The sequence below is a fragment of the Motacilla alba genome, chromosome 13, assembly GCF_015832195.1.
Source record: "Motacilla alba alba isolate MOTALB_02 chromosome 13, Motacilla_alba_V1.0_pri, whole genome shotgun sequence".
NCBI lineage: Eukaryota > Metazoa > Chordata > Aves > Passeriformes > Motacillidae > Motacilla > Motacilla alba.
The window spans coordinates 16,247,003-16,370,563 of NC_052028.1; the positions used below are offsets into that span (position 1 = coordinate 16,247,003).

The following is a 123,561-nucleotide window of genomic DNA, read 5'->3' on the forward strand; positions in this document are numbered from 1 at the left end:
CAGAATGAGAGCAGCCAGCCTGCTCAGCTTAGGATTGAGCTGGGAGTGGAATAATTACATCTGTTTAGTTCTCAGTGTGATAAAATCAAGTTCTAGCATGGTTGCTGGCCTTGCTTTAACCCTAACATCATGCACAGGCTCCAGTTTAATGCTAAGGGCCGATTCTAAGCTGCATGAGTGTCTCAGGTGAAGAACTGACTGATGATGGGTTGATGGGTTTATGGGTTTTTTATGGGTTATGTCCACATCCTGCCCGCCACAGGATATGTTTAGGGCTCCCTTTTCCAAGTACATCCTTTCTGTCTTTTTGGGTTGAAAAGGTCTCTTTCCTGAGCTGCCCAGGGTCTGCAGGGCAGGCGCTGTGCTCAGGGGGTTTTGTGTCAAGGGCTGATGGGGATTTCTGGGCACAGGGAGCACTGGAGTGAGTCCCCAGTCCAGCCAGCCTCAGCCACCATGAGCTGTCCTGCAGATCGATCTAAAGCATAAGTTGATGTCATGAACTCTTGGCTGGAAGCCCCACACTGTCCCTGTCCTGTGCCAGGGCTGTGAGCTGGAGCAGGGGCTTCTTTCTGCAGCTGCACCACCTTCCTTCCCTGGTTCCCAGGACTCCCAGGGTAATTTCATGGATTCAGGTAAGAAAAGGAGGGGTCCGGGCACATTTTGGCAGGACACAAGGGTGAGAAGGAGCAGAGGGGCACAGGGGTGAGGGCAGGGGTCACATCATGATCCCAAAAGGGACAAACTGGAGCAAAGATAAGCCAGGCCTGGGGTGCAGGGGTGCCCCACGTGCAGACAGCAGAGCACCCCTGGGCTTGGCAGGCACAGAGATGTGGAGATATCCTCGGCACCTGTCCCCTGCAGTGCTCAGTCACGCCAGGAACCCTGTCCCGGGTGAGCTCTTTAAACTCTCTCCAACTTCTGCTGATCCTGGGAGGAGGCAGGAGGAGCTGCGGGCCCCACCTTGTAATTAAAGCATCAGGAGCAGGGCTCCTAATTAGCAGCTGCCTGGGTTGAATGCCAGCTCGCTTTTCCTTCTTGCTGGTGGTGACAAGGTGAGTGAAGGGAGGGACAGCCTGGCCCGCAGCTCTCTGTCCCCACGGGGAGGGACAGCAGCCCCTGTCAGCCATCAATTCCAAGTCCCCAGCCTGAAGGGCACGGCAGGCACAAAGCAGATAAGCAGATGCCACACGCTGTGCCCCGTCCTGGGGCCAGGAGCAGAGCCTCGAGCACATCTTCGAGCTTTTGCTCAGGATATCTCAGGATATCCTGGCTGCTGAGCTGCTTCTCCATTGCCCCTCCCCTGCTGTGCCTTCACTTTAGGACAGCGAGGGGGCTGTTCTTGGGCACCGTCCTCATCCTAGAAATCATAAACCTGGCAGCTGCCCTGGCCCCTCTGCTGGGGCTCGGTGCTATCTGCAGTGCTCGGGGCACATCAGAGGAGCCAACACTTGCTCCCAAGGCGTCTGCTCTCCCCTGGGGACACCAGTGGCCTGTCCTCACTTTGCAGGCTGCTCACAGGGTCTGTTTTGCTGCAGCCCCATGGCCAAAAGTGTCTTCAAAGGGAAATATTTGAAATATATTTTATATCTTTATTTATAGAAATACATTCCATATATTAATTTATATGAATTATAGAAATTATATTATATAAATTATATGAAATACATGTAATATTTTAGAGGTTTATGTATATATTTTAATATTTACTTTATATTTATATGAAATACCTTTTACATATTTTATATATATGTATGAAATCTATATTTTATATATGAAATATGTATATGTGAAAAATAGATTAAATATTTTAAAAATATTTGGGAAAAAGGGAAATATTTGAAAAATAGATGAAATATATTTTTATATAATATAAATAAATAAATAAATATATATATATATATATATGAAAAAATAGATGAAAAATATTTGAAAAAAAAGGAAATATTTGAGAAATAACATCAGGTCAGGATAAATCACATCAGCACGTGAATACTATTGGTAGGAGGACCAGGAAATTCTAAGGGTGGGATTGGAAAGGCTCTCACAACCCAGAGTTCTGTCTGTACCAAATGACAGCTGTGTGTGGTATTTTTTCTTGGTTTTGTTTATAATTTTAAGAGTCTTTTTGGTTCTCCCCCCCATTAGCATTTCCTTAATAGGGATTCTTTCTCCCTTTTAAAGATGAAGAATGAGACAGCTCCAATGTGGGCTGGGGGAGCTGCAGGCTGTGTCCTGCTCCAGTTTGTCACTGGCCACCTGGGGACAGGGTTAGGGTTATTATTTGTTTGTTTTTTTTTATTTTAAATTTATTTCTATTTTATATTTTTGGTGTTTTTTATTTATTGACTACTGTAAAAGCTAAGAAAACCAACACTGAGCCATTCCTGCAAGGACACGGGGTAGATTCAAGCTGTCCCTGAGTCCTTCTGGAGATGTGGGGGAAGGAGATGCTCCCAAAACCCATGGAACACATCCCTGAGCGGGGCCTTGTCCTCAGCGTCCCACCCCAGCACAGCACAGGTGTAAAACCAGAACGTTTCCCTCTGCAAAGCAAAACAGAAGTGCTGCGAACGTCTGCAGGCGTGGTGGAAGGGCCGGTGCAGAGCAGAGGGGAGGATTTCTCCTGGGGGTGTTGGGATGCTCAGAGCTCTGAGTCACTCCTCAAACACAGGGCTGGGCAAACCCTGCTCGGGGATCTCTGGTACCACGGGCTGGCTCCCTGCAGGAGGGAAAAAGTGATTTTCTAGGGGATCTCAGTTACTACAAGCTGGCTCCCTGCAGGAGGGAAAAAGTGATTTTTTAGGGGATCTCAGTTACTACAAGCTGGCTCCCTGCAGGACAGAAAAAGTGGTTTTTTAGGGGATCTCAGTTACTACAAGCTGGCTCACTGCAGGACAGAAAAAGTGATTTTCTAGGGGATCTCAGTTACCATGGCCTGGCTCACTGCAGGAGGGAAAAAGTGATTTTTTTAGGGGATCTTAGTTACTTCAAGCTGGTTCACTGCAGGGGGGAAAATTAGTGATTATCTAGGGGATCTCAGTTACCATAATCTGCCTCACTGCAGGACAGAAAAGGGATGATTTTTTATGGGATCTCAGTTACCACAGCATGGCTCACTGCAGGACAGAAAAGTGATGATTTTCTAGGGGATCTCAGTTACCATGGCCTGGCTCACTGCAGGAGGGAAAAGGGATGATTTTTTAGGGGATCTCAGTTACCATAAGCTGGCTGACTGCAGGAGGGAAAAAATGATTTTTTAGGGGATCTCAGTTACCACAGCCTGCCTCACTGCAGGATGGAAAGGGAATGGTTTTTTAGGGTTGACTGCAGGGCAGAAAAGTGATGATTTTTTACCAGGAAACATCAGGGCAGTCCTGTTCTCCCCGGGACACTCCTGGCTGCTGTTGGGACCCCTCTGGGAGCAGATTTGGATCTCCTGGCACCAGTTCAGTTCAGCAGCAGCATTTGTGGCTGAGCTGCTCTGCTGATGACTTTCCTGAAGCTTTTATCACCCGTTTCCTCCTCAGCAGACCAGTTCTGGCTCTGCTGAAGGAAGGTTTGAGTGGGGATTTGTGGGATGGGGAAATGCAGGAGTTCCGCTTTGCTGTAACCCCAGCATGGGGCTGGGGAGGACATCCAGTCCAACCCTCCTGCTCAGGCAGGTTCCCCCAGGGCAGCTGTGCCCTGTGAGAGCTCAGGGAGTTCTGCACTGACCAGAACAGCCCAAAGAGCTGCCACCAGTCCCTGTGCTGTCCCTGCTGCTCAAATTCTGGCTGCAGCGCAGCTCTGAGGAGAGTCCTCTGCACGCCCCGTGGTTGTTCAGGTCGGGGCACATTCCTGGGAGCAGCTCTGGCCCTTTCACAGCTCCTGCCTTGTTCTTTGGTCTGCTGCTTTCCCCAGAGCAAACCTTCCCTGAGATTGACCGCCCAGTTGGGTTTAAAAGTGATAAACCAACGGGGTCTGGCTTGGGACAAGAGGAGAGCAGAGACACAGCCACGGGTGGCACTCAGTGCCCTGGGCTGGGGACAAGGTGGGGGTCAGGCTCAGCTAGGTCTTGGAGGGCTTTTCCAAATGATTCCGTGGCTCTCTGCTGGTGCCTCACTCCCCACCAAGCAGGTTTGAGACACCTCTGTTCTTCCCAGGTGAGGGAAAAAATGTGTGGGTAAAAGCCAGGAAGGATTTCACTGGTCCTTGTGGGGGTTTGAAAAGCTTCCTCCATGAAAAAGGAGACTCTTGAGATTAGATTTGCAGCAAGCTGAGCAGCTACCCAGCTGTGTTTAACATCTGCAGCTCCCAAGGAGCCTCTGGGTTCCTTACCTGTTGTCTTTTCTGACAGCCCCAGGTGTGTTTGGGTGCTTTTTGTCCTCCTTTTGATTTAGGGGACTCTGCTTTTTACACCAGCACATCCCAGCTTGGACAGAATTCCCACAGATTTCTGGGTGAGCAGCACGTGCTGCTCTCTGCTCTGAAAGGAGAGCAGGGTCAGTGGTGCCTGGGCCAGTCCCTCATTCCCAGAATATCCACATTTGTGCCTCTGGAGACCTGTCAAACTCTGTGTCACACCTGAGCATGCAGCTGGGCAAAGCTGCGGAGGGATCTGGTGCTGCAGAGGAGCAGGGTGAGGCTGTGTCCAGCTCCCCGAGCCGGAGCAATCCCATCCTGAGGGAGGCTGTGCTCTGCCCTGAGCCCCTGGAAGGTGCTGCCTGAGCTGCCTTTACCCTCCCAGACCCTCCTGGTGGCTTTTGTGCTGCGCTGTCGTTCTCTGCAGCAGCTCTGTGAGGTCTGAGCACCTCATTCTCCTGCTCATACAAAGGGAGGGAGCTGAAGCCAAGAGCATCTTTCTGCCCCGTGACACCACAGCAGGGCTGCAGTGCTTGACCTGAGTCCCCTGCAGCACCAGGAGGGACCAATCCCCCCAAGGGCCAGGTCCTGTCCTTCCATTTTAAGCCCATTTGTAAAAGGAGGGCTCTTTTCCATTTTTCTCCCCTTTCTTCTTTTGATGCCAGGCTCCATTGTTTGAGGAATCTCGTGCTAGGAAACTGGGGCTGGGGAAAAGGAAGCTCAAAGACAGAGCAGCCAAACCCTTTGCAGGAATCTGCTCTCCTCTGAAGGTTACAGCTTGTCATTTTTCTGATTTACTGGAAGTGATTGCCGTTTCCTTTGTTCTCCTTTGTGGTGGCTGCTCTGATAAGCCCTGAGGGATACTTTCCTTGGACAGATCTGGAACCTTTACAGCAAGAAAAAAATAAAAATAAGGAAAGTAAACCCATGTACTGTTTTCCCCTGTTCCATTTCTTGTAAATCAGGGATTTTACTTGTTTCAGTGAAGGACTCAGGACTCTGTATCTGTAATTTCTGGGGACTTTAAAAGGCTGCAGACCCTGAAGCACCATTGCCCCAGGCTGCTGTGGGGGGAGAGTTCTGAATGCACTGTGTGGTCTGACCTTTGGTGTTTGGAGAGAGGCCTCTGGGACTGACACAGCTCGGACATGGAGAGGGTTTGGAGCCTGATGTGAAGTTTGCTGGGAGCCCAGAGCCCTTTCCAGGCAGAGTTCAACCCTGAGACCTTTCCAGGAGCAGGGCAGGAGAGAGCTGCAGCTCCAGGCTGAGCAGGACTGTGTGTGGCCCAGAAACACAGAGATGCTGCAGGTCAAACCCTGCTGATAAAGGAATAAATCTGATTTTAGGAATAAACACCCTCTCCCAGGCTGGGTGAGGATGGCGAATGGAGAGGGGACTTGGCCAAGCACGATGCAGAACCTGTGCCATGTGAAGAGGAGCTGCTGTCACTCAGTCCTGTCCTAAGGTGGGCTCCTCTCCCACCCTGGGAGCTGCTCAAGGGATGCCATTCCCTGGCTGTGCAACAGCAGACCCTGATTGTCTGTGCCAGGGTCTGACCTGTGCCATGATCTGACCTGTGCCAGGGGCTCACCTGTGCCAGGGTCTGACCTGTGCCAGGATCTCCCCTGTGCCATGATTTGATCTGTGCCAGGGTCTCACCTGTGCCAGGGTCTCACCTGTGCCAGGGGCTCCCCTGTGCCAGTATCTCCTGTGTGCCAGGTTCTCCCCTGTGCCTGGGGCTCCCCTGCCAGGGGTAGGCTGAAGGCCCTGACCCACATTCCTTCTGAAGCAGCAGGAGATTTTCCCAGTGCCTTCAGTGGGCTGCAGCCACCTCTGTGCCACCTCTGTGCCACCTCTGTGCCATCCTGTGCCACGCTGTGCCACTCTGTGCCATCCTGTGCCATCCTGTGCCCCGCTGTGCCTTGGTTTCCCCGTGCAGCCAGCACCCATCTCCTCCCCGGGCTGCTCTGGGGCTGTTGGGATTCCCTGGAGCCCTGAGATGTGTGACAACGGGGTGTCAGGAGTGTCCCTCTGGGAAGGCAGAGCTGGGCCCTGGTGGCCGTGCCTGGAGGGTGGTGGCACCTGCTGTGGGCAGCTCTGCTGGGAGAGAGGAAGGGAAGGACCCTCTCTCGCTGTTTGGGGACAGCTTAGACCAAAACGTGGAGTGTGCAGTCCTCCTCCACCCTCCCCACAACTTAGAGGCCTCTTCCTGGCCATGGTGAGGTTTTTGTGCTGTGCTGTGAGGGTTTTCTGGCTGTGAGGCAGCAGCTGGGCTTGGTACCCCCCTCGTGCCTTGTCCCTCCGCCAGCTGAGCTGCAGGACGATGGCAGTGCCACCAAACCCCTCCAGGTGACCCAGAAAGCTGCCCTAGTTGGGTTAGTTTGGTTTTTTTCCGGCTGCCAGCGCCGTGTTGGGAGCAGCTGGGAGGAGACGCAGCAGCACTGCTCATAAAAGTCCAGATGAAGGATGGAAACACCTGCTGGCACCTGGAAACATGTTTGCTGTGGGATGTTGGAAATGCCAGCCTGTGGTGCCGGGGCTGCTCCCAGGCATCATTTCCTCGTCAGTGCCAGCTGAAGGGCAGGTGATGGATGGGCTGGTGTCAGCCAGGAGCAGGGCAGTGCAGCCTCAGCCCTTGCCAGGCAGGGGAGAGGATGCCTTACCAAGTGTCTGCCTCTGTTAGGTTGGACGTGGCACACGCACGTGATGAGGATCTAAGAGGAAAACGTTGTTATTCTGTGTGTTCTCTAGTTTGTATACTCGATCTTCAGTCATTAACTGCATCACAATAACTTGTTATATTCATTGGTGCAAAGCAATTAACATTAATATAATTAGCAAAAGTTTTACAGAAATTTAATAAGGCACATATACACATTTACTTGTGCACATAATCTAACTTAGAACAATTTTCATGTGTCTTTTCTAATCTGTTCCCATGCTGACAGCCTTATCTTCTTCCTTGTTATAAATACACTCAAAAATCAATTGTTATTTCTTCCACTAACTCAACTTTACTCACAAACTTTACTTATCAAGCCCCTCCGTGGTGTCCTTAATACCAAGAGGTATCACAAGTGTTGTGAGATGTCTCCTCTTTTTTATTGCACACAGACCTCCAAAAGATGCTGCTTCCTCTTTCCTTTAAATGAAACCCTCCAGTGACAGCCTGCCCTGCAAGGATGGGGCCTTTCCTTCAGGACAGAAGGGGCTGGGATGGGGCTTTTCAAAGGCAAAGGTTGAATGCCATCCCACAATTTCAGTTCCCTGGCAGCACAGAAGAAAGGCTTTAAAGTCCTCCTGAGTTTTGGAGCATCCTCATCATCTGAGAGGTCTTGGAGCCCGGAGCAGCCTGGGGGTGTAATGAATTCAGTGTTCTCCCTCTGTTAGGCAGCTCTGATTTCTGAGGCTCTGTAAACATCCCCAAATCCTCGTGCTGCTGGAGTAGCTGTCCTTCAGCTGCCTCTCTCCAAGTGCCTCTCAAAGGAGGAGACAAATCCTCTCTCCCTCTCCAAGTCACAGAGGAAAAACATTGAGATTCAGACCTCAACCTTGTATTTGGAAAAAATAAAAGGCCAATGCAGGTAGAGAAAGATTTTGTAGCTGCAGAGATTTCCCTGTCCGTGACAGTGGGGTTGGAACAAAATGATCTTTAAGGTTCCTTCCAACCCAAGCCATCCCATGATTTATGGGAGTCTCTTTCAAACCACGTTGCATGACTCAGGGGTTGTTATCTCCAGTCTGAACTGTTGAGTCTCAAGGGTGTGCTTTGGTTTTTTTTTTTAAATAAAAATATCCTGTCTTTATTTAATAGCTGAGATAGAAGGTTCAAGCCAGTATCTCTTGGGAAGACTCTAAAATTGGCAGCTGAAAAAGAAATCCCAGTAGAATTGAAGAATTACTGATGCTTTATAGGAGAATTACTGATATTTATAGAACGTGGATGTACATTTAATGTGGAGACAATTGTGCAGATGTAGCACACCTTGGCAGCTGTTTTATTTGGCTGATAAGGGGCACAGGGACGGGAGTGTCATTGATTTGGACTTTCTGCTTTGCTCCTTCTGCCTCTTCCCTGTGTGGTGTCCTTGCTCAGATCTGCACCTGCCTGTTCCTGCAGTGCCCCTGTGGTCACTCAGGGCGCCACACCAGTCCTCCTGCAGTGGTTTGGGATCCCTGGTTCCAGTGGTTTAAGGTCACTGGTTACAGTGGTTTAGGATCCCTGGTTACAGTGGTTTAGGATCCCTGGTTACAGTGGTTTAGGATCCCTGCTTACACTGGTTTAAGGCCCCTGCTTAGACTGATTTAAAGTCCCTGCTTACACTGGTTTAGGATCCCTGGTACACTGGTTTAAGACCACTGGTTACAGTGGTTTAGGATCATTGGTTACACTGGTTTAGGATCCCTGCTTACAGTGGTTTAGGATCCCTGGTTGCAGTGGTTTAGGATCCCTGGTGACACTGGTTTAGGATCCCTGGTTGCAGTGGTTTAGGATCCCTGGTTACACTGGTTTAGGATCCCTGGTGACACTGGTTTAGGATCCCTGGTTGCAGTGGTTTAGGATCCCTGGTTACACTGGTTTAGGATCCCTGGTTACAGTGGTTTAGGATCCCTGGTTGCAGTGGTTTAGGATCCCTGGTGACACTGGTTTAGGATCCCTGGTTGCAGTGGTTTAGGATCCCTGGTTACACTGGTTTAGGATCCCTGGTTACACTGGTTTAGGATCCCTGGTTGCAGTGGTTTAGGATCCCTGGTTGCAGTGGAACCACCCTTGTTCTTCCTGGCGTCCCCCCGCCAGCCCCAGCCCCTTTCCCCGCAGTGGGGACACCGAGGGCAGGCCTGGCTGCGCTCCTGGGTGGCATCAGAGGGCAGGGACAGCCAGGAACTGCCCCGTTTGTGCCCTTCTGCCAGCCTTGCAGGGCAACAGCACCCACAGATCCCTCTGGACTCAGCTGTGCGTGGCAGCTTTGTCCTGCTGCCGTCCCAGGGAGCTCCATCTGCTGTTACAGACAGCGAACCCGTGGTTCCTCCAAAGGGTTTTTATTTTTTCCGTGGTTCTTGGTGAGCACAGAGCCCTGGAGTGGGAAAATCCCTGCAGAGTTTGGTGCTGGGCTGCAGAGAGCCTGACAGGCCCTGCCCCAGGGAGCTCCCTGCCCCTTAGGTGGCTGGCCAGGGATAATTTGCTTTTTATTACACAAAAACACTTCTACAAATTCCTGAACCCAGCTTTGGTCAAAAAGTCTAACCTGAAACGTCTTGCAGGATTTTTTTTTTTTGAATCAAAGCAGCTACTCTGATTTTTTTCTCATGGCAGAAAAGCCAGCAAATCTCTAGGTTACCTGCTGGAGAAGAAAAACCAGGCACCATATGCAATGTAGCTCTTGCTCTAGCTCAAAAATGCCGAACTCTGGGAGAGAATTCGTCCCACCAAACGCCCACTAAGCACATTTTTTAAATCTGGTTTCTCAGCCTTTCGGGAAAGGAGAAGCAAAATCTTCTTGCCTGCTGGAACTCGGCCCTGTTTCATGAAATTAAATGGCTAAGGAGGAAAAAAAAATATATCCAAGGCAAAGATGCTATTCTCAACAAAGGAAACAGTATATGCAACAGCTTCTGCAGCATTCCTGCAACATGATGTCTTTCCCTGCAGAGTCCCAGTCAGGAATTGATTGTCTCAGCAGAGAATTGCTCGATTCAGAAAGGCTGAGGGCACACTTCATGAACTGTTTGCTGAGAGCATGAATAGCTGGGCATGTGTGTATATAATGTGTAAATCATGGCTTGTTCTGCCCCGAGGAGCACAGCTGAGGTTGGGATCTTTGTCTCTCGCTTTGGAGCTCTCAGGGCTGGGGATGAAGGCAGCAGTGCCCAACACGGGGTCAGGACTCGATGCCACAGCTCCGGAAGGACAATCCGTGGCAAAGAGGAGGTGGCATTGATGGGGTGAAGGGGTAACAGCACTCCTGCTGCTCTGCTGGGCTCTCACCTAAGGGGAAGTCTGGTGAGTGCCTCTCTTTTGGGTTCTCTTTTATCCCAGATTTTTTCCAAGCGATGTGTGGACCGTGGTTTGCCCTCCGGGGGTGTTTGGTGGCACTGCTGCTGTGAGCTGTCACTGCCACGCCAGCCCTTGCTGCCCTCCTGCTCAGGGCTGCTCTGCTGCTCGGGCTGGTTTGGCTGGAATTTGGGTGAACTTGGCCCCACTCCGGGGGGCTCTGCAGGAAGGGTGGGAGCTGGCACCAACCTCCGAGCTGAGAGGTGCTGCAGAAGGGCCCTGCAAGGAGCTGTGCTGGGACCAGGGGTCCTGTGGGAGATGCTGAGCAGGGAGGGGAGGGTCCAGGAGCCAGGTGAGCTGGGGACCTGCCACATGTGTCCCTCCTGCTCCCCAGGCAGTGGCCTTTGGGCAGAAGTGGGGTGCCAGCTGAAAGGATGCTCTGTGTGTCCCCCTCCTTGGGGCAGGCCACAGGAGCCCACAGCAGGGCCCCCCCCAGCCCAAACCTGTTTTCTGCCAGCTGAGGCTGTGCCAGGAGGGAATCTCTTCTAGGAAACCCCCAGAGAAAAGCTGTGAGACCACCCAGGAATCCCTGCAGTGCCCAAATGTGAACCCGCAGCCAAGGCTGAGGGACATCCTGAGCATCTCGTGCTGGTTTGGGATCTCTCCATAAATCCTCTGGGTGTCCCAGGCAAATATCACAGTGGCTCTGTGTCCCTGGCTCACCCCATGGGCATTTTTCCTCGGAGATGATACGCTGGGCACAGTCCCTGTGACACGCTGGGGACAGTCCCTGTGTGGCCCTGGCATGGCAGGTCCAGCTGAGCAGAGCTGCAGGGTTTTGGTGGGCTCTGCTGTGCCCCTGGCCCACGAGGAGCTGTCCCACAGCCCAGCAGGCAGGGGCTTTGTGCCTGGTAGCTGGCACAGGAGCACGGGCATCGCCTGGGCACAGAGCTTCTTGCTTATAAATTAACTACAAGTCAGCAAGGGTCAGCTCCTTTTTGCTCTATTGTGCATGAAAAGTTCAGGAAGGTCGAGCAAGGAGGGAAAGATGGTTTTTTCCTGGATAGTTTTCTGCCTATCCAGTAGCCCTGTGCCCTCTCTTAGTGCTTCATTTCAAGGGAATAACTCCAAAGTAGAGACTTTAGAAGTTGGTCCCATTTTTAGAAGGTGACAGGCAGTAAATGCAGGATTTGTCTTGGTTTGTTTTGGTTTGGTTTTCCCACGAGCACCTAAAATGTAAAATATTATCAAGTGCTGCATTTCAAAGTGGCCTTTCAGTCATTGCCCTGCCTGGGGAAATCAGTAACAGGTGAAAGAGCTCGGAGCAGGGGCAGATGAGCTCCTCTGTTTGTGTTTCTCACTTGTCATCTGCTCCCCAAAGAGCTCCCAGAGGTCAAACGATTCTGTCTGCCTGCTTTGTCTGCCTCTGAGAGCTTTCCTGGGAAAAGCTGGGCTTAGGCAGCCCCAGCCCTGGTTTTCTCCCCCAGATGCCTCCCAATTCTGACAGATTTGCCTTGGCTGCTTTTCACAGGGCTCAGGAGAAACCCTCCTGCCAGCAAATGTAGGGGGGTTGGTTTTTTATTTCCTTTTCATTTCTTCCTCAGAATTTTCTTCTTCCTTCTGGGGAGGATTTCTCAGTCTCCCAAAATTCGTCGTGTGGTATTTGTGTCTCGTGAAATGCGTCCTCCTGCCTTGTGGGAATGCTGCTCCCTCTAATCCCAGAGCAGGGGCTGTGGGAATGGTGCAAGGCAGATGTCAGGGATTTGGGGATTCAGGGATGGGTTTGGGAATGGTGCCAGGCAGATGTCAGAGATTCAGGGAGAGGATGGATTTGGGAATGGTACAAGGCAGATCAGGGATTCAGGGATGGATTTGGGAATGGTGCAGAAGCAGATGTCAGGGATTCAGGGATGGGTTTGGGAATGGTGCCAGGCAGATGTCAGAGATTCAGGGAGAGGATGGATTTGGGAATGGTACAAGGCAGATCAGGGATTCAGGGATGGATTTGGGAATGGTGCAGAAGCAGATGTCAGGGATTCAGGGATGGGTTTGGGAATGGTGCAAGGCAGATGTCAGGGATTCAGGGATTCAGGGATGGGTTTGGGAATGGTGTGAAGGCAGACGTCAGGGATTCAGGGATGGGTTTGGGAGTGGTGCAGATGCAGATCAGGGATTCAGGGATGGGTTTGGGAATGGTGCAAGGCAGATGTCAGGGATTCAGGGATGGGTTTGGGAATGGGCACCAGCTCTCCTGCCTGCCCAGTGGCCCTTGGCTAAATCTGGGTCAGTTTTTCCCAGAAGCACAGGGAATGGAAGGCCTGGGGGGGTCAGGGGTAACCCAGGCAGATGTTGCACTCTGGCTTTGTTTGTTTGGATCTCCAGAGCACGCTCTGATCCCAAACTTTTCCGCTCTGGATAAGCTGATTCCGGAATTTTAGGCCAGCCTGAAGTGGACAAGTGTCCTCAGCTCCTGGTTCACATGCACTTCCACTCCCCCTGTGGTGGCTGCTCAGCACCATGGGGACACCGGGAGCCTGCCCAGGGAGAAGGGGAAGGGGAGAGGAGTTTCCCCAAGCATTTAATTTATTTATTTAATCAATATGTGTCAGAAAAATGCTTGTTTTCCAGAGAGTCCCAGTCTGCAAATCTCCAGGTTTCCTGCTAGGAATTCCTATTAATCTGAAAATCCTTGTCCCCAGTTAGCTTGGGACTGGTATCCAGCCCCCAGAGGCTGGATCCAGCCCTTCCCAGGATCAGCCTGTTGCTCTGCAAAGTCCTTCTGCTTTCCTTGCCTTACTGAAATAGCAATTTTGCTTTTACATAATGTTCTGAAAACCTCCTGGGTGAGCATTAGCTGACCCTGCTGAAGACTCAGGCTGTTCCTGCTCTGCAGATGAAGGAAGGAGGGCAGGAGGAGGGTACCAAATTTCTGAAGGTCACACAGCAAAGCAGGAGCAGAGCTCGGACTGCAATTCCCTCCTGCTCCTTCCCTCCCGCTCCAGGCACTGGCACACAGCACTGAGAGTCCAAATTAAGAGATTATAATGCATAATCCACACGGGTGTGCCAAGAATTCTCTAAATCATATTACACTGTCACATAAAACGATGACTCATTTGGTAACACAGCCCACAACCAGTTCCTTTATGTTAAAATTACGTGGACAAGACTGGATTTAAAAAGAAGAAGGAGAGCTTGTTGTGTGTGTAGTGAATGCTGAGTTATAGATGCTTTCATGGATGTTATTTTGGCTGATGCTGAAGGAGCATTTGTGAGCCTGTTTGTTGACAGTGGTGCTGGGACCAGAGATGCTGACATCCCACTAACAATAATAGGAACTGCCTCTGTTTGTTTCTAAATTGGAATTTCTTCCTTCCATGGGCCCAGCCCACCCTCCGCCCCCACAGGAGGAAAGGGCACAGCTCTGGGGCTGGCAAGGGAGCATCTCCCAGCAGGGCTGGAGCTTCTGGGCTGCAGGGCTGGCCCTTGGTCCATCGTGGCCAGGAGCCCCTGTCCTCCCCACACCCATGGGAAGGTGGAGAGAAAGCACCTTTGTTTATCTAAAGCATGAAGAGTGTGACATTAGCCCGGTTACACTTTTCCCAGGAAAAGATGCCGTCACCAAGTCTCCCCCTTGCTGCCTCTGCTCTCCTCATTCCTCCCTGCATCATCATCCTCGCTGCCACCCCAGCTCCTGCCCTTGCTGGCAGCCTCTGCTGCTGCTGTTTGGGGACTGTCATTATCCTTCCCAGAGCCACTGGGACGTGGCTGCTGCGAGTGACACTGAGCTGTGTTTTGCTGCGCTGTGGTTTCACCATTTCCTTTTCCTCTTTCTGCCTGGGCTTTAATTCCTGCAGCCGAGGAATCCGTGGCAAAATCCCTTTCTGCCAAGAATGCCCACATGCTCCTCAGCTCAGAGCTGCTCTGGCATCTTGTCAGAGGTGGTTTCTCCATCCCCTGTGTGGCTGGCACGCGTCACAGCCTGCACCCTGAACAGAGAACCCTGTCAGGGCAGGTGCTCGCTGCTCCTTTGGACGTTTGACCGGAAAATCCATCCATCCCTGCAGGCTTCCCTTCCCTGGCTGCAGCGCATCCTGTGGGTCAGCTCTGGCCCAGCAGCACTCTGCCCCATATTCCACAGAGTGTGCTTTAATGGCCCAGTGTTGGGTAAATAAGCCAAGTCTCCAGCAGGCTCTGAGGGCAAGGATCAGGAAACAGCTCCGGCCGCTGTGTGGTCAAGGCCAGTTCAAGAAGCTCTTTGCAAGATTTTCCTACTGTTGTGCTGGGAGCTCCTGCTTCCCTTCATTTCTTAGAGGGGGAAAAAAAAAGTCAGGACCAGTTTGTGAGTGTGACCTGTGGAGACCCCGAGCATCCTGTGCTGGTGCTGGGAGCAGGGCAGGGAAGGAATTGCTGTCAGCAGTGGGGAGGCGTGGGTGGCAGGAGGGCTTTGTGTGCTGCTGGAGGATGCTCTGTACATGCATCCCTCCTAAACAAATACCTCTTTAAGTGTGTGTGATGGGAATTCAGCTTTTTTTTCTTTTTTCTTTTTTTTTTCCACTCGTCTCCAAGTAGGAGAGAGGCTTATTAGTACTCTCCTTCCATAGGCGAGATGCGGAGGCTGGAAGTTGTGAGACGAGTTACATTTGCTTTGATCAGGCAAATCTGCTCTCTCCTGGACAGTCCCTTCAGCCAGAAGGAGGAGGAAGAAAGAAAGCACAGGGTCCTGGCAGGAGCTCCAGGGGGAAGCTCATGAAACCACCCAGCACAGCCAGGGAAATGAACTCGTGTCAGGAGGAAGGAATTGTTTCCATGCTGGATAAGCACCTGTTGAAGAAAATGTGTTGAATGTCACTGGTGTGCTTTCAGGGGAACTGCACTCTGTTGGACGTGGTGGTGTTTGCGAGCTGGAAGGGCATTTTAGGCTGGGACAGTCCCCTCGTGTCTTTTTTAGGGCATTTTCCATCTGCAGCCTCTGAGAATTCCCAGGGAGCTCCTGCTAAGCAGGGGAGGGAAGGGAGGTTTCGGGGTGAGGTGTGATGGAAGGGAAGGCAGTTGGGCAGCCTCAGAGCTCCAGGCAGATGGAGCTGGAAGAGAAATGGATGCTCTGAGCATCTCCTCAGATTTAGTCACAGAGAAGGGAAAGAATCCAGAGCTGAGGGTGCAGGGTGTGAAGCGGGAGCGGGAGCTGGCAGTGCCCGGGCTGGGGAGCAGGGCTGGGCACAGCTCCGCTGGCAGGAATCAGATCTTTGGGAACGACAGATAACTCTGGGAGCTCCCCAGGATTTCTCTGAGAACAGGACCCAGCTGGCCAGCCTGAGGCTGGAGGAGCAGAGCTGGTGTTTGTGGAGGCAGCCGGAGCAGGGGCTCTGCCAGCCAGGGAAGGTGATCCCCCTGAACTGGGGTCTGGGATGGGAGGAGACTCCCCTGGAGGGCAGGAGGGCTCCCTGCTCCTCAGACAGACGGGTTTCTCAGGGTTTTATCTCGCTGTTGCTGGAAGAGCCGAGCCTGTCATCGTTTGCTGCCATCTGTTAGAGACACGAATGGCAGCTGCTCCCAGTGATACCTTACAGCTCACAGCGGCTTTCAGCCCCCAAAACTCGAGCCCCCGGGGGATTTACAAAGACAATGCAACCCATCTGATGCCGTAAGAAGAGTTACTGGTCGGGCTGGTAACAATCAGTGGAAATTTAGCTGTTCCTTGTAAACTATTTGCATCTCTGGGAGCATTACATTTATACAAAAAAGTGTTTATATGACTGCTAATATTTCCCTCTCTGAGAGGCCTGGCCTGTGTGGGTGCTTAGAGGAGGGTTTGTGTCAGATCCCCGTCTGCGACAAACCTCAAGTGGAATTCATTACATTTTTGATTCAGGAAGAAATTTGTCTCTCTTTTCCTTTCTTTTTTTTTTTTTTTTTTTGGTCCGTTTTGAAAGGCCTGGGTACACACCCCTGCGCAGTGAGATTTAGAAGTGATTACAGTGAGCTGGGAAGCAGCTGTCTGACATCAGTGGGATACAGAAAGCCTCCCAAAGACTTTTTCCTTTGCATAACATTATCCTGATCATACTCCACTGATCCCACTAAGATGAATGTGTTATGGAGAGCAATAGAAAATGCAGAGGGGGAAGCAGCTAAAATGTGAGCAGCTAAAAGTGTCCAGTCCTGCAAGCTGGATCCAGCTCGGTTTTGTGGCTGCTCCAGAGCTCTGCTCCCCAGTTTGCCCACGGCCAAGCTGTGACCTTGTGCAAATCTCCCGGGTTCTTCGTGGCTTGGTTTCATCCCTCATGAAATAAGGATGTTGTCACTCACCTTGTCTGCAGAACGGTTTGAGGTCTAGTGGTAAAAATGGCAGGGAAGGAGCTTAGGTGGGATCACAGTTTTGTATTTATGGGAGTGCAGATAGAAAGCAGCGTGTGCAGGTCAGGCTGTGCCTGGCCAGCGGGGGCACACAGGGAAGGGGATTTCTTCAGAGGCACACAGAGGAAATTGCTGAAGTGTGTTTTGATCAAGAGTTATCAAAACTTGCTGGAGCGGAAAGAATCTTAAAATGCTAATGAGCTTTTTGTCCATGGAGCCTTGCTTGGGGCAGTTTCTGCTTTTCTCCAGGCTGACTTTGCAGTGCTGCTCGGGCCCTGCTCGGTGTCCAGTCCTGCCTCTCTGTTCCTCTCTCTTTCTGGGGAGGGTAACAATCCTGAACCATTTCCCGGGAGCGTTGTTTTGCATTGTGAGAAGAAGGTTATTTTAACAAACTCTCAGTTTTCACAATGCCAAGACCGGGAGCGCTGGTTGCATTCCATGTCCCAAGGATGTGCATTTCCATTTTATTGTCCTCTATTTTTACCTCGTTTTGGGGAGGAGGAAGGGCTGGGACACCCTTGGGACGCGTGGGCTGGTGTGGCCGGGGTGTGGCAGGAGGGACAGGGACAGGCCGGGAGGTGGCACATGGCACACTCACGAGCAGCCCCCGGCTGTGCTGAGCCGGCTGCTGCCGCCGCTTTTGAAGGCGAATTTAAGCCCTAAAATAACAACTGCCACTCCCTGCTGAGGGAAAGCAGCCGCGGCTAGCGAAGCCTCCCATTCCCCGCTGTCTGGTGACACAAGGACTTTCCTCCCTGTGTCAAGACGGTGACATTGCCACCCTCCCCTCGTCCCCCAGGAGGAGCACCGGGCTCCTGCTGCCCTCTGACAGCTCCTGCGGCAAAGGGAGTGGGAGACATGTGCTAACCCAAGGAGACAGCAGATGGGTGCAGGCGCTTTTAAGAACAGCTGCTGGTGTCTCACTCAATAATCCCATTTTTAACAAATCCCTATGATAGCGAAAAAATGCTGGAAATTAGGTTTTTCTGTCCTCTCTCATCTCTCGAGCCACACTTGACCTGTTCAACATGATCTAGGGATTAAAGGCTTGTTATTTTAGCTTCTCTATAATAGATCAGAGGCTGATCTCTGTCAGGCTATTCAGCTACTATTCCTTGGCTCCCCCCCTCTTCCCACTTTTCCTTTTGTGTCCCAGGCTCTGTGACACTCCAGAGATGTGACTCCTGCTAGGGGACGCTTTTCCCCAGTGCCGTGCACCGTGTCATCAGCCCAAGGTGCTGGCTGCAGAACATTTTGGAGCTCCGAGGCTCCCGATTCTAAAGTCCTAAAACTCTGGAAGCTGCACAGGGAGGGGAGGCTTGGCACCCTCGCATCGTCACCCCTCGGGCAGCAGAAGTGTGGCCAGGAGGAGGGAGGGGAGGGAGCCTCCAGGGGGGCTCCAAATGTGTTTTTCTGCCGGAGATCCGAAGGAGGGAAGCTGTGGAGCCGGTGTTGTCGGCGCTGAGCTGTCGGCTGTGGGCTGAGGTGTCCTTCGTCACCGCGGTGCCGCCGTGCTTCAAACTAATCACGCCTTTGCCGACACAACACTGCTGCTAATTCCCTCAGCTTCCAGGCGGGGAAGCCGTGCCACCGAGATGCAAAGTGGCTCATCCAAGGTCACCCGCGAGGAACTGGCACGGAGAGGGACAGAGCTCAGGTTTATCGGCCGCCAGTGCTCCCCAGGGCAGCCGGTGCCCTTCGGGAAGGCGTTGCTGATGGTCAGGTGTGCTTGTGCTACGGGACAAAGAGGATTCTTGATTTTTATTTTTTTTCCCCCTAGGAGGGAGAGGCAAATCGTCTGCTGAGGGTCTCTGGGTGCTCCGGGGGAGAGCCGGCCCCGTGTTTGCCCAAATTCCCGGCTGGCAGCTCTTCCGACAGGTGCCAGTGGGTGCTCCCCGGAGAGCGCATCCCTCGGAGAGACACCGGGACAGGGATGGGGGTGAGGAACACATCCCGCAGAGACACCGGGACAGGGATGGGGGTGAGGAACACATCCCGCAGAGACACCGGGACAGGGATGGGGGCAGAGGAACACATCCCGCAGAGACACCGGGACAGGGATGGGGGCAGAGGAACACATCCCGGAGAGACACCGGGGCAGGAGCAGGGATGGGGCAGAGCAGCACATCCCGGAGAGGCAGCGGGACAGGGACAGGGACAGGGATGGGGGCAGAGCAGCACATCCCGGAGAGCAGCGGGGCAGGGATGGGGCAGAGCAGCACATCCCGGAGAGACACCGGGCAGGAGCAGGGACGGGGCAGAGCGGCACATCCCGGAGAGGCACCGGGTCAGGAGCAGGGACGGGGCAGAGCGGCACATCCCGGAGAGCAGCGGGGCAGGGACAGGAGCAGGGACGGGGCAGAGCAGCACATCCCGGAGAGCACCGGGGCAGGAGCAGGGACGGGGCAGAGCAGCACATCCCGGAGAGCACCGGGGCAGAGCGGCGGCCCCGGGCGCGGGCGGGGCGGCTCCGCGGGGCGGGGCGGGGGCGGGCGCGGAGCGGCGGCGGGAGGCGGGCGCTGTCCATGGCCCTGCGGAGCTCCGGGCGGCCCCGGGCTCCGCCGCGCCGCCGAGCGAGCGAGCGATGGGCAACACGGTGCACAAGACGCTGGCAGGTACCGGCGGGGCTGCGGGGCTGCGGGCGGGGGGCGCGTCCTGCCCCGGGGATGCTGCGGGCGAGCGGCGGCGGCCGTGCCGCCCCTCCCCGGTCCGAGGCTCCCCGGGAGAAGCCGAGCGTGTCGGCAGTGCCCGGAGGAGCCGAGCGTGTCGGCAGTGGCCGGAGGAGCCGGGCGTTCCGGGGATTTTCCCGAGGCGCTCGCTGCCGGGGATGCTGAGCGCGGGGTGAAGCGGGGCTGATCCCGCAGCTGGAGCGGCGCTGCCCAGCGCTCCCACCCGGTCCTTGGAGGGGCTTTCTGCTTCATTTCGCCTTCTCGGTGTATTTTTTTGATGCAACTTTTTAATGGGGAGAGGCGTTAATTGTTCGGAGTGGCCGGAAGAGAGCTGCGGCGAGGTCTGAAATGTTCGGTGGGCTGCCCTGGCTTTAAAACTGCCTTTTCAGCCAATTCTGCGCTCAGACAAGAGATGTACAGATTCTTTTCCTTTGCAAGTTCGTAACTGTGGGGCTCTCTCCCCCCTCGGAGAATCTGTGCACAATAAAAGCAGTTGGTCTCTATAGAATCAACAGTGTTGAATTACTGAGCCCTTGCCAGGCTGTGTCTTCAGCTACTTTGCTTTTCTTCTCTTTTCTGCTCTTGCAGAGCTCCTGCATTGCATCCTTTGTACTTCAGGCTCCCATAAATAAAAAGGGTATTATTAAACTTATTTAAAGAAGCAGGAGGACCTATTGAACACATACACGTCTGCCTGTAATCAGCCAGGGAGCTGAATATAGAAATAAAGAGAGGAATAGATTAGCATTTGGATGTGCCATAGATTGTCTTTGCAAAGAGAGGGTGCCTGGGACCTTCAGGGCACAAAGGAAAGCTGCTAAGCTCGTGGTTTAGCTATGAAGCAGTGATTAGATTTCTAGTTGCATCTCCTCTCGTTCTCTAGGACATTTAAATGGGACATTAGCTCCTCTCACCATAAGGAAGTTTTCATTTTTTTTTTCAATACTTCACCAACTGGCAAATAAAGGCATCGTGAGGAGTGCATGACCTTGGAGGAAATGTATTTTGCGGGTTGGCTTTTCAGCTGGGGGCACATGCAAAAAACCTGGGATGAAAAAAAAGCTAGGAGAAAAAAAAAAAAAGCCAGGGAAAAAAAAAAAAGGCAGGGAAACATCTTTGGGTCAGCAGAGGTTACCCTGGTCAGGCTGGAACTTCCTGAAGAAACAATATCTGTACCTGCTGGGCCGTGGGATCTTGCTGAGAGCTGTGTTGCAGAAGGCTGGGAGTTGTACCAGCCCTTCTGCCTGGTGCTAGAACAGTCTCTCCTGAGCAGCCTCCACACGCTCAGCCCTCCACACGTGAATTTAAAAAAAGGGATGACATCAGCTCCGTGATTCAGGACTTCCTCGCGGTGCTTTCAAAAGGAGTTGTTAAAGAGGAAAAGTTTGAAGGGGGGAAAAATGAAGGCTTGATTTATGGAGACCTCCCAGCTCAAACATTTGTTCTGGTGGCCCAGAGAATCTCGGTCGTGTCCCTCCAGGTGGAGGCTGTCTGGGAGGATCTCACCGCTGGGGATGGTCCATTTGCAAACATTTGTCAAGTTGCGCAAGGCAGAGCTATGCAGGACGCTTGAATGCCTTTGCTGAGGGCTGGCTGATGCTGGGAATGAGTCTTTTCCCCAAATTCAGTTCCCTTTTTGCAAGAGTAATGACAGTCCAAAGGAGCTGTTAACCTGTGGCTGCAGAGGAGCTTTGGGATGTTTGCAGTTTGGAAGTTTATAAATGTCTTTTGTCGGGTTGGACCCCACTCAGCAATTTTTCATATGAAATTGAATTTTGGATGGATTGTTTGTCTTTCATTATCCAAATGGCACTGGGGAGAGAAGCAGGTTTAGAACTGTTCTTGGAACAGTCCTTTTGAAAATTAGAACGTTTTTCCGGAAGACTGAATGGTTGGATGAAATCCTATTTATAAATGTGAGGGCTGTTTAGAATTACTCAAAGATAATCAGTCAGAATTAAGTATTTCCTTTTCTTGGTCCAAAATGCACCTCTTTTTTCGCCCTGCAGACTGAGCGAGGCACTTGCGCTCTCATTTTGACAAACAGAGGAATTGTTCTCTGTCCCATGGACTGAAGAAACTTCTTAATAAAACCCAAACAATCCAACAGGACATCTTCAAGCTGAAATTAGCTTACTTGCGTTAAACTGATTCACTGCAGAATCACTTTGGTCGTTTTGTTTGCCATAAATAGCTTAAGGTAGAAAAAGCCTTTTCAATGCAATCAAATGTAGAGGGAATGTGGAGGGACCTGGAAAAGCCCAACAAGCAGCAATTCAGGTTTTGCACAGAAATGCCAATGCTCTTCTCAAACAGCAGAATTCAGTTTGAAATCCTGTTGAGGACAACTCAGTTTTTATACCCGTCTTTGTCCGAATGTGCTTGAACAAACCGTTCTTGTTGCATCTGGAAACCCTGCCCAGCCTCATCCGTTCCTCTGCGCGGTTTCCGATGGCACGCGCCATCGGTGCCGGAGGAATCCGTGCGGGGAGCTTGGGAAACTCGTGTTTGCCAGGTATCCCATGGTGAGCACACAACGGGCCCAGCCTTTGTCAAATGAGCAGCGAGGTTCCGAGGGAGCGGCACCCTAACGAGAAACGAGGCCGCGGCTAATGAGAGGCTGCTCCCGGGGAGGCATTTGGAGGGAAGGGAGCTGGGATGTGTCAGATGTGCTTACAACAGGCCTGAGGTGCTGCTGGAAGTCGCAGTTATCTGGGTGACAGCTAAATGACACGCGACACACGTGGATGCTGCCTCCAGGAGCCCTCGGGATGCTCCGGGAGCGGCTCCCGCATTTCCCGCAGGAGCATCTCCAGCTCAGGCTGCGAATGGATGCCGCTGTTCCCCTGCTCCCCTCGCCTCCCTGCCCACGGCCCGAGGTGATTTGCGGGCAGGTGGGTGAGGCGAGAGTTGGTTTTTGAGGCACGGGGTTCTCCTGGCTGCTGCAGGTGATGGGCAGCACCTGCCCGGCCTGCAGAGCGGGCTGGGAGCTGCCGGTGCCGTGGGATTTGTGGCTCTGTGCCTGGTTTTCTGCAGGGAATCGCTTTGGAGCTGGGGTGACAGAGGCAGGGAGCAGCACAAAGCACCCTGGTGTGGTGGATGGGGCTCCTTTCTCCGTGGGGCTCCTTTCTGCAGGGCTCAGGAAAGGGTTAATAACCAGTGGGAGCAGGAAGGTGCCGGGATCTCAGCAGGGCAGGCTTGGGAAAGGGGAAAATTCCTCTGATCCAGGGAAACCCTTGTGAGGAGCAGTGTCCGGGAGGCTGGGACAGCAGCGTGGTGACAGGGGAAGGTGGACAGCTGCTGGGACAGGAGGCACTCAGCACCCGAGGAACAAGGGAAGGACTTTCCGCTCGGGATCCAGCTGTTGGTCCTGGCCCAAATAGGGGCATTGGTATTTAACAAAGGAGCCAAATTCCCTTTTTAGAATCTGGCTGGGATCTGATTGCTGTGCTTCTCCCACAGCCTTCCTCACAGCTGTGAGGAATACCAAGTATGAGTGGCATTTGTGTCTGGTAAACACGAGGCAGAATGGGGCTTGTTCTGGCACAAGTGACTTCGGTGCAAGAAATTGTTTTGTGTTCTTAAGGAAAAGGGTTCTAATCATTAACCCACCCTCAACAAGGCAGAAATCCCAGGTTTAGGCCTTCACCAGGCTGGTGCTCCCATCTGCCAGGCCAAGCAGGGATGGTTGGAGGGTTCTGGTTAAGGCAGAGCAGCAGGAATTTACAGCTTGTGGGTTAAAAATGACATTTCTGTGTATGCCTTTTCAAAATACTGATTCAGTTCTCCTCTAAGAAATGAGGAGCAAAGTCCATGCAGTGGGAGAAGATCTGTCTGCCTTTTCCAGGGGCTAAAATCTCACTTGAAGGAGCACTTTTGTTCAGATTTGTTTTCTGGTCCCTCCTCCGTCAGCTGCTAGTGATGCACTGTGGGAGGAGTTCTTGTTATTGTCAGGAGTTCAGTAAATTGTTTGATTTGGCTCCAGTCTGACTTCAAGAAAACTACAAAAAACCACTTCAGGTTGTTCTGGTTTGAGTGAAAAAAAAGTACCTGTTCAGACCAGTTTTGGTTTGGGTTTGGTTCAGTGCTGATCAACACTGCAGGTGTTAATCCAGCCCGATTTTGCCTGTTTTTCTGCATCTTTTGGGCTGGGAGTTGAGGTTCTGAGTGTCTGTCACTGATTTTGATGACTCCCTGTGTGACCTTTGAGCAAGTGGCTTTATCACAGGGTTGCTTTGAATGTAAGGAAGGTAGGAAACCCTGCTCACATGGGGGTACAAGAGTTAATTAATTATGAAGCATCTCCTGGAAGAAGGTCACAGAAGTGAAAAAAAAAAAAAGAAGAAAAAAGATTAATTCACTGCTTTCTTAGCAGCCTTCTGCTTTTCCACTCTTCAAAAGGAAACCTGTGAAGCTGCTCAGCCTTCTCTGGGATTTAGAGCTGGAGCAGGTTGATTGGGCTCCGAGGGCTCTCTTGAACATGCCCCAAACTGTGCTGCAGCCAACTGGCACGATTAATTCAGCCTTTGGCACCTCGGCTCTGGAGGCTGGAGGAACAACTGTGCTCCAATCCAGGCAGGCATCACCTCCCAGGTCGGTGTTAAATGGAGCTGTGTCATGCCCCGTGGCCCAGGGGCTGTCACACACGCTCAGCACTGTGCCAAGTGTGTCACTAAAGCCAGAGCTTTCCCTGCTCTCCACTGGGCAGGTGCCCTCTCTCTTTTTTTTTTAAATTTTAATTATTTATGCCCCAGAGGGGAATTGCTTTGCTCGGAATTCTGGCAAGCAGCACTTTCCCCACTTTTATTTCTATTTCTTTGGATAATTGCTGCAGGCCAGGAGGACCTGTGTGTGTCAGCCCCTCACCCTCCTGCAGGCGCTGAAAATCCCACCCCAGGGTCTGTGCAGGCAAAACCCTCCTCCGTAACTCCAAACCCTCCCCGCAGGCAGAGGAAATCGCTGCTCCCCAGCACCTTATCATCTGCCAACCCATGGAAGTGCTTGAGGATGGATGTTTAAGGTGTTTAACTCCCGGCAGGCAGGTTTGGATGTGTGGGCATTCGTGTTTATTTGACAGGAGGAGGATGAGTCTCTGCCAGGCTCATGCTCCCGGTCCTGCTGAGGATCCTCCTCGCATGCCACATTCCCTGGATTTTCAATCAGGAATGCAAATCAGCACCTCTGAGCTCCGGGGGATTTCTCCTCTGCGCTCCTTGGGTTGTGGAGCTGCTCTTGGGGCAGGGTTTGCCTTGAAAGGAAACATTTTCCTTCTCCTCAGCATCCCGCTGCTTCCAGAGCCTATCTGTGCTCCTCGGCAGCTAAATTAGGAGCAGGCTCTCCTGAGGTGGAGCGAGCACGTCACGGTGATGGATGTGGTGGGCTCAGGAGAGGAGCAGGGAGGCACAGGGAGAGCCCAGGAGCCGCTGGCTTCGTGTGCCGCAGGATGGACCGGGCCGGATGAGATTCCCTGGGACACGTGTGAGATCCCGCACCTGGATTTCCCCACGGGGAAGGTGTGTGAGATCCTCCATCTCTTCTCTTTGCATTTCTGTGTGGGGAATGGATTTGTGGCGCGAGTTTCTGTGGGAAATGATAATGGCGTGAGTTACAGCAGCTGTATTGTCTCAGCCTGCTCATGAGGCTGAACATAGAATAAAAGTTTTTAAAATGCCTCTCAGTTACCCCATCTCCGAGTCAGAAAAGGGTATAATCTGACACATTTCCACATTATTATCTCCTGTGCTTGTCTCCCCCTGCCCGGGGCAGTTTTTGGGAGCAGTTTGGAGTCCTGTGCCCTGCACAGCAGCCAGACCACGGGGCTGGCTCACGACTGCACCTTCCCTGCTCCTCAGGAGCTCCTGGGCCACCTCTGGGACTCCCTGGCACCCAAAATCTCCAGACTTATCCAGCGGGCAGAGGTGTCAAGGACTGGGGAAGGGCCTGGCTCTGTGGCCCCTCTCAGGGAGGTTCCTCTGCCTGCAGCAGCTGCAGGAAGTGTTGCTGGAGGAGGATTTCCATACTTTGTTCTGTCCTCTCCTCCAGGCGGCTTCTCCACCCTTGTTTGGTGTCACTGATCTGTGTCCTGGAGGGGACAGAGCCTGGGCCTGTGGTTTTTTGGTGCCCTTAGCGAGGTTCCACCACTCTCCTTCCCGTCCCACCTCTTTCCCCAGAGGCATCAGCAGGGGTGGCACTTCCAGAGCTCCCTTAGATGAGATCTGTGCCCATGGGAGGACCTTTTTGGTGGGAAGGAGATGCTGTTTACTCCGTGTTCTTCCCTATCTTGGTGATGGCTGTGTTTCTTCTCCCTGTGCATGATAAAAAGAATGAATCACGGGCACTGACAGAGCTTTATTTCAGCTTACCTGTGCCAGCTTTTCCCTTCAGACCTGGCTGCCCTGTTGTCTCAATTACTGAGTGCTGGAACATGAATTCCTGGTGTCTGAGCAGTTGGACTGGGGCTTTGGGGAGGAGGGAGGGAGGAGAAAGTGATTTCTTGCTTGTTAATTTGTTTTCCTCTCTGTGTCCAGGGAGATCTCCTCCTCTGCTTTGTGTAAGCAGGGCTCGCTTTCCACCCAGGAGGTTTTTTCTCCCTGGGTTCTTTCAGACCTCTGGCAATGGAGCAGCTCAGGAATCTCCTGCTGAGAGGATCTGACCCCAATCCTTCCCCCTTTCCAGCAAAACCGTGTCTTTTTTTCCTTTCTGCACCCTTCTGCTGTTAGGAAACCAAACCAGAAGATAAAAAATGATTTATGGCTTCAATTGCACAGGAAGATTCCTTAAAGACAAAACCATCCAACTGCACTTCAAAGCCTTCCCAGTGCAGCTGGGAAATCACATTTAGGATTTTTTTAAGAGCTGCTGATGCTTTGAGGGGAGAAGGATGGATGGAGTTGTGTTTGTAGGGTTGTTGGCTGGATAGCTGCATGTAACAGGTTTTGTTTTTTAACTTTGCTGGTTTTACTGTGGATTTTTATTATAATATTTTTATAATAATGATGATTCTGTACTTTAGGAATTCTCCTATTTTAACCATTTTCCTGTGATTGCACTCCTGATAGGAAAATGTCTAATGGTTATGTGGGAGAAATAAATAGACACATAAAAGGGAAGCTCTGGTTTTTGTTGTCTGTGCGGCAATGCAGGGAAGAAAACAATCAGTCAAGAAAGAATTCCCTTGAGCAAAAGTTTTCCATCAGGTTTCCAAATGCCAGGGAATAAAGATTTTTGATTTTTGCCCTCCTCCATAACTCAAACATTGAATCCTCCAGGCCTGGAGAAGCGAAAGATAAAAGATAGAATATCCCATTTGGCAGCACAAATGAAATAATTTCATTCAAGTTTATCTTGTTCTGCTCAGAGATAACTGGCACTGTGGCACAGCTTTCCTGAGCCTGTTATCTCCTCTGGTCTCATGGGGACACCAGCTGCTCAGCTTGATGTCTTCTGGAATTTGTGGAGTGCAGTTCAAAAGTTATCTCCTCAGCTTGAAAGCATAATTCCTAATGAGGGAAAATTGCTGTTTCTTGGGGTCTTAAACTTGACACGGTTGGATGGAGCTTTTTTTTTCCCTGGGAACACGAAACTCTACTCGAGATCTGCCTGGTGGAGTGTCCTGGGGTGGCTGAAATTCTGTTCAGGGGAGCAGCTCAGAGGCTGCAGTGAATTTTGGGGAGAAGACAGGACCAGGAATTTGGAGCATGTACTCTTAGGCAGGTTAGCACCCATGCAAAGCCTTGGTGGAATACAATAAATAAGAATAATTCTATCACTGGAGAACTTAAGGAACATGTTCTTTTTGTTTGTTATTCATCAGCTAGGAATGGAATGAGTGGAACTGGACTACCAGGGCTAAAGGTGGGTTTGATAATCCCTGTAGGCTCCTGGCAAAAAGCTGTGTCCCCTTGTGACCTCTTTAGGGGCTGTTCTGTGGTGGTCCTTTCCTCAGGACACCTGAAAAAACTCTTTATTAATTTGTCCTGTTTCCCAGAATGAAAACAGAAATGATTTTCTGAGTGGCTGTTGCTCGTAGAGATAAAGAGATCGTCTTCCCCTCGCGGGTATTTCAGAATTCTGGGTGTTTTGGTGCTCTCTCCTGGAGTGGAGGTGTCCCCTGCAGGGTGCAAGGCAGACCCCCACCCCTGATCTGTGGGGTTTAAACAGCAATTACCTGATGATCTGGCAGCAGCAGAGCAGCTCTGGCTGCCAATGCCATCAACGGCACAGGGTGAGAAGGACAGGAGCTCCACGAGGCTCAGTTTCACAGAAATCTAAGTTCATACAAAGTGATCTCAGCCCTGTAGCCTGGCTGTAAATTCCCAAGCCTGGAGCAGGGTTTGTGCTTGGGTGTCGGGTCTCGCCCCCGGATTGGGGTGACCCCTAAAGATGGAAAAGTCTCTGCTCCAACCCGTGCCTTCAAAGAAAGACTCAGCAGTCCTCTGTTGTCCGGTTTCAAGGTTGTTCATTGTTGGTTATCTAAAGATTCTTCTCCTGAGCTGCTGTGGCCCGTTCAGCAGGTCAGACAAAGGCACACTGCCCTCCCAGGGGCTGCTGCCATCTTTTATATCACACATTCCGTGTTACAGGTTTATACTTTTTCCCCAATGCCTACTGTCTATATTGAATGGTGACTTTCTACTCTAAACCAATCTGTGAGTGCCAACATCACCAAAGACATGGAGGTGAGGAAGGAGAAAGAAAGAGGACAGGGCACACCCAAATCCCTCCATCTTAGAACTCCTGACCCCCATGGACAAAACTTGGACCCCTGCGTACAAGGCTTAAAACCCCCCTGTACAGCACTCAAAAATCCTTCCTTTCACTTCCTGACTGCTTCTACAACACCTAAACTTGTGTGCCCTCTTGTTCTTCCTGCAAGGTTGGTAAATTGTTCCATGGGTCAGATTCAAAGCCACAGGGGTTTCTGGCTGCATGCCAGGCTCTCAGATGCTTCTGACCTGGGTCTGGAACATCCGAGAATGTCTGAGGGACATTCTGAGTTCCCACACCTGGGGATTGGTTATCCAGGGGTTTTGGAAGGCGTGGGGAGAGACACCACAGCCCCAGACCTACAAACCCAAGCGCTGCTCACCCCCTGACCCAGTGCTGCCTCCAAGGATGCCGGAGTGGCTCGGGGCAGGCTCTGTCTGACTCCAGGATGCTTTTCCCACCCTGTGCTGGGCTGGGGGCCTCGGGTGGATGCAGGGAAACTTCTCCCTGCCTTCCTCAGTGGTTGGGCTCAATAATCTTAGGAGATCTCCTCCAGCCTAAACTCTGCCTCGTGCCTTCAGGCATCTGACAAGTGCTTTATGTAAGACCTCTCAGATCCGTGGAATTGTGCAGGAAGGGGGATTTTTTTTTAATTTTTTTTTTTTTTTTCTGGAATAAGAATTGCCTTCTTCCAAATTAGCTTAGTCTGCTGCTGACGTCACCCGCTGTGCCAGGGCCTGGGAGTGTGCCAAATTCCAGGCTTTGCTCCGAGATGTGGCAACCAGGGATCTGCTGGCCCTGGGCACCCTGCCTGCTGCCAGAACTTCCATGTCTAGACAAAGGATGCAGCTCACCTGCAGGGCTCAGCCATCCCCTCTGTTTGTTTTGCTAGAGCACAGTCATTAAGAGATGAATTTATATTAAAGGCTTCCAAGAAATGCCTCTGCAACCCCAATGTTTATGTAAGAGAGACCGAGAAATTCATAATTTATTGAATTTGTGTGTGTTCTGCTTGGGATTATTCATTGGAGGAACATACTAAGTGATTTTTTTGTATCCTAGTAACCAGCTGCGGTTGCTTTTCCATGAATAATCTTTCTAGTTTAACTTGACCAGTCAAATCTAGAAGGGAAAACTCAAATTAAATTTTCAAGGCTCAGATAGCTTTTGCAGGTGAGAGAGAACACATTTTTTTCTCCCTCATTTAACCACATAATGATCAGATTGACAGATGCTGTCTGGAGAGTTGGATTTTCCTGAGTGGAATCATAGTGGAAGTTTGACTCGTTCTGAGCTGAGCTTCAAAGCTTGATTTCTGTAATATTCATAATTATTGAATTGGTTAAAATAGTCCTTTCCTCCCTCCCTCTGATGGTTTCCAGGGCAGATTTTTAATAGCAATGCAGATTATTTCCCTTTTGTGGGGAGCCCAGCGTGGGGGGTCTCCCATCAGCTCATGAGGACACTCTCATGGTTAATTAATAAAATGATTTGTGCATTATTTCTCTCTGCCTTGCCAGACCTCTGTGGAACAGCTGGAGTTTTTCTCTTAATAAGAGTGTGTTCATATTTTTCTTCTTCAAAATTTATTTTGAATCAAAAGGAGCCCCTTCTCAAAGTTACGTTTCGAGGGGTTGTGCTTCTTCCCAAATGCCTTTTAATATTTCTCACTCTTAGAAATACTAAAAGCTACTTTGAGAAGCAAAACAAAAATAAGAATTTCCTTCCCAGCTGCCTGGGCGAGCTCCTCGTGTCTCCCAGCCTTGTGGAGCACTCATCTCCACAGCAGAGGGACATTCCTCCCCGAGAGGTCAGCGCCACTTCTCATTTTAAACCAAACTCTTTGCAAAGCATCTTTTTGTATGCATTCCTATTTAGTCAATGTTTACAGCCCCGTGCAAATTAACTGCCCTCCTGTAAATACCAGAGTCCATGGGCACGCTGGAGGAATCCTCTCCAGACCACGTCAAGCATCTCTCAACCGCTGCCTCAGATTTTCCTTGGAGATGAGATTGATGGTGTGACCTCGCTGCACAGTGCCAGAAGGAGGGAGAAGCTTTCCCTGTGTGCCTCTGGATTGTGACCGTGTTTTCCCCCTCCCTGAATTGCCCCCTGCCTCCTTATCTTGGACACGTGGAGCAGTCCTGCTTTCCTTGAAATGTTGGGTAGGGCAGTGCTGGGGATGTTTCTGTGCCCATTCCTGCCTTTCCCTTCCTGTGCTCATTTTCCTGCCTTTCCCTTTCTCTGCCCATTCCTGCATTTCCCTTTCTCTGCTCATATTCCTGCATTTCCCTTTCTGTGCCCATTCCTGCATTTCCCTTTCTCTGCCCATTCCTGCATTTCCCTTTCTGTGCCCATATTCCTGCATTTCCCTTTCTGTGCCCATATTCCTGCATTTCCCTTTCTCTGCCCATTCCTGCATTTCCCTTTCTCTGCCCATTTTCCTGCATTTCCCTTTCTCTGCTCATATTCCTGCATTTCCCTTTCTGTGCCCATTTTCCTGCATTTCCCTTTCTCTGCCCATTTTCCTGCATTTCCCTTTCTCTGCTCATATTCCTGCATTTCCCTTTCTGTGCCCATTTTCCTGCATTTCCCTTTCTCTGCCCATTCCTGCATTTCCCTTTCTGTGCCCATTTTCCTGCATTTCCCTTTCTGTGCCCATTCCTGCATTTCCCTTTCTCTGCTCATTTTCCTGCATTTCCCTTTCTCTGCCCATTCCTGCATTTCCCTTTCTCTGCTCATTTTCCTGCATTTCCCTTTCTCTGCCCATTTTCCTGCACTTCCCTTTCTCTGCCCATTCCTGCATTTCCCTTTCTCTGCCCATTCCTGCATCCCTTTGGAGTGGTTGCTGTTGGGTGTCTCCAGCTGTCACCACACACTCAACACCTCAGATCTCTGTCCTACCCAGCCAAGGCTCTTCCCAAGCTGTCCCTGTCTTTTGGATAATCCTGGGGTTTACTGGTACTGGGAGCTCTGTTAAAAATACTCCAATTCTGGAGAGGAAAATGCTGCTTGAACCTGAATTACCAGCAGAAATGTGTCCTTAGACTTGGAACAAATCCTTGCTCCCAGCTCCTCGTAGATCTCATTTTAAGTCCCATGAGGAGCTGCTGAGGGAGCTGGGGAAGGGGCTGGAGCCCCAGGAGAGGCTGAGGGAGCTGGGAAGGGGCTCAGCCTGGAGAAAAGGAGGCTCAGGGGGGACCTTGTGGCTCTGCACAGCTCCTGCCAGGAGGGGACAGCCAGGTGGGCATCCAGGATGAGAGGGAACGGCCTCAGGCTGGGCCAGGGCAGGCTCAGGGTGGGCACAGCAGGAATTTCCCCATGGAAAGGGGGCTCAGGCCCTGGAACTGCCCAGGGAGGTTTGGATCCCCATCCCTGGAGGTGGCACTCGGGGCTCTGGGCTGGGGACAAGGTGGGGATGGGCACAGCTTGGATTTGTTGATCTGGGAGGGCTTTTGCAACCAAAATGATTCTGGGATTCTCTGCTGGCTTTCCTGCAGCTCTGTTCTGATCTGGTATTCCAGAATGCTCCGTGAGCAGTGAAAGCCACGGCATTCAGTGCCTGATGGATTTGGGACCAGGGAAATCCCTGCTGTGGCTCTGTTTCGGTGACTTCAGGCTCCCTGTACATCTGGAATCCCTTTTCCAGCTCAGAATCCCAGGAAGATGCTGCAAACGGGAGCTTCTGGGCATCCTGAGTTTCGAAGAACTGGAGGGACAGTGTGGAGTTTTGTTTTATTGTGGCCAGAACCACAGAGGCTGTGAGCTGTCAGCACATAATTGTGCATTTTGTGTTTGGTAGTAAAAGTTCGTTCTACCAAAAAAAGAACAAAAAGAACTGCCCGAAGAGGAACAAATTCTTTCTCTCTTTGCAGCTTTTCAGATGTGATTTATAGGTGTGTTTTTCCAAGTAAGTCCAAACAAGTGGATGAATCTGAATTAGTTTGATTCCGTTAATTGAAACAAGAGACATCTGGGTGGAAATGGGAGGGTTTAGGCAGCTGCTTTTTTTTGGTTCCATGTGGGATTTCTAATATTCCCAATTCCACAGTTACCAAGGAGTGCTGTTGGACTGTGCACTGGGGTTTAGAGGTGGAAATGATCAATGAAAAATACAAAAAAAACCCCAAAACACAGCTGTAACAATAACAACTGGCAGCTCTGCAGTGAACTGTTTGGAAGGTATTGACCAAAGGAGTTCTGCTGAACAACAGCCCAAGCTCCTCATTAAAAGAGTGAGAAAACAGGGTGCAAATTAGGGCTTGGCACTGCCTGGACCTGGCCATTGCAGTGCTGTTTGCTCTATAATTCACACCTTCACCCCAAGGATTCTTTCCTCTGGGGCAGGGAGCAAAAAAAAAATTTGTTTTCATAATTTTCTGGCTTTCCAGCAACGCAAGGAATTGTGTCTCATCTCCAGATTGTTTTTGGTTCACCTGCCTCTATCATATTTTGGCTGTGATACCACAAAGACAGAAAGAATAAAGGCAGAAAAATGCTGATGTTGATTTAGGTGTGCTGGGTTCAAACCCCACAGGAATTAAGGTTGACACAGAGGCTTAAAAATAAACCTCTCTTGCTCAAATCCTTCTTGTGTTGAAATAATTGAAGACTTTTGAGATGAAGGAAGGGGGCTGAGGTCATGGTGTGTCCAGTAATGGTATGACTGTATTTGTTTTATTTTTTTTGTTTGGACAGTTTAATGTCTTGAAGTGGGTCTTGTTTCCTCTTATTAATTCCTGCAAATATCATGGAGAAGGATCTCAGAGCTGATCCATGCAGCAGCCAAGTGTTGCACAACCACCTGCCTCTGAGATTGCCTTCACAGCTTAGCAGAGAAATCTGCATTTTTAAAAACCTCAGCTAAGGAAAAGAGGGATGCATCTTTTTTTAGTGGGGTGGGATGTTTTCCTGTCTTTCTGGACCAGAATGCTACTCTTTTTTTTTTTTTTTTTTAATTGCTTTTTTCTTTTCCCCTTTAAAAATTCTTTTTGGATTTGTTTCTGAAGTCTTTAGAAAAAAAGCCCAACCTTGTTTGTCTGAATATTTACTAAAGCAGCCAACAAAATATGTGATGTTATTGTACAGGTTGGACTCTCCACGAGTTGAGTGAGGTCATCAGAAAGAGACTTTGGCCAGATTAAATTTCCTTGAAATCTCCCTGCTGGGACATTGCTGGCTTGAGACACCAGCCCACCAGTACAGCCCCAGGAGAGCTCCCAGTGCCACCAGTGCCACCAGTGCCACTGTCCCTTGGCCATTCCTCCAGGGAAACGAGCCTGGCAGAGGAGCAGAGCTGTGCTGTGCCCCTGATTTAATTATAACCAGTTATTACCGTTGTTTTGCCCTGTTTTGGATTCTTTACATATTGTTTTGGAAAAGCTTAGTGGGCTCGCAGCCTTTGTGTATATAAAATATAGGATGATTGAAGAGCTGGCCACTGCTTTATTTAGCTTCCTCAGCCATGCGTTCCTCCCCAGGCATTTTCCCCTCCTGCTGCCAGATCACTGTTTAAATTGTGTGTAAATAGAAAAGGAGCTGTGGACACAGTTAAAAAATGCTGGAAGTGGGGTTTACTGGGAAGAACACCTTCCTAGAGGCCTTTCCCCCTTTTATCCTGGGGTTTTGGGCTCTTAGGGCAGATCTAAAGATCTCTGTGGGTGTTAAATCTGATGGCTCTCTGGTTATCCATCCCTGTTTGGACTGGAATAGCTCCACTGGTTTTTTTTCTTTTCAACTGAATTCTTTGGAGTGTGGAGAAGTTGTAATTAGGAGGAGAAAAAAAAGAAAGGGATTCTTAGAACCACTGTGAAGAGAGATAAAGACGAAAGAAACTTCTGTAAAAGTGAGGAAGCGAAGGAAAAGAGCAGGTTTGTTGCTTTTATCTTGAGGGTTTTTTAGGGAAAAGTTGAAGGTGGAATGAACAGCCAGGCTCTCCTTCCTGCACCTGCAGCATCGCTCCAAGTGCTGATCTCACCCTTCATAGAATCCCAGAATGGTTTCAGTTGGAAGAGACTTAAAGATCACCTCATTCCACCCCTCTGCCAGGAAAGGAATACCTTCACTAGCCCAGGTGCTCATCATCTGCAGCTTTTCTTCCTCCCCAGCCCTGGAGCTGGAGGATTCCTGTGCTCAGGGGAATTTTTCTGGTGTTTTCAGGGAGTGTGGAAATCACGCTCGTGGCTGGAGCCTCACACGCCCCACCTGAGTCATCCACAGAGCCTACCAGCCCAGCTCATGCCCTGGCCTTGCTCCAAACATGCTTTTGGGAGGTGGGGAAGGCGTGTGGATTGTGTACAGCCCAGATCCAGAGGGATGAAGATAAGCTAAACACAGCTTTTTGGAGAACAATGCATGGAAAGTGAAGCTCAATTGCCGCTATCGCTCTTCAAATCTTCTTTTTTTTTAAATTTTCCCTGTGTCACAAGCTGCCCTCGTGGTGCAGTGCCTGTCTGTAGGGGATGGGTGGGTTTCCTGCATCAGGGAGACAACAAAATGATTTCCCTCTTTGTATTCCTGTCCAAAGCAGCACATGGCTGGGCTGTGGGAAGGATGTGCTGAGCCCCAGCGCTCTTTCCATGAGCGTTGCATTGAAACCGTGGCACGGACTGGAACTGAGCTCCGAGGGCATTAAAAGGGAATGCATGCCATCCTTCAATTTCATTAAAAGCCATTAACATTGGGATGACATGGTCACTATTTATAAACCCCCGGTGCAGATGACTTGCTGCAGCTGGCCAGGAGAAAAGGCTCAATGGAAACAGGGAGTTTATTGGCATTAATGGTCCTTACGTGCTGCTCTGGCAGCAGGAGGGGGCTGAGGGCATGGGCCATTTCAATGTCAGTGATTATGGCAGGCACGAGTTCTTGTAACTCTTCAACAAATCCCAGTCCTGACTGGGCAAGGAGAGCGCCAGAATGAAGCTTTGAAGCAATGTGTTGCTCTGGAAACCGGAGCTGGTTATCCCCTCTGTGGGGCAGGAGCTGTCTTGGAAGTGAGAAATGAATGGGGAGAACTGGAGGCAAGGACACTGAGGCAGGTTTTTTAACCTGTGAGGAATATTCTGTGATCTTTGCTGTGCAGAGGGACCAGTCAGGGGCAGGGGATGGGGCTCACACAGAGAGAGCCATGGGGTGGCCTCGAGGGGCCAGCAGCACTCCCTGACACAGGGAGTTTTTGGGGTCTCTTCGGTTGCTCTTAGGCTGGGTCTGTACCCTCACCTTGGACCCTATTTCTGTATGAAATTAGTAAATCTAAGCAGAGCCCAGCCACCCCAGAGAACACGAGGGTTTTGTTCACATCTCTGCTCCTCTCTCCCCATCCTGGGGTCTCCAGCTGTGATCATTCCTCCCAGACCAGTCTTTCCAGCCTCGAGTGTTGCATATTTTACCGCCCTCTCTTTCTGGTGCACATTGCCTATTTCTAGAAAAGGACAACAATAAATCACAGAAATAAATGTTTTAATCCCTGACTGACAATCACCAAGCGTTTAGATTCGGAAAATATTCAGTCTTCCAACCCAGTGATGATCATTTCCAAGCTAGCATTCCTCAGAAACCATTTGTGGAGTTGCTTTAAGAGCCGTCAGCTGCTCACTTCTCGCTGCTTTTGGTCACCTCCCAAAACTCCGTGATGGACTCGGAGAAGATAAAGTGAGCTGAGCAGACCTCTGCTCTCCTTGAGCTAAGCTCCACTTTCTAAAGAAGGTAACAATTTTGCAGACCCATAATACATCAAGTCAGGGGCAGGGGTTTGCTTTGCTGGTGTAGGAACTGGTGTGTGTTTGCTTTGCTGTGTGTAGGAACTGTGCTGGTGTAGGAACTGGTGTAGGAACCGGCAGCTGATTGAGAGCACAGCCCAAAACTCCCCACTCAGGGCTGCAGTGAGAGTGGCTGACTGATCATTTCTGACAAGATGTTTTTATCTTCAGCCAGTAGCCAAAAGGTCCGGCGAGCTTTGCACGATGGCTTTCAGATCCCTGCCATCTCTGGCTCGGGAGCGCGGCTTTGGGGGCCGCACGAGGCAGGACTTGGGTGTGGAGCAGCTCCCAAGGAGCTGTGCCGTTTCCAGGGCTCCTCATCCATCATGCCGCGGCTTTCATCGCTTGCACTGGAGGATTTAAGCAGGATTATGGCATCGACCCTGCCTTTCCTCCATGCCGCTCGCTCTGCCGCTCATTAACCAGCTCCAAGAATTTCTTACTCGAGTTGCAGACTCATTGACCCAGATTCCCTAATAATACAGGGAAGAGGGGATTTTTTTTTCCCCCGTGCTTAATCGCTGGCTTCTGTGTATATTTAGTGCTATTTATATGCAGGAGGACTAAAAGCCTGTAATAAAGATGGGGCCAACTTTGCAGCAAAATTCCTGCGTGCCCAGAGCGGGAGGCACTACAGGAGAGAGGCAGAGGTGAGTGTGGGGGGATGTTCCCATCCTTGCAGACCCAGCAGGAGGGTTTTTTTTTGGGGAGCAGCCCCTGCTTTTACAGCCTGACCCACCAATATTGGTTTAGCTCAGGGCTCCCCACTTTGCTCTGGAAATGCTTCTCCATCGAAGTGATGCGCTGGGTTTCCTTGGGGCACATTTGATTTCTTCTACCACCAAAAGCAAAGCCAAGCAGAAGAATATTATATTATTATTATATTATGATAATATATATTATATAATTATATATTTATAATATATAATATATAATATATATTATATATAATATATATTATATAATAATCTCTATAATTTTTACTTTATTAATTATAATATTATGTTATAATATTAGAATATATTCTATTATTAGAATATATCATATTGTATAATATAATATAATATAATATAATATAATATAATATAATATAATATAATATATCATATTATATTATTATATATAGATGTATAAATATACAAATATATAAACATATAAATATATAAAATAAATAAATATAGAAAAATAAATATAGAAAAATAAATAATATTAAATCAATCAATCAATCAATCAATCAATCTGGGAGAATATTCCTGCCAGGCTCTCCTCAGCCTCTGGGGCTCTTCTAGGTTGTGGAGGATTTGCCATCAGCACTTTCCATCCTCAGAGCAGAGCTTCTGTCACAGTTTATTTTCTGCCCTGAGCCAGCTGGTGGTTTCTGGGAGGGACACGTCAGAGTTTCAGCTGCACTCCCCTGGTTTCAGTGCTGCTGCCATGAGGAGATGTTGGATAACCAGGAGAGTTAAGGCTTGGTCTTGGCTTTCTTTTCAGGCCACCTGTTTTATGGGATGTGGCTGAGCTTTGGTGTGAGCTCCTCACTGCAAGAAAAGGGTTTGAGGTGAAAGGAGCAGCAGTGCAGGAGCTCTTTTCCTGAGGACACACAGGAGGTGGAGCAGCCTGGAAAATACAGCGGGAGGTGGAACAAGCTGGAAATTACTGCAAGGTCCTGCTGGAGTTGCCTTTGCTGGTTTGAGAGAAAGGATCAGAACTAAAGGATTTTGGCTAATGCTGTTGGCAAATACCTCTCTCTTTTCATGGAGGTACACCTAGAAGTCCAGAATAAATGCATCATTAGCCCCTGCCTGTAAAAAAAAAAAAAAAAGGATTTTAGCATTTAAAAAAAATCCCTCATAAAATGTTTGATTTGAAGCATTAGAGGGTTTTCTTGTGAAGACAGGCACAATTTGATTTTGTGAGCTAAGGTCAATCCCCATTCTCTGCCAGGGATTTTTCTGAACTGTTCTACAGTGAGAAATGATGTATGTCCATGAGATATTTGCCTTGAGAGTTACCTCAGTGCCACAACACAGCTTCTTTTAATGAAAAAGTGACTTTTTATGTGTTTTTTTCTCCTCCCCTCCTTCACATGTTTCTTCAAAAATTTCACATTTCCTGTGTTTCATCACAGGCTCTTCAGTGTCCCCTTTTAACACCTCAATTTCTGTGTCACTCTCTTGCAAATGAACCTTTTCTGGATTCCCTGGAAGTTTCTTTCAGGTTAGAAGACATTACATCAGAACAGGCCTTCAGACTGGTCGTGCAAACCATAGGAATTTACACACGGGGGTTTTATTAATTGAATTTTCCAGTGTTTGAGCCAGCAGGACATTCGGAAATGAGGCAGATTTTTTATTTTTGTTGTTGGATTTTGTAGCCCAGCTTTCCAAATCCACGCCGTTGAGTGTGGAATAGGCCACCCCGGTGCTTCCCACAGAGCTCCCTGACACATTTTCTGTATTTAAAAAGAAAAAAAAGAAAGAAATGTCTAGACAGCTCACTAAATTTATATGTGAGCAGATTTGTATCTCTTGTCCTCAGAAGATAAGATCATGTCGGAGCAGAATCCTGTTTCGTGTTGTGGGGATGTTTGGTATCTGCAGTAACAGCCTCCCCTGCCTCTCCCAGCCTCCCAGTGGCTCCAGCAGTGGAGATGCTGTGCTGATGCCTCAGGTTTAGCTCTTCTATTTTCACATTCTGTGCTGCTTTAGTGTGTGGGGCTGGCTTCACATCAGGGGATGCTGAGCTCTCTGCACAGAGCAGGGACACAAAACAATTCCTGCTCCAGCTGGACACCAAGGACAAATGATCCAAAGCTCAGCCCAGGAGCACAAACAGCGTGGGCTGCAGAGAGAAAAACAAGCAGGGTGGGAGTGCCTGGGCTAAAGCTGGAACGGGATGATGAACTGCAAGGTGCAAATGGAGCAGAGCTGAGCCAAGGGGAGACCCTGTGACCAGTTGTGCATTTTGGGACCATTTGGGTTCCTCTTGGGTGCAGCCCTGGCTGGGCTCTTGTGCTGCCCAAGGTGGATCCACTGAGGAGATCCTTTGAATGAATCCCTGCTTTATTCTTTAGCTCTGTCTGGCCTCTGTTCCAGCTCAGCCTTCCCAAGGCATCAGTGGGATGAGGACTTTGAGGATGTGCTTTGACTGGAGCACACTGCCTTGGCTGGGATTGTTTCCGCCAGCTTGCTGTCACGGGTGAACTCGCCCTTCTTGTCCCCAGCTGTTGGGGTTTTCCTGTCACAAAGCAAACTGCCCCTGTCTGCAGACACCTTGTTCAGTGTGCAGCAGCAGCAGCAGCAGCCACCTGAGAGTCTGCTGGGATAGGAGGAGGTTCAGTGCTGCAGATAAAGCAGAGCCCATAAAGATAAGCCGTGGGTGTGTTTGGTGGATTCCCTTTCACCGGGCACGAGGCTCCAGAGATGGATTTCAGGCTGCATGCTGCTGCCTCTCGGGAGGTTTTCAGCCTCTCCTCTGACCCTTTGAGTCTTTCTCTGAACCCTTCAGCCTTTCTCTGAACCTTTCAGCCTTTCTCTGACCAAGGGCAGACCGTGCTCCCGCAGCATGAGCCGTGTCATGCCAGCTGTGGATGGTCCCAGTAATTTTCCCTCTCTGTGTCCACTGCACAGCCCTGTTTGGCACCAAACTGCTCCTCGGGGTCCTGTGGGTCTTTTGTCATGGATTTACTTGGGAAAGGCCCTCAGGAACAGGCTGTGGGAGCCAGGGAATGTCTCTGCTGCAGACCATGGATTTACCGGTGACGCATGAGGACGCAGCGCTCTCCTCCTCCTCCTCCTCCTCCTGTCAGGCTGCTCTCATCGTACCTCTGCTCTCCTTCAACATTATTCCCTTCTGCCCCATTTTAGGGGCATTAATCCTGCCTGGCTTGTCAGGGTAAGTGAAGACAGGATGGATCTGGCTCGAGGTCACTCCCCAGCTGAGCATCCTCCTCCATCCCACGCCCCAGGGAGAGCAGCAGCCTCAGACAGGGCTCTGGAGCTGAATTTCGTCTGCTGCTGTCAGTGGGATTACAGTGCCACTGCAAACAAATGGGTGAAAAGAAATGTTTATTTTTAGAACTGGAACCATGATAAATATGTGGAATTTGTCCAGGGTCTGCCTGCTGTACCTTTTTGAAATGCAAAGTGCATGTCTGTTAAAATACCTCTCCAAAGGTCAGCATAACCTCCGGAATGAGTGTGCTGGCCTTTTGGAAAGCAGGTGAAGCTTCAGATGAGAGCACGGCCCCCAGAACCCAAATCTGCTTCAGTGTCATCTGACACCACAAGGATATGGATGGAAATGCTGCCTTGCCAAAAGGATTTATCCTTCAGGCTTCAGTGAGGAGCCTCAGACCATTCCTCACCCTTCCCTTCAGCTTTTCCTTCCATTTTCCTGCCTTTTATATTTGCTGGTGCATTTGAGGGATGTGCTGTGAGTGTCATGCTTGAAACTGGTGAGAGGGGGGGATGAAGAATGGAAAACTGGAATAAAAAGAGGGATGGAAGCTCAAGGCATCCCTCAGTGGCTTTGTGTCCCCTGTGGTGATGCAGCCGGGCTCGCAGGGCTCAGGGGTTGAAGTGTTTGAAAACCTTACATTTTTCCATCCTTTTAGCTGCCCATGAGGTGGAGGAGTGGTGTTACTCTCTTTTAGATAGGGAAGTGAGGCAGAAAGAGAAGAAATTACTTGCTCCCAAGAGTTGTAGGAATCTCACAGCTGGAAAAAAAAAAATAAAAGGAGTTGGCGTAGCTCTTCACTGCCTGTCAGGCACCCTGGGTAGGGTGGCACTTGTGCCACGAGCTTGGCTGTCGTCATCCCACTTTTGGGTGGGAATGCACAGCCGGGAGAGGAGAGGCTCTGGAGCAATAGCAGAGGGAATAAACACGAGCCAAACTGTGGAAGCCGAGCTGCAAATTAGGGCAATTCAAAGGCACGATTGAAAGGCACAAACATCCTGTTGAGCTCGGAGTCCCCGTCAGCATCTAACGAGTATAGCACATGCCCCAGCTCAGCCCCAGGCGTGTTCCAGTGGGAAAACTCTGCCTCCCTGCCTCGGGTTGTGGCAGGCTTTATTCCCCAGGCAGGTGTCCATGTGAAGGGGGGAGCAGTGTTATAAATAAATTATCCGTTCATTTCCGTCCCAGCGTTTCCTATTGTTCGGCCACAATATGCTTTCCTGTTTTTAAAAAACAAACCAAAACAAAACAAAAAGGGCCAGACCCCGACCCCAAGTGTCCCTCTGGCAGGGTGGACCCAAAGCTGTGTTTGAAGTGGGTGCCATGTCCTCGCTGTCCTGTCACTCGGGCTGGTGGCACTGGCACTGCCACCTTGGTCCTCTGTGCCTTCTGAGAGGGGCAGGAGAACCTGCCTGGGAGCAGCGCCAGGGGCATCACATCCCTGGAGGGTCTTTCCTCCATCAGGGGGCTGTGGAGGAAGGCTGGTGCTGTACTGGGATTGGGAAAGGGCATTTTGGGGATAGCAGAGAGGAGAACAAAATCTGTCTGCCCTCCTTCCTCCTCCTGGCCAATGTGGGGCATCGAGGCCATGGCCCTTGCAACGACAGGGGGGTTGTTTTTAACCATTTTACAAACAAAAGCAGCTCAGTGGGTCATAAAAGGAGGGTTTCTCTGCCTGGGGAGGCTGTTGCCCAGCCAGGCAGGGTGTGAGGTGGCACTGAGTCCCTCAGGAGCCCCTTGGGATCCATCCCAGCTCTGCTGGACCCAGGTCCCACCTGAAGGGCGAACAGGCTGTGTGAATGCACATGGAAAAGGGGTGCTGTGTGGGGAGGCAAGGCCAGGAGAGGCTTCACCTTGCCCTGTGCTGGCTGGGTCCCTGCCTGGAACCCCCAGACCCCGCTCCCTTGGCAGCAGCTCCGTTTGTCAGGAGTGCTGACAGGCACACACGGAGCAGCACCCACATGAGCACGGGTGGGCTGTGCTGGGAGCAGCCATTTCTGCATTCTAGCTCTTCAGCAGGCAAGGATTGAGATTTCTCCTGGAAATACACAAAGAAATGCCCCTTCCTGGGGAACCCTGCTGTGCTGGGGCCTGGCTTGCGGCGCTGCTGGGAGCAGAGGTGCTGTGCTGGGCAGGGGGACTGAGCGCCTGGGGAGGATTTTCCCTTCCCCATCTGCTCCAGGGCTCTTTCCCACAGCCCTAGCATGGAACTGCCACCCTCCCCTCACTGGCTGAGAGCACTGATGTATTAATTTCCACTGGTGTTTGACAGGATTAACCATTGCACAGCGACTGTCATGTGCAGGACAAACCAAGAGACAAAACACCTTTTGATTGTTATTTATATCTTGCTGCAAACAGGAGCTTTTTGCCCTCATAGGCCTTTGACTCCTGTTCCAGATGCCTGATTTGAAGGGCTAATCCTGTGCTCAGATCTTGCTGCAGCCTCTTTTCTCTTTGCTCAGTGCCTTAGTGCAGGTCCCAGCCTCTTGCTGCCCTGTCTGCTCTGGTTTTGCTTCCAAAAAAAAAGCTGCCACCACTGCAGCCCTCCTGCCAGCTCGCCCAGCTGAGCTCCCAGGATCTTCTGGTGGGTTTTTTCCAGCAGAGAGAAATGACAGAAAAATCCTTCCCTTGTCACGAAGCAAAGCCTGGGCTTACACACGGGGAGGAAGCAGCTTGAAGGAAGGGCCTGGCAGGTGGCTGCTAAAGCTTCAAGCATGGCAAAAGTGTTCAGAATAATTGTGAGCATGTGCTGGGGTTTTATATTAAACAGGATGGCTTTGGGCATTCAGGATGTGTTCCATTTTTGCTTTAAACATCTACAAAGCCAGGTGCAGAGACAGGAGGAGAGGTGGAGTGGGTGGGGAATGGGGAGAGTGAATTCCCTGGAACACCGTGGTGGTGGTGGTGGGAGCCCAGGACCTGGAGCAAGTCCCCATGTGCTCAGGGATATGCAAAAGACATCATCTCCACCTCAGGGAGCTTCTAGCTAAGGTTTAAGATTCAAAGTTGAGCTTTTTTTCATTTCTGCTTCATGCCTGCGTGAAGCTCACTTTAGGTCCCTAATCTGCTTTTCTTGAAGTCAGTCTCAGAATTGCTATTGACTTTAAATGCTGCAAGATCTCACCCATCAATTCTCCTTCTCCCATCTGTAAAATGAGGATGGCAGGATTTCTGTGCCATCTGCGGTGCTGTGAAGCTGAAAACAATCATCATTTATAAAGTGCTTCGAGCTCAAATGGGAGGTTCTGGGTAAAGGCAAGGATGAAATGTTCCTGAATGTGCCAGTTGCATCTGATATCCGAGCCAGGGGCTGGGTTGAAGGTTTAGGAGGACCAGTGTGGTGTTGCAGATGTGCTCCAGCTGCTGAATGTCTTGGATTGTTTGTGTTGGTCAAAAGTTCCTGGTCATCATTACAAAATCAGGGCACGGAGGGAGCTGGTGGCTGCATGTCCCACAAAAATCTCCTAAAACCCATGCTCACCTCGAGCATCTGTGATTTTTAACAGCCACAATCCTCAGAGCTCCTGCCTCTGGCCACCGTGTGAGTTAACAGCACGTGCGCTGCAAGGAGGAAACTCGGAGCTGCAGATGTTGAGCTTTTCTGAGGGCAATAGGAAGCATCTGATGGGAACAAAGGACGTTCCTTCCTCTCCAGCTTTGCAGGGAAGCTGCCCAACCTTGCTTGACACGTTTTTGCAGAAAGCTGAGGGCCAAACTGGGACAGCAAAGAGCAGGTTGTGGCTAAGCATGCTGTGTTAAGGTGAAATATTGAGGGGCTTGGAACACAAGCTCTATGAGGAACGACTGAAGGAGCTGGGATTGTTTAGGTTGGAGAAAAGGAGACTCAGAGGTGACCTTATCACTCTGTACAGCTCCTGAAAGGTGCCTGTGCTCAGCTGGGGCTGGGCTCTGTCTCCAGGCAGCACTGACACAACCAGAGCACACAGCCTCGAGCTGCACCAAGGGAAATACAGGCTGGAGAGCAGGAAAAAGTTTTTTACAGAAAGGGAGATAAAGTTCTGGAATGGCTGCCCAGGGAGGTGGTGGAGTCACCATCCCTGGGTGTGTTTAACAAAGCCTGGATGTGGCACTGGGTGCCAGGGTTCAGTTGAGGTGTTGGGGCTGGGTTGGACTGGATGATCTTGAAGGTGTCTTCCAACCCAGTGATTGTGTGATTCTGTGAGATTCTGTGAATTCTCTGATTCTGTGAGATTCTGTGTGATTCTGTGAGATTCTGTGAATTCTGTGATTCTGTGTGATTCTATGAGATTCTGTGAGATTCTGTGAATTCTCTAATTCTGTGCTATTCTCTGTGATTCTGTGAGATTCTGTGAATTCTGTGATTCTGTGAGATTCTGTGTGATTCTGTGATTCTGTGATTCTGTGAGATTCTGTGTGATTCTGTGATTCTGTGATTCTGTGAGATTCTGTGTGATTCTGTGAGATTCTGTGTGATTCTGTGATTCTGTGATTCTGTGAGATTCTGTGTGATTTTGTGAATTCTGTGATTCTGTGAGATTCTGTGCTATTTCAGGTCTTGGCAGAGTGATGCAAATCACACCCAGCTGAGCCAAGCCGCGGTGCCAAGCCCCGCTGACAGATGTGCTTTGTCCTTTTGCAGACACGAGCCACCAGACGCGCTCGGTGTCCAGCCGGCCCTACTACAGCTTGCCCAACAGCAGCCATGAGAGACGCTCGCTGCTGGCCATCACGGAGCCGCCGCGCTTCCACTCGCAGGCCAAGGGCAAGAACGTGCGGCTGGACGCGCACTCGCGCAAGGCCACGCGCAGGAACAGCTTCTGCAACGGCGTCACCTTCACCAACCGGCCCATCCACCTCTACGAGAAGGTGCGCCTCAAGCTGGTGGCCGTGCACCACGGCTGGAGCGGGGCCCTGCGCTTCGGCTTCACCATCCACGACCCGTCGCAGATGAGCTCCGAGGAGATACCAAAGTACGCCTGCCCCGACCTCGTCACCCGCCCCGGCTACTGGGCCAAGGCTCTGCCCGAGAGGTTTGCCGTCAGGGACAATATCTTGGCCTTCTGGGTGGACCGGCACGGCAGAGTCTTCTACAGTATCAACGATGAGGAGCCCATCTTGTTTCACTGTGGTATTAAAGTTTCCGGGCCTCTTTGGGCGCTCATAGACGTCTATGGAATTACCCACGAAGTGCAAATTCTAGGTGAGTGTGTCTTTGTGGCCTGTGGGCTGCTCTTCTGCTTGCCCTTTGTGATGCTGTAGGGAAGGTGCATGGTCTGTGTGAGCATTTCTGTGGGACACTTAAGAAAATTAATTTGCTGTTGGTTTTGTACCGCCAATTAATCATTTTTCCTCTGCCGGCAGTAGGGATGCAGAAAGCAATATATTCCAGAGGTGGCAGTGATGGAAAGTCCTGAGGCTGCACGTTATGGGAAGGGATAAATGGAAATCTTTACCTGTAATTCCACTCAGCTTTCCCTCAGCTGGATATGCTGCTTTGGCATGGAAAAACATGGGAGCAAGGTCCCAGGGACTGCAGAGACAAAAAGGACAAGTTGTGGCTTTGTCTGTTCTTTCCCAGTTAGCAGTTACTGGTTACTTCCCAGTTACTGCCAGTCCATTGGAAAACCACCAGTAATTGCCCAAGAGTTTCCTGGAGCCCTCCCCCAGCCCCTCTCTCTGCTCTTGGCCGTGGTCCCACCCAGGCTGGCAGTTTGAGGGGCTGTGTTGGCATTGTGACCCTTCCCTGGCACAGGGACATCACTCAGACCCCTGGAATCGGGTGGATTCTGGTTTACAGCCTCATCCTTAAGGAAAGGCTGCAAGAGGGAACGAATCTGTTCCCATTAACAAGCTCTGCTGATGGCCATGGAATGATTTTCCTTTCGTGGCTTTTACAGCATTTAAATTTCTAATTAATTCAGCGTTAGATGGAGTGTTTGAACTGGGCTGCACCACAGGGAGCACTTTAAAAATCCAAGAGAGTTGCCCTTTCCCGGAGGCTCCTCGGAGCTGATGGAGTTTTAACAGCCCAAGCCAGCTGCACCTGCCCCAGGGCATGGTGCTGCCAGCCTGGCATGGAGCAGGCACCAGGGATAAGCTGTGGAATGGTGAGTCCAGAGGGCAGGCAGCTCCATCACACATCCTTCTGAACAGTGCCAATTATTTTACAGGCGAGAAGGCCACACATAAACAACGCTTTTCCCTGTCTGCTGTGCCTCAAATGTGTAATTAAACCTCACCAGCAGCTTGTCCTGTAATTGCAGTTGTGACACGCTCCAGCCCCTGGTGCTCGTCACAGAGGAGCGAGAGTGTTTGCTGTATTGGCCAAGGCAGCTGCTTCACCAGAGCTCTCCTTTCTCCTCATTAAATTGGAGTTTGAAAAATAAAATGCAGCTTCTTTCTGCTCCCCACCTCCAGTCCTGCCTGCAGCGTCCAAGAGTTCCCAGTGAAAGACTCAGGCTGAGAGCACCTGTACTCTGCTGGGAGGTTTTTTAATTAAAATACCAAACCCTCCACACTGCCCCAGGAATCAGGGCCATGCTCGGCCTCCTGAGGCACCAGGGGACCCGAATTCCTTGCTCGAGGATCTGCTGTCTCTGCCTCATCCTCCCAAAATGTTGTGAGTTGAGAAAATTGTGAAATACAGTTCTGAGGCATAAAATGTGTCTTTCAGCATCACGAATCACAGAATGGTTTGGGCTGGAAGGGATCTTAGAGATCATCTCATTCCAGCCCCCTACCATGGGCAGGGACACCTTCCACTATCCCAGGCTGTTCCAAGCCCTGTCCAACCTGGCCTTGGACACTTCCAGGGATGGGACATCCATCATGAAGCTTGGATGTGTCTGACTCCCCTGTGGGAGCATTTCTTGCCACACAAGCTGTGCTGGCTGAGAAGGAGCTGCTCCAGCCATCAGCCCACCCCAGTGGCCTCTCCTTCCTGGGTTGCTGAGTGAGGCAGGCTCTGCTTTGCAGCTGCTGGGTGGATTTGGGTTTTTCTCCTCATTTGCCAAAAGCCTGGGGGTTCTCTCCTCCTCCTGCTGGTGCTGGGCTGCTCCTGTTGGTGCTGATGCTGCTTCACCCCTCTCCATCTCTGGGAAGACCAGGAGTCACTCACACAGACCCTTAAATTCCACACGCTCTGACTTTGCTCAGTGTGTTAGACCTTTCAGAGTGAAGTGTCCAGGCTGCCCCAGCAGGGCTGGAGGTAGAAGGGAGAACACTCCCAAACTTTCCCACACCTTTACATCACCCCCAAGCCTGGCATGGCTCAAGTGGAAACCTGGGAAAGTAATTAAGGATCAACATCCTGACTTTCCCTTTGCTGTGAAAAGGGAAAACAACCTTCTGCTGTAAAAGCTTTCTAACACCTGCAGGAAGTAGCTTTTGTGACAAGCTCTCCATTCAAAACCTCTGCAGGGCTGTGAACACCCCTGAGATATGAGGCTTGAAATGACCTCTCTGGGACACACCTGTGCCTGGACACAGGTGCAAGGCAATGACAAGGAGTGTGGAAAGAATATCCATTCATCCTCGAGTTCCTTCACCCTTCACTTGTGGATTTGTCTTGCACAAGACCTTGGGACAACAAAATATTGAGGCTTTGTTTTTTTAAATAGTGTAACCTCAGAGCTATCAGACCCTTCTCCTCAGAAAGCTGTGGGACCACACTGGTTTACCCCATTTCCCAGTGCAGGGAGCTCCCAGATCACACGGGTACTTTGGAACACTTGTTTTTCCTTGGCTGGTGCCAGATGCAGCCTCCCTCTGCCCGCTCTACGCGTGACTCTGCACCAGGAGCTCTTCATTAGTGGTTGACCCGTGGCTGATTTTTCCTTTCGGAGTCTGTAGGTTGCAGTAACAACTGTAAGCTTAAAAGCAGGCAGTTTTCTCTTGACTAAAGCCTCTGTTCCTGGGTTTCTCTCACAGACAGCATGTTTGCAGAGACCATGACCACTGCCCGGCTCAGCACCGCCCGGCTCAGCACCTGCCTTCCCCAGAGCAACCACGACTCGGCCAACTTCAACAACAACGAGCTCGAGAACAACCAAGTGGTGGCCAAAATTGCAAACCTGAACCTAAGCCGGGTACCGGGACTTGGGACCGACAACCACATCATCCCCTGCTGCCCCAGCCGGCGGCAGCACGCCCAGGGAGTCCCGGCGTTCCTGGACACCGACCTGCGCTTCCACCCCACCCGCGGCCCCGACATCACCTTCTCCCAGGACAGGATGGTGGCCTGCACCAACTGGCAGGAGAGCAATAGGACTTTGGTGTTTTCTGACCGGCCTTTGCACATCGGGGAGAGCCTCTTTGTGGAAGTAGGACACCTGGGGCTGCCCTACTACGGGGCCCTCTCGTTCGGCATCACCTCTTGTGATCCGAGCACTTTGCGGACAAACGAGCTCCCGGCGGATCCGGACTTTCTCCTGGACCGTAAGGAGTACTGGGTGGTTTACCGGGCCTTCCCCGTGCTCAACAGCGGCGACATCCTCAGCTTCATGGTCCTGCCCAACGGAGAGGTGCACCACGGGGTCAACGGGGCCAGCCGGGGGATGCTCATGTGCGTGGACACCTCCCAGTCCCTCTGGGTGTTTTTTACCATCCACGGGGTGATCAACCAGCTCAAAATCCTGGGTAAGTGCAGCCAGCAGAGCACCTGGCTGGAGAAGGTTCCTGGGCCAGAAGCAGAGCTCTGGGTTTGCACTCACAGTGGTCACTGATGTGAGGATGCAGCTCCTTGTGTTTGCAAATAAGAGTGACAGAGCATGGTGCCTGTCACAGAGATGTGTGCAGCCTCTGTGATTCCCCCAGGAAAGGATGAGAGAGAAAACAAGCAGCAGGCAGGGAGGCAGGGATGGCTGTGGGGGGCAGCTTCTTTTTCAGTGGGTTTGTTTCTGGAAGGGATTCTTTATAAACAGGGATGGTTGTGGGGGGCAGCCATTTTTCAGTGGGTTTGTTTTTAGAAGGGATTCTTTATAAACAGGGATGGTTGTGGGGGGCAGCATTTTTTTTCAGTGGGTTTGTTTTTAGAAGGGATTCTTTATAAACAGGGATGGTTGTGGGGGGCAGCCGTTTTTCAGTGGGTTTGTTTTTAGAAGGGATTCTTTATAAACTCCCTGTTCCAGCTCACAGGTATTAAACTTCTGCCTTGGTAAGAATGGTGATTTTTATGGGCACAGCTCTGGTTTAAGCATGGGCAGTAATTGCTCCTGAAGCAGTGCCACAGCTCGGGGATCAGCTGGCATTTCTGATCCGTTGCTGGTGACCGGTTCCAGCCATTCTCCTTTCCTCCTGTTAAGGATTCCACCAGAAAAGCAGATGTTAATGACTTTGTAGAGCAGGTTTTCTTCATCCAAAGCAACGGCTTTTCCCAGCTTACAGTGTGATAGCCACAGCTGGAGCCCACTGCTGCTGGGCAGAGTGGGACCGTGGGGAAGTGGAAAGGCAAATATTGCATAACCTGGGGCTTGCTCCACTGAAGCTGAACAGGCATCACACAAAGGCATAACGAGGTCCAGAGCCTGGGCTCACATCCAAAATCTTGCCCTGTTGTCACTATAGGACACGAAATGAACGGCATGCACACTGCTGTTCTCAAGGTGGAGAAAAAAGGGGAATGTTTATTTTCTGACTCCAACATTTATAGTTTTCCAAAAGTGACAGTAGATTGGAGGGTGACAGTGCCACCTCTCCAATGACACTGGACAGACCAAGAGTCCATCAAATTTCTCTTCCTACATAAAAGAATGCAAAACAATGAGTTATTTACAGAAAGCGTGTGAGAAAGTTCGTTACAAGAATGTAAACATCAGAAGGCTTAGAAAATCTTAAAAAATCAGGGCGACACCCTGCGTCGTTACCAAGGGGCAGCATTAACTCAGCAGCTGAAGTTGCTGTGCAGGTGGGGTGGGAGCAGCTCAGCAGGCTGAGGGGGTTTGGCCGGGCTCGGGGTGTCCCTCTGTGGGCTCAGCTCTCTCCTGTGTTCCCAGGCACGGTGCAGTCCAGCCCAGGGACGGTGTCTCCCTCAGGATCCCCCGGTGGCTCGCAGTACGACAGCGACTCGGACATGGCCTTCAGCGTCAACCGGTCCTCATCAGCCTCCGAGTCCTCGCTGGGTAAGGACAGCCAGCCCTCAGCCCCGGGCAGGGGTTACTCCTCCTGCCAGGCCAGCAGAAGGAATGGGAAGAAAACGCCGTGCTGGAAAGGTTTCCGTGGCCTGGAGAAGGGCTGTGCATTGGTTTTATCAGCCCCAGAGTGGCCAGCAGGAGCAGGGCAGGGACTGTCCCCTGTGTTGGACACTGCTGAGGCTGCGCCTCGAATTGTGTCCAGTTCTGGGCCACTCGAGATGAGACATGGGGGGGCTGGAGCATGTCTAGGAAAGGGAATGGAGCTGGGGAAGGGGCTCAGCCTGGAGAAAAGTAGGCTCAGGGGGCCCTTCTGGCTCTGCACAACTCCTGACAGGCGGGGACAGCCGGGAGGTCAGGCTCTGCTCCCAGGGAACAGGGACATGATGGCAGGAAACAGCATCTAGTTGCACCAGGAGTGGTTTAATTTAAATAAAAGGAATAATCTCTTTATGGAAAGGGTGGTCAGGTATGGAACAAGCAGCCCAGGGAAGTGGTGGAATCACCATCCCTACAAGTGCTCAGAAAATGTGTGGATGTGGCACCTGCCCTGTGTGTAGGAAAGGGATAACAGGCTCTGCCCAGAGCTGTGACTGCTGCAGGTGGGAATACCCTGGAATCCATTTGGCTGAAGAACCAGGCAACAACTAAGGACAGCCTAAAAACCTGCCTTAAGTGCGTCACACAGTGCCAGCTTTACCCCATCCCGGCTGACCAGACCCTTCATTCCCCTCTTTTCTTTTGCAGTGACTGCCCCCAGCTCCCCTTTGAGCCCCCCCATCTCTCCTGTCTTCTCCCCTCCGGAGCCATCGGGCAGCAAGAACGGGGAGTGCACCGTGTGCTTTGACAGCGAGGTGGACACGGTGATCTACACCTGCGGACACATGTGCCTCTGCAACACCTGTGGTCTTAAGCTGAAGAAGCAGCTCAACGCCTGCTGCCCCATTTGCCGACGGGTCATCAAAGATGTGATTAAAATCTACCGCCCGTAGCGCCCGCCGGGGGCTGCAGGAAGGGGGAACGCCGCTAGCAACCCACGCCTTTCCGTCCCTGCTTATGGGTTATCGTGCTGGTCAGTCGTTATCCAGTGGCTCGTTATCTGTGTTTCCTTTTTTGACTGCTAGGGCACAATTCAGGGAGCAAAGCTGAGGGTCGTGTGGGGCCCGCAGGCTGGGCTGCGGTGCCAGCCTCACCGGGACCTGAGCCAGCTGCAAATGAGAAATTTCCCCTGCAAAGGCTCTTTTTTTCCCTCCTCCTGCGGCGGGGGAGGCTCGCCGTGCTGCGGGTCAGGATGGGGAGGGTGCCCCTTGGGCAGTGCCACGCTGGGCTTCCCGACCCTAAAACCCGACAGCTCTGCGCTGCTGCCGGGGGCTTGTGCTGTGGTGGAGCAAAAGTGGGACGAGGCCCAGCAGGAGGGTTCAAAGTGGACAGAAGTGATCTGAAAAAGGAGAACCAGCTCAGGCCAAATAGTGGCGCAGCCAGGTTGTCACTTATTGGGGTTCCGTCCTCATGAACAGGCTCACGGGGACATGCTCTGGGCTTAGCTCATGCAGATTTTTCTTTCTGTGGCAGAACAGGGACTTGTGGCCATGGAGGCTGAGAGCCAGGGAGCTGCCCTGGGGTAGCAGTGAGGGGCATGAGCCCACGCAGAGCCCCTGCAGTGATGGAGCTGCAGGGAGCTGTGAGGGGCAGCTCGGGCGCTGCCCCGCTGCCTTCCGAAGCCATAAACTGCAGCCCGTGGGTGCCAGGGGTGTGTGGATGGGCACACTGCAATCCTGCCCTGGGACACTGCAGTGGTGGGCTTTGTCACCTGCAGGCACACACCCCTGCACTTCGCTTTGCCCTCCTGGCAGGTGGCACAGCTGCTGTGTCACCTGTCCCGACTGTCACCTGTGCCAGACCTTCCCCTGCAGCCGGTGCCATGGCAGGGCTCAGCCTTCCTCCCGCCTCACCACGGGGATTTTTTGGAGGCTTTGGTGAGAAATTAATTTCTGACCCAGTCCCATCAGGCTCACCTTTATTTCTGGGGACTGTACGTGCCGATTTTACCTGTTCTTTCTCCAGCCTTTGCAGATTTCCCAGCACGGCTCCCCGCTGCCTGCACGCTGGGTCTCAACTGCACCTGAGACCTTGTTGAGAAAAACAGGGACTCTCTCACTTGGCTTTACTGAGGAGGAAAGAAAAAGGCTCTGAGGCTGAATTAGATGGTGGGAATTAGAAGGTAAATGGGTTTTGGGTGCAATGTCAGCTGCAGGCAGCACCTGATTGTTCAGTACAGGGCTGGTGTGAGGAGCTCAGCATCCTCCTCCCTGCTGCTCCAGTCTCCGTCCTTTGCCCATTGCACAGCCTCTATCCTGTCCTTCAGCCCCAGCCTGGCCAGTTTCCAGCTGCTCCAGGCTCATAAAGGGAAAAAAAAGGGAAATGGGAGGATGAGAGGAGCTGTGTCCCTGCAGCTCAGTGACCGTGTGCTACCAAGTGCATAAGAGCAGCTTTTCAGAAAGGTGCAATTACCCCATTTTAGTCTGGAAAAAGGGAAAAATGGAATCATAGCTCCTGTACATTTTAGAGCTCCTGGGCACAGAGGGAGCCAGAGGGATGTCAGGCTATTCCCTCTCTCCTCCAAGGCTGTGGGTGCGTGGTGCTGCTGCCCAGGTGGGGGCTTGGCTGTGCCAGCAGAGCTGGGTTTGGCTACTGGCCCGTGCCAGCCCTGTGCCAGCCGTGTGCCACGCTGCCATCGGGGAGGGCACACCCAGGGAGCAGCTCATCTTCCTCCTGCTTGCAGGGCACCTTTTGTTTTTAACTTGGAGAGCTGATGAACATTTTTATTGAGTGTCTCAAGGAGAGGCTGCTGTGACCTCTCAGCCATGGCCCTGCACGAGGGCCCAACAGCTTTGCAGAGCCCTTTTTGGAGACCTTTCTGGTGCCACTGGCTGTGCCACCACCCTCAGCAGAGCCACTGCACCTTTCACCCCCACCTTTCCCCGAGGAGGAGCCAGGGCACGTTCCCTGCAGCTGGAGCTTTTCTGGACCCCTCCACCCCAGGGACCACAGGCTTTGCACTGCCAGGCGTGTCCCAGCCCCACGCTGGCAGATCCAGGGCCAGCTGTGGGCAGTGGGCACAGCACCACGGTGTGTCAGCGCCTGCCTGGGCACTGCCAGCCATGAGAAGCCTTTCCCTGGGCAGGAATTCAAGGAAAGCTGTGGGAATGCCCAGCCTGGATCAGGTCTGGGCCGTGCCAGGGGTGCTGTCCCAGCTCCAGGGGTGCCCTTGGGTCACTGCTCACAGCGGGGCAGAGCCCCTGTGCTCGGTGCCACCTCAGGGCCTCCATCAGCAGGGTGGGTGCAGCCTGGGAGGGGTTTTATTTTGGTGTAGCTCTGTTTTGTATTTTTAAGCCAGCAAGGAGAAACACCGAATCCACCCCAGGAGCTGTTCAGGACACTTTGCAGAGGCTGAATTTTTGCTGTAGCAGCCAAAACCAGTTTGCAAGAAGGGGCAGCACCCAGTGAGGCCAGCAAGGAACCAAGTGGGATGGGAGAGCAGGGGACCTGTGGCCCTGCCTATCCAAGAGCAGCAGGAATTTTCCAAAATAGGCCTCAAAAAAAAAAAAAAAAAAAAAAAAGAAAAAAAAAGAAAAAAAAAAGATTTCCAGGAAAAGGTAGCCTCTTACAGATTTCATTGTTAGTATTCGTATTGCTATTTTTTTTAAACAGTCCAATGATATATGATTTGTACAGAAGATCTGTTTGTGCCTTATAAGGGTGTCTGTGCACTTTTTATCCTTTTTAAAGCAACTTTTAAAAAGAAAAAAAAAAAAAAAGATGGGGGGAGAAAACCAACACAGATCAATGGTAGTTTTATAGAATTTTGTGTTCACTGAGAATCCTGATATATATATATATAATCCTGATATATATATATATATATGTAGGAGTGAAAAAGTGTTTATTTCCATGGATTTTCCCCTCCTCTCCTCCTTAGCCTTTGTTTGAAAATTTAAGGAAAAAAGGAAGAAAGGAAAGAGATGGGGGAACTCTTTTACCTCTCCCCCTTTCGGAGGCAGTTCCTCTCTTGTCGTTACCTTTATGATTCAATACTGTGACCTGTATTATCTTGTTGAAGCTGAATCAGATTTTGGACCTCTGTATTAGGCTTTTCAAGCAAAATTTTGGGGGGCCTGGGGAGGGAGGGCATCGCACGAGGGAGGGAGCTGCACCTCTACATGTCAGTGCTCTATAGTGGTCAGTGCTGTGTGTTTTCCTTTTGTCCATTTCCCTGTTTTCCATGAATATAATTTTGACTTGTTTATGAAACAAATAAACCTTTGGCTTGTACAGAGTGCTCTGGAGTGCTTCAAAGAGTCTGAGCTGGGGGGGTGAGAAAGCCTTGATTTGTAAAGTGAGGAAAGACTGATCCAGAGGGGCAGAGGCTTCCAAAATAATAAAAAAAAGACACTTTACAAACCTTTCCTGAGCTTTGCTTTGCTCCTGGGAGTCACTGCTCGCTCCCTCCATGGGCTGGGAGGCTTTGCTGGCTCATTTAACCCTGCAAATCCTCAGAATTTGGGGGACAAAGGTTTCAGGGCTACAGAGGTGCAAGGGTTTGGTGGCCCTCACAAAGAGCCCCAAATTTCTTATCCAGTCTCCAGCCTGGCCCCTTCCTGTGCCCTGCTGGGGCTGTGGCAGCCAGGGGTGATGCAGACACAGCAGGAAGGCTGATTTTAATTTTAATTTTCATTTTTATTTTTTCCTTTTCCTTTTCTCCTTTTTCCTTTTCCATTTCCTGTTTCCTTCCCCTTTTCCTTTTCCTCTTCCCTTTCCATTCCCCCTTCCCTTCTTTCCTTTTCCTGTTTCCTTTTCCTCTTGCCTTTTCCTTTTCCTGTTTCCTTTCCCCTTTTCTCTTTCCCTTTTCCTCTTTCCTTTTCCTGTTTCCTTTCCCCTTTTCTTTTTCTCTTCATGTTGAGTGGAAAAATTAATTCACAACTCTGCCCTGCCAGAACTGAGGGTTCACACAAACCTCTCGCTGACTCTGGGTGCTGAAGGAGCTGACAATTTGTGCCAAAATGCCTTTTTAGACACTCTGCTGCCTCAGTTTACCCCCAGAATTGATCCCTGGCCACCCAGAACCCCCCAAGCCCCCCCAGCACTGGCAATGCCTCCTTCTCTCTCTGCACTTCACTGAACTCTGCTGCTTTGAGCCCACAGTAAAAACTTCCACACTCTGCTGCCCCATTTCGTGGGGTGTAAATGGGATGTGAAGTCTGGGCACCAAGGAGCTGTCAGGGTCCCCATGAGCCTCCCTGCCACAGCTGCCAGGATGGATGGGCAGACAGACCCCAAACCAGCCCTGGACACAAGAGCAGCACCCCAGAATTGCACCAGCCAGACACACAGGTTCACCAGGGTGCTTGAAACCAGTCAAGCAGTTTATTTCTTAAAAAAAAAAAAAAAAAAAAAAAAAAAAAGAAAACAAAAGAAAAAACAAAACAAAACAACCCCAAACCCAGCAAATAAAAAAAAATCCATCCCTTAAAGGTGAAGGTATAGACAGGGCATGGACACAGCTACATCTACCTTCTGCTGCCCCCCACCCACCCACAGTAATGGAGATTTATACACATTACATAATATAGAGACACACGGACACAAACGGGCTTTGGGAGCCTGCCACGAGCTGGGCACTGCGGGGCTGATGCCCACCCAAGATGTGCCCAGCCTGGCCTGTCCCCAAATCCCACTCCTGGGCCAAAAGCCACGGCAGTGCCCCCCTTGGCACAGCCCCTGGTCTCAGGGCTGCCTGGGAGGCTGGGCTGGGCCTGGTGGGGGGCTGCCCCCGAGTTTGGGGTGCTTTTGGCCACCCTCCTCCTCCTCACGAGGTAGGCAGGGAGGTACAGGGAGGAGAGGCAGCCTGGCTTGGGGCACAGGTGGCTGCAGGACCAGGGGCACAAATCAGAGGGGGGACAAAGCCCCGCCAGCCCAGGGGCTCCTGGCATCTTCCCCACAGGAGCTTGGGCAGCCCTCGGCCCCCTGGCAGACAGGAGAGTGGAAAAGGGGTAAGGCTGCAGGTGCGGGCACCTCCTGAGGGGGATCCCAGCAGGGCACTCCCTCTTGGAAGCTCTTTGGGAAGAAGGGAGCGATGCTGCCCCGCGCTCAGCGAGTCAATACAGTACTTGTGTCAGGAAAATGGAGCACGACCGGTTCCGAGGCTCAGGCTGGGAGGGGAGAGGGAACAGCCCTCCTTCAGAGGCGAGACCACACAGATAGCACAGCCCTCTCTGAGGAGAGCCAGGGCACAGAGGTCTCTGAGACAGAGCTGAGATGAAAAGGCCATTCAGCAAAGGCAGAGCAAGGACACGGTGCCTGGGAAAAGGACACACAGCCATTCCACCCTGTGTCAAGAGCAGGGATACAGGTCCAGCCCTTCCCAGGTACTGTGGGAGCTGGATTTGGCTGTGGAGCAGCTCTGCTTTAACTCGTCCTGTCCCCACTCCTTTCCAAAGCAGAAGGCATTGAGTGGAGCCAGGCAGAGCGATGGCAGCGCTGTCCCAGCCCACCCCGCAGCTCTCCCGGGAGCACATCAACACCTCCCGATGTGCCAGCAAGGAGCTCTGTTGTTGCACTGGCTTGCAAATGCGGCGCTTTTTGCCAGCTCAGGTGAGTCAGCCCCATCAGGGGCTGAAGTGCCACCCGAGAAAACCGCGGGTGGGAGGGAGAGGAATCAGCTACACACCAAATTCCCATGGCTAAAAAAGAATTTTGGGGCTTCTGGATATGAGGATGGTTCTCTATCAGATCAAACTGCCCCATTGCCCTCCCAGAATGATCCTGGGACCACTGCTTTCTTCTGTACGCAGACAGAGGGATCTTCACATTCCCAGGGTGGAAAATACGGACAGAGAAGGAAGTGAGCATCTGGGGGAGTGGAGAAAGCTCCTTCAATTCAGCCAGCCTCAAATTAGAGGGAAAACTGTCATTATTGTCAGCAGCAAAACAATGTGGCTGCATTGCTCACACTTGCAATTAGACCAGAGAGGGCAACAGGGCTTGGTCAACACCAAACCTGACCCTGCCTTGGCAGGGATGCTGGACTGGATGATCTCCAGAGGTTCCTTCCAGCCCCAACAATTCTGTGACTCTGTGAAACCCACAGACATCCGGGTGTAAAGCTCTTCTGGAGAGAAATGTGGCCCTGAAGCTGCAAATAGCCAAGGACAGAAAGGAAGAAAGCAGCACTGAGGAACAGCAGCTCATCCTCCTGCTGGGATAAGCAGCACTGAGGGCAAGGCAGGAATGTCAGCATGGAAAAAGCCCAGGCTCTGCTCGCCCAGAAGCCCCTCCAAGCCGACCTGGCCCACAGGGTGAAATGCAAGAACCTGGAGGACAGGCAGGAGGGGTGACAAACGAGGCAGGCAGCCCCTGAGCACCAGACACACCTCAGAACTGGGGGTGATGGGGAGCTGAGCTCCCACATTCTGGATTGCACTTGATAATTAATATCAGCACCGAGGGAAGGACCCAGCTCCGGCTGCTGCCCGCCAGCCTGGGGAGCTCAGTGGGTCCTGGGAAGGGGTGGTCCCCTCCTAGTCCAACAGGTAGGGCAGTCTGTGTGGGGAGGAGAGCAAAGCATCCCTTTTCCAGGGTTTTGGGGGTCGTTCTGGTCCTCTGTGCCTTGCATAGAATTCTTCAGCTCCGGAAGCAAAACCCCTCTGATGTTTGGTTGCAGTACTGCAGGGGAGAAGCCTGAGAGCTGTTCTGGACCAGCACAGCAGGACCTGGTAAATGAGGGTGTATTTTTCCCTATTTTTTTTCCGCCAGGAGGATGTTGAAGTTAACACTTGTCATCGTAGAGCAGGGGAGGACCAAGGGATGATCCCCGTGCAGGGGGAGCATGGCACAGCCCTTAACCAGAGACAGAGCTGCAGGAACCTGTTCACAGCAGTCATTTCCTCCTTTTTGCCACATTCCTCGTGGCTCTGCTACACCCCTGGACTAAGCAATGTGACCTGCAACTCTTGGCCGTGACCCTGAGCTTCAGGGAAAGGCAAATCCTTCTGTGATTTCCTCCATCGGTACCATTCCACCTGGCTGCTGCTGGATTTCTCTCCAGTTCACCACAGAGGTGGCACAATGTCACTCAAAGTCCATCTCCCCAGCACAGAGAACCACGGGAGCCAAGTCCTTTGGGGAATGTGAGGAGGAGGGTGGGTACAGGGGGCACAGGGGTGAGGAGGGGAGGCCGAGCTGCTTCCTCCAGCTGCTGCCAAGGGGCTCCAGCTGGGAGGCATGGGATCTCAAATTATTATCTTTTCTTTTAAAGCCAGCCTTACAGAAAACTATAAATTAATCTGCTCATTAAATATTCAGGTGAGAGACCAGGGAGCCTCCAGCCATGGAGCAGCTACGGCTTCTTCCTCAGGTAATTGGAAGGGATCCAGCCCTCCCAGCACGGCCCCCCAGCCAGGACCCTGCAGAACCACCAGCCACTGCTGTTCTTCTCACGAACTTCAAACAAAGTCCCTTCTCTGAAGCTGTTGGTCTCCTCGTCACCTTCAAAATCCGCCACAGCCACGTAGAGAGCTTCCCTGGAGATGTCCGGCCCGGAGCCGGGGCCTGAGGGCCTCTCCTTGGCCTCCCCTCTCTCCACGGGCTTGGAGATGACCTTTGGGCTTATGCCGCTCCTGGCTTTGGCTTCGTCCTGCATGCAGGCAGAGAGGAAGGGCTTGGCTTTGGGAGGGACCAGCATGGGCCTCCCTGGCACTGCCGAGGGCCTGACCTCGGGAGCTTCCCGTGCCGGGGCCCTGGGCTCGGCGGGGACCGAGGCGGGAGCCCCCATCTTCTTGGGAGGGGGTGGCCTGCGAGGGGGCACCACAGGGCGCTGAGGAGGGGCGTCCCTGGCACAGGGGGGGCTTGCTGGACCCAGGGGAGGTTTGGGCAGTGCCTCTTTGGGGGCAATGTCCAGCTTGGGCAGGGCTTTGCTCTCCGTGCCCGGCCGCTCTGGAAACCTCCCGCAAGGCTCCGAGGAGAGCGGGGCATTGCTGAAGGAGCTTTCCCCAGCAGCGGGGTCCTGCTCCGAGGGCTTCTCGGGGCACTTGGCAGGTCTCAGCTTGCTCCGCAGGCTGCAAATGTCCAGTTTGTCATCGGCGGGGGGTGGCTCAGTCCGGGGGGACGCGGCGGGTTTTGGCCTGATCTGAGGTCTTGACTTCAAGAACAGGTTCTGGGCGATGGGCTCAGGTTTGTCCTCCACAGGCTCAGCTTTTGGCTTGGTTGGCTTGACAATGGGCCGGAGGTTTGGCTTCTTCACCTCCTTGGCCGACACCTTGTGTCCACATTCCAGCCCCATTTCATTTTTCAGCTGGAAGAGTTTGCCCTTCTCCGCTTTGACCTCTGGCTTCCTGCTGTCCTTCGGGGCTGCCGACTGCTTGGGTGGGATCATGGGCAAAATCATGCCTGGGGGCTTGGGTGGAGGCCTTTGCCTCTCCAGTAACTCTCCTTCTGATTTAATGATGGACTCCTTCCTGGGTGGGATGCTGGGCTTCTCCTCCGTGTCACGGTCCGAGATCTCCTCGTAGCCCCCCGCGAAGGACAGGTCCCCGCTGTCAGGAGCCTCCTTCCCCTTCCAGTCCTTGCCCCACCTCCCAGTGCAGTCCATGCCGTTGGGAGGAGCCTCTGGCAGGGGTCGGCAGGGCCCCGTCACCTCCTCGCTGGCACTGCCATCGGCGTCACCGAGCCGCAGCTGCGCCATCTCGTTGGGAAGGGGAGCCAGGAAATTGGGCCTGGAGGCGTTGCTGGTTTTCTTGTACTTATCAATGAAGGTGGCAGGGGCCCAGCCCTCCTTCTCCTCGATCTGGATGTACCACCAGCCGCTCAGGTTCTTCTCAATAACCTGCCAGGGGGAAAGGAGACCTCAGACAGCCGCTCTGCACTCAGGGGGTCTCGGAAATGATGGCAGGGTGACACATGGCCTTGTGCTGCTCCAGCCAAAAGCCATGGAATCCCAGCAGTGGCATCCTAGGGGAGGGACAACTGGTCCTGGCTGCCAGGGAAGGAAGAGGGCTGAGGAAGAGCTGCTGAGCTGTCTGTGTCCCTCCCGGAGCGGGGTGCCGGGAGCTGGCGGTGGCCACAGCGTGGCACTGTTGGAGCAGTGAAGCAGCAGCAGCAGCAGCAGCGATCCCGTGTGGATCCCACACTGCCCAGCCTGCCTGCAGCTCCAGGAGCGGGGCTGGGGCCTGGCAGGGGCTGAGTGGGGCAGCCCTGAAGGAAAAATCCTCTTAGAGAGGCGTAAATCACATCCGCACACGGAGAAAGCAAAATCCCATCTGCAGGAGGGGGTTCTGCCAGCAAACAGGGTGTGCCAGGAATTTGGAAGGGCTTTTAACTTTACACCTGGCCTAACTAAGAGGAAAAACTCCCATCTCCAATGCCATTTGTGGTGTGGGTTTATTTTCCATTTGCTCAAACAGAGCACTCACACCTGGGGGACAGGAGGCCACCAAGAACAGTGTGGGGCAGAGTCTCTTGAGCTCCTACAGCTTTTTATGCCACTCTCAAAGTCTGGAATGCTAAAAGAGACAAAACCACGCCTGGTTTGCACCCAGAGCACCATGGGGAGCAGATCTCCCTGGCCTGGAAGGGAGATCCTGCCTGAAAGGTGCCAGGGCAATGGGAGCCAGGAGCACTGCCCTGAAGTGACAATGTGTGAAGGGAAGGCGACAGTCTCACCTCTACTTTCATTCCTGCCTGGAAGCTGATGCCATCAGGGATGGTGGTCTGGAAGTCAGCAATGGTGTAATATTCCTCTTCCACTTGAGGGGGGACAGGAGGCTTGGGCAGGTTCAGACCACGGGGCTGGGACAGGAGAACAGGAAAGCCATCAGTGTGTTTGTACAGCAGGTGTGACACCACATCCAGGCACGGGGACAAGATCCCAACCAGTGACCAGAGCTCCTTGCAGTGCTCCCCTCCCTCCCCCTGTGCCACTGCTGCCCTCCCACACCAGCTGGCACTTACTATGGTGAGGTCTCGGCGAGGAGGTGGCCTCTGCCTCATCTTTGGTGACTCTGTGGAGGAAGAATTCCAGATGCTGTTGAGTTTCTGGCTTTTGAGCATGTGCTCATGAAAGACAAGTGAGAGACACAAGAGAGAGGCAAGGACTAAACTTGCCCCAGGGAAAGGAACCTCAAGGAGGAACCCATCACCTCAGAACCCACCAGCCCAGAACCCTGAGTGGCACAGGTCTCAAGGATATCCCAGCTTTCAGGTTCTCCTGGGAAATGCAGCTGAGGTGACCATGTGAAAGTACTTTTGCATTTCAAGACTTCCTGGCAGGCTCCCTTTAGGTGCCCCAGCTTCTGAGAGGAGAACATCTCCAGCTAACCCTGCAGCCTGGGAGGGGATCCCCAGCCTGGGAGGGCATCCCCATCCCATCTGCTGACCCTCAGCAGGTCCCTGGGCAGTGCTGTCCCTGTGCCCCACCTCGTGTGCCATGATCCCCCTGACCGTGCTGCAGAACCCACGGGCCCTGCCAGTCTCTGTCAGATCACAGCCTCTTATTTTGCTCAAAATCTGTGGGGAAGGCTCTGTTTGGAGCCCACCCGAGGCTGTGCCTGGAGCCCACTCAAGGCCATGTTTGAGCCCACCTGAGGCTGTGTTTGGAGCCCATCTGAGGCTGTGTTTGGAGCCCACCTGAGGCTCTGTTTGGAGCCCACCTGAAGCTCTGTTTGGAGCCCACCTGAGGCTCTGTTTGGAGCCCACCTGAAGCTCTGTTTGGAGCCTACCTGAGGCCATGTTTGGAGCCCACCTGAGGCTGTGTTTGGAGGACAACTGAGGCTGTGTTTGGAGCCCACTCAAGGCCCTGTTTGAACCCACCTGAGGCTGGGTCTGGAGCCCACCTGAGGCTGGGTCTGGAGCCCACCTGAAGCTGTGTCTGGAGGACACCTGAGGCTGTGTTTGGAGCCCACTCAAGGCCCTGTTTGAAGCCCACCTGAGGCTGGGTCTGGAGCCCACCTGAGGCCGTGTTTGAGCCCGCCTGCCCTGCCCAGCACTCACTGCGGCGGATGTCGGCGCTGGGCAGGGGCCGGCTCTCGAGCCTGCCGTCCCTCTGGCCCCCCAGCCCGTCCTTGTCCCTGCTGGCCAGCAGCTGCTGCCTGGAGATGCCATCCAGATCCAGGGCACTGGAGTGAGCCGAGGAGCCCGAGCCCAGCTTCGGTGGGAACACATCTCCATTCCCCTTCCTGAGGTAGGAGGCAGGGGCCCAGCCCTCCTGGCCCTGGTACCTGTGGGGACAAGGACAGCAGGGTCACTGCACAGGGCTCCCGGGACACACCTGAGCCCAGGGCTCAGCACACACCTTGGCTGAGGGCACTGCCAGCTCTGGGCAACAGGAGCTTGCCAGGTTCTCCATGGCACCAGCAGAGCTCCCTCATGGCTAATGCTCCCACACAAGCTGGCCCAGCCAGGGCCAAGGGCTGGGAATGCTGTGAAGCCCAGTTTTCACCTCAGCAATGGCACCAGTTCAGGAGTGAAGAGCTCTGGCAGGGGAAGCAGAGGGAAAAACAAGAGGGCTGCTGCTGGGATTGATGTACCTGCTCTTTGGAGAGAGCACAAACCCTCACCCTGCTGGCAGCCTGGATCCCTTCCCTGCTCTAAATCTGTTCAGGAGAGAAACCAGCCCTGTGACCTGACTGAAAAACCACATCCACAGTGCCCCTGCCATGCCAGCCCCTCCCTGCTGGCTGGGCTGCAGCCACCTCGTTCAGACGGCAACTGCCGAGCCTGTAATTGCCTTTTGAGCTCCCGTGGCAGCTCTCCTGTGCCTCAAACGTCAGTGGGTGTGTTTCTGGGGCTGTGCTGCTGCCAGGAGCACAGGTTCAGTGTGAGGTTATGAAAATTGCAGCGTGTGCCCCCACCCTGAGCAAGCCCGGCCGTTTGCTCGACCACAGAGAAGAGAAAAATGAGCTTCCAGCAGAAAACAAGCCTGAGCTGGGGATGGGCTGGAGCCTTTGGCTCAGCACGCAGCAGAGCTGGCCCAGACCTGGCCATTCCCTGCAGGAGCCTCCAACAGAGCCAGGGGATGCAGCCTGCCCTGGGACATTCCCGGGTTCTCCCATCAGCAGGATGTGACACCCATAAAGCTCTCCCACCTTGGCACTGCTGGAGGACACAGCCTCCTCCCAGCACAGGAAATCTGGGCAGTTCAATGATTTTCAACCAAAGCTGTGCTTGAACATCAAATCTGTCAGGATGGAGAGCAATGAGTTCTGGAACTGTGCCCAGCTCACAGATTGCCTTGGGACTGGCACCCCACAGCCCCAGCTGCAGTGCCCGGGACAGTACCTGATTTTCCACCAGCCCTCCAGGTTCTTCTGGATCACCACCACCACGGCCCCTTTGTCCAGGTTCATCTCATCCTGGTCTCTTGCAGTGTAGGGGTAAATCACCGTGTACTTCTCCTCTGTTGGAAAGAAAGAGCAGCTTCACTGAGGAGCTGTTTGATGGAAACCTGGCCTCAGCTGAAGCATGGCCACGAAGGGCTTCACACAAGTGATAATTCTTGTAATTTAGGTGCAAACACATGGAGATACACGACCATTCCAAGGGAAATGACAGTGAAATGTATTTGGAAATGTAAACTTTGGTGAGCTGCTCTGGCCCAAGAAGTTCTCTAAAACAGTTTCTCCTCTCCCTTAGGACTCAAGACTTTTCACAACTCGTCACAGAAGCTCTTCCATGCACCCATTTCAGCTCAAACTTCATTCTCAGAGTATTTAAAGAGGAACTGTCCTCTGCAAGGGGACAGAAATCCCACAGGCAGGAGGGGGCAACCCCATGCACACAGATGTGCCCTCAAATTGCTCCAGAGCAGCAGATCTGCAGGAATGTCGCCACTTAACCCCCAGGACATTTGTCAAAGCCATGTAGGGAGCCTGGAGAAGAACCTGATGTCCTGTCCACCAGAACGAGGGATGTTAAGCAGGAATGTGAATGTTCTTCCTTTCAGGAGGAAGGAGAAACATCCTAAAAGCCATGCAGACACGTCAGACAAATGGGTCCATCCATCCTCCCCTCTCCCTCAGCTTCCTCTCTGGAAGAAACACAGGGAAATAACTGCCTGTGCTTATGCAGTGCCTTTACAACAGGGTGAAGGCCATTTGGGGAAAAATCTGCCTCCAAAATCCACCCCTCTGGACATCCCTACATCCCCACCATGCCGGTTTCCTGGATTTATCTTCTGGGAGTGGCACAGCTCTGGAAGGGTCTGATTTCCCACCCCCTTCCTGCAGAGGAGACCAAGCAGAGAATGTCCTGTGACATCCAGCAAGACCTTCTCCTCCTGACCCCACCCTGAGGCACCAGCCCAGGTTACTGCAGGAACTAAGGCAGCAGCTGCAGGAATTCTGCACATGTGTGCTGGGGGAAAGCAGGAACTGCAATTTCTGAGCAAAAAGCACGAGAAGGAAGAGCTGAGAGAGGAGAGGGATGTGCACGGGAGGGAAGGCTGAGGAGCAGGGGTGGCACACTCTGAGGGCTGACACATGCACAGCAAACCGACATGCACACGAGGCTCCAAGCACAACACAGGGGCAGCCAAGAAAGTCTCTGTGTGGTCCACCTTGACCCCATCCAGTGGTGTACAAGTCCCCCAGAGTCCGTCGGCGGCCAAGGTGCCTGGGCAGAGACCAGTATCTCCATGGCACTGGGAGCAGCACGGTGGGGAAGCAGGAGAAGGACAAGAGAGGACGTAAGGAGATGGCCCTTCAGGTCCAGGAGGAGACAGGGCTGACCAGAGAGTGGTACAGAGACTCTGCTCACCTGGAGCCCTCCCCAGGCTGAGCCCCCCTCCATCTCCAGCTGCCCAGGCGAGGGGCTGAGCCAGCTACTGCTCTGCCTTGGGCACACGGAGGCACTGGCATGGATGTGTTATCCAGGGGCACTTGGGATTTCTCCAAGGACAGGCTGGAACCTTGCCTCTCCCACACTGCGTGCTCTTTGTTCTGCACACGCACTGTCCAAGCACCTGGGCTTTGCTCCTCCTCCAGGGCAGGTAAAACAGCTCCCTGGGGTGAGCATTGCTGGGAGGTGGCACCTCTGTGGAGGAGCAGAAAGGCCAGTGGATACACCACCAGTGTCCAGCTGCCCCAGTCCTGCTGCAGCCCCGGGCAGGCAGGACATTCCTGGGGTTTTGTCCCTGTCCCAGGTTTTGTTCCTGGGTTTTGCCTCCCCCAGGCTCGTGCCCTGCCCCACTCAGGGAGGCTGATGCAGTGCTTCCAGCAGAGGAAGCTGGGGCAGATGCCTCCAGCAGCTTCTTACCTTCATCAGGCTGCATGGAGAGCTCATCCTGGACTCCATCCTGCGCCTCCAGGCAGGTGGCTGGCACCCAGCCTTGCTCCTCCAGCGTGCTCACAAACCACCAGCCTGAGGAGAAAACAGCAGGAGGCTCAGCCAAGGGCTCACACTGGCCAAAAACTCCCTCCCTGCCTCCAAACCACGTGCCTGGGGGGCTGTGGCCCCTTTCTTGCATCTCCACGGGAAGCTGGGGTGACCCCAAAACAACAGAGCCAAGCAGAGGAGAACTGCAGCTGAGTGACATCTAAAAGTACAATTCCCTCCCCAGGAAAACCAGGAGAGGCTCTGACAGCTGAATGGCTCCAGCCACTGCATTTGCTTTTGGTTTTTTCTGCCCCTTCATGGTTCATTTTCCCTCAGTGTGGGTCAGCAAGGCTGGGCTAATTAGCAGAGATGAATACCCCGAGTGTGAATCGATAGCCGAGCCCTGCTGCGCTCGCCTTCTCTACATTTGTGGAAACAGCAGAACTGAAAAGCCACGAGCAAACGCAGGATTTAAAACATCAGCTCTCCCAGTGGAAGCCCAGCCAGCTCCAGAGAGGCCACAAGCAATCCTGGGCCCCCCTGAGTGTCCAATCAAAACCAACGCTTGCTGCTCGTTATTAAAAGCACAATTTGTGTCTTTGGGGGGGGAAATAAAGACTGAGCATTACCCTCAGAACCCCCCCAGCGAGTCATTTAGAAAGACAACTAGATTGTCAGGGAGGGAATCAGCTACCTGCATGGGAGGGAAAAGCAGGCTGACCTTTGCTAAAGAAATGATTTTCCACAGCTTTTGAGCTGGCTGTGCTAATCGTTCCATTTGCTTCAGGGCTGCTTTTATTTCTCTCGCTCTCAAACAGAGCTGCTGGTGCAACTGATCCTCTGGCAACCCGCTCTCCAGAGCTGTTAAAATCTATTTTCATTTAACTCCCCCCAACAAGCCACTGCTGTAAGCTGCAGGGAATAAACTCTCCACAGGCTGGCTCCACGACGTGGCTCAGTCCCTTCGCAGAGGTCAAGAGTGAGTTCAAGTTTTGAAGCAAGCGAAGAGCTCGGCTGCTGCCCACAGGGATTGTGAATGCACCAAGGGGGCTTTCATGGCCACCACGAGAGTGTCCCCCTCTGTCACTCGCTAAAACCAAGCCCAGGGATGGCTTGTGTCCTCAGCACACGGCAGCCAAGTTTTCCAGCACCAAGAACACCAAGTAGAGACTGACGAAGGGGGACGGCGCCGGGCGCTCGGCACGGGGGAAATCAGCCCTGAGAGAGCCCTGCAGCCTCGTCCACACTCACAGACCAGAGCTGCTTCCTGCACATCCCACCTCAGCTCTCCATGCCCGTGGCATGCCTGGGGGCCGTTCTGCTTAAGGAAAACACTGGCAGCCCAGGACTGCTCCTGTGCAGCCCCAGAACCTGCGCAGAGCCCAGCTCCCTGTACCTGATTCGTTCTTCTCAATGATCTCCACCACCTGGCCCACGCACAGGCTGATCTCCGAGCTCTCCTGCTTCTGGTAGTCGGCCACCACGACATACTGCTCCAGCACCAGGGGCTCAGCCGAGGCACAGTCAGCTCCTGCACAGGGAGGGGGACAAAACCGACCCGTGTGCCAGGTCAGCACTGTCCCCAGGGCACGGCCACCGCCACCGAGCAGCTCTCGGACACCCCGGGGACCCCGGCGTGAGAGGGGTGAGCTGGGCAGAGTGAGGGGGACAGAGATCAAACCAGCAGCCAGGTGAGGTGGGGACAGCCAGGTGAGACCTGCTGCTGCCCACCAGAGCCATCCGAGCAACCTCCACCAGCCACCAGCAGCACAGGAGCTCACAGCAGCCTGCACCTGCCTGGGGTTTTGGGGACCCTCCCGAGCACACTGGGTGCCCCAAAACACAGAGCCTGCAGCGGGTTCTGCTGGGCTGAGGAGCCCCAGAGCCCCAGAGGGAGGTGTCTGTAGGACAGGGCACATCCCCCGTCCTCCCAGCCCCTCCGTCTGCTCTGCTCCCTGCCCCGCTGCACGTCCCGGACTCCTGGCAAAAAAGGGGGAAAATACCCCGAGGAGGGGAGGAGGGGGCAGAACCAGCGGGAACAAAGCGCTCCTGTGGCAGCAGGAGCAGAGCCGGGAGCTGCCGCGGAACGGAGCTGGACCGGCGGCAGGTGGCACTGCGGGACAAGCCGGGATAACGTGGGATAACCGGGACACCGGGAGAACCGTGGAATAACCGGGATAACCATGGGATAATCGGGACACCGGGAGAACCGTGGAATAACCGGGATAACCATGGGATAACCGGGACACCGGGAGAACCGTGGAATAACCGGGATAACCATGGGATAACCGGGACACCGGGACAACCGGGATAACCATGCGATAACCAAGGGATAACCGGGACATTGGGACAATTGCGGGACAGCCGGGACACCAGGATAACCATGGGATAACTGGGACACCGGGAGAACTGTGGGATCACCGGGACACTGGGATAACCATGGGACAACCGGGACATGGGGAGAACTGCAGGACAACCAGGACACCGCGATAACCAAAGGATCACCGTGACACTGGGAGCACTGTGGGATAACCGGGAGAACTGCGGGACAACTGGACACCGGGAGCACTGTAGGATCACTGGAAGGATGGTGGGATAACTGGGACACCAGGAGCACTGTAGGATCACCAGGAGCACTGTGGGATCACTGGGACACCGGGAGCACTGTGGGATCACTGGGACACTGGGAGCACTGTAGGATCACCAGGAGCACTGTGGGATCACTGGGACACTGGGAGCACTGTAGGATCACCAGGAGCACAGTGGGATCCCCGTGACACCAGGAACACTGCCAGCCCTGCTGTCACCGGAGGGCAGCGAGGCCAGCCTGGCGCCCGGTTTGTGCTTTGCAGCACCTTTTCCTTTAGGGCAGAGCTCTGGATATGGATCCCGCTGCCCTGGCACTGCCCGCTGCAGCAGAACTCCCCACTTACATCTGCCACCACCCCACAAACGTGAGTGTCCCCCCACAGAGCACAGCTCCCCTTTCCCCGCATGCCAGGAGCCCGTGGAGCACCAGGGCTTGGTGGGACACTGCCAGTGCTGGGCATTCCCTCCCTTACATCCCCCATGAACTGGGCACGGGGCACTCAGGCACCCAGAGCACCACAGCACCTCCCTCTGCGCCTCCAAAAACCTCCAAGAAGCACAAAAGTCTCAAAAAAAACCCTCGTCCAGGACTCCCCTGCAGTGGGATAAGGAAAGGTGAAGGTACAGGCAAGGAGCCTGGCACAGCTTTTACAGCCCCTGACGGGATGAAGTGCAGCGAGCCCCAGGAGCAAAGGGAAGGGGAGGCCACCAAGACAGTGACAGGGAAGGAATGAATGTGCCATGTGTGAAAAAGAACTTCAGAAAGGGATTGTTAAAGGTGTCAGGGTCTGCTGTTGTACCTGGAGCCCCTGCTGCACCCAGAATTGTGTTTCCTAGCAGATACGGGAACTTCTCTGTCTGAGTTGAATTTTATGCCAAAGGGGATAAATGATCAAATGTCCTTTTGCTAAGGGGGAGAGATGAGCAGGTGCATTTTATTCAACCACTACTGGTGAATGTGTGTGTGAGGCCATGGGAGGCCCTGCTATGGGTTCCTTGAGGTCATTTCGGGTTCCTTGAGGTCATTTTGGGTTCCTTGAGGTCATTTGGGATTACTAGAGGTCATTGGAGTCCCTGAGAGGAGTTCTTTTAGTTCATTTGGGATTACTAGAGGTCACTGGAGTATTTTTGAATTGATCCAGGGGTTACCTGAGGTCATTTGAGGCCCTGATTTGGGTTACTTGAGGTCACAGGGGTTATTTGAGGTCACTGGAGTATTTTTAAATTAATCTTTTTAATTGATCTCTAATGCCCCAGAGATCTGGACTTCCCAACTGAAAGAAAAGGATGGGAGACCTTGGCTATCAGGAGCCATCTACAGGGATTACTGGGCTAACATGAACTCTCATTGTCTGCTTTATTCTCTGTATTTACTTGCCACACCTGCTGCAGAGACAGGAAAAGTCAGGAGGGGGTGTTTCAAATGCTCCAGGCTGTTAAAAAGTAGAGTTTGTAAGGACAAATTGAGAGATAAGAGGAGGGGTTGAGAGGAAAGATGCGTGCTAAGGTGCCATCCTCATCCTGAAGGACAAGATCTAGCAGGTCCTCAGGACTCCCAGGATGTTCTGCTGCCTCCTGGGGAAGTTCTCCAAGGTCACAACCTCTCCCAGCTGCTTCTGAGAGTGCCAGACCACAACCACGATTTAAACGAGCCACGTGTCTGCAGGGCAGTGTTATTTCAAGGAAAAGGAAGGAAATTGTCTGTCTGCCTGTGTCCATAAGCAGCACTCTGCAGAGCTCCAGGTGAGCTGGCCAAGAGCAGAGGATCTGTTCCTGCTCAGGGAAGCTCCCTCCACACCAAAACCCAAAGGTGGGGCAGCAGACAGAGTTAAAAACAGCCCTCCAAAGTGAATGGGGGATGCTGGGACTATCTTCTAGCAGCTCAATTAAAGGTTTGTGCTTAAAGGGATCTGAGGATCTACCCAGCCCCTGAGAGGAGAATAGCAACTGCAGGGAGAGATAAGTACTCCCCTTTCTGCCTCCCTCCTGTAATTACACCCGTGCCTCTGAGGCTATTTGGAGTTTCAGCAGCCAATTCTGGATCCTCCAATGTGCCCATTAAACCAGCAAGAGAAGTGGTAAACCGAGCTTGGAGGAAGAGGTAGGCGTTAATTTTGGGAGCATTTCACCTGCCCTAATCATCCTCAACCACAAAAACACACCCTGGAGGGAGCAAAGCATCCTGAGCACAGCCAGACCTGGGCTCCTCAAAATAGCACCGCTGTAAAGCTGCCCAGGGAGGGGGGAGACAGCAAAAAGCTCTGAGCTGGGCAGGGCAGGAGGAATTCATCCCCCAGAGAGGGGTTTGCAGGCATCCTCAGCTGGGACAATGACACAAATCGGCTTAGAGAAGGGGAATCCATTGAGTCAAGGGACCGCCGAGGCCTTGGGCTGGGCTTGCAGAAGTGATGCTCACCCTGGATGCAGGAGAGGCACTCAGCACATCCCAGAGCCGACCCAGGGCTGCTCAGAGCAGTGAGCTCACCCTCAGGCAGCCCAAAAATCCTTGCAGGTTTTGTTTGGCCAGAAGCTTGGCCTTTCACCCAAGAGCTGAGATGTACAAACCCAGCAGGAAATCTCACAGATATGGGGCTGCTTGTGATCTTTCCTTTCCTTTCCTTTCCTTTCCTTTCCTTTCCTTTCCTTTCCTTTCCTTTCCTTTCCTTTCCTTTCCTTTCCTTTCCTTTCCTTTCCTTTCCTTTCCTTTCCTTTCCTTTCCTTTCCTTTCCTTTCCTTTCCTTTCCTTTCCTTTCCTTTCCTTTCCTTTCCTTTCCTTTCCTTTCCTTTCCTTTCCTTCTCCTCTGGCTTTGCAAGTGCCAAAAGTGAGGAACTTCTCACAGAGCTGGCCATTGGTGCTCCCAGAGGGAAACAAAGAGCTCAGCACTGAATTTGGGGCACAGGTTTTTGGGTTTGAAGCCTGTTGTACACTCCAGCCGTGGCCTAATGCATCTCCCAAAAATGTCATTGTTTGGATGAAGTCCCTTCCTCCTGTGCCTGTGTGGATCAGATCCAGAGCTCTCAGCCCCTCTTCTCGCAGACCTGAGGGGTTTGGGATGATCAGTACTGGAGGGGAATGGACCTTCCTCCTGCTCTCACTGAAATGGGCACCGAAAGCTCTGCTGAATTCTTTGCAAACCCTCTCATCTCCCCAGGGATTCTTGCAGAATTTGGAAAACAATCACATGGAAATGCCATCCGCCAGAGGGGCTTCAGACAGCTCCCCCATGGCTCCTTCACTGCCTCTCCTCAGACCAAGCACTGCAGTTTGGGGTCTCCCTGCCACTGCAGGGACATTCCTCAGCACAGCAAAACAAGAAAGCAGCTAGAACCAAACTGGTAAAGGGGCATTTGAGGTCTCTGCCAGCCTCCTTGGGCAGCTCCACCCAAATATAAACTCTGGAGGCAGCTCCAGGCTCGCCTGCACCAACCCAGGGCTCTCCATCTGTGCTTTCTGTGCAACTGTGAGAGGCAGGGAGAACAGAAACGCTCCAGCAGCCAGGGGACTGATGGGATGGCTGCTTTTAGCCAAACCTAAATCAGGGGCCAAGGCAGAGCCCCAGAGTCTGGGGATAATCCACCCCCTGCAAGCTGTGCAGAGCCCACGCCTCAGGCTCAGCCAGGTGGGATTACAAATGCTGGGGAAAAAAGCTAACCAGAGAAAGCAGATTTTATTTCCAGTGCTCAGACACACCAGGCCCTCCTCGAAACTCCAAATGTCATCTGAGTCTCGTGGTCACCACAGGAGCAGCGCTTTAACCCCCTCTGCATCCCAGTGTTTGCTCAAATCCCGTTTCCAAACCCGGCTTGCTGCTGCCAGCTCCTCAGAGCTCTTTCCAGCACTACTCAAGAGCAGTTCAGCCCCTCTCTGGCAATTGGGAAATTGCTTTTTGGACAACCCTCGTGATTTTTGTTTGTTAGCAGCTGTTGGATGACCCCTCCTCAGGGACATCCTGGATTGAAGGAGTATTTTTTGTGCCTTGCTGCACGTTTGCTCCCTCAAAGCAGGCCTGGCCTGAGGACCCAATGAGCCACCAGGGATTTCCTCAAGGTATAGAAGGAGCTGGGGTGACAGCAGCTGAACCAAATCCTGTTTGTGCTGCCAGGAAATGCAAGGCAGTGAGATGAGTCTCTGAACATGTCTGGCACGAGGCATCGACCCTGTGCAAGGTTACTGAGAGCAAACACCTTTCCCTGGTGGCTGCTGCCAGGGGCAGAACAGCACAGCCTGCCCTGCCAGAGCAGGCTCTGCCTTGGGCGTTATCCAAACTCTTCCTTCTCAGTGCAGAACTCCTGCTTCTCTAACAGGCAGCAGCCTTAAATTGAATTTTGCCCTCATTGAACCGAGTTATGCAGCAGCAGCAGCAATTTTTTCCCTCTTCTCAACCCTAGAGAGGCCTCCCCTTCTCTTGTCCCCAGCACTTCAGAACAGAGCCAGGCTGTGCTGGCAAATGGCTCATGAGGGTTTAAAATGCCCATCCCAATGTCCTGCTTGGACAGAGAGCAGTCAGAGATTGAGCAGAAAATGCTGCCAAAGGTTTTAACAGGTTAAAACCCTGTGAGCCCCCAGGAGAGCACTCAGCCCAGGAGAACAGATCAAAACCAGAGCTTCCCACCTGCAGCCTACCACCAGCCTCAGTGAAGACACGGGGACACCACCAGCTCCTGAAAGAGGGATGACCTGCAGCTCCACTGGAAAAGGAAGTGGAGTCTTTGAGTCCCTCCTGCAAGAGGAACCCACTCACCCACAAGTGGGTTTGCTCACCCAGGTGCTGGCGTGCCAGCTCTCTGGCCAAAATCCTTTCCACCACTGCTTCCAGCAGGATCTCCAAGCAGCCAAAGCTCAGACCTTCCTTCCCAAAGAATTTCACACCATTGTTATACCTTCTGCAGCTCCAGGAGCTGAAAGATGCCTCCTTAACCCACGGATCAAAGGCTCTTCCACTCCTCTCTCCTGCTCTTTTTGGGAAGCTCAAATAGCCCTAAACCACGCCAACAAGGGGGTCTTTCAGAGATGTCCCCCTCTCTTGAGGAGCAAGGGTAGAGCATCCCAGACCCAACCACCTTCCCAAGGCTCCCAGCTGGTGCCATGGTGAAGGAGAACATCCTGCTGCACCGGGAGGCTTCCAGCCCCCCCCTGCCCCCCAGGCAGCTCAGACATTCCTCTGAACTGAAAGATTTCATCTCCACCCCTGCAGCTCAGACATTCCTCTGAACTCCTGAAATATTCCACCTCCACCCCTGCAGACCTTCAGCAGGACTTGGGGCACGTCCCCTGCCCGTGGAGCTGCACCAAGAGCCAAGCCCCAGCCCCTGTGCCACCACCCCGTGTCCACCAGCCACCACAGAAAGCCACAGGGGACGTGACAGCTTCTGGCAAGGGTGACAAGCTTCTTGCCCCCCCCCAGCTGAGCAGGGGTCCCCCAGAAAGGCAGAGCAGAGCAAGGGCAGGAGCAGCTGTTAGTACCTCTCTGCAGGAAAGAGGCCGTTCTCTGGATAATCCCTGATGAGGAACAAAAGGAGGGGAGACAAGGCATGAGGCAGGGAGGGGATGGATAGGCTGGGGGGTCCAGCAGGGCTTACAGCACCTCCAGGGCAGTGCTGAGAGCTGCGGGCATCTGAGCCACCGTGGGGAGCAGCACAGAGGCTCAGGGGACATGGGATGGGGGCCGTGGGGCTGGGACCTCGCCCCACAGCAGGAGAGCTGGCCTGGGGGTGGGAGGAGGAGTTGGTGTAACCAGCAGAGAGGAAAGGAGTCCTTACCAGACCTCTTCTTTCCAATGGGCTCCCTGAAAAAGAGAAGGAAGAGTGTCAGCGGAGCGAGGGGACAGTTGGGGTGTTGGCCGAGTGACAAAGCCACCCAGGAGGGCACACAGTGCTGGCTCTGGCGGGGCCACTGACCCTCCTCAACCAGCCATTGTCTCCATGGACATCACCCACCTGCAAACAGCCCCTGCCCCCCTCCTTTCACTTCCTAATCTAATGTTTTGTCCTTGCCAGGGTGAGCTTGGCTGCTGGCCTGGCCTTACAGCTTCCACGAGGCTCTTGGTACCACCTCAGGCCCTCATCCATGGAAGCGTCAATAAAATGAAATGAAATGCAGCCAGGATGGAGCAGAGACAAACAGGACATTGTTACAGAAACTGGAGCCTGTTGAGTTCAGAGACCACAGACCGTGCAGACACCTGAACACCACATCCCAGAGAGCAACAGGGGAATCTGGGACAGAGCATCCCAAAGAATTCTCAACAGAGGCGGCGTGGCAGAGCTAAATCACAGTTAATTAATAATCCCCATTAAAACTGCCCCAGTTCAGAGGTACCACAGGGAAGGGAGGCAAAGCAAGGCCAGAGGAGCAGGCTGGAGATCAGCAGGTGGGAATGGCACCCTGGTGCTGCTGGGAATAACTGGAGTTTCTGCCCTGCCTTCTGCTAAACCCATCACTGTAACTCATCCCCTGCTCCCCTTCCCTGGCTGCTCCCTCGGAGCGAGGGGGCAAGGAAGGAGCTGCAATTCCACTTTGCTGCTGCGATGTTCCTGGCAGGGACACAAAGAGCTGCAGGTCTGAAGAGCAGCAGGCCTGGCCCAAGCACCTCAGAGGGGACAGGAGCTCAGACAAGACAGGAAACAGCAATAAACTCCTGGCAGCATCTCCTCCTCCTCCTCAGATCCCCGTGGAGCAGAGAAGGGCAGAGCAGAGCTCACGTGCACAGCTCCCTGGAAACTCATGGCTCCAGCAGGAGGGAAGGAAAAACCACCCTGCCTTCCACTGTAAATCTCATTTAGCTCCAGCCCCACAGCAGCCACGGCACAGTTACCAAGCACCAATGCCCAGCTGGGACAGGGGGACACCAACCAGCCCCACAGAGGTGGAAAACACCAGGAATGCTTCTCCAGCTGCTGCCCAGCACGCTGAAGGCAAGGGTTGCTGTGTGACTGCAGCCTCACTTAAAGCTCTGAGCCAACACCACAGCCTCAGTGGGCTCAGCTCAGTGTCCTTCAAGAACCTCATAATCCCCTGAAAGGAAACTCTGACACATGGAGAACTCTCAGCACATTCAATAATCCACATGCCATGGTTTTTTTTAAGGAAAAGAGTCAGGTTTCTCAAGCATCTCCTCTAGGAGATCCCTGAGGATCCAGGGGTGGGAAGGAGTGAGATGGGGAGCACAGAGGTTGAGCAAAGTGAGCAGACTTTAAAAATAAATTAAAAACAAATACAAATAGGCTGCTTTTCAACAACCTGTAAGGCAACTGTTAAACTACTCACTGCAGGATGCTGGGGACACTGAAATTCTTCATGGACTTACAGGGTCATAATTCAGGCAAGAAATATTAATTAAAAGCCATTAATTGTAAAGCCAGGTCTAAAGAAGAGTTGTTACAAGCTGGTTTGGGTTTATAAACTCTTTCCTAAGGCACATTTGGTGGCTGCTGGGCCAGGCAGGTCCCAGAGCTGCAGGGAGGTGACCCTGAGGTTGTCACACAGAAAAACCCACCTTGCAGCAGGACTCACAGGAGAAAAGTGCCCCCAAATGTGGCTTTGGGGACTCTGGCACTGGCCCTTCTGCCACAGCCAGCTCCTGGAATAGGTGAAGGACTGGAGCACCAGCACAAGGAAAACAACTGCAGCTGCTGCAAGCCCACACAGGAGCCACATCAAACAGGACGGATCTGAGGTCAGCATTCCAAGAAAACATCTCCCTCATATAAAAAAAAAAAACAAACCTCTGTTGTAAAAAAAAAAGTCCTGCTGTAACACAGTAATGCCACCAAAATAGCTGTCAGGAGGAGCTCCATCTCCTAAGCATTCAGCAAGCTCAGAGATGTTTGGAGATTTACGCAGGTGAGGAACGGGATACAAGAGAGCCCTTGTTTGGGAGAAGTGATGTTTAGCAAATGCTCCAGCAGCACTGAAAGGAGCCCCTGTCCCCACACTCCAGGGCCACTGCAGAGCTGGCCAAGCTGAGCCCTCAGGCTCAGAACCTGCCCTGGGGGCTCAGAAAAGCCAGGGCTCTGTCCAGGGAGCTGGCACAAAGCAGGGCTCTGCAGAAACCTGGTTTTTCTGTCTGCTGTCATCCAGGACAGCCAGCTCTCAGCAGAAAGGGAAGGAGGAGGCTGTTTTGGAGCTGGGATCCAGCCTGAGCTCCTGGTGAATGTGCACGTGGGGATCAGCAGAAATGCAAAACAAACAACTTTGTGTACAAGCTGTGATCTGTCTGGAGAGCAGGACACGACCCCAGAGCCACAAGCCAACAAGAATCTCTATCCAAACCAACTCATGGGTCTCTGGTCCAGCAGCAAAAGCTCCTGGAGTGGCTTCCTGCAGCCCCTGCATCCTAGAGCAGGGACAAAGTTCAAAGCAACAACTTTTATAAGTGTTTTATACATGATGGGCTGCTCAGCTCCCCAAAAAACCCAGTGCTTTGAATTGAGTTGAACTGAATTGAACTGAATTGAATTGAATTGAAGGCTTTTCATTGAAAAGTTTTCTCATGGCCAGGGGTGGGAGCAGCACCACGACAGCCCCTTCCCCACCACACCCCACCTGCAACTGTGGGCAGTGAATAAATGACTGCTTGGTAAGATTAATAACTAGTTAATCATTAATATTAATAATTTATTAGTAACTATTAGGGCCTTGCTTCTCTACAGAGTTAACCTGGGCTCCCTCATGCCCCAGAGCTGAAACTGAGCTGGAGGAGAGAGCAGCTGAATGCCCTGACTCAGCAGTGGCTCCGTGCCCAGCCCCTCAGACTCCCCCAGCCTTATTCCAGCACCTCTGCTGTGGTTAAACACAGCTCGGAGCTGCAGAGGGCTGGGTGGGAGCTGAGGGGGGCACACAGCAACCTCCCACCTCAGCATCCTGTGCTGGTCAGACCTGCTGAGAGACGTGGGGAGCAGGAATTTGATGACTTCTGTTCTTTGAAGCTGCAGGGCTTCCATCCAACAGTGAGGAGAAAAATCCCACATCCCCCAGATTGCTAACTTTCCAGAGGTTTCTTTTTTCCATAACCATTTCTCTTCCCCTCCTTCCCTCACTGCTCTTCACAAATTCCTCTGGATTCAGCCTCTTTCTGCCCCACACTGGGCAGCCCTACGAGCTGGAAGCAGTGGGGTAATTCCAGTCCAGAGCTTGCTGGACAGGGATCCACATCACAAAAGCCACCAGTTGTCACAGTGGAAACCCTGCCACCTCCCTCTGCTCTCCTGTTTGATGCGGTCTCTCCAGGATACAGGAAAATTTGGGGGGAAGAGGGGATGGAGGGAGGGCTTCACCTCCCTCCTCCACCCACAAAATGCTGGAGACTCCTGTCTCAACTCCACTCCTGGCTGTGCCACCCTGCCCAGCTGGGAGCAGAGAAATAGAGTCAGAGTTTGACCCTTTTCCTCTCCCTGGGACAGGCTGGGGCTCGCAGAGCAGGGGGAAGGTTGGGAAGGGTTGAGGACTGCTGGTGTTGTGCAGCACAGGGCTGCTGAAGGGAGCAGGAAAAGCAGGAGAGCCCAGGGAGAGCTCCAGCTCTGGGGAAACAACACCACAGGGGCCTGGAGAGAAATGCTTGGGCTGTCCAACCTTCTCTTTCCATTCCCAAACACTGCCAGAACCAAGGACTGAATTCACCCTTTGCAGTTAAACCAGAGCTCCACAAACTGCAGTTAAACCAGAGCTCCAAAAGCTACAGTTAAATCAGAATTCCATTACTTACAGTTAAACCAGAGCTCCACAAACTGCAGTTAAACCAGAGCTTCAAAAACTGCAGTTAAACCAGAATTCCATGACTTACAGTTAAACCAGAGCTCTAAAAACTGCAGTTAAATCAGAATTCCACAGACTGCAGTTAAACCAGAATTCCATGACTTGTAGTTAAATCAGAATTCCATGACTTGCAGTTAAACCAGAGCTCCATGAACTGCAATTAAACCAGAGCTCCAAGAGCTGCAGTTAAACCAGAGCTCCATGAACTGCAGTTAAACCAGAATTCCACAAACTGCAGTTAAACCAGAATTCCATGACTTGTAGTTAAACCAGAATTCCATGACTTGTAGTTAAACCAGAATTCCATGATTGTAGTTAAATCAGAATTCCAAGGGCTGCAGCTAAAGCAGAATTGCATGAGCTGCAGTTAAAGCAGAACCCCATGAGCTGCAGTAAAATCATGATTCCATGAGCTGCAGTTCAATCAGAGCTCCAAGGACTGCAGCCAGCTGTGGCCCCGGGCAGGGTTTGACATCCTGGGGTGCTGTGAGCTGGGTACAGCCTCACCTGCCCCCAGACAGAACAAGCACAGGGTGGATCCAAGAGCACTCACAGTCCCCTTCACTGCCACCAGCTGCCACCTGAGCAGAGGTGTCAGCCAGGGAAGCCAAGGGAAGGGACAGGGAGCAGGAAAGCTCCTCTGAGAGTGGCTGACCAGTCCTTTCCCCTTCCTCATTCCCACCTTTCAGCCACCCAGCATAAAAATCTTTTCCTTTCAATTTTTTTCCCTTTTTTTTTTTCCTCTCCCCCACTCTGTTCATGGCCTGGCTCCCTTTCAGATTCCCAGAGCAGAGTATTTCTGTGCTGGATGAAGGATGACGTCCGGCCCAGCCCCAGACACGCCATCACGTCTGATCCAGCCCAGCCGTCCATCACAGCTCCCATCTCCTGAGTGCTGAGCTGGCAGCACTCCAGGCCTTGGGAATGGGCTCCCAGTCCCTCCAGAGGAGAGAGTCAAGGACTTGGATTAATTAGCATTTTGAATTGTAGCTAATAAATACCCCTCTGGCATGTGGAATGGGATGGGGGACACAACGGGGATGTCCTTGAGATGCTGTAGGGTTTGGCTGCTGGAGGCAAAGGGACAAGGGGCACCCACTGCATCCCTCTGTGTGCTGCAGGCTTGGATCTGCTCCTGGAGAGGGGCAGGGGGAAAGCAGCACATTCCCCATGGAGAGGGGCAGGCAGGGAAGCAGCACATTCCCCATGGAGAGGGGGAGAAAGAGAAGCAGCACAACCACCACTGGATTCAGCATCACCCGCTCACCCTGCAGTGGTCAAAACTCACAAATGCACAGAATTCTGCACCCAGGACCCTGTGGATTGTCCCACCACTATAACATGTTTGGGATTGGGCTCCAGGCAGTCCCTTGTCTCTCAGACCCAAAGCAGGGAGGTGACAGGACTGGCACTGATGGCTGCAAGGACAGAGGGCTGGGAGCTCCAGCTGCCAGCACAGCAGCTCACAGGGCTGCCCCACTCAGCACCCAAAGGCCTCCCCCCATACCTGATTCTCTGGCCACAGTGCCCACCCTGCCTCATTTCTGGCTCAGCCTAAAACACAAAATAAAGGTGAGGAGAGCAGGTGTGAGGCTGAAGCTGCCCTTCCATCCCCCAGGGCTGCAGGCCCCTCACTGCAGGCGGCTCCAAGACCTGACTCCTACTGCAGAGCAGCTCCTCTCCCTCATGCAGGGCTCAAAGATCCCTGCACAGACACTTCTCCACATCCCTAAACAGCCCCACCCCATAACACCGCCCCTCTGATGTCCTTGCAAGCTCATCTTGTCCTGGTGTCCCTTGCTTGTCCTTGAGCTGAGCCTTCCCTGAGGGATGACCTTCTTGAGGGATGACCTTCCCTGAGGGATGACCTCCCCTGAGGGATGACCCAGGGAGCAGCAGGTGAAGTGCTGAGCAATAGCTGGGCAGGACAGACGAGAGCATCAGAGACAGCAAGCAATTAGTTAATGGGCTCTGGGGCTCTCAGACCAATCTCATCAGTGACCACGAGCTGCAGCAGAAATGATGACAGGCCAAGCCAACAGAAACAGGAGCCAAAGGAGGAAAGCAGGGATGGGGGAAGGGGGAATTAACAGAATGAATGACAATAATCAAAAAACCCAGGGAGAAGATGTAGTCCGCACAAGCACCGTACTGAGCTGGAGACCTGACAGGCTCAGCTGCTGCTCAGGGGAGAAAAACAAAATAATTTTATCTACCTCCACACCCTTCCAATAGAGAATGGTGTCAAATCAATTTATTGCCTTTCCCCTCGCAATCAATCAGCCTCCTCCAGTGCTCAGGACCGTGTCACATGCAGCAGGGAAAGGGAGAGCAGCAGAGGAGGGCATGGAGGCAGCTGCTCAGATTGATGCTGCTCGTGATCAGCAGGAGATGGGTGGCTCCTGGCCAGAGCAGCTCACAGTCACAAGACTCAGAAGCACACTGAGTTGTGTAAGGCACGCAAGGTTCCCTGCAGACCTTGCTGGGTTTGCATGGAGAGGCTCTGGAGTGTTGCTATGGATGGGGCTCGTGGATATGGGGAGGGAAAATGCCCTTCCAACGAGGCAGAGGCTGGTGCAAATGTGTGAAGTGAGGCTCTTCAGGCTGATCATGCTCCTGAGAGTGGTATTTGCAAGTAGAAAGAGGCTCAGGGAGAGACCAACACTTCATGGGGTACCAGAGAAGTGTTTCCACTGCCCCACTGGAGAAAGGTGTCCACACTGAGCTGCACACCTCTCCACCAAAGTCTCCAAACCCCAGATCTGTCACTCGCAAGGGAATTGCTCATGAACACCAGAGCCCTGGATATCAGCAAGCCCAAGGCAGTTTGTGTCTCATCATCCCAGTTGGTCTCACCACCATCCCAGTTTGTGTCTCACCATCCCAGTTTGTGTCTCACCATCCCAGTTTGTCTCCCCACCATCCCAGTTGGTCTCATCACATCCCAGTTTGTGTCTCATCACATCCCAGTTTGTCTCACCACCATCCCAGTTTGTGTCTCACCATCCCAGTTTGTGTCTCATCACATCCCAGTTTGTGTCTCACCACCATCCCAGTTGGTCTCCCCACCATCCCAGTTTGTCTCTCACCATCCCAGTTTGTGTCTCACCCTCCCAGCTCATCTCCCCACCCTCCCAGCTCATCTCCCCACCCTCCCAGCGTGTCTCCCCCCTCCCAGCGTGTCTCCCCCCAGCTCACTCTTTGGGGGGGGTCAGGTCGTCGGGCCGTGTCTCGAAGAACTGCAGCACCTCCTCGCACTGGGAGATGTAGGGGGGCAGCTGGATCAGAGCCTGGGGAGCAAACACACACACACACGGCTGCTGGCAGCATCCAAACTGTGCAAGGAGCCCAGGGAGGACTCCTGGGAGTGCAGGGACACGAGGGGGTTCCCAGCAAAGGCTGGAGAGAACCACAGCACACCCAGAGAGCCCCTCTTCCACCCACCAGCCCACCCTGCTGCAGTCAAGACTAAAGCAGAGTAAGGAGAGACTGCCCAGGCCCAGCTGAGCCAGCTCCAGCCTTTTGGGCAGATGTTGTGCCAGAGGCTGAGAGCCCCAGGGTGTCCATGCAGCCTCCCAGCCCAGTTTGCCAGCCTGGAGCAGCCATCCTTGGGAAAGGCTGGGCACTTTACACGTGGCAGACTCTCAGTGCCACCCCAGCACAGCCTAAAAAATGCCCCCCCGGGCAATGGCAGCTTGGGAAGGGGCAGGGAGAGAAGCAAGGGAGGCAAAAGCACAGACCCCAGGGCTGGGAGGCTGCTCTGCTGCTGTGGAATGGCAGGAGATGTAAAATTCCCTCTGCTTCTTTCCCTTCAAGGAACCTATTGTAAAAAAAAGCTTCAAGAGTGGGACCTGCAGGGTGAGAGTGCCTGGCTGGGAGGGCAGTGGAAAAAGGGAGTATTTAAAATCAGGGAGCAGAGCTGCAGCCTGGCCTGCAGCAGATTTATAACCAGTTTTCTGTACAATTCCCCCTCCCCTCTGCTTGCTGTCCCAGCAGCCCCGTGACAGCAGCGTGGGCAAAGCAAACCTCCCCTCATTTCTCTCCTGGAGACAAAACCACAGCTGCAGAGCCTCAGGGTGACCACAGAGATCAGATGTGGCTCCTTGCTGGCCCCCAAAGCCCTTCCCCAGTCCCTCAGTGCCAGCACAGCAGACTGTCAGACCACTAATCATGGGCCAGACTGAACAGGATCATGTGAGACACAGCAGAGAGAAAACCACTCCCTCCGTGGCTTTTGGGCCCAGGGAAGAGCTATTTAAATATCAGGTTTTGCATGGATGCCATTCCCATGTGGTACCACTCCCCAGCTCCAGCATCCCATGATCTAAGTGAGTTCCCCTTGCCAAAATCCCTGGGATTTCGTGGCCTGGAGAAGGCAGTGTGCCCTCTGAAAGGAGGGGATGATCCCGGAGCTGGATTCCCTGTGCTGGAAGGAGGAGACACGAGGCCCACAGCTCATCTCCCAGCACGTTTGGAAGGAAGCCCACCTAGAGCTGACACTGCTGAGCCAAGCAGGCCACCCTGCTGTCCTGCTGGCCACTGCATCAGGAACAGAGGCACAAGCAGCCTGATGTCTGTCCCACCTCTGGCCCTGCCAGCAGGACACAGCTCTGGTGCTGGAGCCACAGCAGAGTCACCTTTCCCATCCTTGCTGCAGGCCTGAGGAGAAAGGACCAAAGACAGAGGAGCCTTGTTGGATTAAAATCCACTTTGCAGGCAGTGAGAAAGGGTGTCCTTGCCTTTCTCAGGGCAGCAGTTTTCTCAGTGGGCCGCCCAGTCTCTTTTGGGGTAGAGCACCACCACTCCTCCACCAACCCCCCTCTGACACTTTCCCAAAATCACACAGACAGGAGAAAGGCAGATCCCACACCACGAGAAAGACCAAAGAGAACAAACTGGAAAAATGGGAAGACATTTCTGGCCTCTGCTCCCTCTCCTTGCCAATCCCACGGTTGTCTGAAGTCTCATTTAGCAGCTCATTGCTCTTACCAGTTTGCTCTGATTCCTTTGCTGCTTTTCCTGCACTTTACCTTAAACTGCCACGTTTTTCAGTACAACAGGAGCAGGAACAGAGCCCTTCAGCAGGAGCAGTGCCCCGTGAAAGCAGTGGTTCCCTCCCTTGCTCCTCTTCCCTGCTTCCACCCCACACCTCACCCATCCTCTTGCAGGGCTCTCCCAGAGAACGAAGACGCCCAACTTCCCCCAGAGGAGATGGCAATAAAGCAAAACTTCCTCACACAGCTTCCTCCTGCCATCCCCTTGCCCATTTTCCATCTCTGCAGCCCCTGGTCAGTGCCACAGCCTCCTCAGCTCAGCTGCTTTCCGGGTAGGCAGCAGCAGCAGCTCGAGGCCAGGAGGGAGAGCCGGGAGCTCCTGGGTGATGCATTAACGGGAGCAGGAGAGCTCAGCTCCCTAAGTGGGTCACAGAACATCAGCCATTTCGTTCCTCTTGTTAAGTCAAATGGGCTCATTATGTTTTATGCCACTAATGGCATTGCTCTGAAAGAGGCAGCTGCAGCATTTCATCACCGAGGGATGTTTTCTTCCCCAGGATGGAATTTACGGCCGCGTCTGGCTGACACAGCTCAGCGGCTCGGGAGACAAGGGGCCAAGCACCATCAGCTTCCCCCAGGACAGCTCAGAGACACCTTGTACCACACCTCCAGCACTCTGCCCTCGTCTGCTCTCCTGGCCTGCAGTGATTCCCACCTGCAGAGCTGTCAGGATGCATTTCTCAGCCCATCTCCATCCCTGGAGTCGTTATTCCTCCCTGCCAGGGCCCTGGCTGAGCCCCAAACCCCACAGCTCCCCCCACCACGCAGAGGCACTGCCACAGCTCCCTCACCTAAGGGATGGACTGGGTATTTTACCATTTCCCCATCTTCTCCCATGGGTTTTACAGCCTTGGCATAAATTTCCAACAACATTCAGGCTGGATTTTGGAGGTACCAGTCCTACCATGGCTGCTGCAAGCACTAATGCACATCTTTGACATGATGAGATGTGACACACTGGATTTGTCTGAAAATAGTTCGTCGTGGACTTCAGTATTTTGTTTCCCCTGCCAAAAAAAAAAAAAATCTGCCCTAAAATCATAATTTCCCTTACACTTCAGCCCAGTTTTATACTCTTCGAGAGCATGGAGCAAATTGTCTCAGCCTTCTCTCTGTTCCAACAATTTTCTGAGGTACAAGTCATCTTACCCTGGTTTTGTAACCAGTAACTGGAGTCTGCATCCCAGTCTGGAGCCACCCCACCACCCTACAGCCTCAAGTGCTGCCTGCTACATCAAACAGGAGGCTTTTCCCCAAAAGATGGGAAAGGAAAGGCTCTCTGAGGAGCTGAGTCCTTCAAACCCAGTCCTGCATGGAAGCATTTCACTCCAAACCTGTGGTGAGGACACAGCCAGGTCCCTTCCAGCCCTTCCAGAGCTGGCTCTGCTTTGCAGCTGGAGAAGGACAGGAGGGAGGCAGAGCCCAGCAGCAGGGTGCAAACTGGAGTGGGGCTGGGCACTTCTGCCCCCACAAAGCCAGGCCTCCAAGCCCCCAGCATGAGTCACAAGGAGAGAAAAGCTAAACCATGGGTGGGTTTTAATCAAAAAAGGGATGGATCAGAGCACTCCCCATGCTCTTGATGCCTTCAGTTTGAGCTTTCATGTTTTCCAGACTCTGCACTGCACTGGTACAGAACTCTGAACTCCAGATCAAGTGTGGGCAAGCTCTCCTCACAGCTCAGTCCCACAGAACAATCCTTTTCCAGCCCAAAAAGTGCCAACAACAGGGAACTGAGGGGAGCAGCCTGGGAGGGTGGGACTGCATCCCCTGGAGCTGGAATTGGACACTGAAGCCCAGGGTGGAAATGGACCAAAACTGATCAAAGAGTGAGAACTCGTGGCCAGGAGTCCATCTGGGGTGGAGCCACGGCCGGGCTCTGGCACTGCCCAAGGTGTGTCCTGTGAAGGGTTTTTATTAAATCCCTGCTTTATTCCTGGAACCCTGCCCAGCCTCTGCTCCAGGCAGCCTCTGAAGGCATCAGGGCAGCACTGGCACACCATGGGATGCTGTCAGTCCATCAGGATGGAGCTGGCCAAGCTGGGATTATCTTTGGGGTGGATGTCCAAGGATAGGGAGCTGGGGGTGCTCAGCCTGGAGAAAAGGAGACTCAGGGCTGCCCTCATCACTCTCTGCCGCTCCTGAAAGGTGCCTGTGCTCAGCTGGGGCTGGGCTCTGTCTCCAGGCAGCACTGACACAACCAGAGCACACAGCCTCCAGCTGCACCAAGGGAAATACATGTTGGATAGCAGGAAAAAGTTTTTTACAGAAAGGGAGATAAAGTTCTGGAATGGCTGCCCGGGGAGGTGGGGGAGTCACCATCCCTGGGGGTGTTTAACAAAGCCTGGATGTGGCACTGGCTGCCAGGGTTCAGTTGAGGTGTTGGGGCTGGGTTGGACTGGATGATCTTGAAGGTGTCTTCCAACCCAGTGATTCTGTGAATTCTGTGTGTGATTCTCTGATTCCATGTGTGATTCTGTGTGATACTGTCTGATTCTGTGATCCCATGTGGTTCTGTGTGTGATCCCGTGTGATTCTGTGTGTGATGCTGTGTGTGATCCTGTGTGATCCTGTGAATTCTGTGTGTGATCCTGTGATTCCATGAGTGATCCTGTGTGATCCTGTGAGCTGCCAGCCCCCTTACCTTGCAGTACTCATCGATGGGGATCAGGCGTTTGACGGCGACGTCGCGGATGTGGCTCCGGCGGAAGAGGATCTTCCCTGAAACACGAGAGGACACCAGGGACACAACGGCAGGTCAGCTCAGCACTCTTTGGGATCACTCTGTCAGGACATTTTCCCTGCACCCCCTCTCCTTCCCAAAAGCACCCAACAAAGCCCATTTCCTCACTAGGCCTGACTAGCTCACCAGAATCAGGCACAGTCCAAGTGGCAAGGACGTCCCAGGAGAGAGAAGAGGCAACAGCTCCCAGCAAACTGCACCCCCTGGTCTCTCACCTGTGATGAGGAGCAGCCCCCACCAAAGCACACCTCTCTGTTTGCTGGTGTGCAAGTCTGGAGTGGACAAAATCCCTGGCGAACGCTGCAGGACATCCCTCGTCCCATTGTCCAGGGTGTCCAGGTCCAGCGTGGGCAGCTGCCAAGCCAGAGGGTTTTTCCCTGTGCAGCTCCTGGAAGCCACGGTGTCTGCAGCTCTGAGTCAGACCTATAGAATTTTCCTTCCTGTCTGGGGTTTATTTTTGTTCTCCATTAATGGGATCCTCTTGCCACTCGGTTTCCTCCCCTCTGGTTATGGTACAGGCCTCTTTCCTTTGAAGCCTAATGAGTCCTAAATGCTTCAAGCTGCTCTCTCAGAGAACAGCTTCTCTGGTTTAACGAGACAAAAGCCATTAGCAGACAGTGAAACAGATCCCTGATCAAAACTGGTACTGGCAGGATTTCAGACCGCTTCCCAAAGCTCCAGGAACTGGCACTGCTCTGCAACACCATCACCTGGAAAACTCAGCTCCAGGGGGTGGCTGCCAATGAAGTTCCCTCAGGTTCCTCCTGACAGCTCCAATACCACAGGAAAGTCTTTTTTGTGCCTGCTTGGGTTTCCAAGCTCATCCCTGAACCCGAGGAGAGCAACAACGCCTTCATTTATCAAAGGGGTCACCACGGGGCAAGCCAGAAGCCAAACTCCCCTCACTCCACCCTTGCAAACCACATGAGAGCAGGGAAAAAGCCCCTGGGGAGCCACACCATGGCTTTGTCCCTTTGTCCCTTCCTCCCTGGAATTACTGAAGCCAGGGGCTGGATGCTACTAAGAACAGAACACAGGGAAATGGTCACATGATTCTGGCAATTTTAAATCCAGGGCTGAGTCATTGATCAGAATTTGAAACCCAGGGCTGGGTGATTTATCCCAGTTTGCAATCCAGGGCTGGGTCACCCCCCCCGTGCCTCTCCCTGACTTGGCCAGGAGCTGGGTCACGGGTGACTCGTGCAAGCTGCCAAAGCATTTCTGAAGCAGAGATGAACTAAAGCCAAGCCAACTTCAGCTTGCAAAGAGCACGAGCAAGAACCTTCTGGAGGAGCCAAATCCCCTGCCAGGCTCAGTGAATGCTTTGGAACAGGACTGAATCCACTCAGAGGCAGCTCCATCCTTGCCCTGCAGTGGAAGGCAGGGGGTCAGGCAGCTCAGCCCAGGGTTGCTCCTCATTTCTGTCCCTTGGCAGCAGGGCTGGGACACCGATGGTGGGAAATGCTCTGCTCTGCAGTGCATTCCCTCTCAAAGCGTGCCAGCAAGAGCCAAATCTGGCAGCCTTTGTGACAGAGCGAGAACAAAACCCCCCTCTATTCAATCTTCTCCTGATTTGGGGGTGAATAGCCTGGGAGCAGGGGATTTGTCTGGGAAGACTGGGACCAGCACCCAGGCTGGAGCTCCATTCCTTGCCCTGAGCAATCATTTTCCATCTGACAAGAGAACGATCAAGTTTTGCCTTTGCATCAGCAATCCCAGGGTGTTTGCTGTTGAGGGCTCTGCCTGAATGATGACTGCTGAGAAGATGAATGGATCACACCAGCTCTGCTGGCAGTGCTAGGACATGGCTGCTCTGGTTCTAGGTCTGCCAAAATGAAATCACTGAAGGGTGGGTAGGTTATAAATGGCTGAAATAATAAGCTCTGGGTGTGGGAATATTGAAATGTTTAACAAACATATGCTAGTGAGTAATAATAAAAAGAATACAGTTTGGGGGAATAAATTCATCACAAGTGATCTTAAATTAGCCCAGGCATGGAGCATGTGAACCAGCAGGAAACCCAGCTCCTCTCTCCATTTGCTCTAGATCTGGTATTTTTCAACAAGGAAGTTTATTTTCTAACAAAAAAAGCTGACTTTAATCAAAAAGCCTAATTAACATAATTGCAGCCTCTTCAGTGCTGCCAAATCCAGCAATAGAAACCCTCGAGTCGACAGGCAGGAGAGAGCAGGAAACCACTTCCCTCCTGAAGGGAGAGGTGGGCAACTTGCAGGCTCGGGGAGATGCAGCATTTCCCTGGGCAGGGTTTCCTTGGCCCAGACCTAAATCTGGGAATTTAGCTGGGAATTTCAGCAGAAATCCCAGTGGGAATTTCCGTCCAGGGGGGCTTTTCCCATGGCCCAAGACAGCAAAACACAAGGGGAGCACAGGAGATTGAGGGGTGCAGAGAGCACCTGAATAATGCTGCAGCTCCAGGGGATGGCTCCCAGCACCTCATTCCCAGCACTCTCTCCCTGGTGCTTGTTTAGCTCTTTTTTTTTTGCTTTCTTTTTGGCTATTTTTAGCTGTAAGGATCCTCAGCCAGGCTCTGGCAGTGCCCAAGGCCAGGCTGGACAGGGCTTGGAGCACCCTGGGATGGTGGAGGTGCCCTGCCCATGGCAGGGGTGGATGAGGTGACCTTTAAGGTCCCTTCCAACCCAAACCATTCCATGGCTCCACGATCCCAAACCCATTTTCCCCCCTCCCAGCACTGCTCCTGCCTCAGGATGAGGAACACCAAGGACAAGGCAGGTGAAGGGGGGCAGCTCTGCTGCTAATGGGGTTTTCCACCAGCTGCAAAGGCCACTGCTGCTGCAGGCTCCTCTGCCCAGCTCCTCTCTCCTGTCACAACGCCAGCACTCAGAAATAATGAGATTTTCTTATTTACATAGATAATGCAATGCATGAGCAATGAGCAGTGAGGCTCCATCCCTGCTGGCACCAGGAATTCCCTCCAGCAGGAAGTGTGGTAAAAACACCCTGTAAAAACACCCTGTAAAACACACTGTCCTGTACCCAAACAAGCACAGCTCAGAGAGCACGAACATTTATCACCCAGGAATGTGGCAAACGAGTTGATCTTGGAAAAAGAGGGCTGAGATAAGGCTCTAACACACAATGGCTGCCCTGGCTGTCTCCAGGACCTGCTGCCTGCTTTTTCTGGACTTTAAAAACCTGTTAATCCCCACAAAGGAAAAGAGAAGCTCTTCTGAAGGGATTCTGTCTGGCCATGAAAATTCCTCTGGTGCCAGAAAGGATCTGTTCCCCGGGAGTGGAAGAACCAAACTCCTCTGTGGGTAATCAAGGCTGATTTGCTTTATCTGGTTGACCCAGAGCAAAAATTGATGGAGCAGCTCCCAAAGGGGGAGCTGGAAAAAAATGCAGCCAGGTTCCCACTGCCTCAGGCCTTCCTTGGCACTGAGACGTGCCAGGAAACCTTGGGGACAAGGCTGATGAGGAATTTGGGTTTCCAGCAGTGTGAGACAGGGCAGGCAGGCCACAGGAGGGGTTAATCTCTCCAAACAAGCCAAACCAGGGAAACAAGGCTCTGCAAATTGTTCCCCCCTGGGGGAATTCTCCAGGCAGAGCTGGAGTTGTGCTGGGAGCAAGGACCTGGGAAAAAAAAAAAACTAAAACAAAACAAAACAAAACAAAAAAACCAAACAAACAAAACCAAAAACCAAAAAAAAAACCCAAAAACACAAAACCAAAAAACCCCCACAAAACAAAAAAAAACAAAACAAAAAAAACCAAAAAAACAAAAAAAAACCAAACCAAAAAAACAAAACAAACAAAAAAAACCACACCAAAAAAACCAGGCAGAGGGACCTTAAGTAGCAAAATTGTGGAGCCAAAAGCTGGATCTGCAGCAAGCTGAGAGCCCCAAACACATCCCCCTGGGCAGCCCAGCTGTGGGCCAAGGCAGGGCTTCCAGGAGTGGAAAAGCAGCTGTGCCTCCTGCTTCACCCTGAAGGAGTCCCCCCCTCTGCCTCGGAAAGAATTCACTTCTCTGCACCTTTCAAATCACATCCAGACCTTCCCCAGCACGGGTTCCAAGCTCACTTCAGGAAAAAAAGGCAGCCCTGAATGTACACGTAATTAATCCCAGCCCCTGGAGCAGCCAGCTATTCCTGGGATGGGGGATCAGGCATGGGAGATGGTGTTTCCAGGAGTCCTGCCCTCAGCATCAGGCTGCCCTCCCAACCTGCTACGGCAGAGATCCCGTCTCATCAGAGCACAAAATCACAATCAGGACCCTGGCCTCAGCTCCAGCTCACAGGAAGAGGCAACAGGACTGAGCAAAGTCAGGTACCACAGCTGGAAAAGGGATGAGTTTTCCCCCAGTGCCTTCACAGAGGTTTTGTGGGGAGCTAAAGCACCCTCACAGTTATTCTGGGAGAAAAAACCCCAATTTGTGGGTGGCACTGATGCCCACACCCAGCAGGCTGGTGGGCTGGGAAGGCAGCAGAAAGAAGGGTTAATTTGACTTTTAAAAAAGACCTCCCCAAACCCCCACCCCCCCTTTCTCCTGCTCCCTTCTCAGGCCTTCCCTGCTAAATCTTCCTAAAAAGCAATTTTACAGCCCAAGTGAGCTCAGCCTCAGGCAAGCCCTCCTTGCTGGGGCTCACGTTTCCAGGCAGGCAGGAGCAGTGCCAGGAGCTGCTCCAGGCCCCTGGGGCTGCAGGAGCTTGGAAGGCTCCCCGTTCCTCAGAAAAGCTGTTTCCTGCAGGACCTGGCACAGCCCTCCCCAGCTGAGCTCATTTGTTTTTCCTGCTCCTTCTTTCTCTCCCGGGGTCTCCACGCTGCCGTGTCCCAGGCTGGAACCCTGGTGGGGACATCCCAGCTGGGCACCAGCAGGGCTCTGCTCCTCTGCAGCTGCCCCAGAGCCCTGCCAGGGGCACAGCTGGCGCCAGGCACGGGCTGGGGGCTGCCACAGCTGCTCCAGCACCACGAAAAAGCTCCGCCAGGGGCTCAAGGCCAGCTAAGAGAGCTCAAAAAGCACTTCAAATTCCCCTCAAGAGCTTTTCAGGCACAGAGCAGGAGCACTGCCAGGAAAATCCAAGCCCCACCAGGCTCTGCTGTGGGATGGAGGTGGTGCCAACACCCAGAAAGGGACAAACCCCGGCCCCAAAGCTCAAGAGCAGCTGCTCTGCTTTGGAGGACCCAGCTCTGAGGCTCCACGAGAGCTGAGTGGGCTGAAGGACTTCTGCACTTACAAAAGCCCCTCCTGACAGCATCAAAGACCTGCTCAGAGAGGCCAAAGTCCCCAGAAATTTCCCATAAAAAGTCAAATCCTCAAAGCAGGCACTCACAAAATGAGGCAACACAAAACCAGCAGAGCTGCTGTGGGTTAGGTGTTGGGATGTGGGGCAATCCTGGAGCCCTTTCCCATCCCAAAACCAGCAGAGCTGCTGTGGGCTGGGTGTTGGAATGTGGGGCAATCCTGGAACTCTTTCCCATCCCAAAGCCAGCAGAGCTCCTGTGGGCTGGGTGTTGGGATGTGGGGCAATCCTGCAGCTCCTTCCCATCCCAGAAGCCAGCCTGACACACAAACCCCATGGCACCTCCTCAGGTGGTGGTGCTGACCCCAAGCTTGGGCCGCTTGGGGGTTTGCAAAGGAAGCCAGAGCTGCAGGAGGCATTCTGGAGAGCTGCAGTGGCCACACTGGTGCTGCTCTGCAAGGGGCTTCCCAGAAAGCAGAGGACTTGCAGGAAACCACAGCAGCCAATCTCCCCTGCTAATGAAATTCAGATGCTCCAAACAGGATTGGGAACAAACTCCAGTATTCCCAGAAGCTGAACCCAATCAAAACCCAGCAAGTCTAGGGAGACAGAACCATGTTTGGGCAGAAAACCAGTCCCAGGCTCACCTGGATGGCAGCCCTGGGCTGAGAGGGACCAAGCTGGGGGTCAGCTGTGACAAAACTTCTTGCAGTCCCAAGCTGGGAAGGCAAAGAACTGCTCCAGAAAGGAATCAGGCTCCAGGGCAGCCAGCAAATATTAAAAAAGCCTTCCTCACCCCCAGGTGAAATCTTCTTCCAGAAGCAGAGCTTGCCCACCCTGTCACTGGGGAGGTTCTGGCTCACTGAGCTGCTCCAGGGACAAGCCACCAGCTCCTGACTGCCCCAGGGACAGCCAGGGACAGCCACCAGCTCCTGACTGCCCTAGGGACAGCCAGGGACAGCCAGCAGCTCCTGACTGCTCCAGGAGGGCAAAGGCACCACAGTTCCCAGCTCCAACAACACCTTCCCCGAAGCACAGGGCTCCTGGAGCTGGCCCAGCTTTCTTTTCCAGCAATTTCCACCCCCTTTTTTCCCACAGTGGAAATCCAAGTGACATGTTTCCGAGCAAAGGGAAACTATTCCAGCACCAAGGAGAAACAAACACTGGTGAGTGTGAGCAGCAGAGCTCCGACCAGGCTTCCCTCCCAAAAATAGCAGCGTTTTGGTGGGAATTTTCTGCAAGTGCCAAAGCACAAATCCAATTTTTTCCAAGTGATGCCTGTTGCCAGTTTGGCTTCCATCTCTCCCTGCTGGCAGGAGCACTTGCACAGCAAGAGAATTCTGCTGTAACCCCAGGTGAGCTTTGCTGCCCCAAAACCAGGTGAGCTTTGCTGCTCTAACCCCAGGTGAGCTTTGCTGCTCTAACCCCAGGTGAGCTTTGCTGTTCTAACCCCAGGTGAGCTTTGCTGCCCCAAAACCAGGTGAGCTTTGCTCTTGCTGATGTTTCAATGCCAGCACAAGCCAGAATCAGAAACCCAGACCAGATTCTCTCGCTCAGAAAGGGGTGGAAATGATTTTATATTCTTTTTTTTCCACACCACTCAGAGCAAAGCAAAGCCCACAAAGGCCTTTATGTTTCTAGAGGAGCCAGGAGGCAGAGCACAGCACTAAACAGCCCTGACAGCCCCTGGAAGTGATTATGGTGCCGTGACATTCCTAAATATCCTCATTAGCTGCTCGGGGGTGGGGGTAAAGACAACTCTGTGGCCAAAGAGGCTCCCCACAGGCTGCTGATTTTCCCAAGGCATATTAGGGCTCTTTTTCCCCCCCTCAGCAGCAGCCACCAGCAATCCCCACACCACAAAGTGCCAAGGATTATCACGTCTGTTCTCTGGGCATGAAACCACTGGTGCTGGACACGGCACAGAAATCCTGGCTTTGAGCAGTCCCTCCCAAGCACCCCACCAAGGCTGTCCGTCAGCCTGAATTCCATTGTTCTTTCCTCCCCTCTGGATGTCCCCTGGAGCTGCACAGGGCAGGGAAAGCAGCGTGAGAGCAGTTTTGGGGAGCCTCACACCACCCTCAGCCCCGTGCCCGTGGGGTTCTTGGTCTTCCACTCAACGATTGTGGAGGTTCAGAGAAATCCTGGGGGGTTGAACACCCACGGGGCACCCTGCTGACAAACCCAGAGGTTTTACAGGACACACTGCCCGCCAGGAACACAGCGTTGCTCAGATGGTGCAGCAGGTAAGAGCTAAAATCTGTGTGTGCTTGCTGCCAGTCCCACAGACCGGGAAGGAGCTCCTGCAGAGCCAAACCAGCACGGGCTCTGCTGCAGTCCCGTCCTACCTGGCAGAAAGGGGATGATCCTTTGCTTGGGGTCCTTCTGGCCTCCTTCCATGGGGAACTTGTCCAGCATCTGCATCTAGGAGAGGAAATGCGAGAGAGGTGAGCAAGGGCAGGGACTCACTGGCAGGACACAAAGCCACCCTGCCCGGGAGAGGAGACTGAACACACCCGGAGACATCCAACACTCCCTCCTTTGGGAAGAGGAGGAGGAGGAAGATGCAAACTCCCCTTCGGTTTCCCCAGGACATGGGTCTGAAGTGTCTGCCAGGGTTTCTGCAGCTCCCTGGTGCCCAGGGTACTGAAATGGGTCTGGCTGTGTCTGTTGGAGCTCTCTGCCTGAAGAATTCACATTTATGGAGGCACTGGAGGCAACCTGCCCAGGAAGTGTCCTGAAAGTCCAGCCAGCCCTCTGCAGCCCTGAACAGGCTGTCACACTGCTCCTGCCAAGGAAAGCAGCTCCAGCTCTGGAACAGGGATGGCAAAAGGGTAAGAGTGCAGCATCCCCACAAACCTGGGGAGGGACACAGGGACAGGCAGCAGAGCATGGTCTGCAGGCTCCAGTGCCAGATTTTCTGGGCAGAGCACCTGTTACAGATATATTTTATGAAAATCCTTTTGTCAGGATTTTCTTCTCCTGAGAAGCTGAGAAGCCTCAGGAACAACATGTAAATATAATGATTATCTGTTGTTGTAGAATGCAACAGGTGGATCTATGATTAGTTTCACGTAGTTGTTTTTAATTAGTAACTAACCAAAGATCCAGCTGCTCAGATTCTTTGGTTAGTTATAAGACTTTGTTATTAATTTAATTTAATTTCATTTTTGTTTCGCTTTTTGAGAATTCTTTTTTTTTCTTTAATTCTTTTAGTATAGTTTTAGATAAGCATTTTTAATATAATATATATCGTAACATAATATAATATATATCGTAACATAACAAATCCTTCTGAAAATACAAATATATATTTGTAACATAACAAATCCTTCTGAAACGTGGAGTCAAAATTCTCATCTCTTCCCTCATCCTAACCACCCTGAAAAACTACAGGCACCCTTCCCCAGGCATGGCCCAGCAGAGCTGGGGGAGGCAGCAGGTTGGCAGGGGACAGTCCCCAAGGGCTCCCCTCCCAGCCCCAGACAGGGCTGCTCTCATCCCAGCCCCAGAGGGGCCAGCCAAGCTCCCAGGGACAGGGGCAGACAGGGCAGCAGAGATGAGACAGACACAACCACAGGGGAGCACCGAGGGGCCAAGTGCTGCTCTCAGCAACGCACCCAGCCAGCTCAGGGAGAAAAATGGAGGGGGGAAAAAAAACCCCAGCAACAATTAATCTATTGTTTCTCCTCTTCCAAGGTTATTTTTAAGTATTTGGGACCGAGAAGGAGAAAGAAAAAGGCTGGAGTGGATGCAGTTTGAAGAATTTTGGTGTCTGTTAGGACAGGGAAGCTGCTGTATCCCATTTTTTACTGACCCCTTTGCAGCTTCCCAGGGCCTGGAGCCGGGACTGGGGCACAGAACCCCAGTGGGGTGCCCAGCTCAGCTTCCCACACCAGCACAGGGCACATTTATCCACATTTATCTCCACCACCACCATCTAATCTTATCAGTTAGCTGTTTTCCTTAGCCAGGAATGTCTGGGCAGTGAGTCTGGAGCGAGGCAGGCTGTGAGAACTCCCTGTCCCCATCCCGAGCTGTCCATTAACAGGGAAATACAGGAAAAACAAAGCAGGATAACACCCCCAGCCCACTAACAGGGAAATACAGGAAAAACAAAGCAGGATTACACCCCCAGCATGGGCAGCCTTGGAAAAGCAGCTTTGTACCAGCAGCCCTCAGGCTGGCAGAGAGCTGCTTCACCAACAGGAAACTCCTAAGAGAACATCCTAATGAGAGCAATTAAGAGTTCTGCAGGGGATCCTGGGGAGAGGGGAATGCCCCTGCCCGGCAGGATCCCTGGCAAGCAGAGGGCTGTGCCCAGAAAGGAGCTGTGGGGCAGTGCCAGAGGCTTGTACAGCACCAGGGTGACCCCAGAGATGTGGCTGCTGCAGGGCACAGCCCCAGGTGTCCCAGCCTGCGAGCAGGACGTGTCACTTCCCAGCTGGAAACGGCCTGGAGAGATCACTGCCAGAAACACCGAGCTCAGTTAAGTGCCAGCAGGGAACAAGGTGTGCCAGGCTGTGCTGCTCCTCTGGTGGCCACGCTGCAGGGCGAGGGCTTTTCCTTACCAAGAGGATTTGTTGAATGAGACAAGAGGAACGGGCAGGAACTGATGCTCAGGAAGCTCCACCTGAACAAAGGGAAGAACTTCCCTGGTCAGTGAGTAGAGACCAGAGAGGGGATGGAATCTCCTCCCTGGGGATATTCCAGAGCTGTCCCTGTGCCCTGAGCTCAGGGATGGCCCTGCTGGAGCAGGGAGGTGGCACCAGTGACCTCTGTGGTCACAATCCATCCCGGGATTCCGGGATTTGCTCTGCTTGGTTGGCAGAGCTTCAGCCTCAGACCACGCTGCTCCTCTGTGGTGCAGCAGGAGGGAGCTGCCCCGAGCCCTGCCTCCAGCAGACAGCCCTTTGCCCAGAGCAGAGCAGCCAGCAGGGACAAGAGGAAAAAAAGGAGTTCAACAAAAGGCTGCCCAGTCTGGTGGCAGAATCACAAGAGGCTCTTTGTGAGGAGGACAGCAGCAGCAGCAGCCTGCCGTGGAGCAGGGATGGGCTGGGCCAAGGCTGCTCTCATCCACCCTCCCAGCCCATCCCTGGAGGGTCCAGCATCCTCCTCCTGGAGGGCAGGAGTGCCCCAGGCAGCCAGGTGAGCCCAAAGGGGACATCCCCTGCACTGCTCCCCCTGACCCCCAGCCAGGGGAGCAGAGTCCTGCTCCAAACTGGGGCCACCGGTGAGGTGGAAAAGGGACACAGGCCCTGCCAGGGGGGACAGGATGGGGGACACAGCTCCAGGCTGGGAACCAGGCACTTCTCAAAGTGTTCCAAGCACTGGAATCAGCTGGTTTGGGAAGCCTCTGCCAAGCAATAGTCTGGGCAAGAGACACGTGGCAGCAGCCCACAGGCTCCTGGGGTTTAGTCTCTGAGATCCTACAGGAGGCACTTTCCCTGCACCCTCAAGGGCTGTCTGAACAAACAGGGGGTGAAAAAAACCCCACGGCAGCCCAGAAGACAGAGGGAATAACAAGGAGCAAGCTCAGATCCCAAATGTGCTGAATGACACAAAAGAAATGGGCAGGAACTGATGCCCAGGAAGTTCCACCTGAGCACAGGGAAGAGCTCCTTCCCTGGGCAGTGCCCAGCCCTGGGCTGACACGGATGCCAGAGCTGGGGAAGGGCTCCAGGGGTGCCACAGCATTCCCATTCCTTGCCAAGGCAGCTGGGTGCTCGCAGCAGCAGGAGCTGAGCAGAGGAGCCCCAGTGCATTTCACACAGCAGGAGCTGAGCAGAGGAGCCCCAGTGCATTTCACACAGCAGCAGGAGCTGCAAGCCCAAGCTCCCCAGCAGCAATGTCCCCTCCCAGTGCCCCGGGGCTCACAGGGAGGGCTGGATATTCAGAATTGCAAAATTCCAAGGGAAATGCCATCCTCCATCAGGGATATCACCCTGAGCCAGCAAACACAGAGGAGCTCCAAAGAGCAGCAAACCCTGCTGCTTTCTGGGCTTTGAAAAATGCAGATTTAGCACAGGACTCAGCCCAAAGTACACCTGCCTTTTTAGGATCCAAGCAGGACAAGCAAAACCTCCCAGGAGCACACACCCTGCAGCTGAGAGCTCCCCCCACAGTGTCACCTCACCACAGGGACACAAAGAGAGGAACCTGCAAAGCCTCGGGCCAAATTCACTGCCTGCTAAAAGCCAGCACAATCCTGGGGCTGAAAGCAGCACCTGTGGGCAGGTGCAAAGCTGTCACCTCCAAATGGGAGCCTCAGAGCTCCCGGGACCTTTCCAAGAGGACTTTTTCATTTCCTGGAGCTGGGAGGGGAGCTGGGAAATGCTGATTTGCCAAGAAGAAAAATCAGCAGGTGAGGATTCATTACAATTAAAGTTTCAATGTGAGCTGCTGAAATTAAAAGCCTTTTTCTTTTTTAATGTTTAAAGTGACTCATCAAGGGGAAGGCTTTTCTTAAGAATATTAATAGTGAAAAAAAACCCCCAAGAGAACGTTTTGCACAGGCTGAGCTGAGCTTCTTTCCTTGCTTTCCACTTCCTCTTCCCCACGCCAGCCATGGGAACGTCCCTGCAGCCCAGCTGGGGCTGTGGCACACAGGATGTACCCCTTGGCAAGAGCAGGAGCCAAAATCCCCAGAGCCACCACCAGAACTGTCAGGAAGCTGCACAGGTGAGTCCTGCTCACCCACATCCCAAACACCCCAAGCCAGCCTCTTCCCAAAGGATGGAAGACTGGGAATGCATCAGATTTGAGTTTCTGCTGTGGAAAGGAGAACAGTGCGGGGGAACACCAACATGTGCCCCGTGTCACTGGGACAGGGGCAGGCTGTGCCCACACCTCCAGCCACAGGGGTTTCACACCTCACCCTGCTTCATTCCAACAAACCAAGAGCCATGGAGAGCCGCTCCCAGCCTGGGATGGGCCCGGAGTGCTGTCCCCTGCCTGCTCCACACCCACAGCCAACCCCACTGAAGCTTTCGGGGTCACAGAGAGACCCCAAACCCCAGCCTGAGCCCTGCCCAGCTCCCCCCAGGCACTCCTGATCCAGCTTCTCCTCCCACTCCCCTCCCCAGAGCTCCTGTGCATTCCTCCCCTGAAATCCATGCCCAGTTTTAAATTCCTGCCCAGTTCCAACCCGTGGCAGGCCCGGACACGACGAGGCAGAGGAGGAGGCAGGGTCTGAGCTGAGCAAGAGCTCAGGGCAGGAACAGCAGCCCCGTCACCCTTCTTCTTGCATCACACTCCTTGCCAACCACCTAAAGCATCTATTCCCCCTGCTGCTCCTTCCCCAGACACAGCCCCGAGCTCCAAGGCAGCAGAAGAGCCAATACTGAGGGATTGCTGTCCCCACACCAGGGAGGATTTCACAGTGCTGCCACCAAGAGCAATGCAAGGATGGAAAAAGGGGCCCTGCAGGCCCTGAGGGGCTCAGCTGCCAGACCCAGGGGTTTCTGTGGGACAAACCTCAGCCCCTGGCACGGCCATGGTCCTTCCTGCCCTCTCCCAGCTGACAGCAAAGCTCTGGCAGAGATCTTAAAAAATCACCCTGATTTTTTAAGATTTTGTTAAGTTTTTTAATGTTTGTATTTTTGTAACAATTTTTTAATACATTTTTTTGGTAAATAATTTATAGTTTTGTATTCTTTCATGAAAAAAAAGAGAGATTTAATAGACTGCTGCTTTGTCCAGAGTCATTGGAGAGGTGGCACTGTCACCCTCCAATCTACTGTCACTTTTAGAAAACTACAAATGTTTTCTAAAAAACTACAAAAAATGTTTTCTAAAACTACAAAAAATCAGAAAATAAACGTCTTTTTTTTGTTGTTGTTTACTTGAAAGCAGCAGCGTCTGTGTTGTTATTTGGTGTTTTACAGAAACACAGGAGCTGCTGGAAGCCCCAGGGAACAGCCCAGCATCCCACAGCTCCTCCTGCCCCCTGTGAGCTGAGCAGAGCTCAGGCAGGAGCAGCAGCCTCACGGCCTCTTCCTGCATCACAGGAACTGCAAAACGCTGCTCTGCCCAGAGAAGGATCAGCAGGTGAGGATTCATGGCAATTAAAGTTTCAATGTGAGCTGCTGAAATTAAAAGGTGCCTTTTTTTTTAATGTTTTAAGTGACTCATCGAGGGGAAAGCTCTTCTTAAGAATATTAACAGTGAAAAAAAGCAAAAAACAAAAATCAAGAGAATGTTTTACACAGGCTGAGCTGAGCTTGAAATTTAAACACTAACCCTCCTCCCCTCTGGAAGAGCTTCCCAGCTGGTTTAGCTCTCATAAAGAGCTGAGCACAGAAACTTCTCTGGGGCAGTAAAAAAATATGGGATTGCAAAGTTCTGCTGCCTGGGATGGGGTGAGAACCCCAAGATCTCAGACCCCCTGGCAGTGTCCCCAGCCCAGCAGAGGGGCAATGCCTGCTGCCAGCAGTGGCTCCACAGCAGGAATCCTCAGAGGGGGAGGGAGAACCACAATTTCACTGTCTGAAAAGAATTCCCTCCATTTCCCAGCAATCTCATCCCCTAAAAAAACCCCAAATCGAGCTGGCAGCTGCCCTCTGAGCACCTCAGCCACCCCCCAGCATCACTGGGATGCTCTGCAGAGCACAGAAGAGATGAAGTTGCCAGAAGAGCTGAAGCAGCTGAACTTGAGCCTTCAGCCCAAGGCAGGGAAGATCTCACCCTCATCCACCTCCTCCTTCCTGGCTCTCCAGGAATTCCAAGCTGGTTTTCTGCCGCTTTGGGGCAGGGGATCAGCCCCAGAAGGGTCTCAAATCCTCTTTTTAACACCCAAACTCCTCGCTGAGGGAGGTATTCCTCAAAACCTGCTCCAACAACACGTTTTTCTTCCTCTCCAGAAATGCCAAGTACCAGCCCACGGTTGGAGGTGAAGGATCAGCCTGCAGAGGAAAGTGGGAGCACAAGGAATTCTCCACAAGTTGCACGACAGCACCTTGTGTGTTGAAAAATACCTGGTTTGGCTAATTTAACGTGGTGAAAAATGACATCCAAGTGAAACCCTAAATGTTCAGCCAAAGGCAGCATTAAAACAATAAATCCACCTCCCTCGATTACACCTCCGAGGTCTGATTTCCACGCTGCCAGGTGAAGACAGCCACAAACCTCATTTATAACTCGCTACTCAGTGACTCACCCCTCCTGCAAGGGCCCCAAAGTGCGGTCCCAGCCAGGCTCAGGGAGGTGGAATTGTCACGGGCAAGGTGCTGGGTGTCCTCATGCCACCAGAGACCATTTTCCAGGCAGGTTATTGCTCACTCTGCAACCCCAGAACACGGAAATCACCACAACAGGGGCAGAGCTGCACCCTGGGCGTGGGAAGGGGAGCAGAGGAAAACCCAGGAGTGAGCCTGGCACCACGGAGCCCCGCAGCATCCACCCACTTGGCACCAGCTCTCGTTTTCCCCTCTCCATTTTCTGGCTGGAAGGAGCCCTCCCCACTTTGAGCCGGGAGTCGCAGGGGAAGGGCAGACCCCGAGCTCCTCCCTGCCCCACGAGGGCTCCCCTAACCCAGCCGAGGGACCCAGCCCTTCCTCGCACCCAGGAAAAGCCTGTGCTGCACCCAGAGATGGGATTGAGGAGACAGGCAAGGCCCAGGGCATGCAGGATAACGGGGAAAACATGGAAGAGAAGTAAGGGAAAAGGAGCATCGCTTCTTGGATGGAGCAAAAGAAGAGGTTAAATTGTTCCCCTGTGCCCAGGCCCCCAGGAGATCCCTGCAGAGGTTCACAGCCCTTTGCCAGGCGGCCCCAAAGTGCCAGAAACCCCTCACCAAGAGCACAGGAGCAGTGATTTCCAGCAGCCTGGCAGCCCTGTGGGAGCCTGATGGGAGGGGAAATCAGTGAGGAACCAGGAATGTGGGGAAACACCTCGTTCCTTCAGCTTCTTCACCTCCCCTGCAAGGGCAGGACAAGCCCAGCTCTCATTTCTGTCTCCCACTCCCCATCCAAGTGCACAGATCCACTTCTTGGCTGCCCAGGCTGTGTGGGTGGTGCAGTCTGTGCTGTACCAGGAGGATTTAACAATAGAAACAGGTCCTGGCCATCTCACTAAAAATCCCCACTCCGAGGCACAGCCCTCCCTCACACTGATTTACTGCTCTCCGTCCTCAGCCTCCCCCCGGGCAGCATCAATCAGCTCGAAACTGGTTCATTTTGGATCCAGGGCTGCTGCCACACGGTGTAAACTGCAGGTCCTTCCCCCAGCAAAGTGGCTGTGTTAGATTGATTAAAAGCACACTCAGACACTGGCTCTGAGGGCAGCCCAGACCCACAGACCCTCACCAAAGCCCCAGGGCACCTCCCCAGGGTCAGAGCCCACGGCAGGGGCAGGACAGGGGGCACCAGGGCCCTGGCAGGAAGGAGGAGCTGAATTTCCAGAGCTTTTCCAATAATAGATGGCTGGGGAGTGGAAGGGCAGCAGCTCACCCTGGCCCAGGGAGAGAGGAGCCAGGAAAACCTTTAAGCATTGCATTATCCAAGGGCTCCCCCCAGGAATCCCCGTGGATTGTCAGCACAAGCCTCAGCTCAGGATGGAGCTTTTATCCTCCCATCTTTTTTGGCTCCTTTCCCTCAGGCTCCCTCCTGGATCGGACCCTCCACGCTTCCCCTGGGATGTGCTTCCCCAGGGCTGGCAGGGTGTCCCTGCAGCTGCTCTGCCAGGTTTCCAGAGGGAAAGGGACATGGGGCGCCAGGAGGGATGAAAGAGCAGAGGAAGGCTCAGGAGGCAGCCCTGCTTTGCCTTGGGGGCAGCTGGGAACAGGGCACCATCCCAAGGGAGCAGGGGAGATGGACTCACAGCAAGGCAGGCAGCACTGGGAGAGGGACATGGGCTGGGGACAAACCAGGAGCCATGGAGAGCTGTTCCTAACCTGGGATGAGCCAAGGAGAGCTGTTCCTAACCTGGGATGAGCCAAGGAGAGCTGTTCCCAACCTGGGACAAACCAAGAGCCAAGGAGAGCTGTTCTCAGCCTGGAATAAACCAAGAGCCATGGAGAGCTGCTCCCAGCCTGGAATGAGCCATGGAGAGCTGTTCTCAGTCTGGAATAAACCAAGAGCCATGGAGTGCAATTCCTAACCTGGACTAAGTCAGGAACCATGGAGTGCTGTTCCCAGCCTGGAATAAGCCATGGAATCCTCCTCCCAACCTGGAATAAATCAAGAGCCATGGAGCACTGTTCTCAGCCTGGAATAAGCCATGGAGCACTGTTCCCAGGCTGGAATGAGCCATGGAGAGCTGTTCCCAGGCTGGAATGAGCCATGGAGAGCTGTTCCCAGGCTGGAAGGAGCCATGGAGAGCTGTTCCCAGGCTGGAATGAGCCATGGAGAGCTGTTCCCAGGCTGGAATGAGCCATGGAGAGCTGTTCCCAGGCTGGAATGAGCCATGGAGAGCTGTTCCCAGGCTGGAATAAGCCATGAGCTCGCAGCACTGCTGCAGCCAGGCTGTAGGTGATCCCTCCTGCTGCAGGTGATCCCTGCTGCCCAGCACTGCAGCGTGGCCGGGCTGTGTGCTGGCCTGAGGATGCTCACCCTCCCCAGGGAAGCCAGGCTGCTGATGCCAGGGCAGGCCCAGCTTGGAGTGCCAGGCACAGGAGGGTGCCAGCTCAGCCCCTGAGCTGCCCTGGCGCTGGCAATGGGCTGGCTGCTGCTGCCAGAGGCTGGAACGCTGCAAATGGGAGACATTTGGAGAGAGGAAACAGGAAGGAGCCAACTTTGAGCTAGGCTGAAGTGCACTGGACTGGACTGTGCACGTTCTTTGTGGAGGGAGAGAGGAGGAGAGTGCTGAAGGCCTTTGAAGCACTGCTGGAAAAGCACCGGCTGCTCCTCCCGCGCACAGAAGGAGCCCTCATTTCATGGAGAGTGTTTTCCCCTGAGTTCCGGGATGGGAATTCACTATTCCTACACTTCTGCAAGTGGTGAGTGAGCCCGTGGCTCTGGCTGCAGCCTGGGCACAGAGGACAAAGCAGCTGCTGGTGCCCTGCAGCAGGAGCCTGGCTGGAGGAAGCTGTGGGTTCTTCCCTGCCCTCAGTCACGCAGGGCCTGCCTTTCCTGGTCCAGCTGCCTGAGAGAGAGAGAGAGATCCTGCTGATTTATTTTTGTGGGAGGGTGAAACCACGAAGTTCATTGCACACACAACTGAGCAGAATTTTGCTGAACTCCATAAACCCTGGAGGGGGAAAAAAAATAAAAGAAAATCCCCGAAGTGTTGAAATAAGATTCCTGTTACGAAAGAACTATTGAGAGAGCCCTGTTTACCATCCCTGGACACACAAAACCCTGCAGCTCCTGCAGCCACAGCCTGGCTGAGCTGCCTCAGGGCTCTGCCATCAAAGAGGCCGCCCAGAGCAGGCATGAGCCAGGAGAGGGGGATCCAGGCTGGCATTCCCACCTGCTGGAGCCCCCACGGCTGCTCTTTGCTCTCCACATCGGGAGGATTAAGACAACACTCACTCCACCTCTGAGCGCTCCTGCCAGGGGCCTGGCTTCAATAATGGAGGAGGAGGAGGAGAAAAAAGTGGAGGAGGAAGGGAAGGAGACAGAGGAAGGCAAGCTCTGAGCTCACAGTAATGGAAGCAAGAGGCTCACTTTAATTTTTCAAGCCTCCAACAGCCTGATGAGAACAATTCCTCTCTGTGCCAGCTGCTTCAGAGCCCATTCAGTGGGGAGGGTTATTCAGAACCTCTCTGACTCCCTGGGACACAGACTCTCCCCTCTGCCTGCCTCTGCGTGCACACAACAGGCGAGGAACCCCCTCCAGAAGGAGCAGGCTCTGCTCCACATGGAGATGGCAGGCACAGGCCACTGCCTGCTGCCAATTTTCTCATGCAAGTAGGCACCACTTCAACAGGCTGTTTATTTTTCGGCGTTGCACACAAAGCTGCTGGCCCCAGGGCTGCAGGACTCTCTCCAAGATGACACAGCTCCAGGTGGGTCAAAGCTGAGAGTTTCCAGCACAGAACCTGGAGGAGCTGTTGAACACATGGACAAACAGGAGAGCTGGGAAACACACTGGATGCACAGACACGCAGGAATGGGAGGGAGAGCCAGGGCCAATTTTAAATTTGCTTCAAATTCCCAGTTTTTCTGCCCCTGAATTGTGCAGGGAGCACGTCTGGCCCAGCCCACGCTGTGTCTCCAGCCCTGGCCTCAAAATGAAAGCTCCGTGCAGAGGAGCAGCCAGAGAGCATCACCCTCTGAAGGGCTTGACTGCAAGGGGAAAAGCTGTCCCAAAGAGGGGCACCCCTGAAAGATGCCAGGGGACAGCCAGGGGGGTCAGGCTCTGCTCCAGGGAATGGGAATGAGAGGAGAGGGAACCTGAGAGAGGCTCAGGGTGGGCACAGCAGGAATTTCCCCATGGAAAGGGGGCTCAGGCCCTGGAACTGCCCAGGGAGGTTTGGATCCCCATCCCTGGAGTGTCCCAGGAAGGGCTGGAGGTGGCACTCGGGGCTCAGGGCTGGGGACAGGGTGGGGATGGGGCACAGCTTGGATTTGATGGTCTCAGAGATTTCTTCCAACCTCAGCAGTTCTGGGATTCTGAGAATGTGGCTGCAGCCAAAAGGCAGAGGATGCTGAGGACAGGGAGTGGGGCTCCATGGGGACAGCACAGGGGGCTGGTACTAGCAGGAAAGGTGCAAAAGGGTTGGGTTTGGGGTGTTTTAGGAGTGCAGCAAGGCAACAGCAGCTCTGGGTCACATGAAGAGCTGAAGCGACTGCCAGCCGTGCCTGGTGAACAAAGAATGACAAAGGGGGGAAAAAATGTTTCATTCTGGGGGTTTCCACAAGAAACCACGAGAGACCAGCCAGAATCTGTTCTCTAACCAGCAGTGCCACTGCTTGCAGCCAGTGGTTTCAAGAGGATCCTTCCAAGGAACTCATCAGGCTCCTCCCGTGGGGAGCATCCCTCAAGGGAGCCCTCAGCCACTGCACAGCTTCTCCACCTCTGGCAGGGCTGGCAGCACCTCCCGGGCAGGGTCAGACCCTGATCCTCTCCCTCTGCCCACCACAGAAGCCGCTCCTGTGCCTGATCTCCACCTTCCGTGCCCGCTGACATTCCCAGCATCCCTGCAAGCACCAATCCCCTTCCCTTTATTCCTCATCCATCTGCTGCCAGCAGCTCACATCTGGAATAGTGAGTGTTGTGAAAGAGCCTCAGCCCCGTTGGAAGGAAATTATTCCTCCAGCCAAGGGATTTATGCAGAACCCAGTTTAGCATTTGGAGTTACACATTTACTACAAATCCTACAGTTACACCAGGTTTTAAACCTCAGAATTACCATTTTATCTTCCTTCCTTCCTAAAAAGCCGCCCTCGTGTAAACTGCCACCTGACAGAAAATATTCAAGGAGGAAACGAGGAGGGGATCTGCAGAGCAAAACCCCTCCTGAGCCCTGCTCAGCTCGCTGAGCTCCTGCAGAGAGCAGCCCCGGGATCCTCACCCTGATTTCAGCACCGCAGTGCTGAGCCCAGAGCAGGGAAAGGCACGACCTGAGCCCTTCCCAAGGGATGAGAGCCACCAGTGCCTCTGCCTGAGCTGCTGGCGTGGCTCCAGGAGGGAGCACCAGAGCCTCGAGCGGTGAGCAGGGATCAGCAGCCCTTGGAGAGAGGGGACAGCCTCCTGGGGGACACCGAACGGCCCTGGAGTGGCACAGGGACTGGAAACAGGCAGGCAGGCAGAAGGAGGAGCTCCCGCCACCCTTGGAAGAGAAAGGCAGGGTGGTGGGGCTTGGAAAAGCTGCTGCAGCCACGAGCTGGGAAGCTGGAGTGCTGCAGGACAGGGCCAGGAAAGGGGAGGGCTCTGCAAGGCCACAGTACTCAGGCAAAGCCTCAAAGCACAGAATCACACAATTTCTGGGTTGGAAGAGACCTTTAAGGTCATCGAGCCCAAGCCATGGTTTAACACCTCAACCAGATCATGGCACCCAGTGCCACATCCAGGGATGGTGACTCCACCACCTCCCTGATTCCAGTGTTTGCCCACTCTTTCTGTGAAATGCTCCTGGCTGGAACCTGTGGCATCACTGTGACCAGCAAGGGGCTCCTGACACCCCAGCACGGGGAATGCAGCTGCTCGGAAGGCTTAAGGCAAAGGAATTTCCCCATGGAAAGGGGGCTCAGGCACTGGCACTGCCCAGGGGGTTTGGATGCCCATCCCTGCAGGTGTCCAAGGTGGCACTCAGAGCTGGGGATGGGACACAGCTTGGGACTCTTTTCCAGCCTCAAGGAATCTGTGGAGTCCGACTCCAGCAGCCTCCAGGCTTCGCTCCCGGTTCAGTTTGTGTTTGGGGTGTCCTGCCTGCCTGCCTGGGGAGGGGAGGACGCTTTGCCCCGTGGCTCTGCTGTCAGCACTCGCCCTGCTCCTGTTTTCCTTGGCCCTGCTCCTGAAATAATTGTTTAGCCACGATGGAAGGTGACAAATGACTCAGCTGTGGCCCCGCTGGGAATACCAGGAGAAACTCCCAGGGAGCTGCAGCATCTCCTCAGCCCAGGCTCGGCCCCACCAAGCCCCTCTCTCCCACTTGGATCCCGAAATTCCCACGTCCCTGCCAAGGAGCAGCCACTGCCAGCCAAGGAGGGTGCACCAACCTTTTCCCTGCTCTTGAGAAAAACAAACCCTGCTCAGCCTCTGACAGGAGCATGGAAAGTGCAGCCAGAGGCACCGGGAACGCTGCTATCAAATGAACAAATATCCTGACCCAAACATGCATGTACTGGCGTGGCTCAAGGCTGTGAGCACGAATAAATCTGGATGGATTTTCCCTGGATAACGTGAAAGACAGATTCTTGACACAGAGCTCACCTGCGACTCAAATTTCCAACTCTTCCTCCAGCACATCAAAAAGATCATCAGAACTGGACCTAGGAAAAATATTTTCCCCTCTTGCTGTTTTCAGGAGCAGCTGAACCGTTTCGGTCCCACACTTATTTGGTGGGGGGCTGTGTGGAATTTTCCCCTTTTTTTTTTTTTAAATAACCAGAGGCATGAATAATTTCCAGCATGGAAAACTTCTGCCTGAAGAGCTAAAATTGGCACAGAATCATCCAAGAGTCACACAAGAAAGGCCTCCAGCAATGGCACCAGTGCTACCAAACCCACCTAGAGCATTTTTTTCCACTGTGCTCACAGGATCTGTTTCACTCCTCACCTCTCAATCCAATTTCCACTGTCCTGCACCACGAGTTTAAAACGAGGACACCAGGAAGGATGTGTGATAAGGGGGAAGGAAGGGAAAACCACAGCTTCTTTCATTCTTTCAACACAGCCAGAAAGGAGTGGTTGTTATAATATTTTTTTCTTTTCTTTTTTTTTTAAGAAAAAGCTGCAGGGAACAGCAAAGGGAGGAGAAGTTTGCTTCAAACTTTCCCACCTCCACCATGACACATATCTGTATGTATTTATAAAGCATCTCTGCTTCTAAAGGTGCTTTACAGAGTGTCTGGCTCCAGAAATGACATTTCCCACCTCAGCAGTGTGCACAGCTCCAGCCAGGATGGAGGGAAGGGAGCACAGCCACGATCCCCACAGCCCTTCCCCAGCCCAGGGACCAGCCCAGCTGGGGCACAGACACCCCAAAATCTGTGCCCCCCTCCCAGCAGGCAGAGGAACGAGCATGGCCAGCACCTTGGAGCACCATGAAGACGAGATGCTGCAGAGAAGGAAGCACGAGTTCCATTTCCTTCCAGCCCTGGCTGCTGCCCAACAGCTGTTCCTTATTTATTTACTTTAATATTTCCTTGGTTACACAAGCGGCTGCTCACAGCTTAACCCCTGCCTGCACCAGCACTGCCTGGGGCTGGGGCAGGGTGACAGCAGTGTGGCAGGGCAGGGACAGCCAGAGCTGGCACCTCAGCGTGGCCACAGCTCTCCTGCTGGGCAGGGGACAGGGCAGCACTGCTGCGAGCAGCATCTGCCCCCATCCCAGACTTTGCAGGAGCCAGCTGAACCTGGGAAAGCCATCTGCACTCCCAGGGGTGGCTCTGCTGGGCAGGCTGGAACGTCAGCAGGGTTTTGGTGTCTGCACACAGAGGAATCCAGCCCAGGCTGATGCCCAGCCTCACCTGAGAGGGTCCTGGGGGCAGGGGGTGCCCAGCTCCTCCCTGGGGACACAAACAGCCCGGGAAGGGCATTCCAGTGGCCCCTCTGGCAGAGGCTGCCAGCCCAGAGATAGATCCCTTTGTGCATTTTCTGTTCTCCTCTGCTCAGAGCCAGCAGCTCAGTTTGTGTTTTGGCTCATAAAGCCCAGCCAGACCCCTTGGCTCATCTCCACCGAGGAGGAGGTGGAAACACCCTTTGCCTGCTCACCCAGAGCACAGTTTGGGTTTTCTGCAGCCCGGCCTGTCCCAGTTGCCTTTCCAGCCTCCTCTCCCTCACTTCCATTTTCCTCCTGGCTCCCTCCTGCACCAGGAGGGAATTAAATCACAATAATGGCATGGCCTGGCTCCGAAGGAACCTCACAGATCATTTAGTTCCAACGCCCTGCCACGGGCAGGGACACCTTCTACCACAGCAGCTTGCCCAGAGCTCCATCCAACCTCTCCTTGGGCACTGCCAGGGATCCAGGGACCCACGGCCTCTCTGGGCACCCTGTGCCAGGGCCTGCCCACCCTCACAGGGAGGATTTTTCCCTGATGTCTGCTCTCAACCCACTCTCTGAGTCTGAAGCCGTTCCCCCTTGTCCCGTCGCTCCATGCTTTGGTAAAAAGCCCCTCTCCATCTTCCCCCTTGGCTCCCTGCGGGCACCAAAGCAGGCCCCTCCGGGCTGCCAGGGGAGCGGGCACTTCCCCAGGCCCTGCTCCAGGGAATCAAGGCTTTTCCAGGGGCAGCCCTGCTCGGCTGTGACAGCAGCTGGGAAAGAAAGCCACAGGAATGGAATTTGGACCTAACTCGGACAAAATCCTCCCCAAAAGCAAACAACCCCCCTCAATAACAACCCCAGCAGTTGCACAGATAAGGCAGAAGGCAGCAGCTGAGTGAGCTCAGCCTCTCACCCCCCCAAGGCAGAGCCCAGGGCTGCAGCATCCCAGGATTTCCAGCATTCCCAGGAATTCCTACCTGCAGGTCGAAGAACTTGCTGTACCGCCGGTAAATGACCTCGGTGGCTCCATTGGACCAGGTGACCTTGATGATGTACACCTGGAGGGAACAGAGGCACAAATCAGACTGAGGGACCCCAAAAAAACCCCACCGCAACCCAAAAAGCTGCCAGGGCAGCCCCCACAAGCAGGGGAGTGCTTCGGATCACTTCAGCAACACCACAACGTGGGCGAGGCTCAATTCTTGAGCCCCACTGCTGCAGCTTAACCAGATGTTTATTTCTGGGGGTGAACTGAGCTCTGTGGCCCTGGAGAGGGGCACACATTGAATGTGAAGTGACACTTCTGTGTAGAAACACAGCACAGATCCCTGCAGACACGGGAGTTAATAACTAAACCCTGGCCAGCCCCATTTACAGCACCAAATCTGACACTGAGATCCAGGGGCAGCACCAGCCTGGCTGCTGCAACTGGGACTGAGCAGCTCAAACCCCCAGGCTCCGAAACTCCACCTGTTTGGGTTTGGGTTTCTTACACTTGCTGGGGTGGAAATCAGTGTCCTGATCCCTAAAATGCCACGGGATCAGCCCCAGTCACTGCAGGTCATTCACAGTCCCCGTGGCCAGGCTTCAGCTGGTGATGAGTGCAAAACAAAACAGCAAACCCAGCCCATTTCATCACTAATTCTTCTGTGAAGGACAACAAGCCCATCTCAGAATGAGGCAATTGCTGATCTAATGTCCCCTCTGGTGTTTCACAGAAAGCAGAGATAAGCCCTGGTTAGGTGCCAGTGTAACACCCAAGTGAGACAAATCTCAAATTGATAACACATTGACTGAGCAGAACCCAGGGTGGTTTTTTTTTCCTCCTAACTCAAGTCCTTATTTCCAGCAGAAATTCAAGTATCAATTCCTTGAAGAAGGACCAAAACGTTCAGAAGCCCAGGTGAAGGGACCTGCTGGAACTTCTGCTAGCAAAATCAAGCATCAAGGCTCTTAAAAGCTGATCTTTTGATATTTAAAAGAGAATCAGAATCCCTCAGGAGTTTCACAAGGTTTTCCCCACTGAGATGCCCATTTTTCCAGATTCTGGGATGAGACCAACATCCTCAACCAGTATCCAAACTCAATCACCGGGACAGCACAACTCTCAGTTATTTGAGTTTCTCAAAGCTACTCAAACCCTGCACTGAAAATCTGCCTCAAATCTCACTCTGCTGCTCAGAGGGCTGGCACAGCCTGAGCCACCAAGGTGAGGACACTCCTGAGGGGTGACAAACTCTTCCCAGTGCAATCACTTCCAAATTAAGACAGAAAACAAGGCAGCAAGAGGGATCAAGTTCTTACTGCTAAAATAAACAACTTCCCTACTTTCAAACCAGTAATTCAAGGCCCACTTTTCTACAATTCGGGTTGGATGGGACCTTAAAGGTCATCCAGTGCCACGCCCTGCCACGGCAGGGACACCTCCCACTGTGCCAGGGTGATCAAACACCCGGCCTTGGGCACTGCCAGGGATCCAGGGGCAGCCACGGCTGCTCTGGGCACCCTGTGCCAGGACTGCCCACCCAATGTCCCACCTAAACCCAGCCCCTCAGTCTGGAGCCATTCCCTGCTCTGCTTTCATTCCCAAACTCTTCTTCTGAGATGGAGGAGCCACGTTTCCTCCCTGTGAACACGAGGAGCACAGACGGATTCTCCAAGGCAGCATCTGCTCCAGCTGCGGAGGCCTGCAAGCACCGCGCTGTGCTCCCAGGGAGGCAGCACCCCTGCAGCAAGCCAAGGGTTAACCTGGGGCTAACACCCGTTCAAACTCCTTCACCCTCTCCCCAGGACTTGCTGCTGGGCCAGCATGAGCTCATGTGGGCTGGAAGCTCAGCTGATATCCCAGATTTCTCAGCGGTCCCCAGCACTCCTCGGGGTTATATCACTGCTGGCCGCCTGCCTGGAGAGAGCCTTCCACTGGGGCAGCAGGAGGAGCCAGCTTCTCCTCGTTGTTTATTCCTCTCCTGCCTTTATTTGGAGTCAACAGCTTATTAGACTGGGATTTTAATCAGGATGTGGATAGACTCGAGCCAGAGTAATTCAGAGCTCTTCGGGGTAATGAAGCCACGAGGTTTGGGGGCACACCAGGCTTCCCCGTGGCCTCTGCAGCTGAGGGAAGCAGCAGTGCTGCTCGCTGGTGAGCTCACTGCTGTTTTGCTGAAACGCAGATCTCCCAGGGGTCTGGAGAAGAGTTTCTTGCACATCCCTTTCCAGCAGCAGAAGGGGCTGCAGGGGTATCTCCTCACCCTGCTTATAGAAAGCAGAGAAGATGGGGGAGCCCACAGGAACAGGAGCTCCTCAGTATCTATAAAACCTGGGGAAAGCCAGCTTCCTCTCTCCTGGTGGATATTCCTCATCCTTCCAACTGCCCCATCCCAGATCTTGCTCTCTCCCAATATCTAATCCAGTCCTGGCTGTCCTAGAAATAAAAAAAACCACCAGAAAACACAACTCTGGTGCTCTCCTCACCTAACAACAAGTGCAGGTTTGGAAAGGTTTGAACACTGCACTCACCCAGTGAGCATTTCCAGAGGACTGGACGTGAGGCACTAAGCTCCCACAGACCCAAAAATCCCTTCCTCAGGTGCTTTTGGAAGGCACTTTCAACGACCAAGACAGCTTTAAAACCACTGCACTTGGTCTGAAGTCTCCTCTCCTGGGCTGGCACTGCACCGTGTCCTGCCAGGAGCAGCCACCACGAAGCAGCAACCCAAATAACCCAAACTTTGGCCCAGTAGGAGCCACCCCATCAGCTGCCCCCTCAGCCCCCAGCTGCTCTGAGGCTTTTTCCCAGCCCAGGACATGTGGAAGCAGTTATTCCATGGGTCTTCTCCAGGCCTTCAAAGAAATCCCACTGAGGAACCACCTGCAGGGCTTTTCCACGGAGAGGAGAAGAGAGGGGATCCCACAGGGATGGGGCTGGCACTTGGATCCTCTGCAGGGATTCCTGAGGCTGGATCCAGGGGGGCTTGGGCTGGGCCCCCGGCCAAAACCAACAGCTGAGCCGTCCAAATCCCAAATATCCAAATTTCTGCAGCCCTTCCCGGGCCAGCTGGGGGGTCTGCACCAGGGAAGGGAAGGAGCTGAGCCAGTGACACCCAGGAGTGGTGGCTGTCCTTCCTCCCTCCCTCTGGAAAGGACACCCTGCCCTTCTCCCAGCCCTGGGAGCCTCAGTCCTGGCAGGGACAGAAGGCACAGGGACAATTTCTGAGGTGCAGGTGGGTTTTGTTTAGTGCCAGGTCGAGGAGCATTTCTCATGAACGCCAAACCCTCTCCGTGCTCCCATCCCTTGGAGGGCAGAGACGGCACAGATCCCTCACAGAAAATGGAAACTTGCAGATGCAAAAGGCCGAGTAGAACAGACTCCACTGGAATTGGGCTCCCAAAATCCCTGGGATCCCTACAGCACAAGGAAATGGTCACAAACCAACTACTCAAAAGTGCCCCGTTGAGCAGCGTGACATCAGGAGCACCAACCGCTGCCCAAGGCTGCCCTTGGTGACACAAAATGCCCTAAATGGAAACATAACATGGCAAAAGGCCACCCCAAGGGGGATCCTGCAGCCTTCCCAGTGAGCTTGGTCCCCTCCGTCCTCACCCAGCATCTGTCACTGCTGTCCCCTGCCCAGCACCTCTCCCAGAGGGAGAACGGGCCCGTGGAAAATGGGGCTGAAAACCTTCGGAAGGGAACTGTCACAAAAATGACAGCTTGCTGCAAGACATGCAAATGGCACCTGGCCAAGCACACCAGAGCTGTCAGAGGAGCCCAGGGGAACACTCTGTCTGGAGGGAGCCAGGGGGACAGGCAGGACATCCCCCCTGGGCAGGAGGGCAGCCCAGGCAGGGAGGGAGCTCCTGGGAGGCTGCAGGAGCAGCTCAGCCACGTCCAGAGCCACGGGAGTCACGGGGACAGAGGGGGTGAGAAGCCAGCACGAAGCTGAAAAGGGCAGCCAGAGATTTCCTTTTTTTTTCCTTTCTTTTCCTCTTGAAGAAATGAGGCATTGAGCCCTGGGAGCAGTCAGCCATCAGAAGTGTTTTTGCAGGGGCTGCTGGAAATCCCTGGTGCTGCACCCAGCAGTGGCTCCTGGTGACTTCCACTGCCCAGAGGGACCGAGGGCACCGGAGCCATTCCCAAATCCTCCCTCCTGCCCTTCCCAAAGAGGCACAAAGTCCCTCACAACAGCACGGCGAGAGAGAGGAGCCGCTTCAAACTGCTGACTCGAGGCAAGGAAATTAAGAACAGACACTGAAAAAAAAAATAAAATAAAATAACAGAACCAGTTTCCCGTTCTTGAACACGAGGCCGTGTGACCTCGCAGAAGAATCACTTCTGGACTCCCTGCATAAACACACCAGGACAAGCTGGGAAGCAGCTGGACTGCTCAAATGTGAGCAGGAAAGAGGCAGAGTGAAGGTGAGGAAAACCTAGAGCTGCAGTTTTGGCTTCTCCCCTCCTACAGGAGTTTTCCAAAGTTTTTCACGGAGATTTGCACGGCATCCTGGCTGGGGGGGACACACATAAACCCAACAAGAAAGAGAGGGCAGCTGCCTGGGAACTCTGCCTGGCACCAGGCAGCAAGTCCATCCCAAGCTCAGCAGCATGCAGAATCCAGGTGGAGCCCAGGAGCAGCTCAGCCACCCCGGCATCAGCTCTCCTGGCACGGCACAGCCTTCCCTGAAGGATCCCAGAGCTCCCCTGTGCCCAGAGCTCCTCCACACAGACGTGGGCAGGGTGGAGAGCAACCCCACGGGCACTTGGAAAGGCATCTCCACGGCAGTGCAGGGACACCAGAGAAGGTCCCAGCCTCCAGCAGAGCTCCTGCAGCAGCTCCAGACACAGCAGCCTCCAGCGGGGGCTGAGCTGTCTGCAGAGCTGTTTCCAAAGCCCGGAGCCTGTGTGGTCTCAGGTCCAGGGAGACTCTGCACAATAAACCTCTCTGTGGAAAACTCCACATATTTAAAGCATCTTTCAGCAGCAAAGAGGAAAAGCATCAGTCAAAAGCATCAGGCTTTTGATTTCACCCACGCTACCCCGAGCCTGAAACAAGGGGAGATGAGAGAGCCTCACCCTCCCTTTGGAAACCCAAAGGGGCAGAGAGACCAAAGGAGCTGAGCAAGCCAGCCAAGCCAGAGTGGGCTTAACACAGAAAAGGGAGTGGGGAATTGTAAGAGGAAAAGAGGAAAAAAAAAAAAAAAAAAGAGGGAGGTGGCTGGAAACAAAGAAAGTTCTTGGCACCAAGCTGCTGTGCTTGGCCCCTCTCCATCAGCCCTCGCTGCTGCAGGCCTGGGGAGGGGACATGGGGGCTCCTGGGCCATGGGATGCCAAAGCCTGGAGCAGGAGAGGGACAGCCAAGCCCCAGCTCAGTGGGCAGACAGCTCGTGAGCCCCTCACTCCTGCTTTGTGCCTGGGGAGCTGCGAGGAGGGTCATGCTGGCACGAGAAGGTGCTCCAGCTGCAGGGCACCAGGGACGCTGCCCTGGGCCCTCTGGCAAAGGGGAGGCAGAAGCAGCAAGGCAGAGCTGGGCACCAGGGCTGGAGGCAGCAGCAGGGCAGGCAGAAGCAGCAAGGCAGAGCTGGGCACCAGGGCTGGAGGCAGCAGCAGGGCAGGCAGAGGCAGCAAGGCAGAGCTGGGTACCAGGGCTGGAGGCAGCAGCAGGGCAGGCAGATCCTCCCCAGCAGCCTGAGCACACAGCCAGCACTGCAGAGCAGCCAGCTCCCCTCACCCCAGCTCAGCCCTTTGATTTTTTTGACCTGTCCAGCCTGGTGGGGCACAGCACTGCTGGGATGGATCCCACCAGGCTGGGACCCCCAAGGACAGCCCAGCAGAGGCTGCTCAGAGCCCTTGGTCACACAGCCAGCCTGCCCCTGTCCCACTGAAGGTCACACGTATGGATTCTCCTGTTTCCTGTCCCCCACTGCGACAGGAAGACAGAGACACCCTGCAAAGCAAAGCTGGGGGGATCAAGGTCAGAGCTGGGGGCAGGCAGAGGCCAGGGATGGCCCCAGAGCTGCAGCTGACTGCTGGAACTGAGTGTGAGCATCAGCTCCTCCTCAGCGGCCAAGGGCCAGGCAGGATTGGCCCCTTCCACATTCAAGCTTTTCAACAGCCTCGAGAAACGTGACTGGGGAAGAAAAACAAAGCAGAGTTTGAGCCCGAGCGCTGGTTTTCATCCACAAAGATAAGAGTGCTCCACGCTCAGCTCTGCTGAGGGGTGAGGAGGAAAGCCTGGTGAGCTCTGTGGAGCAGAGCAGGGCCAGGCACAAGGACAGGGCAAAATTCCTTCCAAATTCCCTGCCCGTGGCCTGCCTCACTGGGACAGCATCATGCAGCTGACAGGAAATGGGATGAGACAAGGCACAGCCACAGGATACAGCAGCAAACCGCCACTGAGGATGCTGAGAAAGCCCTCAAAGCTTTTGAGGCCACCAGGAGTCAGACTGCAGCTTCCCCTGGCTCTCTCTCGCTCCTAGTTTGGTTATCTGGGGACACCACACTGCATAGATTTCACACTACTCACGCCAGCCTCCTCCTTCCTCACTCAGCTCCTCGGGCTGCCCACAGGACATTCCAGCATTCCAAGGGCACGGTCACCCTTCCATGAGACAGCACGGCGAGAAGTCATCCCTGACACCCTTTTGAAGCAGAATGATCCACAAGGGCAGAAATAACTGCCAAAACCCACGGGAACAGCTCAGCTGCACAATGTGACACCGTGCCAGGGGCCACCGAGCTCTGCTCCAGCTGGGACCACAGAACAGAGCCCGTGGGGCACGTGCTCCTCAGAAACACCTTCAGCTCTATCAGCGCTTCTGAAGAGCCATGGAAGCTGGAGATTGGCAGCTCTGTCCTCCTGCCATTCAAACACTCCCTAATCAGTTCCAGATAGGCCCAGCGGGGCTGGGCTACACGAGGAATGAAATCACAAACGGCCTCAGCAGGACCAGGAGCAGAGAGGAACCTGCACCATCACATCACAAATTCCACATCAAAAACGCAACAGCACCTTCACTTTTTGAACGTGGTTCTCCTCAAATCTGTTTTCAAACACCTGTAGATGCCATTAGCCAGACTCCAGGCACTGTTAATTACTTTCACAACCCGGCTGCCACAAATGAGGTCCTCACCTTGTTTAAACTTTTGTTCACTGGGTTTGCAAAATTAATGTATGCTGCACACTTGGTTTGAATTCCCCATTTTCAGGGATAAATGGAGGCTGGGAATGGAAGTCCTGAGAGAAAATAATCCAGCTTTCTCAAAAATCTAACCCACCCAAACAGCCTGCTGTTGAATGGATATATATAATTTTGGAACGGTGCTCCAGGACAATTATTTAAACCTATATAACTATGGAAATGTTCCTGGTGGGCAGAAATGGAGCTGGGGTTCAATGGCATTGCTATTAACACATAGAAAACACACACATTGCAGCTGTAACAAAATGAAACATGCTGAAGCTTGCCCAGGGAAAGAAAACCCAATCTGGATTTAGTAGGAAAAAGCTTTGTTTTAGGGCTTCTACTCGAGAATAACAAACACAATGCTATAAAAAGTGAAGCCCTTTAAAGGAAAATCCAGTCTGTTTCTACTATGGCTTTGTTTTGGGTCTTTTCTGAATAAACATTCATTTATCAGAGACTTGGCCAGCCCAGAGAAATGACAGTCTGCTCCTCTGTCTCACAATGATTATTTTTAAACTCTCCTTTGGACTTTGCCTGCTCAGATTTGCAGGATGGCCCCGGAGCCCTCGCTGGCAGCGTCCCTGAGCTGTGATCACTTCACACACTGGGTGGGAAATGTTCTGAAAAATGTCACCTCAGCCACTGCCTGGAGGATGGAGTCCCCTTTTCACCTGGAAATGGGCTGCCACAGCCAGAGCATCCTGCAACAAACACCTGCACAAGGATCACCCCTCAGTGCCCCTGCCAGGTGATGCCCATGCAGAAAAGCTTAAAAACACAAGTGGAGATTGAGGGCACAGGGCTGTGCTGAGCCCTAGCACAGCTCAGCACCTGTGCCCAGCTACCCAAACCCTGCCCAGCCCCTTGCTGGGTGCTTGCCCTGCAATTTGGGCAAATACTGTGCCTCCTGCTCCATAGCACAGCTGCAAAACAACCAACTTTTTTGTCTCAGGCATTGCAATTCTCGTTGTATCAATTACCCAGGTGAAAGGCAAACCACAGCAGCCCGAATAGAGCCAGCCTTCCCCCCTGCAGGTGCAGCAAGGACTTTGAAACGCCGGCTCGATCTCGCTTTTCTGGGAAAGTGGAATTCATAACTTTGTGCTGTGGCCTCATCGCAGCAGCACAATCGCAGCTTTGTCCAGCAAAGGGAAACCTCTGGCTGATGCAGAGGAGCCCGAGCAGGGCAGGTCATCACAGAGGCAGCAGGAGGAAAAGGCAGCGTGGTCCTCCAGCCTCCCCAGGGACAGGGAGTCCTCCAGCCTCCTCAGGGACAGCAGTGCTGCCCCGGGGCTGGGGCAGAGCACATCTGTGTGATGGCAGAAGGCAGAGGGCAAAGGTTTTACACACTTGCTGGTTGCCTCGGATTGAAGCTGTGCCAGCAGCCACCGTCTACAGACGATTCAGCCATGATTTGCTGCCTCTCTTTCTCTTTGCAGGAGAAAAAAGGGAAAAAAAAAAAAAGGTTTGGTTTCATATAATTAACTGGCTTTGTGAATCTGCCCGGTTCTATCGATTCCCCCAGCAAGGCGAGCGCTCCCATTCACTCCAGCGCTGCTCGGGGGAGGCAGCTGCCCGCAGGCTGCCGGCCCCTCCCTGGGCTCAGCGCTGGGCGAGCCACGCTGGCTCCCGCCGCTGGATTTCGGTGCGAGCCAAGCGCAGGGAAAGGCTGGAGCGGAGGGATGGGCTGAGGAGCCGGGCGGCACAGCCGCCTCTCCCAGCTCCTGCTCCCCGCCATGCAGCTCTGTGCCCAGGAAACACCGCTGCCCCAGTTTCGCAGCCTCGCAGGGATCCTCTGCTCCGTGCCCGGCTGCAGCCTCGCAGGGATCCTCTGCAGCCCCGCAGGGATGCTCCGCTCCGTGCCCGGCTGCAGCCCCGCAGGGATCCTCTGCAGCCCCGCAGGGATCCTCTGCTCCGTGCCCGGCTGCAGCCCCGCAGGGATCCTCCGCTCCGTGCCCGGCTGCCCCCGGCTCCCCGCGACGGGCGGAGGGCGAGCGGGCACAGCGCGCGTCGCTGCCGCGGGGACACCGCTCCTCAGGGGCACCAGGGACACCCAGGGAGCTCCCGCAGCCGTGCCAGCCCGGCCTCGTTACGGGACACGGCGGAGAAGCCCCGGGTCCGCCAAGACAAACAGCGGAGCGCAGAGCCCCGCACGTACGCGCGGCTGCGGAGCGGGGCACGGCTCAGCCGCGATGGACAGGCAGGAAAAGCGCTCATCTGGAGCGGCAGCAGGCTCTGCCAGCGCTGCGAAAGCTCCGGGCAGGGCAGCAGGAAGAAGGGGCGATAAAGGGATGGGTGGCGGCGGCCACGCCGCATCCCCGATGCGAGGAGAGACCCTGCTGCCCTCGCCTCCTGGAGCTGGCTGCCCTCAGCTTTCCTCCAATCGTTGCTCAATGCCACAAAACCAGCCGAGGGGACCTGGAGAAGCCCTTGATGTCCCCAGAGCTCTGAGAGCCTGGCTCTTGTGACAACTGACTCCAGCCAGAGCAAACAGCACATCTGCACAGCCCAAATGTGCCACGAACAGTGTGTCACTGGGTCACCCTGGGCTAAGGCAGAGCGGGAGGGAAGAACATTTCGGTCTTTGTTTTAGGCTGTTGCCAGGATTCACCCACAAGCTCGCCACGGGTGCCTGGAAACACACCAAAGTTTAAATCATAAATAAATAAAAAAAAGAAAAAAAAAAAGAAAAATAATAAAACCACCTTCAAAAATAGACAAGCCCACAACAGTTTGGAAGAAGCCCCGGAGCACGCAGGAAGGCTGGGCACGATGCAGGGCACACGAGGGATCCTTCCTCGGGACCGAGCACTGCCCAACGAGCAGAAAGCAGGAGCCGGGTGGTCCCTTTGCCCCGGGACTCTGCGACCAACAGGTCCCAGGGCCCCGGCGCCAAGCTGCAGGAGCGGGGCCGCTTCACCGCGGTGCCCGTGGCCGCTGCCCGGCGCCCGCCCGCATCCCCCGGGCATCCCCCGCGGGGCCGGGGGCAGCGGCGGGGCATCCCCCCGCTGGCAGGGGGCACGGCGGGACCCGAGAGAGGCACCCCCGGCAGCGCTGCCGCCCTCTTTCTCTTTCTCCTCCTCCTCCTCCTCCGTCCTCCCTTCCCGGAGCTCCGCGCGGGAGCGGGGCGGGCAGCGCCCGGCCTTTGTTCGCCCAGGGCCGGGCTCGGGCACTCACATAGTGCTTGTTGGGGATGCGCCGCTTCTGCACGTCCAGCACCTTCACCTCGGCGATGCTCCGCCTGGGCATCGCCGCTGCCGTGCCCCTCGGGGAGCGGGGACGCTCTGGCGCTCGCCGCCGGGACCGGAGGCTGCGGCGCGGCCGAGCCTCCCCGCGCCGCCCGCTGCGGGGGCGGGAGGCGGCCCCGGCCCGGCCCGGCCTATCCCGGCCAGCGGGGCGGCCCCACCGCCGCCCGCTTAAAGGGCCGGCCGGCCCCGAGCCTCCCCGGTGTGCCCGCTGCGTGCCCAGCCCGCCGCTGCCGCGGGGAGATGGATGGCAGGGCGCGGTGCCCCTGCCGGGGATGGTCCCCGTTTGTCCTCCTTACCTGAGCGATCCTCGCCCCGCGGTGGTTCTGCTCCCCACTCCTTAGTGGTTCTGCTCCCCACTTCTTAGTGGTTCTGCTTCTCGCCCCTTGGTGATTCTGCTCCTCTCAGCCCTTGGAGGTTCTGCTCCTCTCAGCCCTTGGAGGTTCTGCTCCTCAGCCCTTGGAGGTTCTGCTCCTCTCCCCTCCTCGCTGTAAAGTCAGTCACATTTGCAGTCACCCTCTGCAGTTCAGATCTGCTGCTCTTCATTGCTGTCCTGATTATCAGCAGAATAAGGTGAACACATTTTTCTCACAGGAAGTGGTGTGGAGTGTTAGCCCAGGACAGCTCCTGGTGACTCCAGTCCAGCTGGGATGATTCCCAATGCTCATAAATATTAATCAGTTTGTTAATAGATAGTTCAGTGCAGCGTTGAACGGCTAGTGTAGGTGTAGCCATTCAGGTCTGCTCAGGATCCAGGTTAACTGGAAATTTCTGATTAAGAGAAATTAAAATTATTATTTTTAGAACCCCGTGGTGGTTCTGCTCTTGTCCCATCGCAGCAGTGCCCGCGGATCCCTACAGGAGGCAGGGAACGAGCGGGGAAGGTGTGTCCTGGCCAGGGCTGAGCTGCCTTGCCCCGGACACGCCGCATACCTGTGTGGAGAGGCTGCTCACGAGGGCGTGCAGTGACAGGAGCCGGGGAACGGCTCCAAACCGAGAGCAGGCTGAGATTAGATATCAGGAAGGAATTCTCTACTGTGAGCGTGGTGAGGCCCACCACAGATTGTCCAGGATTCCATCCCTGGCAGTGTCCAAGGCCAGGCTGCAGCAACCGGGGATAGTGGAAGGTGTGCCTGCCCATGGAATGGGATGATCTTTGAGGTCCCTTCCAGCCCAAACCAGTCCATGATTCTGTCCCTCCCCCTGCACCCACCTGTGTGCCCAGCTGTGCCCTTGTGCCGAGAGAGGAGCCAGGGCAGTGCCCAGGCACTTCTGTGCATCAGCACTTCCCCGTGGCCTCCGTGCTCCCAGCAGCTCCTTGACACGTGGCATAACCACAGCTCTCTCCCCCGTTGGGCTTTTAATTACATTATAAAGTTACCCGAGGCTTACACTGGCAGGTCATTCGTTTTCATATGAATTTAATTTAATCATAAACAACTCATCTCACTCCTTAGCGGCTCCTTAAATGTGGCTCTTTTTAATACTGTTAACTTTGCTGCAGCCACCCCAGAGAATTAATGGAGGTGCAGGAAGTTTGCCGGTGCTTTATTGCCCCTCCCCAAGGGCTCGTCTTCATCCTCCTCCCCCTCAGCAAAGCCCCCAGCCCCTGCAGAGGTGGCTGCAGAAGGGTTGCTGGGCTGTCTGGAGGGGACATCAGGCCCTGGTGACCTCCCTGGTCCCTTCTGGGGTGCAGACACAGCCCTGGGTTACTGCACATCATCCCCACTCGTGCCCCAGTCAGCTCTGCTCAGGCAGATGTGTTTTGAGGGCAGGAGGATGTGGAGGTGAGCTGTGGAATCCTCCTGCCTTCTGTCACCGTGACATTCCTGTGGGACGCTGGGGCTGGGAGTGCTCGTGAAGAGCCTAGGACAGCACCAACATCTGGAACTGCAGTTCCTGGTGTTGTGTGCAGTGTCCAGGCTGGAGCAGGGGAAGTTTTTGCAGTTTAAAAGCCCTGAAAGATGCAAATCCTCCAGAGGATGGTGAGGAAAACACCCAAAGCAGCTGGGAGGAGAGGGAGCGTACACTGAGTGAGGTGTGGAGCAATGGAGGAAGCTGATTGAGAGAGGAATGAAATAATTCCTGGTCTTCACACGCTGGAAAGAAGAATGAAGGTAGAGAAGCACTTAAACATCAGGACTGTCCTCTCCCCTGACCTGCTGAGGGGATTCCATCACTCCTGGGCCCTGGCAGCCTCACAGATAATGAGCACCCAGGAACCAGCAGGGCTTTGGAGGGAACCACAGTCAGGCTGCAAAATGGCTCCTGTGCTTAATTAACAAGTCTAATGAGGGCTGTGGACAGGAGTGGGGAGTGGCTTTGCACGCTGACCAGATCACTTCCCCCGGGGAGAAATGCTGGAAGCTGCTCTGGAGAGGCAGAGCCTGCCTCGGGCTCTGCTGTGCCCTGGTCGTTTCTCAAGGAATCTGCCAAGGATTGTTAGGGAGCCCAAATGAGGGGTGTGAGAGTGGCCTGGGAGTCCTGTGCTCACCCACGCCTCTGGGGAGGCTGCTGCAGGACAGCAGAGATGTGTCCCACAGAAAGGCTGGGTGCTGCAGGTGCAGCTGAGGGGAGTCTCAGGATAAACATTCATCCCCTGCTGCTCTAACCACAGGCTGAAGCTTCACAAAGCCAAATAAAATAAAATAACTGTGATAAAATAACTACACAGGAGAGGTCACGACCTACACAAGGGTCAGGCTTGTGCACTCTCCCTCGTGCCTGTCAGGATCAGCTGAGCAATTTAAAACAAGAGGGCAAACGGCTTCTGAAAAACCATCCCTCAGCTCCGATGGACAAATGGGTTTCTGCACGGCTGTAAGTGGACTCCAGCTGTTTGGGCACAGCTGGGCAGTCCCTGAGGTCTGCCCGGTGTCAGGGAGGGAGTGGAATAAGAAAGCAGTGCCCCACCATCAGCCCTGACTGCAGAGGGAACACTGACTGCACCATCCTGGCACGGAGAGCCTGCTGCTGCTGCTGCTGCTGCTCACTTGTCCATTTCAGAGCTGGGAGATTGTGCCAGGTGCCTGAATGTCCTGCTCCTCCCTGTGTACAGAACAAATGCATCCATCCTCCCTGAGCCACCTCACAAAAATCAGTCCAAAATGATGCTCCTACCCCCACAGGGGACACATCCCTGCAGCTGGAGCCCAGCCCAGCAGAGATTTCCCATTTCACACCAGGGCTGGACCTCTCTGATTCCCAGCTGTCAGCAGGAATGGTTTTGCACTGCTGTGACCCCTGGGTTGCAGGGTTTAGGTGCCACCCACGGCAGCCAGGCTGGCAGCAGGCAGCACCCACCCTGCCCAGGGAGAGCAGGACACACACAGGGGATGCTGAGCCCTCAAATGGGGGAGCCCAGGGAAACTGCTGAGGACAAGGCTGGAAAAGTACTGAAACCCCGAGGAGAAGCAGAGATCTGGTGGAAGGGATGGCACAGAGTGCCAAATGCAGGGGAAAGAGCCAGGGAGCCCTTCAGGAGCTCCAGCGTTGTGCCATCTAGTGAGCGAGAGGAAGAGCAGCGAGCATCCCGCTCCGGCCAGCCTGGAATCGGCTCCGGAGCAGTGCAGGATGGGCTGCCGGGGCAAAGTGCCCCCAAAATCCACCCCATCCCAGGCAGGAGAGAAAACACCAGCAGCAAGGCAGGGCCAACACCTCCAGGGAGGCTTGGACTGCTCGGGCCGGGGGGAGTTTGGTGTTTGCAGAAGGAACCAGTGGCCACAGCAGCGGGAGCTCGCAGCAGCGTTTGGCTTCAGAGGGTGCAGACGAGTCTCTGGAGTCCTGCAGAGCCCAAGGAGCACGCATGCAGCCGTGGGAGGAGAGCACTCAGGCACAAGCCCCAGGACCCTCCCTGCCTGCCCTGCTTTTCTTCCCCCAGAGAGTTCCAGCATCAGCAACCGCAGAAGCCCTTGGGCTGCCCAGAGGAGTTTGGAGCCCAGATGTGACAGGACCTGACCCGCAGGGAATGCTGCAGCTGCTGCAGCGCCAGGAGCTTCTCAGGGCTGTCAGCTCTGGTTTTAAAAATGAAGAAATGTTTTTACTTTGGCTCTGTTTTCAGCCTAGCGCCCGGGTGAAATGGTAGTTAACAGTTATTTCTGGAATATACAGTACTTAGACACATATTTATGTATATGTTAAATCCTCATGGTTGAAGCTCCCCTCAGGCACTGCCAAGGACATGCAGATGAAGTTAAATATTCCCCGGAGATCTCCTGCTTCCCTGGGATGCACTGAGACCAGTGCAGTCCTGCTATACATAAACAAAATGATTGATTATGTGTCCTCAGCTACTCCATTCCTTACCCTCTTGTGGAGCAAGGAGACAGGAACCCTCAGGCTTGCTCATCCTTCTCTCTCTGCTCACTTAAATCCTCACCAGCACCACCTCACACTCCCAATTCCATCTCCTTCTCAACACCTCACC

The 123,561-nt window shown here is 53.4% G+C and overlaps 2 protein-coding genes across 7 annotated transcripts; one reads left to right on the plus strand and one right to left on the minus strand.

Annotated features, from left to right (window-relative positions):
• Window positions 1–19,166: 19,166 nt before the first annotated feature.
• NEURL1B (neuralized E3 ubiquitin protein ligase 1B) lies at window positions 19,167–54,231 on the plus strand. Its single transcript, XM_038150306.1, has 5 exons — window positions 19,167–19,305; window positions 44,407–44,967; window positions 47,697–48,404; window positions 49,760–49,885; window positions 50,642–54,231. Exons 1-5 carry the CDS (start codon window positions 19,275–19,277, stop codon window positions 50,884–50,886), a joined length of 1,671 nt encoding a protein of 556 aa, XP_038006234.1. The 5' UTR covers window positions 19,167–19,274; the 3' UTR covers window positions 50,887–54,231.
• Window positions 54,232–55,312: 1,081 nt separating this feature from the next.
• Window positions 55,313–119,247, minus strand: SH3PXD2B (SH3 and PX domains 2B). 6 transcript variants are annotated; one of them, XM_038150176.1, is made up of 15 exons: window positions 119,068–119,247; window positions 108,687–108,767; window positions 92,966–93,041; window positions 85,296–85,372; window positions 80,799–80,890; window positions 73,607–73,632; window positions 73,311–73,346; window positions 66,654–66,788; window positions 65,198–65,302; window positions 64,500–64,583; window positions 63,224–63,341; window positions 61,937–62,163; window positions 60,899–60,948; window positions 60,611–60,736; window positions 55,313–59,774 (listed from the first exon to the last, which is right to left on the minus strand). In XM_038150176.1, exons 1-15 carry the CDS (start codon window positions 119,137–119,139, stop codon window positions 58,290–58,292), a joined length of 2,790 nt encoding a protein of 929 aa, XP_038006104.1. In that variant the 5' UTR covers window positions 119,140–119,247; the 3' UTR covers window positions 55,313–58,289. The 6 variants fall into 6 exon arrangements, with proteins under 6 accessions (XP_038006104.1, XP_038006108.1, XP_038006105.1 ...); XM_038150177.1 differs by lacking the exon at window positions 73,311–73,346 and having other exon boundaries at window positions 55,314–59,774; window positions 119,068–119,246; XM_038150178.1 differs by lacking the exon at window positions 64,500–64,583 and having other exon boundaries at window positions 55,314–59,774; window positions 119,068–119,245.
• Window positions 119,248–123,561: the final 4,314 nt, after the last annotated feature.

Excerpts from the sequence above, each read along its gene's own strand:
- NEURL1B (XM_038150306.1), top strand. The coding sequence starts at position 19,275 with ATGGGCAACACGGTGCACAAGACGCTGGCAG. Across the intron at positions 48,405-49,759 it reads CAACCAGCTCAAAATCCTGG|GCACGGTGCAGTCCAGCCCA; the intron begins GTAAGTGCAGCC and ends CTGTGTTCCCAG. Across the intron at positions 49,886-50,641 it reads AGCCTCCGAGTCCTCGCTGG|TGACTGCCCCCAGCTCCCCT; the intron begins GTAAGGACAGCC and ends TTTCTTTTGCAG.
- SH3PXD2B (XM_038150176.1), bottom strand. The coding sequence starts at position 119,139 with ATGCCCAGGCGGAGCATCGCCGAGGTGAAGGTGCTGGACGTGCAGAAG. Across the intron at positions 85,373-92,965 it reads GATCATCCCCTTTCTGCCAG|GGAAGATCCTCTTCCGCCGG; the intron begins GTAGGACGGGAC and ends CTCGTGTTTCAG. Across the intron at positions 73,347-73,606 it reads CATTGGAAAGAAGAGGTCTG|GGATTATCCAGAGAACGGCC; the intron begins GTAAGGACTCCT and ends GTTCCTCATCAG.